This window comes from Manis javanica, chromosome X, assembly GCF_040802235.1.
Source record: "Manis javanica isolate MJ-LG chromosome X, MJ_LKY, whole genome shotgun sequence".
Lineage (NCBI taxonomy): Eukaryota > Metazoa > Chordata > Mammalia > Pholidota > Manidae > Manis > Manis javanica.
Genome location: NC_133174.1, coordinates 111031716 through 111175894, shown reverse-complemented (window position 1 = coordinate 111175894; position 144179 = coordinate 111031716). Strand labels below are relative to the sequence as shown.

Below are 144179 nucleotides of genomic sequence, written 5' to 3'. Positions count from 1 at the left end.
TGGAAAGTAGACAACCGGAAATATTCAGTGAACTGCGCTGACAACTAAACCTGTTAACCTGACTGACCATCAGTCGTCACTGAAGCACAGCGGACATCCCTGCTGTTCACGGTTTTGAAAAGAAGGATGGATGATAATTACTATTTGAGAATGTTTAACACTTTTGCTAAACTTGCATGACCATACTTACTCAGAAATAATATGTGGAAGGGTGATATTTTTTTCATACTTGTCTGAGGGGGAGGAGAGGTGTCACAAAAAAAACTATTCTTTTGGAAGATTTTATTAAAACAATTTCTTTTCACTTAAAGTCTCTAGTGGAATTCCCCCAGCAGATAACAAAATACTTTTCTAGCCAATTCTTGATTGTTTCTTTCAAATACAAATGCTTAAAACAGAAAGCACGGGTAACTCTGGGCAGCCGATTTCTAGGCTACTAGAGAGAGGTATGCCATAAATGCGCATTTACGATGTTTTCACAAATGTGCAAAGTTAATGCTATCATCAGATGAATCCCATAATGAAAGCAATAAAGTTGGCCTAGAGTTTGTCTAAACAAACAGTTAAATGTATTTTGTGCCACTATTATAACCTCTCAAAATTAATTTCTGATGTATCTGCTAAACCAAATGATCTGATGCTTTGCTATCTTGATTGATAATTGCCCATAACTATATCACATAATGACAGCACAAAAAGGCAGTGACAATATTCAGAAATGAGTACCTAAGTTTTGAGATGTTATCGCCTGCATTCCAAGCACAGTGAAGGTACGTACCAGTAGCCACTCGAAAGTCTTTGACTGTTATTCCGTGAGAAATGAAGGGCATGTTAAATTCATGTCATTTATTCAGCCACCTCCAAGCTCTTCCCCAGTTGTTCTCTCTATATAGCCTATATACAATCATAATGAAATTGCCTAATACATGTGAAATGCTTTGAGCAATGCTTGGCACACGGTAGTCACTGACTAAGTGCTGGTTATTATAGTTGTTATTATTACTTCATCTCTTACAAGTGCCTCTTTGTGTGTTACATGCCCTGCAGAGATTCTAAAGTATGAGTGCTCCAGCAAGTTCAATCCAGTGCTCTCAGTTGGGATGAAGTCTGATATGAACTTGTTCTCCACGTTGGAAATGTCCTTTCCAAACACACAAAAAAGTTGAAGCAATTTGACAATGAACAAACATCCTGGATTCCCACCACTTTCTTCCCAATATTTTTTTCTGTAGTTTTCTAGAGTTGTTTTTCAGATATAAACTTTCAATTCAGATTTCCGTTTCTTTGTTTTCCAGTAGTAATAATCTTCAGGTGTGTGTTTTTTTTTCTAGAGTTGCAGATGAGAGGATCAAGTCGACCGGAATGTGATGCAGTCCTAGTGTTTGTGCTGACCATTGGAGTTATTATCTGTATATTCGTGATCTTTATACTGATCTTCATTATTATAAATTGGTAGGTGAAAAACTGGAACTTAGTCAGCATTCTTGATTGACATCCTCTTTGTCTGCCCTTCCCTTTTTCAATGAATCCAAAGCCCTATTCATGATGCCTCCCACCTGGTTCTTAAAACTGTCCAAAACCCTTTCTTCCTCTAGCCACCATCCTAGTTCAGGCTACCTAGTGTTATGACTTGCTTCCAAGCCATAAGAGAGCTTAAAATGCAGTTTTTACAATTTTACAGAGTAGCTGCTAAAAAAATAATAAGTTTATTGAATAAATTTTGTATTGTCCAAACTCTAAAACTTACCATAACCTACTAATTCATTGATATGAGAATGAGAATATTTCTAATACCTACATGAGCGTTATACCCTGGTATGCCCCTCTCAGGGCTCATCTGCTATCACAATGCATCACAATCTAAATTCATGCATAAGAAGGCATGTCTCTATCTAGACAACTAAAGGTAAGTCTTAGTTTTAGTTTTCATTTCATGAGAGATGTTTTTGTTTTTGTTTTTGTTTTTGCTTATTCTCCCAGGACGGCAGTCAAGGCCTTCTGGGGGACAAAAGCCTCAACAACTGAGATACAATCCGAGCCGAATTTAGTGAAATACAAAGATACCACTTCTCTTGACCAGTCACCCACAGAAATACCTGGACGTGAAGATGGTGCTTTGGGTGAATGGAATGAATGATGTACAGATTATATGTAACAAAACAAGCGAGATTAGAGCGTGTCAGATGCATTATTATAAAAATAAAATATATAGTGCAATAGTTTAATAATATGGTACATGATTTACCATAGTCTGAATGTAGTGCAATATGAGAAGGGGCTGTTTAGGTTCAGTGCATCTTTCTGGTGGTAATTATCAAGAATTATTTTTAATTCTCAACATTTACTATTTCAGATAATCACTTGGTAGCATTTATCTAGAGACACAAACACACACACACACACACACACACACACACACACACACACGGAGTCTCATAGAAACAATCTGATCAGTTCTAAGGTGATTTTCCTGTTCTGTCCCAAGCAAGAAAAATTTGCCTTGCATATCAGACTTCATCCCAACTGAGAGCACTGGATTGAACTTGCTGGAGCACTCATACTTTAGAATCTCTGCAGGGCATGTAACACACAAAGAGGCACTTGTAAGAGATGAAGTAATAATAACAACTATAATAACCAGCACTTAGTCAGTGACTACCGTGTGCCAAGCATTGCTCAAAGCATTTCACATGTATTAGGCAATTTCATTATGATTGTATATAGGCTATATAGAGAGAACAACTGGGGAAGAGCTTGGAGGTGGCTGAATAAATGACATGAATTTAACATGCCCTTCATTTCTCACGGAATAACAGTCAAAGACTTTCGAGTGGCTACTGGTACGTACCTTCACTGTGCTTGGAATGCAGGCGATAACATCTCAAAACTTAGGTACTCATTTCTGAATATTGTCACTGCCTTTTTGTGCTGTCATTATGTGATATAGTTATGGGCAATTATCAATCAAGATAGCAAAGCATCAGATCATTTGGTTTAGCAGATACATCAGAAATTAATTTTGAGAGGTTATAATAGTGGCACAAAATACATTTAACTGTTTAGACAAACTCTAGGCCAACTTTATTGCTTTCATTATGGGATTCATCTGATGATAGCATTAACTTTGCACATTTGTGAAAACATCGTAAATGCGCATTTATGGCATACCTCTCTCTAGTAGCCTAGAAATCGGCTGCCCAGAGTTACCCGTGCTTTCTGTTTTAAGCATTTGTATTTGAAAGAAACAATCAAGAATTGGCTAGAAAAGTATTTTGTTATCTGCTGGGGGAATTCCACTAGAGACTTTAAGTGAAAAGAAATTGTTTTAATAAAATCTTCCAAAAGAATAGTTTTTTTTGTGACACCTCTCCTCCCCCTCAGACAAGTATGAAAAAAATATCACCCTTCCACATATTATTTCTGAGTAAGTATGGTCATGCAAGTTTAGCAAAAGTGTTAAACATTCTCAAATAGTAATTATCATCCATCCTTCTTTTCAAAACCGTGAACAGCAGGGATGTCCGCTGTGCTTCAGTGACGACTGATGGTCAGTCAGGTTAACAGGTTTAGTTGTCAGCGCAGTTCACTGAATATTTCCGGTTGTCTACTTTCCAGGCATGTGGTAGGACCATGAGTTGTAAGCCAAACTTCCAAGTGTCACTTTCAGGCTTGCCCACCTCACTGTGGAAACATGCAGAGCTTACCTTGTCTCTGCTAGAGCATCCAGAAATGCTTAGACAGTGACTGCTCTAACCTTGGATCCCAGAGCGAGAACTACATGGAACAGGATCTCCAGTCAACCAACAGTGGATATGTAGCATGAGAGAGAAGGAAACCTTGTTATTTTCAGCCTCTGAGGCTTAGAGGTTGATACAGCAGCCTTCTTAAGGCTATCCTGATTGGCACATGAATGTTTTCTGAAGAGTAAGTTTTCATGGCCAAATGAGTTGAAGGCTTCTTCAGTATAGGGCTCCCCATCAGTGTGATATACACACTGTGACTCTTCAAGAAGGTAATATAGGTGCGATATTTCCCAAATGTATGGGGGGTCTTTGGAACAAAATGGAAAGTGTGCATGAATGTTAATATTACACCAACTCAGAAATATACTTCAGAGCAGGACTAACTGATTGGTCTGTTTATGAGGAGTCAGGGCTGAGTGAGCCAGGCTTTCATATTGTATAACACACAGCAAATCAGCAATGCATCTTGACGATAGTAGCATTTTCCCTCTTAGATCTCTGGGTGTTACTTAGACCTTTTACTGGTCCAGACCCATCCTGATGGCCTTTCTCGAAATCATACTACTCCCAAGACCAGGGGCTCCTCTCTTAAGTATGGTGACCACACTGCTTTAGGTTAAAATAATCAACAAGCCTTATATTGAAGTAGATCATACTATGCTCCAGAGTTCGATGAAATTACTCCAAGTCTCATGAAGACCCTCTGTCATTTGCCACTTGGTTATAGTCTCTGTGGGGGACCTTGAGGTCTCCATTGCACACCACCAAAGATGCATAGGGTCAGTCACTTCCCTCTACAGGTAGACTAGGCCAGAGGCCTCTTCCAGTTTATATCTACTCTTAAATTCCAGGCATCTGTTACCTTTCCTGATCACCAAAATGTTTACAGGGAAAGCCTTGGAGTTTGCATCTGGATCCAGGAAGTAAATAAAACCAAGCAATTATGTGTCAGCAAGAGGCCTTCCTGTTAGTCCCCAAGGCACTGGTCCCTGCATATGCAACAGCAGGATTTTGTGAAGTGTTCACACAAACACCCTACTAATCAAAAGAATTCTTCAATCATCCTTTCAGTCAACAAACATTCCTTGAGCTATTCCTGTGATCCAGGTACTATACTAGGCACTAGGAATACAGTTTGTGCAAAAAATCAAAAAAGATAATATTCCTCTTTTTTTGGAGTATGTCATTTACTCAAGACACAGAAATTACAATTAACCACAACCAGCTTGAATATATTGAGGGTTCTGTGAAACTGTAGCAGGGAATGACATTTAAGGAGTCTTAAAGCCCGAATAGGTGTTACTACCCTGGTTAACAGGGAGGAGGGCCTAGGTAGAAGGAGATGCAGTTGTGAAGATTCTGAGTCAGAAAGGTACATGACACATTCCGAGAGAAGACTAGCTGGGCTGAAGTGTAAAGAAATGAGAAAAGAGTGGTGGTAGATGAGGCTGAAATTGTATGCAGGAGCATGTGAGGTGTGTGTGTGTGTGTGTGTGTGTGTGTGTGTGTGCGTGTGCACACATATACATATAAAATAGCTAACTGACCTGAGAATACATATCAAAGGATTCAGTGTTGAAATTCATACTCCTGATTTCTTGTCTACACCATATTTGCCCATGCCTTCCTGTAGTTCATTTATTATTGGCTTTTTTACAGACAACAATTGTTGATCCTTATGTAGTTGAGGTAGTCTATACTTTAATCTGGGTTTCCTTGAGTCCTACTGAAATGTAAGATCTCATTAATTAGACTTTAATTCTCTTCCGTAACACTTCTTAATTCACTCTCATATTACACAGCTAAGACTTAGACACAGGAGCTTCAGAGTTCCTAGCAGTGACCAGGATTGTGGGCATAACTGGGCCAGCAGCAAGTGATAAGGTGGGTGGTAAACATAGTTGGCCATAGTTTTCTACAATCTAGACTTGACATGAAATGAAGCAGGTAACATTACTCATTCTGTTGAAATACATTCCAATTTCCGTCTATTAACATATGCATAACATTTCAATTCAAAATGGTTTTCTTTCCAGAGTGGTTCTAATATAATCTACATGCTCCCTGTGTCTGTCTTCTTGATCTCTTAAAACTGATGTGATTTTTCTATTTCAGTTTCACTTTATTTTAAATCTACTCTCCAGTCATTTGTTTTTGTTATTTTCTGGAGGACAATCCTTTAGCAATTCATAACCCGTCACTGCTGTGATCAGAAAGCTTGGAACCCATTTTACGTGGTCATTCAGGCTCTGAGGTTTGTATAATATTATTTTCTGTGGCCAAGTCATTTATATGATGGAAAATAGTTTGTCTTTGACAGTTCTCTGATTCTTGTTGAAAATGAACTTGGATGTTGAATATCAAGGTTGTGTGGGTGTTTTTTTATGATAAAGGAAATAAAACACACAAAAAAGGAACACGTTTGTTTGAATTCATCTTCCACAGTTTGTGAAAATATCAAGTGCATTTAAATCAATGAAAGGTATTCAAGAATTTATTTTCTTGGATAGAAAAGTTTTAGGATTATGCAACAATCATTTAAATCATGCTCTTACAGACATATATACCATATATACTAGTTTGTTATTTTTCTTACCTGTCTATATGTTTATAAATATAGATCTTATTTGAAATCAATCCTCTAGGCTCTATAGTGGGTATTTTCCCCCCAAAATGAAGGACTTTAGTATTTCTGCCTAGTGAAACTTACATGAGCAAATGTTCAAAGGTAGTAATGCAAATTGTTGCTTTATATGATGATAGCAAGATATGTCGAGAAATGCTGCCATAATTGAGAGAATTTTATGCTTAGTTACTTATAATGTCCACTGATTTCTTTTTCACTCAGAGATTTTTTGTGTGTGCATGAATTATTTGTTGAGGACAATAGACACATCACAACTTCCTTTCTGTACATTAATCTTCTGCCTTTTCTTGACAGAGTGTACAAATTACAAATAAAAATTCCCACACTGTTTTTACCTTCCCTCCTCTCAAAATCACAATATTATTATTTATCTGCTGAATGCTATTTACCACATGTAATGTGAACATCCCAAATTCTACTTCTTTGACTACTGTCGTATTTGAAACTAAACATAAAGTGCAAAGATGCATCATTTAATCATATGAAAACTTTTGTAAGTGAAAAACTCCTATTTGGGGATGGACTATACAAGCACTTATTGTGTGGGAATCTGACATTTTTTAAGTTTTAATAAATCAGAAAAGCAATTCCATTCCTAGTACATGTATTATTGTTTAAATCAAAAGAGGCCTAAACCCTTAAAACATTAAACTAAATTAGTTAATAATGTGCAAAGTTTCGTATTTAAACCTTGTATATAACTTTAAAATAATTTTTTTCTTCAGTTTGGTACATGAAGAGTTAAAGTTCTATAGAAGGTCAGAAAAACCAAAAAAAAAAAGCCTGCTAATTTTAAGGCCTATTTTGTCCTGTTTTATATTTTTCCAAAAAAATTAAATGTACCATTTCCTTCTGAAAAGAAGTCTTTATACTGAGAGTTCATTGAAATTATATGTTACAGATTGGTTCTACTTATTCCAACGTTAAGAGGGCAAACTGTTCCTAAGAATTTATTTCAACACTTTTTTTAGCAGGATAATCTAGAAGCACACAAGTATTTTATAATAACACAATACAATAAATATTGCTGGTTTTAAATCACATGTGTTTTTCTACTCATTCTGAAGTTTGGCATGAATTCTACTTGCTGTAGTGTATAATCAATTCTTCATAGAAGACTAGAACTAAAATCTTGACACAAGAAAATACTAAATTAGCTGTTAGAGGACAATTTTTAAAAGGCATTGTATCCCGAGGCAACAGTATTACATCGGAGTACATCAGACTAGGAGTCCAGATTGCTGCTTCTACCACTAATTAGCTGTTTGGAGTTTGAGCAAACTACCTAAACTCTTCCAGGTCTATTTTACCCTTCTGTAAAATTTGGACAGGAGGTACTTTCTCATTTGATTACTGTAAGGATTAAATGAGATAATGTGTGTGAAAGCATTCTGTAACTTATTTAGTGTTATAAACATGCTTAAGATATAACTTCATTCATTCTCATATTATACTTATTTCATATAATTCTAAGATATTTTTCTGATTTTGATTACCATAAGGTAATATTTTCATAAACACTTCTATACTTACAAGCACGAAATGCATGCCTTGAATACACAGTAGGCACTTGATGTATATATGTTAAGTAAATCAATATTGACTTTGTTAAATTATTTGGACTATCATGATGACCAATTTTGAATTAAAATTTTTGCTTGAAATGCTTGGATACTTTCTGCTGGCACATTGTTAGATATAACTCAAAAGCCAAATCTTGAGCATAGAAAACACGGGTGGCCGATTAAGTACTAGACTCTTTAATGTAATCTTTTCAAGAACTATTAAAAAATAACCAATCAACTACACTATTCACTACCTATGCTATTTTTGGAAAATTACTTAAATCTCTTAAGAAAAAAAAAGGTTTAATCAGATGGTATCTGACATCCCTTTTGTTCTTGAGTGCCCATTAGGTTATACGATGACTTTCTTTTTTAATGAGAATCCTAAAATGGTGGGTTGGGAAATTACATGAATCTGGACTTTAGTGTGGTATTTGTTGAAATTTCCGATTATATACCTATGAGTATAAAGGGAGTATATAGTCTGAATGTTAGTTAAGTGTTTTGCATAACTTGTTAAACAGTAAGATCCACTGAAACTAATTAATTGGTTGGTGTCAATGGGTGGAAGGGGTGTTGTGTCACAGAACTCTCTGCTTATTTAACAACTTTTATTACTGACTTGGAAAATATTGATATCATGCCAGGTGAATTTGCAGAAATAGGAAGGATAGCAAACATGTTTGAAGATAAATCAGGATCTGAGAATGACAGGATGGAGTAATGGGTAAATCTAACAAAATTAAATCTTAGAGAAATAAAAAGTTCTGCACGAGAAGTCCAGCCAAGAAGTCAACTGTCCCCCAAATACTGCAAAGGCAGTCTTAATTTTATAGAACTATAGGTGAAAATGAGTGGAGGGTTCAAGAATGAGTTCAACAGGAGTCAGGAGTGTGATGAGGCTTCCTTAAAAATCTGCTGGGTCTTGGACTGTGCTGATAAAAGCCTGGCATCCCACAACGATGCAGATAATGATCCTGCTTTTTTTTGTTCTGACCAGACCCTGGAATGTTCTCTTCAATTTTGGATAGCACACTTTAACTGTTGGTATCCACCATCAGAGTGGAATTTTACTTTTTGAGTTTCCTTTTTGAGAGTTGGTTTGTAAGATTGATATTTCATGACTTATATTCTTTCTTGGATATCTTCCAATGAAAAAGAGAAAAAACAGTTATATTTGTAGAGGATAAAGCTCATTTTATATAACTCATTCAAGTTGGCAATTATGTAGCTTTAAGGTTGGTATAACTAAACCCTTGGATTTATAAAAGGCATAAGGGTTATTAAAGGTATAAAATGTAAAAAGCAGTATAAAAGGTATAAGTCTAACGTGACATTTAGTGACCTTTCCCGTGTTTTGAAACATGTTGTTATCATCCATAATGATGGGTTGCATTATTACTCTTCAGTTACCCCCAACTATGTTTGCTAAAAAGACTTACACAATAAAGTGGAAGACTGTTTGGAATAGCCAAGAAAGATGATGTAATTGTGAGATAAATCGTAGGTATTACAACATGTTTTCTTACTGCCTTGCCCAAAGTATTGCATCATCTTTCAGGAAGGTATCAAATAAATCTATAGTCACCTTTCCTGCAGTCTATTTTCAGCTTTCACTGAACACAGTTGAGAGTTTAGAGTTTTGTTTTGACTATAATGGTAAAGAGAAGAAAACTGACGAGAAATTTCACAATTATTGGATGAATCAGAAGATGAGCAAAGATCGCAGCACCCAAGATGCTAATAATGATGTTGAAGTTGATTGCATAAGCAAAATGAGTGACAGGTGATATCTTAGATGAATATCCTAGATGAATTTTCTCTAACTCAAGAATCAATAAAGGATCATTGTATTTCTAAGAATGAAAAGGATGCGCGGTAGTCTCATCCAGTTAGTCTTTTAACAGAAAGGATTTGATCCTGAAATATTTTTGTGAAAATAGTCTGGAGCATGCTTTTCTTTTTAAATTGTTTATATACCAGAATCTACTTGATAAGGTTTGTAAATGGGCAAATCACGATAACAGGTGTATATACAAAGATGACTGAAAAGAAAATAGATGATGTAGATATGAATAAAATTCATTGGAACTACTCATTCTAATTAGTGTTTATAAATCTAAAATGAAACTGTTTTGCAATATGGAGCAAAGCGGACACCACACCAGTCTTCTCTTCAGAAAAAGTGTGCCTTCAGTTTTCAAAAGTATCATGTTTTGACAATGCAAGTGCAAATAGAGCCAGAGCCATGAAAAGCTAGAGCCTTTTACACGTGTACTTGAAATCTAGAATCAGTATTTACAAGGTGGATACATTTCCGATTCATGCATAATATAATGAACATTCAAAGTACTTTGACCATGTAGGGTTTTTCCTCAAAACCAGGAAATACGGAATAAAAATTTGGGGTTTTCCATGTTTAAATTCTTACTAAATTTTCAAATAAATTTTCACTATCCCTTTCTTTTTTTTGTAAACTGTTTGTAAAATGCCTTAAAAGTAAAACAAAAAAAAAAAGAGTCCATTGGTGGTAAATGGTGATGACTGTGTTTCCATCCACTGAGGGTTAAGAGGTGCTTTGCCGTATTTTAATAATGGCTCTGGAGCTTTCAGATTTCACACACCTCAGATTGTTTAAAGTTCTGGATTCTCTCTCTCCCCAGGTAAAAGCAGCAATGCCTGAAATTGTATATATAAAATTCCAGAAGGTACACAGACTCCCTTAAGTTTGCAGATGAGGAAACTGAGACACTGAGAGAATAACTTGCCTACATTTGAATTTGAATCTAAGGCATTATAACTCCATCACTGGGTTTCGCCTAAACTCACATACTAGCATTTTACAACTAGAACTATCCCTTTGCCAATGTAATACTAAAATTGTCAATTCAATTACTTTTAAAACCAGAGTTAAAAACAATAGCTACTCAGAACACATTTTTCCCTAGTCTTCTTTTTCACATATCCAGTCAGGGACCTTTCCAAGCTCTCCATAATGTAGTGTTACCAAGGCAGTACAAACCTCTAACCCACCATTAACCTCAGATAGTCAATTGCTTTCTGTAGCTGAAGGTCACTATCTGTTATTTGGAAATAAAGTCTCATAAATACAGCGTCTACTCTACATGTACAGGAGATATCAGACTGCCAAGGATTTAAAAAGAATCTCAGCTGGGTCGTTTTTGGGGAAAGGAATCATTCTCCTTTAGATGGCCACAAACCTACAACTGACCTTTTACCTAACAGCAACGTGGGTTACCAACAGTATAACATGCACAACAACTTGTCGAGTTTTATTACTTAATGAGCCAGCAGAATAAGGCAAATTTATGTACCAAGCTTAGGCTCATTCTCCCTTGGTTAACACGAATTACCCAACGATGCCACTAGTCGGATCCCTTCACGGGTGTTCCCGATTGCCACTGCTTCTCTGTGGTTCCAAGTGAAAGGAAAGGAGCGACACAGCAGCAATTGACCGGAGAATTCCGCTTTATTAGGGAAAGGTGCTGGGTTATATAGGAAGGGGCATGAATTGATTGAGGTGTCACTTCTACGGGGCTGGTGGCTGTTGGCTAGGTGCTGGGATTGGGAGGGGAGCGAGAGGTGATTGGGCTTCAGGTGGCGCCGGCGGGAACCGAGGACCCCCGAAGAGAAGCCGGAAGTTTGCCATCTTACTGGTGGGGGCCCTTCATTCCCCCCTTTCTCCTCTATGGGGTTGTGGACGTTGCTTTCTCTCTGGCTGCTTCCTGCTGAAGAGGGGCGGAGAAGGGAATGAGGGCTTGAGGATTGGGAGGAAAGGGTTGATAGGACTCCCCACAGTAAGGATGAGTAGATGTGGACTTCTTCAGGTTTGGAAATCAATGAAGGTTCCCTGTAACCATAGGTCGAGGACCTGTTGATTCCAATCAGAGGATATGGGTGTCAGGAGCCAGGCGTCTGCAGCCATTGTTTCCAGGAACAGTTTCCAGTGGAGAGAGGGATCCATCTCAGTGTGTGGCGAGGAGGTCACGTGAGGGTGAGGGCTCTTCTGTGTCCAGAAGCTGGTAGTTCCTGAGTAAAAGCTGGTTGAAAGCTTGATTAGAGATTTTTCCGACTTGGCATTTTATGAACTTTATTATACAGGGTAAGAAGAGACAGGTGAGAAGAATGATTATTATGGGGCCTGCGATGGGCCAGAGCCAGGTGAGGAGGGGGTTTGTTAGTATTGATGAGAATGGGTTGGAATTGGAAGCAGAGTGGAGACTGGAGGCAAGGTCGGTGAGTTTGGTAATGTCAGTTTCTACAATGCCGGATTCGTTGATGTAATAGCAGCACTCTTCCCGGAGGAAGACGCAGGTGCCGCCCTTCTCGGCTGTAAGCAGATCTAGGGCCCGCCGGTTTTGAAGGGTGACTTTAGCTAGCAAAGTGACCTGTCTTTGGAGAGAGGCTAGGGAATTGGCAGTGGATGTCAGGGCTCCCTCAAGTTTGGCGTTGAGATCTCTAACTGCCCATAGAGAGTGACCTAAGGCTTCTCCTGAAAACCATGCCCCAATGGCTGAGGTGATCAAAGAGATACCGACCATGATGGGAAGGAAGGTTGGAGCTCAAGAAATTCTGCCATGCTGTAAAGTGTAAGCTGTGGGATTAGGGTGACGAGAATGCAGGGTGTATCAAAGCTGAGAGGCAGTGAGTTGAAAAGACTGCCATTACACCAAAAGAAGTGTCCCAGTTGCGTAAAAGTCTTAGAGCCGGAGGTAGGGGTGTAGATAGAGAGGCAGTGAAGTGTGCTGGAGGGGGGTGGAGTTGGGCCTACACAGTGGTGGATGGTGAGATTATCTGCGTATTCTGGTTCCCATAGGGGTATGCCTGCCAGGGGGCAGAGGGGTTGTCTTTCTGCATGGAAGGAGTAGTTGGAAATATTAAGGGGCACGGCGGCCAGCAGTGGGCGCTGTAGTGATGCACACAAGAAACAATTGGTGGTGTTAAGGGTGTGGTTGAGAAAGATGGTGGTGTCCTGAATGAGCTGTAACGAAGAGTAGGAGAAATGAGAAGAGGGGCAGGGATAAGAAGATGAAGAGGTGCCGTCAAGAGTTTGGATAATGACTTTTTTGGAATGTCTGATATCTGATGCAACTTGAGAGATCTGGGAATGAGAGGGAACATACTTTCGAGAGATATGAAGGGTGCTGTGGGGGGTCGAGGACCCCCCATAGTGAACTGAGGCTGTGACTCCAGCGGCCCATCGAGAGTCCCAGGGATCTGGGATTGATAAGGAGAATGAGCCATTGGGATATTTCATTAAATGGTTGGAGGAGTAATACTGTGGGTACTGGAAGTTACCCATGTAGTGAATGGCGCAAGACTAGTAGGGACATCTCCTGTAGGTGTCTGGCCATCGCCTGCAATAGGCTTATTTTTGGTCATAGAGGAAGCAGAGGTAGGGAGAATAAGGGTAGCTGCTAGTGAACACTTCAGTGGAGGGAGGAAAGTGGAGGTATAAAGGCTCAGAGCAGCCTTTCAGAGGGCAGTCTGGTGTGGCAATGAGGGCAGTAACTTTTGTTTGATGCTGTGTGTAAGTCTGTCTGACTTTGAATCGCCATACAAAGGAGGCTGGGGTGGTGGGGAAGACAATAGGAATGAGGGAAAAAAAGCGAGAGCTCAGTAAAGGAGGAAAAAGTCATGATTTGGGTATGGATGGCAAAGGGGGTGAATGGGATTTTGGAGGAAAGAGGACAGTAAGGTCAGGAGTCTGGAGGGAGGGAGAGTCTGTAAACTTTTGTAGGTTAAGAGATCTTTTAGGTGATGTGGGGACAGAATGGTAAGGAGCACCCTGAATGTCAATCTATGTATGAGCTGCCTTCTGCAAGAGCTGTCTAGCGGCTAATGCTCGTAGGCAGGGGGCCCATCTCTGAACTGTGGGGTCTAATTGCTTGGAGAGATAAGCTACTGGGGCAAAGGATGGGCCATAATATTGGCCTAGGACTCCTAGAGCTTGACTGGACCTCTCATGAATGTATAATGAGAAGGGCTTCGACAAATCAGGAAGATGGAGAGCTGGGGCTTCTACAAGGGCTTGACGGAGCTTAATGAAGGAGTGTCGGGGTGAGGAGGATAATGGTTTTTTAGGGGGGCTCTTGCTGAGGTCGTATGGGGGTCTTGCCAACAGGGAGAAGTTAGGGATCTACGCTCTAAAATATCTAGCCAGGCCTAGAAAGGAAAGGATTTCTGTCTTGGTTTTGGGAACGGGCAGGTCAGAGAGGAACCATTTTCTGTCTAAGTAATGGACTTTCTTTGTTGAGATAGAAGGAATCTGAGGTAAGTGACAGGAGGGGAAGAGATTTGAACTTTGATGGGGAATACTCGGTAACCTCTGGAAGCTAGAAGGTTAAGTAGGGAGGCAGTGTCAAGTTGAGACTGTTCCCACGAGGGACTGCAGAGTAGAAGATTGTCCATGTATTGTAATAAGGTGGACTTGGAGTGATCATGATGAAACTGTTTGAGGTCCTGACCTAGGACCTGTCTAAAAATATGGGGACTATCTCAGAAGCTTTGTGGCAAAACTGTCCAAGTGATTTGTTCAGAATGTCTTGTGTATGGGTCCGTCCAGGTGAAGATGAAAAAATCTTGGGAGCAGGGGTCTAGAGGGATAGACAAATGGGTCCTTGAGATCTGGGACTGAGAAGTGGGATGCAGAGGCAGAGATCTGTGATAAAAGGCTGTATGGATTTGGAACTAAGGGATGGATAGGGACAACGGCTATGTTGATGAGGCGAAGGTCTTGGACAAGGCGGAAAGATCCGTTGGTTTTTTAAACAGCTAATATGGGGGTATTAAATGGGGAGTGAGTGGGTCTGAGGTAATTTTTGTTTAAGAGATCTTGAATGATGGGTTGGAGGCCTATGAGGGCTGAAGTGGATAGGGGGTATTGGGCCTGACAGATATACTGAGAGGGGTCATGTAATTTGATAGAGGCAGGGGGACATAGGGCCACGGAGGGGCTTGTAATGTCCCAAACTTTGGGATTTACAGGGTTTATGAGGGTGGAACTGGAGCTTTCATTGGGTAGAGGGGGGTCGTCGGCTATGAGGGCCATCAGAAAGGGAGTACTGGGGGCTGTGGGAGTGGATATAGTTATGGAAATGTGGAGGAGAGAAAGAATGTCCCGTCCTAGTAAAGGGATGGGACACTGGGGCATAACCAGGAAGGAGTGGGAGAAAGGTATGGGATTGTCTAGGATTGTGCATAAAAGGGGGGGGGGGTTTAATGGGAAAATCTGTTTACCTCCTACTCCCACTATAGGAGTAATGGCTGGCGTGGTAGGGCTCCGGTATTCTCGCAAGACTGAGAAGGTGGCTCCTGTATCTAGGAGGAAGGAGATGGGGTGACCGTCTACTGTTAAAATAACCCTGGGCTCCTGTTTGGTGATGGAAATGGTCGGGTGAGAAGCCCCCGCGCCCCGTCAATCTTCTTCTGCCAGCCCCACTACGGCGGGCTTAGGATGGGGGTTGTTCATCCAGCCTCCCCTTCGGGTGGTTGGGCAATCAGACCCCCAGTGGCTCTTTTTGTGGCATCTGGGGCATGGGGTGGTAGGAGATCTGGGGCACGGGCATGCCCTTGACCAATTTCCCTCTTTTCTGCACTTGAAACAAGCTCCTGGGGGGGGGCTTGTTTGTAGAGGGGCGCCCAGGTTGTGGTCTTATCAGTTGGGCCAACATCTGCAAATTGGCCTGATCAGCCTTTTGTTTACAGCGTTCTTTCTCCTCCTCTCGGTTATGGAAGACTTTAAAGGCCACTGTTAGTATCTCAGTCTGTGGGGTAGCGGGGCCCTGTTCTAACTTTTTGAGTTTAGCTTTAATGTCGGGGTAGCTTTGAGCTAGGGAGTATGTCATAAGGACCTGTTTTCCTTCAGGTGTTTCTGGGTCCAGGCTGGTATACTGTAATAGGGCTTGAGTGAGTCTGTCTAAGAACTCGGAGGGGGTTTCGTCTCTCTTTTGAATTATGTCTTGGAGTTTTTGAAAATTGACTACTTTACGAGCTGCCTTTTTCAGACCTGCTATTAAGCAGGAGGCAAAAATATCTCGAGAGCAGAGACCCATGGCGGTGTTATAATCTCAGTGTGGGTCTTGTTCCGGGACAGCAGTGGGGCCAGGAGGATAGGTGGGGTCAGTCCTGTGGGTTTCGGTAGCGTGCGTTTGGGCAAAGTCCCAAACTTGTCTACGCTCTTCAGGGAGGAGAGTATTGGCCAGGAGCATGAAAATGTCATGATATGTGAGGCTGTAAGACTGGAGGGTCCATTGAAACTCCCTGATGTATGTCATGGGATCAGTGGAAAAGGAACCTAGGCATTTCTCTAGTTGGGCTAAATCTCCTAAGGAGAAAGGGACGTGAATGCGCACGATGCCTTTGGATTGTGCTACCTCCCGGAGGGGGTGATAATTTTGGGATGCCCTTGGGACCGAGTCTGAGGGGGACTGAACGGTTCTGGCTCAGTCTGTGGGGGAGTGACGTGGTCTAGCTGTGCTTAGTCGAGCAGGTCCTGAAGTGCAGAAGGGGGGCAAAGAAAATAAAGAAAGATAGAATTGGACCCACGTGTCGCCAGCTAGCAGCCCAGCTGCTTGCCTCTGCCGCTGTAGTTGGGCTTGAACTCATGTCTCTGAGGTTAAGAGTCCCATGCTCTACTAACAGAGCTACAGCAGGGCTCCAGTTAATTGTTTACGGAATGCGTGAACAGAATGTTCTTTGTTCTCCATTCCTGCCACATGGACAAGTGGGGGAAGGGCATATTTCGAAGCAGGGGTGGTGTTTCTACACATCTTCAAGGTCTCCCTATTTTCAGAGTGAGGAGTCTTGGCAAGATATGTTTTTGTGGGCAGATAACTTCTAAGGACTGCACCGGTTGTTCTCTAGCTTGTGCTTTCCCATGCTGTGTTCAGATATGGGGCAAGGTGCTTTCCTATTCTCCCTACAAACATGTGAGAAGACAAAGGCGGTCCCTAACTGGGGAGAAACAGGTGATGAGGGCAAAGACAGAGGAGGCCCTTGGGACCGAGTTAAAGGGGGGGCTGAAAGGCTCAGGCTTAATCTGCGGGGGATGAAGGCGGAGGAGGTGAGATATGGGGTCGAGGAGATGGTGGGGGAGGAAGGGAGAAGGGCTGTTGTAGGAGAAGAAGGGGAAGGGAGTGAACAGGAGGCTTCTGCGGGGGCAGCGGCTTGCAGGCTAGGAGAACTTGGGAGGGGGCGGGGGGAGGAGGATGCAGAAAGCTTTGATATAGGGAATCTCCTTCCATTTTTTCAGGCGCTGGCAGTAGTTAAAAAGATCACGAGTGATGTTAGGATCAAGAGTTCCCCCTGTGGGCCATTGGTTGTTATTGTCTAGGGGGTATGTCGGCCAATCTTGGGAGCAATATTTATGGAGAAGTTTTGGTTTTATATCAGGCGTCAGGGAGAGGGTAGCCAGATGATTAAGCAGGCATTCAAGAGGTAAACCTTCAGGGAGGGATGAGGAGGCTCCCATGGCTAAAGGACAGAGAAGGAGACAAACAGGGGAAGACGAACAGAGATCCTCGGACTGGAAGCCGACCACAAGGAGACAAAGGGCGTCCCCGATGATCCTTGGTGGTCTGCGGAAACTCGTATACGAGTCGGAATTTCTTGGGAAGTGTGGGTCGTCACCCAGACTTCCCTAAGAAGGCAGTTTGCCGGAGTCACGAGGTACCTAGCGCTAGGAGTTTTCGGCAGACAGAACAGATTTCTGCGGACAGAGCAGAAGGAGGAGGGGGGGGGGAGGGAGCGTTCTCACCCGCAAAGGAGTCACCTCTTTTATGGCTGTTGGAAGGGGGTGCCTGAGGGTCCGCCGCAGCCATGAAGGCCTGAGGCGGGGAGAGTTCCCTCCTCGTCCCCAAGTGTCAGGGCCTTGCCGGACGATCACTGTCAATGGCACTGCAATAGCTTGGAGAAGAGTGGCCCACCCCACGGAAATTTTGCTTAAAAAGTTTCAGCACTGATGGAAGGGACGGTGAATGCGTTTATGACTGTCGCAGGAGGGGCCTGAGGGTCCGCCGCAGCCGTGAAGGCCTGAGGCAGGGAGAGTTCCCTCCTCATCCCCGAGCGTCAGGTCCTTGCCGGACGATCATGGTCAATGGCACTGTGATAGCTCGGGGAAGAGTGGCCCACTCCGGGGGGATAACTTACCTAAAGGCCAGAGAGGAGTGGTGAGTGTGATGAGCCAGCGCCGGATAAAGAGGACAAGGGCAAGCTGCTGCTGGTGTCGGGGGGAAGACGGGGCCCAGTTGGGGTGTCCCGTCTCCCGGGTTTCGGCACCAATGAAAGGAAAGGAGCGACACATAGCAGCAATTCACCAGAGAATTCCGCTTTATTAGGGAAAGGTGCTGGGTTATATAGGAAGGGGCATGAATTGATTGAGGTGTCACTTCTACGGGGCTGGTGGCTGTTGGCTAGGTGCTGGGATTGGGAGGGGACCGAGAGGTGATTGGGCTTCAGGTGGCGCCAGCGGGAACCGAGGACCCCCCCCCCCTAAGAAGAGAAGCCGGAAGTTTGCCATCTTACTGCTGGGGGCCCTTCACCAAGTCTAACTGACAAGCTGCTCCACGTCAACATGCAGCTGACATGCGGCTTCTGAGCAGGTTTGCCAGCATATTGGTCTGACATCTACGTGTGTCACAGTAAGAGGAATTCCTAACTCCATTGAATTCCAACCCCAAGTACAAATGTGGAAAGGAGGAAGACCTCAAGAATTTGAAACTACAAAAGGCAAAAAAATCTACAGTGGGAAGGAACAACAGAACCACATGGGGAGTCAAAATCATTCTCCTTGGCGGGGAACTACTCTCCGACTCCTACCCCTTTTAAGAGAAGCATCTTATTCCTTTCCAGAGCAAATATTTAGCAGTGTTTCTGTAGCAATCTTTATATATGTGCTTTTATTAGTTTATCTTGCTGTGACCTTGGAGATGAACACATCTTTCTTTGAGGCCATTAGGTATAAATTTGGGGCTGATTGCCAGAGAGCTTTCCAGGTGTTAACAGGGATAATTTTAATTGGCCTCAGGCAAAGATCAGGGCTTGGCCTCCCACTGGTGCCTCCGCAGTCCCCCAGGGTGCCTCCTGCCCTCCCCGCCCTCCCCTGCCTCAGCCCGGCCCTCGGGGTCCGCCTCCCTGAAGTTCCGGGTCCCGCCCTCGCCCTGGCCTTGGTCCGCGCACGCGCCCTGGCGGGCCAAGCCAGGATCCTGGATGGCGGGGTCGTTGGCCTCGCGCATGGCCTGGAGGTCCGCCAGGAGCAGCCAGCCGAGCGTCAGCAGCCGCCTGGGGGAGCAGCGCGCGCCCCCAGGGCCCACGGTTCTCGGGCCCCGACGGCCGTCCAAGGCGTAGTGGCAGCCGCCCGCTCCTGAGGAGAGGTGCGTTGGGAAAAGGAGCCCCTGGCCTCCGAACCCCCGTGCCGCGCCCCGGAAACCATTGAGGCGTCACGCCTCGTCCCTAGAGCGTGGCCCGCCGCCTCGCCGCCTCGCCCTTGGCGCGCACCGAAGAGCGCTGTGTACATGTTAAGATTTTGTGCAGAGCCATCAGCTTTGTGTGGGGCTTTTTGGAGCTAGATGGGGGTGGGGGAGAGAGGAAGGGAGAGGAGAGGACGCAGCTTTTGTCGAACTAGTTCTTTAACATTCTGTATTTCCATAGCTGGTGTTTTTAGAACCAAATATGGAACTTCACCTTTGTCCCTGTTTATTTCTGTCTTCTTGCTTTTGGCCTACTTTTTAAGCTTCATGGAGATGTTTTTTTGGATCTTGATTCTGTTGTCTTAACATGTTAGGTATTTCTGCCAAGTTTGATTTGGGAAATATTTTTTCTTCAGGTCAGTATTAAAAATGTTAAAAAAGGTCAACTGGACAAGGATAGACCCCTAAGAGGTCACTCGCTGATGATGATCCACTAATCCACTTCGGTTTAACCCAAGAATGAATTCTTTTAGCAAAAAAGAGTCCTTTTTTACTAAGGATGAATGAGACTGGAAGCAAGAATACCTTAGCATTTCAACTTGGATCAGTAGAAAAGCTTACAGGTAATTGTAACTGCCCTCTTAATGGCACTCAGGATCAGTATGTTCAATTATGTCATAGAAAGAAATGAAATTCGATTAAATTCCTTCCATTGATGGTGCTAATTTCAGGAAGTCTACCCTAGTTAATTTAGAAATATAATCACAGACTTTTTTTTGTTTTGTTTTTGTTGTTATCATTAATCTACAATTACATGAAGAACATTATGTTTACTAGGCTCCCCCCTTCACCAAGTACCCCCCCACACCCCATTACAGTCACTGTCCATCAGCGTAGAATCACTACTTGTCTTCCCTGGGTTGCACAGCCCTCCCCATGCCCCCACCTACATGCTAATTGTACATGCTAATAGTAATACCCCTTTTATCCACCCCCACTTAGCCCTCCCTCCCCACCCATCCTCCCTAGTCCCTTTCCCTTTGGTAGCTGTTAGTCCATTCTTGGGTTCTGTGATTCTGCTGCTGTTTCGTTCCTTCAGTTTTTCTTTGTTCTTATAATCCACATATGAGTGAAATCACTTGAAACTTGTCTCTCTCCGCCTGGCTTATTTCACTGAGCATAATACCCTCTAGCTCCATCCATGTTGTTGCAAATGGTACGATTTGTTTTCTTATGGCTGAATAATATTCCATTGTGTATATGTACCACATCTTCTTTATCTATTCATCTACTGATGGACATTTAGGTTGCTTCTATTTCTTGGCTATTGTAAATAGTGCTGCGATAAACATAGGGGTGCATCTGTCTTTTTCAAACTGGGCTGCTGCATTCTTAGGGTAAATTCCTACAAGTGGAATTCCTGGGTCAAATGGTATGTCTATTTTGAGCTTTTTGAGGAACCTCCATACTGCTTTCCACAATGGTTGAACTAATTTACATTCCCACCAGCAGTGCAGGAGGGTTCCCCTTTCTCCACAACCTTGCCAACATTAGTTGTTTGTCTTTTGGATGGTAGCGATCCTTACTGGTGTAAGGTGATATCTCATTGTGGTTTTAATTTGCATTTCTCTGATGACTTGCGATGTGGAGCATCTTTTCATGTATCTGTTGGCCATCTGAATTTCTTCCTTGGAGAACTGTCTGTTCAGCTCCTCTGCCCATTTTTTAATTGGATTATTTGCTTTATGTTTGCTGAGGTACATGAAATCTTTATATATTTTGGATGTCAATCCTTTATCGGATCGGTCATTTATGAATATATTTTCCCATACTCTAGGGTACCTTTTTGTTCTATTGATGGTGTCCTTTGCTGTACAGAAGCTTTTCAGCTTGATACACTCCCACTTGTTCATTTTTGTTTTTGTTTCCCTTGCCCGGGGAGATATGTTCATGAAGAAGTCGCTCATGTTTATGTCCAAGAGATTTTTGCCTATGTTTTTCTCTAGGAGTTTTATGGTTTCATGACTTACATTCAGGTCTTTGGTCCATTTCGAATTTACTTTTGTGTATGGGGTTAGACAGTGATCCAGTTTCATTCTCTTACATGTAGCTGTCCAGTTTTGCCAGCACCATCTGTTGAAGAGACTGTCATTTCCCCATTGTTTGTCCATGGATCCTTTATCATATATTAATTGCCATATATGTTTGGGTTAATGTCTGGAGTCTCTATCCTGTTCCACTGGTCTGTGGCTCTGTTCTTGTGCCAGTACCAAGTTGTCTTGATTACTGCGGCTTTGTAGTAGAGCTTGAAGTTGGGGAGCGAGATACCCCCCACTTTATTCTTCCTTCTCAGGATTGCTTTGGCTATTCGGGGTCTTTGGTGTTTCCGTATGAATTTTTGAACTATTTGTTCCAGTTTGTTGAAGAATGCTGTTGGTAATTTGATAGGGATTGCATCAAATCTGTATATTGCTTTGGGCAGGATGGCCATTTTGATGATATTAATTCTTCCTAGCCAAGAGCATGGGATGAGTTTCCATTTGCTAGTGTCCTCTTTACTTTAGGGTGATTAATTTATCTTAAGAGTGTCTTATAGTTTTCAGGGTATAGGTCTTTCACTTCCTTGGTTAGGTTTATTCCTGGGTATTTTATTCTCTTTGATGCAATTGTGAATGGAATTATTTTCCTGATTTCTCTTTCTATTAGTTCATTGTTAGTGTACAGGAAAGCCACAGATTTCTGTGTGTTAATTTTGTGTCCTGCAACTTTGCTGTATTCCACTATCAGTTCTAGTAGTTTTGGAGTGGAGTCTGTAGGGGTTTTTATGTGCAATATCATGTCATCTGCAAATAGTGACAGTTTAACTTCTTCTTTACCAATTTGGATTGGTTGTATTTCTTTGTTTTGTCTAATTGCCGTGGCTAGGACCTCCAGTACTTTGTTGAAGAACAGTGGGGAGAGTGGGCATCCCTGCCTTGTTCCCAATCTCAGAGGAAAAGCTTTCAGCTTCTCGCTGTTCAGTATGATGTTGGCTGTGGGCTTATTATATATGGCCTTTATTATGTTGAGGTACTTGCCCTCTATTCCCATTTTGCTGAGAGTTTTTATCATGAATGGATGTTGAATTTTGTCAAATGCTTTTTCAGCATCTATGGAAATGATCATGTGGTTTTTGTCTTTCTTTCTGTTTATGTGGTGGATGATGTTGATGGATTTTCAAATGTTGTACCATCCTTGCATCCCTGGGATGAATCCCACTTGGTCATGGTGTGTGATCTTTTTGATGTATTTTTGAATTCGGTTTGCTAATATTTTGTTGAGTATTTTTGCATCTACGTTCGTCAGGGATATTAGTCTGTAATTTTCTTTTTTGGTGTTTTGTGCTTCTTCCTTTGTCAGTCTTGGAAGGTTGTATTTTTCTAAGAAGTTGTCCATTTCTTCTAGGTTTTCCAGCTTGTTAGCATATAGGTTTTCATAGTATTCTCTAATAATTCTTTGTATTTCTATGGGGTCCGTCGTGATTTTTCTTTTCTCGTTTCTGATTCTGTTGTGTGTTGATTCTCTTTTTCTCTTAATAAGTCTGGCTAGAGGCTTATCTATTTTGTTTATTTTCTCAAAGAACCAGCTCTTGGTTTCATTGATTTTTTTCTCTTGTTTTGTTCTTCTCAATTTTATTTATTTCTTCTCTGATTTTTATTATGTCCCTCCTTCTGCTGACTTTAGGCCTCATTTGTTCTTCTTTTCCCATTTTTGATAATTGTGACATTAGACTATTCATTTGGGATTGTTCTTCCTTCTTTAAATATGCCTGGATTGCTATATACTTTCCTCTTAAGACTGCTTTCGCTGCGTCCCACAGAATTTGGGGCTTTGTGTTGTTGTTGTCATTTGTTTCCATATATTGCTGGATCTCCATTTTAATTTGGTTGTTGAACCATTGATTATTTAGGAGCGTGTTGTAAAGCCTCCATGTGTTTGTGAGCCTTTTTGCTTTCTTTGTACAATTTATTTCTAGTTTTATACCTTTGTGGTCTGAAAAGTTGGTCGGTAGGATATCAATTTTTTTGAATTTACTGAGGCTCTTTTTGTGGCCTAGTATGTGGTCTATTCTGGAGAATGTCCCATGTGGACTTCAGAAGAATGTGTATGCTGTTGCTTTTGGATGTAGAGTTCTATAGATGTCTATTAGGTCCATCTGTTCTAGTGCGTTGTTCAGTGCCTCTGTGTCCTTACTTATTTTATGTCTGGTGGATCTATCCTTTGGAGTGAGTGGTGTGTTGAAGTCTCCTAAAATGAATGCATTGCATTCTATTTCCTCCTTTAGTTCTGTTAGTATTTGTTTCACATATGCTGGTGCTCCTGTGTTGGGTGCATATGCATTTATAATGGTTATATCCTCCTGTTTGACTGAGCCCTTTATCATTACCTAATGTCCTTCTTTATCTCTTGTGACTTTCTTTGTTTTGAAGTCTATTCTGTCTGATAGTAGTACTGCAACACCTGCTTTTTTCTCCCTGTTGTTTGCATGGAATATCTTTTTCCATCCCTTGACTTTTAGTCTGTGCATGTCTTTGAGTTTGAGGTGAGTCTCTTGGAAACAGCATATAGATGGGTCTTGCTTTTTTATCCATTCTGTTACTCTGTGTCTTTTGATTGGTGCATTCAGTCCATTTACATTTAGGGTGATTGTTGAAAGATATGTACTTATTGCCATTGCAGGCTTTAGATTCGTGGTTACCAAAGGTTCAAGGTTAGCGTCTTTATTATCTTATTGCCTAACTTAACTCACTTATTGAGCTATTATAAACACTGTCTGGTGATTCTTTATTTCTCTCCCTTCTTATTCCTCCTCCTCCATGCTTTATATGTTGGGTGTTTTATTCTGTCCTCTTTTGTGTTTTCTTTAACTGCTTTTGTGGGTAGTTGATTTTATTTTTTGCCTTTAGTGAGTATTTGGTTGGTCTGCTTTCTTTGCTGTGATTTTAGTTTCTCTGGTGACATCTGTTCAGCCTTAGGGGTGCTCCCATCTAGAGCAGTCCCTCTAAAATACCCTGTAGAGGTGGTTTGCGGGAGGCAAATTCCCTCAACTTTTGCTTGTCTGGGAATTGTTTAATCCCTCCTTCATATTTAAATGATAATCGTGCTGGATACAGTATTCTTGGTTCAAGGCCCTTCTGTTTCATTGCATTAAATATATCATGCCATTCTCTTCTGGCCTGTAAGGTTTCTGTTGGGAAGTCTGATGATAGCCTGATGGGTTTTCCTTTGTAGGTGACCTTTTCCCCCCTCTCTAGCTGCCTTTAAAACTCTGTCCTTGTCCTTGATCTTTGCCATTTTAATTAATTCTCTGTCTTGGTGTTGTCCTCTTTGGGTCCCTTCTGTTGGGAGTTCTGTATACTTCTGTGGTCTGAACGCTTATTTCCTCCCCTAGTTTGGGCAAGTTTTCAGCAATTATTTATTCAAATACACTTTCTATCCCTTTTTCTCTCTCTTCTTCTTCTGGTACCCCTATAGTGCGAATACTGTTCCATTTGGATTGGTCATACAGTTCTTCTAATATTGATTCATTCCTGGAGATCCTTTTATCTCTCTCTGCATCAGCTTCTATGTGTTGCTGTTCTCTGGTTTCTATTCCATCAAAGGCCTCTTGCATCTTATTCATTCTGCTTATAAATCCTTCCAGAGATTGTTTCATTTCTGTAATCTCCTTCCAGATGTCATCCCTTAGCTCTTGCATATTTCTCTGCAGCTCCATCAGCATGGTTATGACCTTTATTTTTTATTCCTTTTCAGGGAGATTGGTTAGGTCTATCCCCCCAGATTCCTTCTCAGGGGAGACTGTCTGGGTTAATCTGGTATGTATCAAATTTTTCTGCCTTTTCATGGCGATAGAGGTATTTGTGGGGAGCTGGCGCATGTGTCAGCTGGGAGAACGTCCGTTCTTGCTAGTTGTGGCCTTCCTCTCCTGGGAGAACGGCGACCCCTAGCAGCTTGTGCTGGGCAGCTGTGCGCAGTCGGGGTTTCTAATTCTTGCCTGGCCGCTGTGAAAGAAGCTCTGCCCTGCTGCCTCAGACAGCTTCTCCAGTATGGCGGAGCAGCGTCAGAGGGGAAATGGGTGGGAGGCTGTTTATCTCCGTGAGGGGCCTCCGAGCTGTGCTGCTGCCCAGGGGGTTAGGGCGCCCGGGGTTCCCTGGGATTCCAGCTGCTCAGCTAATTGTCCCGGGACATTTCCGTCCAGCTGTGGGGTCCCTGTCCCTTTAAGACTTCCAAAAAGCACTCTCTTTTCTTTGTCCCAGGGGCACCGGCTGCAGGGACCCACTGACAGGTCTTACTGTCCTGTTTCCCTAGTATCCAGCACCCCAAGCGCTGTGTGTCTGCATTCCTAGTGCAGATGGCTAGGGCTGGGTGTTAAGCAGTCCTGGGCTCTCTCTCCCTCCCCGCTTCCACTCCTCTCCTCCTGCCGGGAGCTGGGGTGAGGGGCGCTCGGGTCCCGCCAGGCTGCGGCTTGTATCTTACCCCCTTCGTGATGTGCTGGGTTCTCACTGATGTGGATGTAGCCTGGCTGTTGTCCTGTATCTTCTGGTCTCTCTTTTAGGGATAGTTGTATTTGTTGAATTTTCAAAAATATATATGGTTTTGGGAGGAGATTTCCACTGCTCTTCTCACACCACCATCTTGGCTCTCACTTAATCACAGACTTTTTGAGTCAGAAAGAAGCTTGAAAATTATCTAATACGCCAAGTCCCTCATTTTTAAGTGAGGAGATTAAGAACTGGACTGATTGAATAACTCACCCAACATCATCCAGCAAATTATTTGCAAAGTGGTTTCTCACCACCACATCTCCTGAATGCTTATTCAATGCTTAGTGAGTCATAGCATTTCAAGTTAACTATCAATATGCATTCTATTCGGGGTAATTGTCAATCAAGAGTTCAGGCACTGAAAACAAATTAGGGTTGACATTTCTTAATCTTGTTAATCGAAGTTTGATTTCATCTAATAGGTACAGTGTGGTAGTAAGAGAATACTGATGAATAGATGGTTTGATAGATAAAACCTGGGACTTGAAACAAAGTTCATTTGGCTATATTTCTACCTAGTATTGTCCCATACTTTGAGGTTTAATGTAGTGAAAGGTGAAGTGAAATGGGGTCACTTATGTCAAGGGGCTTTAAAATGCACCTCGGGGGCCAGTAAGGAGGTGGACCTTATGCATGCCCTCACTGGAGGAAGCATGCACTTTTGAATTAGGCCAAACTGGCAGTATTCCAAGGACTCAGCCTAAACACATGCAACTTGCTGCAGTAAGTGTAAATCTGGGGACGGGAAATCCTGGGGCAAAATACCTAGCTGAAACTGAAATCAAGTCAAAGGAGAAATAAAGTTGAAAACCCATTTATTGCTTACAAACAGCCATCCAGCATCTCTCTCTCTCCTGATGTGGCAGAAGCAAGCAAATATTTCCCCCTCCCCACAACCTCCCAGGTCCAGATAAGCCCTAGCTCGCCCAGGTAATTACCCGGTGATGTGAAGATGATGTACTTCTCTCCACCCCTTAGAAACACCTGTTGATACGGAGATGCACTGAAACCAGGTGAGAGATTCTGGAAATACTGAAGTTTTACCCACAAGTAGGAAACTTTTCTTGGCAACTAAATACAGTGAGTTAAGACTAGATTTCTGCCACCATCCAGTCAAAATTCTTTGTAAGCAACATATTCAAGAATTCTCTTTTGTCTTTAAAAACCGTTGACTTTTGTAACCAGGGTGTGGTGTGGTATACAATTTGGGTTGCTGGCTGAATCTGTGCTTCCCAAATGGCAGTTCTAAGACCCCAAATAAATGCTTTTGTTTTATTTCAACTCTGCCTCTTTTCTTGGTCAGCAATGTCAATTTCTGTGACACATGGGCTGAAGAGTAAACTACTACAAAGTGAATTTAAGGCATACATAGTGGCTTTTGGAACATGTGTATATCCAGCCTTAGCAAATTAACAGGTGAGCAAGTAACTGAGGAAAGTAGTGGAAAGGTGTTCAGAGCCACTTACTTATAACAACAGTAGGTTACTGGAAGCACAAATGGAAATTTTTATTTGAATTTTTCTTTCACAAAACCTTTTGGTTTTGAGCATAGTAAAAGACAAGAACTGCTAGAAATGATTAGTACTAAAGTTCAAATACTTTTTATTGACTAAAATGCCATAGAATACTATAGTGCCTGACAAGACTATGAGGGAAATTAAAATGGCAAATTTAGGGTTGATCTTGAGATCATTTAGGGATGATCAAAAGACCTTTGTTTCATGGCCAAATCAAGAGTCAAATTTTTTTACATGCTGAGGAAAACAAGTAACACATGATACTTTCAAACACAAAATTTAAAAAGATCTATAGTATTTCATGGATAATGTTAAACGTTTCAAAAGTCAATTTAGGACACATCTCTTCCTGAAGATAATCTCCCTTTAGGGACAGAGGAAGTCCCATAAACTGTAAGGTTTGTAATTTAACTCAAGGAAATATTAATGATCAAATAAATAACTCCAAAGAGAATCCAATTGGAAATTGTCGCAAAGAGGAGCTGAGAGAGTTGACTCTGCAATAATATTAAAATAGTATCTGTAACAGCAACAATACAAATCACTTATAAAATACTGTGTCACTCCTAAGTTAAAAGAAAAAGCATAATATCTGTCCTCAACAAACTTATACTGTCGTTAGTGAAAGCCACAAATAAATGAATAGTAAATGCCAAGGGCACAGTATTAAGAGGGATTGACCCTACACTAGCCTGCAGATACCAACGATCAGGAATGATAACCTCAGCCCCTGATTTGCTCCTCTGACCTACCTCGCCTCAGTTCACTCAGCTCCCCTCACGCTGCCTGGCATTAAGCATCTCCACCCAGCTCCAGTTTCCAAGAAGGCACGATCACAGCCAGTCTTCTGTGGCTCCTCCCACTTCACCCATATGTATCTCATCTGTCCTGGTCTGACCTTGCCTTTCCTGAGTTTCCTTTGTGTAGCATACTTGGTATGCTTGGAGGCAGTAAAATTCATTTATCTGGTCTCCACTCTACCTCCTCTAGAGAACCTCACGCACTGGAAAGGAAGACCATTTTCAAGATTTGTGATATGAGCACAGGCTAATAAAGGCCTGCATAGAGGATAACCATAAAAAAGAAAAAAGAAATGATAGAGAAATTACAAAGGAGGAATTAATAAAATGGAGTGACTAGCTGCCTAGACATGAGGAAGAGGAGCAAGTAAAGGGAACTAGAAAAGTCAGTAGATGTTTTGTTTAGACGGGTTAAATTGGAGGTCAAAAGGTTAAGGATAAAGTTGGAGGTATCAAAAGAAGTCAAGTGAAAATGGCCAGTGGGCAGCTTGAGATGACCATACATACATAAAGCTAGAAGGTGAAAACCACTGCCTGAAAAGACATGCATGGAAAATACGTATATACATCTAAATAATATACTATTCTAAGTATTGCTTAAAGTGCGTTACTTAACAAAGTTACTAACACTACCTTACCACAGTATTTATGAAAATAGGTGTCTGGAAGACTGTTTTTTTTTAAATTTATTTTTATTATCATTATTTTTGGTATCATTAATTTACAATTAAATGAAGAACATTATGTTTACCAGGCTCCCCCCTTCACCAAGTCCCCGCCACAAAACCCACTACAGTCACTGTCCATCAGCGTAGTAAGATGCTGTAGAATCACCTCTTGTCTTCTCTGTGTTGCACATTCCTCCCCATGCCTTCCCCATTATACATGCTAATCGTAAGGCCCCCTTTCTTTTTCCCCGCCCTTATCCCTCCCTTCCCACCCATCCTCCCCAGTCCCTTTCCCTTTGGTAACTGTTAGTCCATTCTTGGGTTCTGTGATTCTGCTGCTGTTTTGTCCCTTCAGTTTTCCTTTGTTCTTATACTCCACATATGAGTGAAATCATTTGGTGCTTGTCTCTCTCTGCCTGGCTTATTTCACTGAGCATAATACCTTCTAACTCCATTCATGTTGTTGCAAATGGTAGGACTTGTTTTCTTCTTATGGCTGAATAATATTCCATTGTGCATATGTACCACATCTTCTTTATCCATTCATCTACTGATGGACATTTAGGTTGCTTCCATTTCTTGGCTATTGTAAATAGTGCTGCGATAAACATAGTGGTGCATCTGTCTTTTTCAAACTGGGCTGCTGCATTCTTAGGGTAAATTCCTAGAAGTGGAATTCCTGGGTCAAATGGTATTTCTATTTTGAGCATTTTGAGGACCCTCCATACTGCTTTCCACAATGGCTGAACTAGTTTACATTCCCACCAGCAGTGTAGGAGGGTTCCCTTTTCTCCACAACCTCGCCAACATTTGTTGTTGTTTTTTGGATGTTGGCCATCCTAACTGGTGTGAGGTGATATCTCATTGTGGCTTTAATTTGCATTTCTCTGATGATTAACGATGTGGAGCATCTTTTCATGTATCTGTTGGCCATCTGAATTTCTTCTTTGGAGAACTGTCTGTTCCGCTCCTCTGCCCATTTTATAATTGGATTGTTTGCTTTTTGTTTGTTGAGGTGCATGAGCTCTTTATATATTTTGGCTGTCAGCCCTTTATTGGATCTGTCATTTATGAATATATTCTCCCATACTGTAGGATACCTTTTTGTTCTGTTGATGGTGTCCTTTGCTGTACAGAAGCTTTTCAGTTTGATATAGTCCGATTTGTTCATTTTTGCTTTTGTTTCCCTTGCCCAGGGAGATATGTTCATGAAGAAGTCAGTCATGTTTATGTCTAAGAGATTTTTGCCTATGTTTTTTTCTAAGAGTTTTATGGTTTCACGACTTACATTCAGGTCTTTGATCCATTTCAAATTTACTTTTGTGTATGGGGTTAGACAGTTATCCAGTTTCATTCTCTTACATGTGGCTGTCCAGTTTTGCCAGTACCATCTGTTGAAGAGACTGTCATTTCCCCATTGTATGTCCATGGCTCCTTTATCGTATATTAATTGGCCATATATGTTTGGGTTAATGTTTGGAGTCTCTATGCTGTTCCACTGGTCTGTGGCTCTGTTCTTGTGCCAGTACCAAATTGTCTTGATTACTGCGGCTTTGTAGTAGAGCTTGAAGTTGGGGAGCGAGATACCCCCCACTTTATTCTTCCTTCTCAGGATTGCTTTGGCTATTCGGGGTCTTTGGTGGTTCCATATGAATTTTAGAACTATTTGTTCCAGTTCGTTGAAGAATGCTGTCGGTAATTTGATAGGCATTGCATCGAATCTGTATATTGCTCTGGGCAGGACGGCCGTTTTGACGATATTAATTCTTCTTAGCCAGGAGCATGGGATGAGTTTCCATTTGTTAGTGTCCTGTTTAATTTCTCTTAAGGGTGTCTAGTAGTTTTCAGGGTATAGGTCTTTCACTTCCTTGGTTAGGTTTATTCCTAGGTATTTTATTCTTTTTGATGCTATTGTGAATGGAATTGTTTTCCTAATTTCTCTTTCTATTAGTTCATTGTTAGTGTGTGGGAAAGCCAAAGATTTCTGTGTGTTAATTTTGTATCCTGCAACTTTGCTGAATTCCGATATTAGTTCTAGTAGTTTTGGATTGGAGTCTTTAGGGTTTTTTATGTACAATATCATGTCATCTGCAAATAGTGACAGTTTAACTTCTTTCTTCACCAATCTGGATTCCTTGTATTTTCTTGTTTTGTCTAATTGCCATGGCTAGGACCTCCAGTGACAGACTGGTTTTGGATGTAATATGCTTGAATTGGTCAAAAGTATTCCCCATAGTAGAAGACCCTTAAAAACACTTTTATTCTGTTCCCAATCATTAGAGGGAAAGAATTTTCCCTTCCTGGACCAGGTTTCTAAGAGCACAGTCTTTTTGTTTGGCACAGCCCTGTTGTGCCCTCATTCTCTGTCCATCAATTAAAGCATTTGCTATACAATGGAGGAATTTTGTGGGAGAACCTGTAGGAAGCTCCTTGGATTTTTGTACTGAGAAATAGTGGTTTCAAATAGTCAAACTACAGCTTTTCAATCTGTCACATGTTCAGTAGCTTCTTGCTCTTATTCTAGCCTTAGCCTCTCCTACCTCTTTGTTTTCTCATCTGATGCAGTTGCCCACAAAGGCCTTTTTCATTCTAAAGGCTGTCTTAAGGCAGTAAGAATTTACACAGTGTTAATGGAAGAGTAGTATCCCAAATATGTTCGTTCTTTATTTTAATAATGAGAGTTGAAAAGGCCATTGACAATTAAATCAGATTCTAGAGACATGTAGTCAGCATTTTGTGAAAGGAGTGCCACATTTATGAGTAAGTCTTGATGGAAGGCATACAGTACTCTCAAATTCCCCAATTTTAGGGCTAAGGCTTCATTTTTTAAGATTGACTAAGTTGCGGCTTTCCGATTATTCAGGTTGTATGTCCACAGCCCCACTCAGCTACATGTGCCCCAAGATTAATACATAAAACAAAATTTTAGAATTTACTCTGATCTTTGCGTGTCCCCTGTAATGTTTGTGATCCTACATCGTGTTTCTTTCTTTTACTTCTGATTCCATGGTAAGAACAAATACTCTCATTTCCTTTGGTTACTGAGGAACAAGATTTATCCTACAACTCCATTTCTACATGCTCTACCCATATCCACCCCTAATCCTCCCTAACTGCTTTCCTGTTTTGTTCATCTAATTCCCCCAGTTATGCCCTTCACCCAGCATTCTGCATTCTGTCCCACGTGACAAACCTAAACTGTCCTATTTTCTAAACTCTGAGGTTTCCCCTATAATCTTGTTTTTTTATAATTCTACCTCTGACTCTCCTTCCTGCCACATCACCACAGCACAAACCCCACAGGTGTTAAAAAATCCCATAGTTTCAGGATATATAGTAACTATATATGTAACATATACATATATATTATGTATGTATATACACACACACACACACACACACACACACACACACACACACACAGTCTCTTATATATATTAACTGTCTTTTGATATATCCAGGCCCAGTCACACCAGAGCTGTTTTACCTTTCCACATGTAACTTGAGAAGATGCTGGAAACTTTACATGGGACCACTAAATACCATAGCACCTAAAATATTATCTTAGGATTTCCATTTTACTTTCTAATTGCTAATAGCAGAGGACAAGTATCTTGGGGAAGGGCACTTCAAAAGAATGTTAAGATCAAAGTTTGACACTTAGAAAACTGACATATACTCACCTAAGAATACACTGGGCCCTTTGCAAAGCTACAGTCTGTCCCAACGTGAAATATTTTTAAAAACAACATTATTGAGATATGTCACACAATAAACTGTATATATCTAAATTATTAGGGAAATTTTGACGTATGTATATGCCTGTGAACCATCACCGCACTCAAGATAGTGAACATATTCATCACTCCAAAGAGTTCTTCATCCCCACTATAATTACTTCCTCTTTCCTATATCCACATCCTTGTGCCCAGTGAACCACTGATCTGCTTTCTGTCACTATAGGTTACTTTGTATTATTTTAGAGTTTTACATAAATGGAAATTTAGGGTGTGTATTCTCTTGTGTCTGGCTTCCTTCACTCAGCAAAATTATTTTGAGAGTCATCCATGTTGTCACTTGTGTGTTAATAGTCCATCCCTTTATGTTGCTGAATAGTATTCCATTGTATGGATATACCACAATTTTTTATCCATTCACCTGCTGGTGGACAATGGGAAGATGTTTCCAGTTTGAGGCTACTGTAAGTGAAGTTGCTATGAACATTCTCATACACATCTTTGTGTGTACATATGCTCTGTTCTCTTGGGTAAATAACTCAGAGTAGAGTGACTAAATCATATGGTAAGGGCATCATTAATTTTGTAAGCAAGTGCCAAATTGATTTTGTATGAAAGTAGTTGTTTGATTTTACATTACCCTCAGCAGTGTTTGAAAATTCTACTTCCTGCACATCCTTGTCGAAACTTGGTATGCTGAGGCTTTTAGGTTTTATCCATTCTAAAAGCTGTATAGAGGTAACTCAGTGTGGTTTTAATTTGCATTGCTGTAATGCCTAATGATGTTTTAGCATCTATTCATGTGCTTATTGGCCTTTCATACATCTTTTGTGAAATCTCTGTTAAAGCTCTTGCCCATTTTTTAAATTGTTTTTTCTCTTATTATCAACTTTTGAGAGTTCTCTATATATTCAGGATAAAAGTCTTTTGTCAGATGTTTTGCAAACATTTTCTTCCAATCTGCGGCTTGGCTTTTATTCAACTGGGTGTTCTCAAGAAGAGAAGTTTAAAATTTTTAGTTAGTCCATTTTATCCATTTGTTCTTTTACAGGTCTCATTTGGTGCCCTATCTAAGAAATATTTGCAAGGTTGCAAAGATTTTCTCATATGTTTCCTAGAAATTTTAGGTTTCATATTTAGGTGTCTGAATCATTTCAAGTTAAATTTTTATATGGACAGAGGTGTGTATTGAATTTCATTTTTTAACATGTGGGTATTCAATTGTTCTAGCACAATTTGTTGAAAAAATATTCTCCACTGAATTGCCTTTGCATTATTGTTACAAATCAGTGTGAGTCTATTTCAGGGCTCTATTCTGTTCCATTGATCTATTTTTACTGCTATATCGGTCATACTGTTTTGATTACTCTAGCTATATTTTAAATCTTAAGATCAGGTAGTTTTAGTCCTTCAACTTTGTTCTACTGTTCCAAAATTATTTTGATTATTCTAGGTCTTTGCATTTCCATATAAATTTCAGAGTCAACATGTCAGTTCCAACAGACAGTCTGCTAAGATTTTGATGGGGCTTGCCTTAAATTTACAGGTTAATTTAGGAATAATAGATCTTCTATCATTAGAAAGTCTTCAGAATCACGAACATGATAAATCCCTTTAGATCTTCAATATTTCTCAGTGGTGTTTTGTTGTTTTTAGCATACAGATCTTTTATAGTTTTTGTTAGAATTATCCCTACGTATTTTATATATAATGGTTTTGTTAATGGTGTGATCTTTCAATCAATTTGTGATCATTTTTTGCTAGTATATAAAAATAAAATAAAATTTTACACATTGATCTTGTGCCCTACCACATTCCTAAATGTACTTATTAGTTCTAATAGATTGTTTTGTATATTCCTTCAGATTTTCTACATAGACAGTCATGTCATTTGTGATAAAGACACCTTAGTTACTCTACTCCAATCTGGATAAATTTTATCTTTCCGCCCTTACTCAAGTGGCCATAACCTTCAGTCTAAGGTTAAATAGAAGTGAAGGCAGACTTCCCTGTCTTTTCCTGATCTTAGAGAATTCAGTCTTTTACCATGAAAAATGATGTCAACTTGTAGGTATTTTACATTTGATCTTCACTAGGTTGAGGAAGTTCTGTTCTATTCCTAGATTGCTGAATTTTTTTCAGTCAGGAATGGATGTTGGATTTTGTCAAATATTTTTTTTCGGTGTCTATTGAGATGATTTTTTTAGTTTGCTAATATGATGAATTACATTAGTTGATTACCTAATGTTAGCCCCACCCTGCATTCCTGGGATGAAATCTACTTTTTATATATTGTTGCATTCAGTAGGCTCATATTTTGTTTAGAATTTTCCCATCGGTGTTCTTGAAGGATACTAGTCTGGAGTTTTCTTGTAATATCTTTGTCTAATTTTAGTATTAATACAATGATGGCCTTATAAAATGAGTTGGGGAATATTCCTTCTCTTCAGTGTTTTGGAAAAGTTTGGTAGGGTTGTCATTATTGCCTTTTTAATGTTTGGTTCAATTCACCATGAATTATTGTCCTGGATATTCAGTCATGGGAATATTTTTAACTACAAATTCCATCTCTTTAATAGACACAGGTCGGTTCAGGTTATGTGTTTCTCTGTGAGTGAGCCTTGGTAGTTTGGGTCTTTCAAGGAATTTGTCCATTTTATCTTCGTTGTCAAATTCACAGGGGTAACAGTGTTCATAATATTTCCTTACTATCCACTTAAGATCTATAGAATCCATAGTGATGTCACCTTTCTCATTTCTGATATTAGTAATTTATGCCTTTTCTCTTAGTGTTTCTGAAATTTTATCAATTTATTGATATATTCTCAAATTACCTTTGATTACAATGACTTTATTATTTTTGTGCTTTCTATTTCGTTGATTTCTGGATTTATTTTTATTTCCTTTCTTGTGCCTAATTTGGATTTAATTTACTCTTCTTTTTCTAGTTCTTTAAGATGAATATGAGGTAATTGATTTGAGACCTTTCCTGTTTTTCAGTATAGGCATTCAATGCTTTACATTTCCTCTTAAGTACTGCTTTAGCACTAGTTCACGGTTTTTGACAATGCTGCTGTTTCATTTTCATTCAATTAAAAATATTTTCTAATTTTCATTTTGATTTCTTTTTTGACCAGTATGTTGTTCAGAGCCATGTCATTTAGTTTTCAAATATTTTGGAATTTTCCAGATATTTTTCTGTTATTGGTTTTTAAATTAATTGTGTTGTGGTCAGAGAACATGTTTGGATTTTTATATTCTCATGATTAATGAACCATTTATCTTCTGAAATAAACTTCTTTATGCCAGGTAATAATATTTCTTCTGAAATCTACTTTTACTTACATTAAAGTAGTTAATCCAGCTTTCTTTTGACTAATGCTAGTATGGTACATCTTCTATAGTTTTGTTTTTAACTTAATATGGCTTTTTATGTAAGTTGTGTTTTTGGTAGGCAACATATAGTTGCTGTTTGGTAAATTCAACTTTTAATTTTGAGACAATTGTAGATTCACATGCAGTTATAAGGAGTAATATAGAAAGTCTCATATGTCCTTTATCCAATTTTCTCCATAGGTGACATCTTAAAAAACTATAGTAAAACAGCAGCTAGAATGTAACATTTATACAGTCAAGGTACTTGAATCTCACACTCAGAGGCCCCTCATGTTGCTGTTTTATAGTCACACCCACTTGTCTGCTACTCAAACCCTTCATCATTAACCCTTGGCAACCACTAATATATTGAACACTTCCACAATTTTGTCAAATCACACTGTATGTAACCTTTTGGGACAACCTTTCTTTACTCGGTATAATGTATATACCAAGAATGTGTTCCTTTTTATTGTTGAGCAATATTCCATGGTATGAATATAAACCATGAATATTCACCCATTAGGACATCTAGATTGTTTGTAGTTTTTGTCTTTTCCTAATAAAGTTGCTGTAAGCATTTGTATGTAGGTATTTGTAGGTACGTAAGTTTTCATTTCTTTGGAATAAATGCTAGAAGCACAGTTGCTGAGTTGTATGCTAAGTGTATGTTTAGTTTTTAAAGAAACCACAAAACTTCTCCAGAGTGACTGTTAAACATTTTACATACCCACCAGCAATGTATGAGTGATCCGGTTTCTTCACAACCTCAACAACATTTGGCATTGTCACTTTTTAAAAAGTTTCTTTAGCCATTTTGATAGGTATATTATATATTTTAGATACTAGTCCTTTGTCAGATATGTGGTTTGCAAATATTTGTCCCAGTCTGTAGCTTGGCTTTTCAAGCTCTTAACAGGGCCTTTTACAGGGCAGAAGTTTTTAATTTTAATGAAGTACAATTTATCAGTTTTCTCCTTTGATAGATCGTCTTCTTGGGGTCAAATCTAAGAACTTGCTCCGTCGTACACCCTGAATATTTTCTCCTATGTTTTTTTCCAAAACTTTGCAGTTTTACATTTTATATTTAAGTCTCTTACCTATTTTGAGTTTATTTTTGTATAAAGTGTGAGACTCAGAGATTTATCCATTGAATTAATTAATTATTACCTATGGATATCCAATTACTCCAGCATAGTCTGTTGATAAGGCTGTTCCTCCATCGAATTCTATTTGCACCTTTGTCAAAGATCGTTGGCCATATTCGTGTGATTCTATTTCTGTGTTCTGTTCCACTGATCTGTTTGTATGTCCCCCTGCCAATATGACAGGTCTGTATTTTCTGTTTCCAGCTTCATTGGGTTTTAGTCTTTATTTCTTTTCTTTGGCTTGCTTTGGGTTTATTTTCCTCTTCTGTTCCTAGGTTCTTAAGATGCAAGCTTAGATTATTGATCTGTGACTCTTCCTATTTTCCAAAGTCAGTGTTTCTTGCTACAAATATCCATCTCAGCAACTAAGGTACATCCAGAAATTTCAGTGTATTGCATTTTCATTTTCATTTTCATTTAGTTTGAAGAACTTTTCTATTTCCTTTGACCCTTTCTCCTTCACCCATGGATTATTTATCAGTGTCTTGTTTAGTTTCCATGTGATTTTCCTGTTACCTGTCTGTTATTGAGTCCTAGTTTGATTCCATGGTAGTCAGAGAACACATTCTGTATTTCAGTTCTTTTAAATGTATTGAGGTTTGTTTTACGGCCCAGTTTATGGTCTATTTTGGTAAATGTCCCATCGGCACTTGGAAAAAATCTGTATTCAGCCATTGTTGAGTAGAATGTTCTGTAAATGCCAGTTATATACCGTTGGTTGATGGTGCTGTTGAATTCTTCCATATCCTTGGTGACTTTTCTGTCTAGTTGTTGCATCTGTTGCCAAGAGAGTGGTGTTGGAGTCGCCAACAATAATTTTGGATTGTCTATTTCTCCTTTCATTTCTATCAGTTTTTGCTCCACACATTTTGCAACTCTTGTTTGGTACGCGCACTTTTAGAATTGCATTGTCTTCCTGGTGGATTGTCCTCTTTATGGTTATGTAATGCCAACTCCATTTCCCCAACTGAGAGAGTCCGCCAGGCTCTACCTGACTTCACCCTCCCTGTGCCACAGACTGGAAACTCTCTCAAGCAAAGTACTATGGCAACTGTAGGCTCACCTCATTTATTTCCCATCTTTCAAGGATGATGCACTTAATTGCCTAAAGGCCAGTGTCTTGCAAAACTAATATTTCATACATTTTTTAGTGTTTTTCTGGGGGAAGGTGGGAGGGTACAGAGGAGTTGCTTAGAGGTGACAGGTTAAAACTGGCTCCTCTTATTCCGTCTTTGGCATGGGCCAAGTCTCCTTATTAGTTTTAATGGTATTGGATGTAGTGGACTCTTTTCCTGTGCTCCTATTCTCTAAATGACAATCTGGGAAATTCCAGGCCTTCAGAAAGCTCCGGTTGAATATTATGAATAAGGAGTTGGTCCAGTTTTGCATTATAGTGCAATGATGAGGTTACAGCTCACAGATAAAACTCTTGGACTTTCTCTTGAAGGACAAGCATTGAAGCTGCTCAGAGTCCACATTTTCTACATCTCAAATACCATTTTTGACTCAGGGGCTAGAGCTTCCTCTCTGAATGATTATCATTAATAGACTAATAGGAAGAGTAGATTCCTTATAGGAGCCAGGTATTTAGGGGGAAGTGGCCAATAGACATCACTACTAGACATCATTTCCAGACATTAGTTAACTTTTCCATGTTTGAGATAGATTTTTCCCCAGTAGATCTGAACTGCACCAGGTTTTATGCAGGCACTGTAAGTACCTTTAAAGCAAATGAATCATGTACACTTAAATCTGAGCTGTGAATTAGTATTTAGTTCAGTAAAGAGGCCTTCATTTATAGAGAGAATACCATTATGGGATCAGTCTCTACCCTATCAGTGTAATTTGAGCATTGTGAGGCATGATAGGGATATTCTTCCTTCTTTCTAAGTGTTTTGAAAAATTCTTCACACCAACTTTAGGACCAGTTGACTCAAATAGTGGTATATCTCCTCTTTTCCTTTTTTATCCATAGAATACAGTGAATGGAATTGTGGATACTGTTTTGAGGTTATGGCTGAAAGATCATTTTATATTTGATTTTTTAAATCTTGGATTAATCTTACATAATTACTCTTGAATTGCTAAATAGACTATACTTATGTCCAAGAAGTCATAACCATCCTAAATGTAGATGTCAGCAGCCCTCTTTCAAGTAATTTGAGAGATGAAGCAAGCTGAAGCTAAGAAACAGGTGACCTGAACAGCACTAACAATCAACCGGATCTAATTGACATTTATGAAATGTTCCATCTAACAGCAGCAGAATACACATTCTTCTCAAGCCCACCTTGAACATTCACCAAGAGATAGATCACATTCTGAGCCGTAGGACACACCTTAACACATACTTAGAAGTAGAAATCATGCAAAGCATGTTCACAGACAATAATCAAGTTAAGCTAGAAATCAATGAAAGGTAGCTGGAAAATTACCCAAATATTTGGACATTAAACAGCGCACCTCCAAATAATACAAATCAAAGGATGAATCTCAAGAGAAACTTAGAAATATTTTGAACTAATGAAGATGAAAATACAACTTATCAAGATTTGTGGGCACACTGGAAGTGGTGCTTACAGGGAATTTTATAGCATGGAGTGCATATATTAGAAGGAAAAAAATCTAAAAGTCAGTAACCTAAGCCTTCACCTGAAGAAACTAGAAAAAGAAAAAATTAAAACCAAAGTAAGCAGTAAAAGTAAATAATGAAAACTAGAAAATAAATCAGTGAAATTGAAACCAGGAAATCAATAGAGAAAAACCAACAAAGCCAAAAAGTGCTTCTTTGAAAAGACTGATAAAATCAGTAAACCTCTAGCTAGGCTAAGAAAAAAGAATGAAAACACAAATTACTAATATCATAAAGGAAAGAGGGACTATCACTACCGATCCCATGAATATTAAAAAGGATAATAAAGGAATATTATGAAGAACTCCATGCCCACAAATTTGACAACCTAGAAGACATGGAACAAGTTCTTGAAAGATACAGTCTATTAAAAATTACATAAAGAGAAATAGACAATCTAGACAGGACTATGTGTATTAAGTAAACTAAATCAATAATTAATAACCTGCTAAAACAGAAATGTGAATTTCTAAAAGGTGAATCCTACCAAACACTTAAGAAATTCTGCCAGTTCTCTGCAATCCCTTCTAGAAAATAGAAGCAGAGAGAATACTTCCTAATTCAATGAAACCAGTATTTACCCTAATAGTAAAACCAAAGACAGTACAAGAAATGAAAACTACAAACCAGTATTTCTCAGAAACATAGATGCAGAAATTCTCAACAGAGTATTAGTAAATCAAATCCAACAATGTATAGAAAGAATTATACCCCATGATCAAGTGGGATTTATTCTAGGTATACAAGGTTCATTCAACATTTAAAAATTACTGTAATCCATCATATCAACAGGCTAAAAAAGAAAAATCACCTCATATCAATAGATGCAGTAAAAACATTTTACAAAATCCAACATCCATTCATTATAAAATCTCTGAGCAACTAGGAATAGTGAGGAGCTTCCTCAACTTGATAATGAACATCTGCAAAAACCCTACAACTAACATCATACTTAATGGTGAAAACTGGGTACTTTCTTCATAAGACCAGGAAGAAGGAAAGGACGTCTGTTCTCACCACTTCTATTCAACGTTGTATAGGAAGTCCTAGCTAATGCAGTAAGACAAGAAGAGGATATAAAAGTATGCAGACTGGAAAAGAAGAAAAACCTATCTTTATGTGCAGATGATATTATTGTCTATGTAAAAAGTACAAAAGAATCAACAAAAATCTCCTAGAACTAATAATCAATTATAGCAAAGTTGCAAGATATAAGGTTAATATACAAAACTCACTTGCTTGCTTATGTACCTGGCAATGAAAAATTGGAATTTGTAATAAAAACACAATATCATTTACACCAGTACCAAAAATATACTTAGTTACAACTCTTACATGATATGTATAAGATCTATATGGGATAAAGTGTAAAACCATGATGGAAAAAAATCAAGGAAGATGTAAATATATGGAGAGGTATTCCATGTACACAGGTAGGAAGACTCAAGATTTTTATGTTGCCAGTTCTTTCCAATTTGATCTGTAAATTCAATGCAATCCCAGTCACAATCCCAGTTTGTGGATATCAACAAACTGAAGTTTACCTGGAAAAGTAAAAGAACCAGAATAGCCAACACAATATTTAAAGAACAAAGTCGGGGTGCTGACACTGCTTGATTTCAAGATTCAATATAAAGCTACAGTAATCAAGACCATGTGATATTGGCAAAAAAAAAAAAAAGGATAAATAGTTTAATGGAGCAACAGAGAGGCCAGAAATAGACCCAAGCAAATATTCAACATATCTCTGACAGAGGAGCTAAGGCAATCCAATGGAAAAGGACAGCCTTTTAAGCAAATGGTGCTAGAACCGGTTATCCACATGCAAAAAAAATTAATTCAATGTGGATTTTAGACATTTTAGACTTATAAAGCTACTAGAAGATAATATGTGAGTAAATCTAGGGGACCCTGGGTTTGGCAGTAATTTCTTAGAAGCACCACCAAAAAGCCTGATCCATGAAAGAAAAAACTGGTAAGTTGTACTTAATTAAAATTTAAAAACTGCTCTGTGAAAGACATTGTTAAGAGAATGGAAAGACAAGCTACAGATTGGGAGAAAATATTTTCAAAGCACATACCTGGTGAAAGACTGGGATTCTAAAATATACAAAGAACTCTTAAAACTGAACAATAAAGCAAACAACCTGATTAAAAAATGGATAAAATATCTGAACAGATAATACATCAAAGAAGGTGTACAGGTGTCAAACAAGCATACGAACAGATGCTGTCTTGCCAGTGGGTTTCAGCGCTGGGCAAGTTCACTATGGATTCAGTGAGGCCGAGGAATGAAAATGGAATATTCTTGGGGTAAAAGGGATTATTACCCAGCTTGTTCTCCTCGTGATAGGTCAAGCACTAGAATTATGTCTGCATACAACAGTCTGCAGGTCGTAATCCTCCTTTGTTTCTGCCTCTTCCCAGAGCACTGGGCAGAGCTCTCTATATAGTGACTCAGTCAATAATAGCTTATTGCCTATGGGTGTGGAAGCAGAAGCCTAGCAGTAGGCCAATTACATAATCAAGTAGTTTAGGTTCAGGTGAGGGTCCTGGCCACAGGCACTTCAATTTCCCCCACAAATGCTCAACGCTGTACATCATTAGGGAATTGTGAATTAAAACAACAGTGATATATCACTATATACCTAAAATCCAGAACACTGAAACACCAAATGCTGGCCAGGATGTGGAGCAATAGGAGCTCCCACTCATTGCTGGTGGAAATGCAAAATGGTAGGGCCACTTTGGAAGGCAACGTGACAGTATTTACAAAAGAAAACCTACTCATACAAAATTTTCCATCATTTGGGCTCCTTGGTATTTACCCAAAATGAGTTGAAAAACTATGTCCTGCACACAAATGTTTTTAGAAGTTTTATTCATAAATGCTAAAACTTGGAAGCAATGGGTAAACAAATTGTGGTACATCATACATTGGAATATTATTTAGTGATGAAAAGAAATGAGCTATCAAGCTTCCAAAAGACATGGAGGCTTAAATGCATATAGCTATGTGAAAGAAGCCAATCTGAAAGGCTACATACTATATGATTCCTACTATGTAATGCTCTGGAAAAAGCAGAACTATGAAAACAATAAGATTAATGATGCCAGATGTTTGGGGACGGAGAGATGAATAGGTGGGGTGTGGATAAAATGGGTGTTCCTGTGGCCAGGATTCTCACCTGGTCATGGTTGACTAGCTCACTGCACACCTGTGGGCAATACATGGCTGTTGACTCTATAAAAAGAGCTCTACCCAGTCCTCTGGGTGCGACACGGTGGCAGGGCTGCAAGGCTGCAGGAGAGCAGAAGCTGGAGCGGTGGCAGTGTCAAGGACAGAGGCCCAGAGGACGGCTGTGTGGGACAGCTGTGCAGGCAGAGAGGCCCAGAGGATGGCTGTGCAGACAGAGGGGCCCAGAGGACAGCTGTGCAGACAGAGGGGCCCAGAGGCAGAGACCGGCTTGCTGCATGCAGACTTGCTCTGAGTGAATGGGATTCTACTGACTGACCTGCCACCTGGAAATAAAGTCAGGTATAACCCTTTCACCCCAAGAACGTTTTGCTGCCAATTTCTTTGGTCACGTTGAATCCATAGTGAACTTGCCCGGGTCTAAAACCCATTGGCAAGACATGGAGCATAGGTGATTTTTAGGGCAAAGAAGCCATTTTGTATGCTTGGATATATGTCATTATATATACTTGTGTGGTGGATGTATGTCATTATTTATCAAAACCCCCAGAATGTACAACGCAGTGAACGCTAATGTAAGCTATAGACTTAGTTGATAATAACATTTCAATATTGGGTTATCAATTAAAACAAATGCACCACACTACTGCAATTACTATTATTATATTATTATATACCATATGGGAACTCTGTACTTTCTGCTCAATTTTTCTATAAATCTAAAACTGCTCAAAAAATAAGTATATTACTTTTAATTTTTAAAAGAGAGTGAGACAGAGCTGAAGTAGGGAAAACAGTGAGCATAAGGCTGCATTTCCCAAACTTTTCTTAACCTACTCATTGGGGGTGGGGTGGGGTGGGGGGTGACCATTCAGGAAGCGTTAGCAATCTCCAGCCCTACTAAGAGTATTACAGAGCACAATATTTCGACACACCTGCAGCCCACTTATGGCTTTAGGCTGCAGAACACCTGTTGGAAATTTTGCTCTCAGAACGAGAAAAAGTGAATATAAATGATAATTTAAATTATTTTCATTGTGAAAAATCATGAACAGTATACTGACTAATTAGCATATTTGGAAATAACTATTTCTGTTGCTGGCAAGCTGTGGTGAAACTGGAATGCTCTAACAATGCAGGTTTCAAAATGAATTGTTATTGACCTTTTCTAAAACAATTGATGCATAAATTTCCAAAACCATATATAATATTACATATACTTGAATCCATTAATTCCATTATTGGCAATTTATGCAATGGAAATGAATTTAATGAATTAAATTATTGTACAAAGATGTTTGTGACTACATTATTATAAATAATGGAAATTATCTGGATATCCATTTAATAGGAGAATGCTTAAATAATCTTTGTCCATCAACTCAGGGGATGTCACATTACAAATCATGATTACAAAGTTTGATTATAGTTCGAACCATTGTTAATAATCATGATTACAATGAACTCAACATAGCACTATATGAAAAAAGAATGAATACAAAAGCTTCAAATACTATGTTTTTTCCATTGTTCCTCCACAGATATGTCTATGCTCACCCCTTAGCCTGTAATAAATGAATCAGTGTGTAAGTATATAACTATGTAAACATTGTGTATGAATATACAGACACCAGAAAGGCTTTGAAATTGAAAAGCCGCATGGTGAGATATAGAGTTTTCTTTTCGATTTTTAAATTCCTATCATTGCTTGTATAATAAATTTATCTTTAAATTATGAGCAGTGCTATGCCTTTCCCAGTTCATTAGGGATTCAAGAGACATGAATGGTGGTCACCCTTGAATGATCATCATGGCGCTGTTAGAGCATTCCAGCCTCACCACATCTTGCCAGCAATAGAAATTATTATTTTTAACTGGCTGTGGGGAAGTTGAGGTTCCTATGTCCAGGATCCTCACTGAACTTAAACCACCTGATGATGTAACTGGCCTGTTGCTAGGCTGCCGCTTCCACACCTTTAGGCAGTAAGCTATTATTGCGCCATATGGAGAGCTTGGCCCAGTGCTCTGCGGGTAGGCAGAGACGCTAGTGCTGGACCTACCGCCAGGAGAACAAGCCGGGTAATAAACCCTTTCACTCCAAAGAATGTTTTGCTGTCAATTTCTTTGGTCACATTGAAGCCATAGCGAACTTGCCCGAGGCTGGAACCCATTGGCAAGACAATGTTGAAGGGGAAATCCCTGGTTGCGCTCAGATATCTGGGCTCATTGAGGAGCTCAGCATGTACATTAGCCTTAAAGAGGATCAAAGAAACTTAAAACCAGACAAGCACAAAAATCTCTATCTGATTGGGAATTCAGTTAGGGAAAACAGGGGCCCGGGTGTGAGTGATCCTTTTCCCAAATCCCACACAAGTGGCGATTGTATAAAATAGGCAGTTTATATGGAGAAACCTGGACCACGTTAGTGTGCATCTTCAACTGAAAGCTCCCTGAAGACCAAAGACAGCAGGCCTGGGTAATTCTCCTTATACAGCTCCTATCACACAGCACTGTGCAATTAGCTCCTAATAACGTGTTTCTGGAGGAGGGTGCAGCTATGCCAACCTGCGCTGTCTATTTTCAGCTTCTTTTGGTTTGTTTGTACTCTTCTTTTCTTCAGTTCCCCCTGCTTTGGGTCCACCTGAAAGAGGAAAAGAAAGCGCTTGAATCAGCAGACTGACGTGCTCTCCACCCAGCCCTGCAAGGTTGTCAAAGAGAAAAGCACCAGCAAAAAAGTCCTTGATATCCAAATGGCTGCACTGGGAGCATAACAGTACCATTAACGATGACAGTTATTTCCGAAGGCATCCATCACCTGGTGATCATTTCATCTACTGGAAGTGGTTCACCTAGATTTGAAGTTGCTGATCTCTGAGTGATTTGCTACAGGGACTCTCGGAAACACCCTGAAAGCCAGTGAACCACACTGCAAGCTCATAAACCTGAAATTGGGGTTGTTAGGCCTGACAGCAGTCATGTTCTTGGCAGTGCTGGAATTCCCAAACTTGCTTCACTAGACTTGGGAGCTGAACTCAAATCCTGTTTGGCTTCTTTGCAGGGATTCTAGTGAAAGCGTGAATTACCGCCTTTCCAGCTCAAAAGGAGAAAGACGGTGGGGTTTTGGCGGGGGTTGGGGGCAGAGAGAAAAAGATGAAGGGTTCAGCCCTTACATGGAAAGGGTTGAAAGTGGTTTAGTGTAAACAAGGTTTGCGGATCATTACAGTGCAGCTTGGGAAATGTCAGAGTAGCACTGGACTGAATAGTGTCCAGAATGTGCTTAGTGCAAGCCTTTATGACATGCATCCAAAGGTAAATATACAACTCTTTATGCTCCCACATTGGTTTCAAGTATACAGCGTAGTGATTCAACAGGTATGTACGTTATTAAATCCTCCCCCCAGCTCGTGTGGTTACTATCTGCGAACGTAGAAATGTTACAGAACTACGGACTATATTCACCATGCTACACTTCCATTCCCGTGACTAATTTCTGTTATGATTGAGATTTTGTGCCTCTTTATTCCCCGCACCTATTTCTCCCACCCACCCCAACCCACCCTCCAGTCACTTCTCAGTGTCTCTGGGTCTACTGCTGTTTTGTTGGTTTTGTTTTGCTTTTGTCTTAGATTCCCCATGTAAGTCAGCCGTGTGGTATTTGTCTTTCTCCACCTGGCTTATTTCACTTAGCATGATACCCTCTAGGTCCATCCATGTTGTCGCAAATGGCAGGATTCCTTTCTGTTTTTGTGGCTGAATAATATTCCATTGTGTGTATGTGCCACTTCTTCTTTATCCTTTCATCTGTTGATGGACACTTTGGTTGCTTCCATACCTTGGCTGTTGTAAATAACGCAGCAGTAAGCATAGGGGTGAATATATCTTTTCCAATCAGAGTCAAAATGATTTATTTTTCAAGTGAATGAGGTCAGATAGACCTGGATTCAAATCTCCGCTCCATCATTCGCTTGCTGTGTGACCTTGGGCAAGTTATTCGCTCATTTCTCCAAGTCGATATCTATAAATTAGGGATAAGGTGGAATCTCCTAGGACTTGCAGACCTACGAAAATCCAAAGCAGGGACCAAGTGGCAGCAGCCCATGTCACAAATGATTCTGGACCCTTTTCTATTCATCCGTGTGCCAGAGAGATAGTCACATGGAAGCAGTAGGTGTTCTTAGTGCTTCCCAGGCTTTTTCTAAATTAAGCTACGCAGAAGGAAGAAAGTCAGAAGGGTCACACTATGTTTTCCTTGGCCAACCTTCCCCATCTCCCAGGTTTATGGTGAGGTATCCAAAGCATACGTAGCATACGTAGGGTTTAGTGCATAATAATTGGTCACCCTCTGTTGGACAACCAACCAAGAAGATCCTCTCGCCAACTGTTCTTTCAACTTGTACTTTGTTCCCTTTGTAAAGCTAAATTGAAGTGTCTAAGCTCAGAGCAACATGGTGGGGTGAAGAGAGTCCTGGTCTGGAAATCGGAAGACTGGGTTATGGCCCTAGCTCTGCCACCACCAGGCTGTTTGACCTTGGGCAACTATTTGTGCTTTAATGTCCTTCCCTTTAAATGCCTGTAACTGTGAAATCTTGATGTCTTCCACATCTAAAGTAGAGCCCTTTACTCACAGCTCAGAGTCACTGAGAAATTGGGCGTTTGACCAAAGCACATGCTCCAGCTGACAGCAACACCTTCTCATTCTTGGCTTTTAGTAAAAGTCTTTTCCAAAGGTATTACCTCCCTGTCTTCTTCAACAGAGATCAGGGAACATAGTTAAAACTTTGTGTGGTGACTTGCCCAAGTAATGAACACGATCTGTTACACTGAACTGTGATACAGTGTGGTCCTGAGGTGGGAAGGGTTCTTGATCCCCACACTAAATGGTGCCAGATCATTTCTGTCATCTCTCTCTGCTAACAGCTGTCGCTTCTCTTTGCTGTCAGATTCTGCGTCTGCTCTGTAGCCATGATTTCCATGCAGCTGGCTTGCCAAAGTATAGCTCTGCCTCGTAGAAAGTCATGTGACAGGACTTAGTCACATCTGTGTGACACTGAGAGATCTACGAAGGGGTCAGTAGCTGAGTTCAGAGTGCTTAGAATTGCTCGAAGGCTGACGTCCAAATGAATGGAACGGTGCTGCAATCTGTAACTCATACATCTTATCTGAGTGATAAGTAAAAGAATCCTGATCTGGGCTGTGGTTGAATATCTTCTACAAAGAGGACTGAGTGAATTCCCAGATGCTAATCCAATAAGCAGTTTCTGGGGGTTTAAGTCACTGTTCCTGCTCTCTCCAGTCCCTTCCATGCAAGTTCCACCTGGATAGAACATCCCCCGCCCCCCCCACCCCCCACCCCCCCCCGCTACTAGATGCAAATTTGCTCATCTCTCTGGGGCATCGAGCCTGGGACAATGCCCTTCCTTGACTTTATCAACCCCACTTAAGGGTATGGATTCTCCAAACCATACCACTTCCCTAGGAGTACTTGGCAAAGGTTGGAACTCCTCTTTTATTATATAGGAGTTTGTTCCCAGACCTCCTGAAGGACTTATAGTTGCTCGAAGGCTCTTCTTTTGCTTCCGGGGGTGTAAACCCATCTTGTGCTGAGCAGCTGAAGAATCTGAACAGCCCTCGCTGGTGGCTGGGATGCTGAAACCAATGTGTGGCTGAGCGCTGCCAGGAGAGGCAAACACGGCAAATGTGGTGACGGACCGTGAGCGAACGGGTCCAGAAGAGGGCTCAAAGGAGCTCTGGAGAGGGAAAGAGGAAAAAGATGAGTCAACTCCATATTGCTGTCACTGGCTTCAAAGGTTAGAAACTCCTCTGGCTAAAGAAATCCTAAAGAAGAAATCCTTCATGAACTACTGTCCCTTTTCCCTACAGCAATATTGACACTTGCAGTCACTAGGCTCATTGGAGGCAAGATGCATACCTGCTGGTGTTCCCGTGTAGGTGAAAAGAAGAAACAAGACACTCAGGCTGCTCCCCTGCCTAGAAAGGATTCGGGGGCTCCCCTTTGCCCTTAGGAGAGGAACTCAATGACTTAATGGTGTTCCCTAGGTCTGAGAGTTTGCGTAATTTCTTGTCTTGTGCCTCACATTCAGAAATTAAGTGCTCTATACTTGCTTAGGGCTTTGAAGGCTCTTGGTCTGTGTAACCTAAATTTCTGAACAGGAGGGGCTGACTGGGGTGAGAAGCACAATCTATGACAGTAACCCCAGCAGGGCTCTGGGGTTTCTTCATAGGAGGGCTGGGTACAGGGAAGAAAATCAGGTTGGAAGAGGGCTCATCTGGAAGGTGCATTCGCACAGACAGCACACCACCTTTACTTGTATTTGCTGTTCATGGTGCCAGGCTGATCGGGGGAACCTGAAGAACTGAGTGCTCCCACCCACAGTGGGGTGGGGACGAAGCTTGTCACCTTGTCCTCGCTATGGTTGGCCTCCACCGCCAAACAACCCGGTCCTGGAACTCCTAGTTGGGTTCCTCTGTAGGAGTTTCAAAATAAGTCTCCTCTGGGCTTCTTGACATCGTATTTTTCCACACCTCAAACAGACAGCCCAGGGAGCCTCTCGCTCCTAAGAAGCTCCACAGATTTGTGTTAGCAGACACGGCTCTGAAGGCCAGCTGATGAGCCTTCTCTTCTCCTGGGCACCAGTGGCAAGTGGTGTAGCTTAGTGGGTGGACAGAGTTTCCACCCGTGTTTACTCAGTAGTCCTTTCCAAACTAGTTTGAAACTGCGCCAGGGACCCCTTTGGTCTTTGCGGCCCTCACATCCCTTCACATTTCCCTGCCACCACTGTATGTTCATCCAGTGACAATCTGAGCTACTATCTTGGTTCCAGATACGGTTCTCTTATGGCCTGTGATTCCAGTGCCTGGGGACATAACACAGCATTAATGGGTCAGGCGGATGATATACCCAGCTCACCATTCTGCCTTTGGTTCTAGGAAAAGGGGGAGGAATGGTCCAGTTATCTTTTCTGAGGTCAGTCACAGAAAGTCACGAGTGCTCCTGGGCTTTTCCTAACTTCCGTAGGCAACTGTCATCCGCGAATTCCTACAGCACCTCTTCCTGGTACTATACATTTGGCTCGTGCTATCTCTTGGAATTATGCATTTAGCGTACAGAGTCGTGTCTCTTGTTTATTGTTCTGGAATCTCTTCATGCTTCAGGGTAGTCTTGTAACTTTATAGCGTATTTTTATTCATTTTATTGTGGTTGAAGAGTTGAATTGCATTTTGTGCCACTTTTATTTTATTGAGGTATCATTGATATACAGTCTTACATTGCTTTCAAACATACAGCACCGTGGTTCAACAGTGACCCATATTATGAAACCCTCGCCCCCGGTGCTGCGGTTGCTATTGGTGCACATAGGAAGGAAGATGTTACAGAATCATTGACTATATTCCCGTGCTGTACTACTATCCCCATGGCCAACTTATATTAGGATTGGGAACTTTTGTGCCCCTTGATCCTCCTCCCCTTCCCCCCCCACCCCTCCCCCTTCCCCAAGGTCACCACCAGCCACTTCCCAGTGTCTGTGAGTCTACTGCTGTTTTGTTCATTCTCTTTTGCTTTGCTTTTAGACTCCACAAATAAGTGAATTCCAATGGTATTTGTCTTTCTCCGCCTGGCTTATTTCACTGAGCATAGTACCCTCTAGATCCACCCATGTTGTTGCAAATGGCAGGATTTCTTTTCTTTATGTGGCTGAATAGTATTCCTCTGTGTCCATGTACCACACCCTTATCCATTCATCTACTGATGGACACTTAGGTTGCTTCCATGTCTTGGCTACTGTAAATAATGCAGCGATAAACACGAGGGGGAGGGGTGCCTATATCTTTTTGAATCAGGGATTTTGTTCTCTTTGGGTAAGTCCCCAGAAGTGGAATTGCTGGGTCGAGTGGTATTTCTATTTGTAGTTTTTTGAGGAACCTCCATCCTGCTTTCCACAGTGGCTGCACCAACTGACATTCCCACCAACAGTGCAGGAGGGTTCGCTTCAGGGCAGTCTTATAGTTCTGGTCTTTTGGGATTGGCTGACGTCTATGCCCCCATTCACCTCACGTGCTCTGTCTCCGCATTGCCTCTCTGACTGTGTCTCCTGTTACTTTCTGCTCCAGACGCACTGCTGTTTTGCTGGACCTCAAACATCCCATGCATGCTCTTCCCTCAGGGCATTTGCACTTGCTAAGAGGAGACTCCAGGAAGAGGTATAGTTAACACCAGCAGGGAGTAACACCAGAAATCTGGCTCTAATCAAACAAACAATCTCGAGTTTCTGTCTTTGGGGATTGGCAAAGGTGTGCAGCAGCCCAGAGTGTGAAACAAAGCTGCTGGTCTTTGGTTTGAGTAGGTACTGGAAGGGAAGGCAGGGAGGTAGGAGAGTCTTTCCTCCCTTCAGATTTTTTCACTTCGGATTCCTAGTTCTTCGACCATTGAAGCAACAAGAGAACACCAGTAATTTGAGGAAAGCACACGAGTTTACCGTTTTCCTTCTGTCCTCCTCCTTGACAGATCCCACCATGGCGCCCACGCCCACCTAGCATCAGCCCACCTCGTATCCGATCTGATTCAGTCTCCAAGGATTTTGAAGAACTCTCAATTGGTGATAAGTCACGGAAGAGCCCACAAAAGAAGGCTTCACCACACAAGTTCTCAACTGTGAAGAAGGTGAGTGTTAGCTGCGTCCTATGTGGCACAGGTTAGAGGTGTAATTTCTTTTCGCACTCTCTTTTTCTCCTGATATAGCTCCATAATAGGGGAAGGAACTGCCATTCTTGCCTTTTGATTTGCATAGCAGTTTACAGGCTGTGTCCCATTTTGCACACCGAATAATCAGCACTTTCATTTATAAGCGATAGAAGACGGTATTTCACAAAAAAGTAGTCATCTGCAGATGTTTTCAGTTATTTCAGGAAGAAAAGAGTAGAGACTTTTATGGGAATAAAGCCTCTGCAGTTTCAAACGCCAAAATCTCAAAGCTTAAGGCATGTAGTATTGTTGGCTGGACACCTACCCACATGGAAAATCACTTGACACATGAGAGGGCATGTATGTGTATTTCATTAGTGTAGGTTTGTCAACCAAATAACATCCATCAGCAACTGGAAAATTAGTAGATTGTCCCCCAGAAGAGCACGTCCATTCTCAAACTAATGTGTGGTTAATCTGATGGGTTGCTGTTGAATACTGAGAGGGCTTTTAGAGTAAAGCACAGACTGAACAATTAACCTTGGGAACTAAAAATTAAACAAAGGCAGTTGATAATGAAGATAATGAGCCACTGAGCACAAAGCTCTGTTTTGATGTTAAAAGATCCTATGGAGGGAAGTGGCCTTCAGTTAGATATGTCAGCCAAAAACAAAAGCAATTAGGTTAGCACCAAAGTTAAAGCATAGGCTGGTGGTGGGTGGCTCCCGAGGCTCACTGGTTTATGGATTTAGGCTATGACCAAGTATTTTCTGCAGGATACCACTAAGTAAGATGAATTAGGACAGACAGTCTGAGCTGGTGGAAGGATTGAATTAGACAATGCTTTTTACTGTTGTAAGATACACATAACGTAACATTTAGTGAAAGCATGTAATTCGGCAGCCTTAAGTACATTCACAGTGTTGTGCAACCATCAGTACTACCTAGTTCCAGAAAAAGTTTCGGTTCCCACAGACAGAATCCCCATACCCATTAAGGAATCACTCATTATTCCTACCTCCTCTCAGCCCTTGGCAACCACTAATCTGGTTTCTACTGCTGGATTTGCCTATTCTGGATACTTCATATAAATATAATCAAGCGCTCTGTGGCCTTTTGAGTCTGAGGTTCACGTTAAAAAGTGTTTTTGAGGTTCATCTGTATTGCAGCACGTATCAGTACTCCGATCCTTTGTAATGGCTGAATAATACTCCATTGTCGGATGTACCATCGTTGGCTTAACTATTCATCCATTGATGGGCATTTGGGTCCTATCCACCTGCTGGCTACTGTAAAGAGTGCTGCTGTGGACATTCATATACAAGTCTTTGTTTGAGCACCTGTTTTCTATTCTTTTGGGTATATACCTGAGAGTGGAATTTCTGGGTCGTATGGTGATTCTATGTTCAGCTTTCCGAAGGACCACCAAACTGTTTTCCGCAGCAGCTACTCCCTTTTATATTCCCACCAGCTACGTATGAGGGTTCCAGTATCTCCACATCCTGGCCAGCATTTGTTGTTTTCTGCTTTTAGAAAACTTAGTCATTCTGGTGGGTGTGAAGTGGCATCTCACCATAGTTTTGATTTGCATTTCCCTAGTGACTAATGATGTTAAGCATCTTTGCATGTGCTCATTGGCCATATCTTCTTTGGAGAAATGTCTGTTCAAGTCCTCTGTGTGCTTTTAAATTGAGTTGTTTGGGTTTATTTTGTTGAGTTGTAAGAGTTCTTTATATATTCTAGACGCTAGAGCCTTATCAGATACATGATTTACAGATGTTTTCTCCGTTTCGTGGATTTCAACTCTAGCAAGAGAACAAAGCTGAAGAAAATTTTTAAAATTTCTGTGAACTCCAATTTATTGATTTTTTTTTCTTTTGGTACTTGTGCTTTTAGTGTCATACCTAAGGAACCAAATCTAAGAACATGAGCACTTATCCCTATGTATTCTTCTAAATGTCTTAGCTCTTATATTTAGGCCTTTGATCCCTTGAGTTAACTTTCATATGTGCTGTGAGGAATCCTAGAACCTAAAGGTCATTCATTGGATGCAGGGCATGCCAGTCATTGCTTCTCAGCAAGTGAGCTCAGGAAGGGGGGCCGTGGCCCTTGGCTGACACTTCCAGCCCCGCCTCCCATCACCTTTCTAGAGGCATCTTTCGGGCCTCCTGCACAGTCATATAGTCAGAGGCACAGCCTTGGGAGGCCAGTCCTGACGTCGGCCCTCTGCCTTTTGTGTGGTGGGGCCTCCTGAGGCACCACCACAGATAGTCTCTTGTCCCCTCAGCCTCCGGTTCCTCTGACACCCCGCCTGCCTCAAGTCAGGCCCCAGTGCCCAGGGCCTTCCCTCAGCGACAGCCACCTCAGGGGCCACCCGTCATCTTTGCGGTCGTCACCACAGCCCAGTCAACGGCGGTCGAGGTACTACGTGGGGCCATGTTTGCCGTAGGCGATGGAGACCAGGCCCTGGGTGGTCAGGAGAGCCCCGTGGGTGTGGCGGGGGTGTGGGCTGAGGTAGTTGGAGCTGGCGACCCAGGGGTTGGTGACTCCGAGCCCCCCCCGGGGTGACACGGCAGGAGCTGCCGATGTGGCAGGGGTGACGCGGCAGGGGACGCCGGAGTGGCATGGTGTGATGCGGCGGGGGCCTCTGGAGTGGCGGGGACTGCTGGGGTGGTGGGGGCCATGGGAGGCCTTGGGGAGGAGGCAGTGGAGCAGGTGGTGGGCGCACCCCAGCAGGCCGAAGCCCCAGGAAGTGTTGCAAAAACCAGAGCATGCATACAACTAGACACACTGTAACCATGTCTAGGCGTCAGAAGGAAGGGGAAGGAGGCTGACTGCCAGCTTGGCGCTCTCTGTGTCCCCGGGATCCAAGGAGAGCCCAGCGCAGAATCAGCAGACACACACAGCCTCCTCTTGCGCACTCAGGACATGGAGCCCCTGCAGGGGTGCCGCCGCAAATTCGTCCTCTTTCGCAGACAGGTAGCCGAGGACGACCGTGAAGAGCTGCGTGGTCGGTGCCATATGGGACATGTGCTGCAGCCAACTCCCAAGGAAGGATCCCTGGGGGAGGCGGACAGACAGGACACCCCTTAGAAGCTGCCCCTCACGTCCTCCTTGCCACAGCCTGGGCCCCAGCGCCCTGATCTTCGCCTTTGGCTTTCTTCCTTTGCAGAAGCGAGGCCTGCAGAAGGCAGAGAGCGAGAAGGCGACAATGGCGACCATGGCGGCCAAGCTTCTGGCCTGGTGGAGGTGCGAAACCTCGAGGCCGTTGGCACTGGTGGCAGAGAAGCTAGAGAGCCTGGAGAGGCGGGGTAGGGGGTGCAGTCTGTGCAGACCGCCATCGGGAATCAGGAGCCCAGAGAAGAGCCACAGCAGGCGCAGCATCACCTCCCCACTCACCTCAAGCTGCTGGAAATGGAACGCGTTTTCCAGCGCACTCGCTATCCCCGCGCGGCCCTGTGGTAAGTGACAGCCCCACTTAGTGCCAATTTACTCCCGGGCTTGTGGGCTGCTCCAGGGCCCCTTTGGTTCCCACAGGCCTCTCTCCGCCCCTCTCGAGCTAAAAGCCACCTGGAGGACTCGAGCCTCCTGAACACCTGGGTCCTAGGGTGGAGGTCAGGGCTCTGCCTTTCGGGACTCAAGGGAAATAGTTGTGCACAGGATTGAGGTAAACCGAGCCGCGCTCCTCTGTTGTGCTAGAACCGCGGCAGGGGCAAATCAGGGTAGGGTCCCTAGCCTTCTTTCACATTTTGATAAATCAGTTCACTGTGGATCATTTCGGTATTGACTTTTACATTTGTAAATGCTGCATGTGAAAAGTGTTTATCCTGATTTAGTAATTTCTCTGCAGTCCATAACATTCGCTCTTCAGGAAAAACTGTCCCTAAAGGAAGCTTCAGCCTAGATAGTACAGAACAGTGTAGTGCAAAGAATGGGGGGTGCAGGTGATAGAAAAATGGAAGCTAAGCAGAACCAGAGAGTGAACTGCAGAGAGTTTGTGCCATCCATTCACGTCTACCAGGGATGTACTTCAGCGTCTTTGGCCCTGATAGATACACAGATACAGAGAGTTACCTCGAGCGAGCGAGCGAGCGATCAAGGTGTTTCAAGGCTCTAATTTAATCCATAGAAAGGGGTAAGAGCAGTAATTGAGAAGTGGGGCGATATTTCCTCAGGCCGAGGGTTTTACTCATGTTGAAGTTAGTACCTTTAAAATAAACTGTGAATGAGATTTTCATGTGGTCTTGGACCGTGCCTCCTTTTCCTGGGACACCTGGCTTTCCTTAACTGCTTTGTGTTGACTTAATTTCACTGTAAATCTTGACATGATGTGAGTTTTCCTACTGCAGAAATTGGTCCATAAAATAAATCACTGACATTTCCCTGAAAAGGAAAAAGTATTAATGAGATCGCATCCTATACTTAAATTCATCCACTAGTCCAAACGCTGAACATTTGTGATTTTGTCCCCTCAGACAGGAACTTGCAGGAATCGTGGATGTATCTGAAGCCACAGTGCAGGTGAGTGCACCTGAAAAAGCAGTTAGGCAGGGCAGCAATTCTGAAACCTGCTGCGGGGCTTGGACACCCTTGTCCTAGGCTTTCTGACATTCCTGTGTTTCTGTTGCCTTCTTCCTATTTAGGAAATAAGTTTTGAACTTTGGGGGACTTGGTGGGTGCCAAACCTGACAGATGAACGCCAGCATTTGGAAATTTCCCATTACCAGGGGAACCTGGTTTCCTAAAGGAAAAAGAAATTGCCATAATATACCATTCCTTGTATACAGGAATATGTATGTATGAATGTACTTCAGCCTCTTTGGCCCTGATAGATACATAAACAGAAGGTTCCAACGAGCGAGCGACCAAAGCATTTTAAGGCTCTAATCCATAAAATGGGTAAGAGCAGTAACTGAGAGGTGGCGGCGAGATTCCCCCAGGCTGAGAGTTTGTCATTTTGAAGTTAAAAGAAACCGTGAATGAGAAATTCACGTGATCTTGGAACCATGGGTCCTTTACCTGGTAGACACACACTCACACATGCACAAACACATACACACACACAGATACATATCCGTTCGTATATACTACACTGAAATATGTTTAATTATTCTATGACACTGAATTACATCTACATATAATACATATATATATTTATCATATCCTCACATATATACACACACAGATGCACAGTCATATATAGTTCTACTCTTTCTAATACTGCTGTCCTTTGGGTAAGCCTGCTGTGTGGCATCAAATAAGGTTAAGTCTGAAGTGGAAATTATTCAAATTCATAAACAAGGGAGTTCAAATGTTAAAATTTTTTAAGCAAGCATAAACTCTTTGCAAAAGAATGAATACATGGACGTTGAGGCATTGAAACGAGGGAACAGTTCACACCTAGAACACAACAGAGAAGCAAACTGAGAGTGATGGGGAGGGTGTAGCCTAATGTCCACGTGGCTGGCCCTCCTGCTGCAGTTAAATGTCTGGTAAGGTGGTATTAGGGACAGTGGCAGCCTGAATTAAATTTTCTGGAAGTCCTTGATATGACAGCCCCCAAACAGTGCTGATGGAGTAGGTTGTGCATGATGGTGCCGATGGGAGGGGGAGTCTCACAACCGTGCAATTGTCTAAAAAGCCAGACAACCTAAAACAACCATTTCTGACAAAGTTCCACCGACTTAAGCATTCACTGCCAAGTGTCAGCAAGAATTCCACAGAGTCAAACATAAGCCTGGGGGATTGCAGGCACATCCAAATTTGTGAAACTACCAGATGCTTCAGTGAATATTCTCTTGGGGAATTTGTAACCCCTGAGGGTTTTTCCGCCATTTTGCGGCACTATTGTAAAGACAGAGGGGAAGTCGGGGTGGCTCTTACTTCAGGCTGGATTCTCCCCTGTTGTCAGTTTTTTAAATATTTCCCCATGGTCATTTGAAATATCTTCCCTTGGCTCAGTCAGTGAGGACTCATCTGTGGGCCAACGGGTCAAGAGGTGAGTTTTAAAAACCTCTTAAAAAAGAAAAAGGAAAAGGAAAGGAAAGGAGAGGCAGAGGAAAGGGCAAATGAGGATGGCTCGTTAGCCTCGCCGCAGAGAGTGTGTGCCGTGAGTGCAGTGAAGGAAGCAGGCAGCAGATCTGGCGGCAGGGGGCCAGGAAAGCAGCCCAACAAAGCAGGCCGCTGGGTGCTGGTAGCCTAAGGCCGGGGGCTGGGCTCCCAGGCGGGTCAGGCCAGGACTAGGGAGGTCCAGGCCTCTGCTTCCTCAAGCAGGCGAAGCAAGCTCAGAGGAAGAGCAACCCTGACGTCCTGGCGAGTCGGTTCCCCTCCCTGGAGGCAAAGCGCTCTGTCAGTGGGGGTCTGGAAGAAAGAGGACACGGCAGAAACAAATAAGGAGAGCGGCCTGAGTTTTCCATCCATTTCCAAACTCTACTGGCCGAACTTCCCTAGGATGTGGTCCCTAGTTTTATTGAAATATAATTGACATGCAGCACTGTATAAGGTTAAGGTGCACAGCAGTAGGACTTGACTTATACCTGCTGTGAAATGATTACCACCGTAAGTGTAGTTAACATCTACCATAAGGCTACAAAGAAAGAAAGAAAAATTGTGTTTAAAGGCTACGGAGAAAGAAAGAAAAAGTATGTTTTTCATGTGATGAGATCTCTTAGGATTTCTTCTCTTGGCTTCCCTGTGTGCCATCATGTACATCAACGTACAGGCATCATGTTGTACATTACCTTCTCCAGGACTCAGTTAACACTGTAAAGGGTAGCTTGTGTCTTTTGGAAGAGGACCGCCCTACTCCAAATGCCCCCTCCCGCAGCCCTGCCTCTGGTAACTGCAAATCTCATCTCCTGTTCTAGGATTTTGTTTTTCCTTTCCTCTGTCTGTAAGGTCTCACGTATGAGTGAGCTCAGACAGTATTGGCCCCGACAGTATATTAATGGTAGCTGTCCCACACTCTATTTTGCACATACAGGAGGAGCTGTTTGAATAAGAAACCAGGATTAGTAATATGGAACCAGTAGCGGCCTCTACCTCAGTCGCCTGCTCTGCGTTTTGGTTATGTTTATGCAGATTTGACCACTAGTACACCTGGGCTCCCCCAGACGAGCTCCTTGGCCCTGGCTGTTGCAGACTGCCTGTTCATGCAGCAGAAGGACCGACATGCTGAGATGGCGGAGCGAATCTGAGGACACAGATGGGGGAGGGGGGGCCCTCTGTCTCCTGACAATGGCGCAGACCAGGAACTCCCAAAAATGTGAGATCCAACGTAGTTCCCTAACTCAGATGCTGAGGGGACAGTGGAGTGCGAAGGGCAGGCTTTATTTGGGGCTGTTAATGGTTGGAAGATATTGGGGAGGAGCCCTTCTGTGACCCACACGGTTGCTGGCTACCTGCCTGAAAGGTCAGCGCCACATCCTTGCCCTCAGAATGAGGGAGGGCATGGGGATCTCCTGGGGGAGGAGCAGGGCTTGGGGACCCCACCGTGCTGGGCAACAGAGGCTATGGCCCTGCACCCTGGACCTGCAGCCAGAGCAGAGAGAGCCGACTCAGGCCTGGGCCCAGAAAGGTCTGCAGGGTGGAACAGGGTGGAGCGTGCAGAACTGACGGCCCTGACCGCAGTGTGCCTCCTGCCCCCCAGATGCTAGGCTGGGCAAGGAATTAAGAGGTTTGCTGAGGTTGGTCGCACTTAGCGTAAGCACCCGTTACCCCGACATTCTGCAAGGCAAAGGCAGTGTCCAGGCTTCAGGTGGACACAGTGTCCCAGCAAGACAAGCCACAAACTCCCTGGGCCCCCATGACCCAGCCTCCCTGCGGTACCATCGTTTTCACTCTGGAGAGGTTTCAGACGGTGGATGGGCCTTCCTTCATCCTTGGCAGAAAGCTTCTGTTGAAAGATTCAACGGGCTCCTCCTCTTGGCTCTTTAGTGGACCCTGAACACGGGCTTCTCCAAATGGGTGCTGTTCCCCTCAGTATGACTTGAAAGGCACCCACTTGTTCCTATGTTCAGCTTCCCCCACAAGCAGGGTGCCACTGTTCTAGTGAGTACGGGTCAGTGGCAGCTGGACAGCTGAGGACAGTTGTCAGGGCACAGCCATCCCAGGGGTAGTTGCAGTCCCGGCAGGGACAGAGTGCAGTTCCTCAGCTTCTAAGCGTGGGGAAGTGACATGGCAGTCGGGAGGAGAAGGTCGAAGCAGAATACCAAGCCACAGCCTGGCACACAGTGGGCGGTCCCTGGGGTGCGCTGAAGGGAGGCCACAGTGGCCACTTTCCTGCGCTCTTTTAGCAGGAAGGGAAAAGCTTGTCCGGATGCGGTTTAAATGTCACGGGCCTGGAGCACTGCCTGCTGTGTGTTTTCGTGGAGCACATTAAATGCTCAGTGTACTCAACCAATTCCTTTCTTCTCTGCGATTGAAGGTTTGGTTCAGGAGGAGGAGGGCCATTTGGAGAAGACAGCAGAGGCTGTTAAGGTTTAGATTGCCGCATCCCGTGCTGCTCGGCCGCACCACAGTCCTAACCTTGTTCGGACTGTGCGATGCCTCCATTCTTCAAGAGCTGGATGTCATATGGGTTCTTCTGGAGCCAGGACCACTGGGGCAGCCTCTGCTGAACCTGCGGGGGGTCTTTCCTCCTCTTGTCTTGCCTGTTCTGCCCTGGATTCTCCCACGTAGGCTTCCCCGTGCCTGGCTTTAGGGGGCAAGGCCTGGTGCCTTATCATCTGTGTTCCTTTTGAAGTCCCCATTTTCTAAGGAATGGTCTGTGTGGCACTACATGCTTTTGAGCCACATTCACGTTCATATCTCACCATCAAGTGTCGTTCCCCAAATGCCTGCTGAAGTTTAAGCAGCCCAAAGTTCTTGCCCCTCTGTTTTAGGGCATGTTTTTGTGTTTTCAATAAAGTTGTGAATTCTTTTTTCTGTGTCCTGTTCAGTTAAGAAATCTGAGGAAATGCCTCCTTTCCTGTAGTCAGATTCCCGACTCACCCTCAGGAGGCCGTGCACATCTCATAAATTTGCCAACGGATCCAGCTCCTTCCCCAACACCCATGTGCCCCCACCCTGCGCCACTGGGCCCACAGAGATGTGCAAGATGGGGTGGCATGAGTCATCTGAGCCTCAGTTTCCCAGGCGCATATAGGGGAACCATCACTATTACTAGTGGTGTTTGCTAAAATAAAAACAATCTGCCCAGAATTCTTAGGACATCAGAATGAAGTCTGGAAAGACATTTTATTAACTTGAATTTACACACATAAGGGGTGATTTACATCGCTGCGATCTGTGTGAAGAGTTTTCACTTTTGTCTTTTACAAAAAAAAGTTTGTCATGAAAATACTCAAATATACTAAACAATGGCCAGAGAACTCTAACAGACCCCATCAAAACCATCATCAAGCTTCATCGTTTACCAGGATTTGGCCAAACTTGCTTCATCCACCTTCTTTCCTCCCTCACATCCTTCCTTCTTTCCTGCATTCCTCCTCTCTTCCTCGCTCCAACTCCTCTTCTTGCTGTGATAAGTGAAACTCCAGACATATGGGTCTTTTCATCTCTACATCTTTATCTGTACGCACTTTTGAAAAAAACAGAGACCTTTGCCTGCATAACCAATGCTGTCCGGGCACTTGAATGGGAACAATGAGCCCTTGGTAATATCATCACCTAGTCCCCCAGATGTAGATTTCCGTGACTGCCTCAAACATGACTTTTTCCACTTGGGGTTTTTAGAACTTAAGCTTTGTTGTGTCTACACTGATAAGTAAGAGGAGAGCTCATGGAGGCATTTGCATGGCTAATGCTACATTGGAAAGGGGGAAGGAAATTAAAGACAAGCCCTGGATAGCTATTACTGGTGTTGTGTGTATGTGGCCATAAAAGTGATTCTGTTTTGTGTTCACTGCCCTAGCTTAGGACACCATGGACTCCTGAGGTTGGTTCCAGGAAGATGAATCATTTGCACACTAAATCCCAATCTACAATTACATGAAGAACATTATGTTTACTAGGCTCCCCCCTTCACCAAGTCCCTCACACACACCCCATTACAGTCAGTGTCCATCAGCAAAGTAAGATGCTGTAGAATCACTACTCATCTTCTCTGTGTTGCACAGCCCTCCCCATGCCGCACCCCCCCCCCCACCGGACATTATACATGCTAATCGTAATGCCTCCTTTCTTTTCCCTGCCCTTATCCCTCCCTTCCCACCCATCCTCCCCAGTCCCTTTGCCTTTGGTAACTGATAGTTCATTCTTGGGTTCTGTGATCCTGCTATTGTTTTGTTCCTTCAGTTTTTACTTTCTTGTTATACTCCACAGATGAATGAAATCATTAGGTACTTGTCTTTCTCTGCCTGGCTTATTTTACTGGGCATAATACCCTCTAGCTCCATCCATTTTGTTGCAAATGGTAGGATTTGTTTTCTTCTTATGGCTGAGTAATATTCCATCCACAATGCATTTTTAAATGTTTTAAATTTACACTCATCTGTTCTTTTATGTAATACTATGTTAGTTGTAAAATGGTGATTGGCATTATGAAAATTGAAGGAATTCATACAAGTCCCAAACAGAAAGAACAAATCCACTCACATCTCACAAAGATGAAATAATCAGGGCTGATATTGGTGATATTCAATGCTGGTTGATGTTCTCACAGACATCCCTATGCACACAAGGATAAAGAAGAAAGGGTGAATGGATGAGTGTACACAGAGAGAGAATCTAATAAAACTGGAATCATACTGCATATGCTTCTAAAATATAAAAAGTACTAAGTATAAAACTTACTTCATTTAACAGAAGAAAAAGAAAGAAAAGAGATGGAAAGAACTGCTGACCCTCAGAACAGTATTTCTTGACCACAAGAGACATTAGTTTCACAAAATTCCCTTTTTTCCACGCTCCAGTGAGCTTGTCCCCGGGGCATAATGTTTCTTAATAGTCTCCCAAGATGCCCACCTATCATTAAAAATAGCTACAGAAATGTGCCAACAAGTACAATTAGGTCAAGTGAGGCCTGCTTCATTACCATGGGGCCTCCTGTCCTGGACATTCGTGATGTCCTGGTCCTCACTGGTTAGAAATTGGAGATCAGAACTGGGCAAGCAGAGTGAATCTCTAAAAAAACCAGAATATGTGACTCCTTAAGCGAGCTTCTCTCCATCACGCCACATATGCCTCAGGGTATGCAGTGGTGCTAAGATATATATTATGGAGTAATATTTCTGAGGACTTCCTCTGGAGCTAGACACGGTGCTAATTGCTATTATTCCCATCTTGTAGATAGTCTCCACACAGAAGTCCTCCCTAATGTATATATGCATGCATATACATACACATTTTACTTGTATTACACAGAATATATTTATACTTTCCTTATATACAATATCCATATATATATATATATATATATATATATATATATATATATATATACTTAGTACTTTTTCCTTTAGGAAATCAAGTTCTCTGGTAGTGGGGAATTCCTACAAGCTGGGTTTTGCATATCCCATTTTCCACCCACAAAGACCTAAGGTTCAAAACTTATTTTCCAAACATGGCTAATTCTTTTTTGCTCAATATTCTTTTCACTTATACTGACCTGCATGCTGGTTTCAGTCACATGCATTCATCTTGCAAGCTTCTTTCTGAGCAGAGAAAACCACAGACATTCAGCATATGAAGTTGTAGATGAAATTAAATACACCATGGTCAGTTAATAATTGCTTTTATTTTTTTATTACGTATTTTTTTAATTAAGGTATCATTGACAGACAGTCTTATGAAGTTTTTGCATGACAACATTGTTATTTCAACATATTACATGATTGCTTTTAAATACTCAACCCACAATACCTCTCCCCTAGTATATTACTGTGTAGTATCCAGATTGAGTCCTTGCTTTAGGGATGGTCTTCCCTCCACGCTAAATTTAAGGGGCACCAAAAACTCAGGATTCCGGAAAAATGACACTTTTTGCATGATTTTTAAAAATCCAAAGTATTATTGTTATGAACACATTAACACAAACGTAAAGCTAGGATCTGACCCTCCACCTGCAAAACCAGCCGTGCCTTACTCTCCTCACCTTGATCATGACCCTGGCACCTGTCACCATCCAGGCACTGACCATACAGCTAATTCTCCCCAGTATTCACTGACTCCCGGGTAATCGTTTTCATCCCTGCTGCACCAGGGCAGAGACTATCTTCATGTAGCCGTGCCTCTCTGCAGACTCTGCGTGGGGATCCATGGCAACCCCAGGCTGGGGTCCACAGGTGTAGCCAGCAGCCCAGTCAGGTGCTCTAGGGGTGTCTGGGCACAGTGACAGTGTGTGGGTCTCAGGTTCAAAGCACACGTACTACCTGTTAGGCACTGGCTACTGGCTTTTTCACTGCCAGTTGCAGTAGGTGGGACCTGCTGGTGCATGCATGTTAGTGGGTGACCATCAAATATAAAATGTTGTTCATAAATATAAAGAACCCTTGCAAGTATAAATTTTATATGGCATTTGAATGAATGGTAAAAAACATATTTGCTCTTAGAATCATGTGCACTAATAAGAAATCTTATAAAGAGAATGCCCTTAGTGGTTCTAATCAGCTTCAATAAAATTTTAGATGTTTTTGTATTTTATATGTTTATGTAAACATAAAAGCACTTAGGAATAACTTTGTTTTATATAAAATAAATATAACCAACCTCAAGTTTATATATTCAGAATTATTGAATCATTAAAATGTGTGCATATTTACATTTTAATATATAATTAAAACCTAAATGTATAATTAACATAAAATATATTTAGAATATAATTATTGAACTATCAAAATATAAATATTTAAATTTTATATAAATAAAATCTAAATATATAATAGAATATGGTAACATAATTTATAATTTTCTATTATGAACATTTTGTATATTATTTACAGATGTTTTATTTATTTATGCATACTAAATTTATAAATATATACCATATAAAAGTATTTTAAAAATGTTTGAGGCTCACCAGATTTCTTAAAGGCATTCTCTTTATAGCATTTCTTATTAGTGCACATGATTCTAAGGGCAAATATATTTTTCACCATTCATTCAAATACTATACAACAATTTATTTGAGCATATATCCATATACACCAAAAAAGTGTTAGAAAGACACTAAAAACGTCTCTGACCAATGAAATCATAAGTTGAGGTGGAAGAAGGGTGCCTGTAGGGTGTGTGGGTGTGTACTGAATGGGGGATCTATAGTGCAGCTCAGCCAGGTACAGCCAAGTTAGTGGGGTGCCTGTCCAGAGCACAGGGCTTTGCTTGATTTTACAAACTGATCTGGATACGAAGAGGAAAGACAGGAGACCTCATTCTAGCTCTTGGAACAAAGTTTGGAGATGTCCTTTGACCCAGCCCTCCATATCCAGCAGCCAGTAACGTCAAAGGGACTAGTAATTAAACTGAAATGATTGGCCTGGAGGCTGCTTGCTTTAAGTATTTGCAATGATGCTGAAATCAAAGCCCTCCATGCAACCTGTAGCTCTAGGGGATGGATCTTGGGGAGAGATTTGCCCAGCACTCTGGATGGTCACATGCAGTCTGGAAGAAACCCAGTGTGCCCCTTGAGAAAGTTTAAGTGCTCCAGAGTTTTACAAATGAAATCCACGTCAGAGGACAAGTACAGATTCCTGCCCAGTGCCAGATACTTGGGTTCTATCCTCAGCCAAGGAAGAGTGAGGAAGGAGAGAAAGCAATGAAGTAGTAGGGTAAGAGAAAAATAGGAAGAGAAAGGCCACCAATAATGAGAAGAGGCAGTTAGGAGCACAGGTCCAAAGCCTGGCTCACTGTGTGTCCTGGGCCAGTACATGAGGCTGTCTGACTCTCAGCTTCCTTACCTGAAAAACGGGGATAATGACAGGGCCTACATCATAGAGAGTTTTTGTGTGGGTTCAATGAATTAATGCATGTAGCTTCTTTCTGCAACTCCAAACATCCAGTTCATTAGTATATCTTAACTGCATTTCTAAAACGCATCCCCAAACCTTTCACTTTTCCCACATGCCTTAAATCTAACCACTATCATCTTAAAGTGGGGCATTGCATTAGCCTCCTGTCTCCATGTTTTCACCTTTCCTGCCTATGACCCTTCTCCACTTGGGAGCCAGAGTGATGTGATGGGTAAAATGTGAATTAGACTCTGTCATGCCTGCAAATTATGAGTCATATAGTGCTTGTCCTCCTGTTGGACCCAGAATAGGCACGTAAAACATGGAAACTATTATTTCATTACTATTTTCTGGCTCCTAGGGTATGTAAGGCTCCAGAAAAAGAACTGTTGATTGACATAAGCACTCTTCTGATACTCTTCCTGGCACAGAGCTTATACATGAAGAAGCCAACATAGGCTTATTGGCTGAAGCACACTGGTTAAAAAAAAAAAAAAAGACATGACACAAGTGTCATTTTCACACGAAAATGTCCCTATCTTCACTGAACACTGCCAGAGGATAGCAGTCTCTCCTCTCTTGGACCCTTGTGAATAAAAAATATGAAAGTGACTGAAGTAGGAAATGTGAGGCTGCTCAGTGTAATGGTCATTTGGGAATTTTTATGGTTATCAACGCAATTCATCCTCCTAACACCCCATTACAACTACTAGTTAAAACTGTTATCCCCATTTTAAAGATAACTAAACCAAGGCAAAGTGAGAATAAGCAGCTCATCAGAGTAGCCAGAGAGCAAGTGGCAAACAAAGCCCGCATTTGGAAGCCAGCAGTCTGGCTCCAGAGCCCTTGATCTCCCAATTAGATCTGTCACACCAGACCATGATTCCTAGCTACTTTCGCTTGGAATAGAACACCACCTTTATTTTAAAATAAAAATTAAACTACATCTAACTTAAAAAGTTGAAGTAAATACTGGAATAGCTGGTATGGAGGTAGGGCAACACTCACCTAGAGGAGAGGGACTGGAGCTTAGATAACAGTGGAGCCCACTGTGGAAATCTGTGGAAGGACACACCCCCTGTGCTGTCACATATTTCCTAGCTAGTCTATTGCAAACCATGAGGAAAACCCGTTGGATCTCTCGTGCAATAACTGATTCAAGGTTGAAAATCCATCATCCATAATCTAGCCAAGAGAAGGGGAGGCCTGCTAATCCCCAAGTGCCAGCCTGCAAAGGAAACAATTTGGTTGAAGTCAGAGAGAGGTTGTGGGATTGCCATCCCTGGACATCTTTTTAAAAGTGAATTAGTCAGTCACCACATTCTAGCTGAATTTTAGGTGTCCTCCAGAAATATGAAATGGGAGGCACTTACCCATTAGGCACAGGGGGTGAGGTGCCTCAGCTCCATGATAATTTCATGCCGGAGCAGCTGCGGTTGATGGAAAGCATTTTTGAGCAAACTCGGTACCCGGACGTGCTCACAAGATAAGTGGCTTTCTCCAGGGAGCACTCTGTTCTTCAGGGGGTCTGGGTTCATTTCCAAGCACCTTTGTCTCCCCCCCACCCCCCGCGCCCGCAGCCTCCTCTCTCCCTTCCTAAGCCAAAAAAGCCACCTGTGCCCCAAGGTTGGGGGATGAGAATGCCTTCTGTGCAGCAACAGAAATATTTTCACACAGTAGTTATTGTGAATCAAGTCTGGAAACTGGTTGGTGTTTTCTTTTTAATTGTAAAATACACATTAAGGCAAAATTTAGTATCTCTGCCATTTTTAAGCCTACAGTGCAGTAGTGTTACATACGTTCGTATTGTTATATAACCGCTCTCCAGGACTTTTCCGCTTGAAAACTAAGAGGTCTATACGCAGTGAGAAACTCACTGTTCCCCCACCCAGCTCAGCCCTGGCACCCGTTTTGCTACTCCCTATTGTCATTAATTTGACTGAGTACCTCATGTAAGTGGAATCAGTTTTTCTTTCTGTGACTGGAGTTTTTTCCTCTTAGTGTGTAATATCCTGAGGCTTCGTTCATGCTGTAGCATGTCTCAGAAGTCTCTTCCTTTTTAGGGCTAATATTCTGTTGTGTGTAAACACCACATTTTCTTTACCTGTCCCTTTATTGATGGGCACTTGGGTTGCTTCTGCCTTTTGGCTGCTGTGCATAATGCTGCTGTGAACTTGGGTGTGCAAGTATCAGTTGGAGTCAGTTTTCAATTATTTCAATAAAACCCAAAGGTGGAATTGTTGGATTGTGTGCCAATTCTCTTTTTAATTTACTTTAACAACTGCTCTACTGTCTTCCATAATGGCTGCACTGTTTTACATTCCCACTAGCAGTACTACACAAGGATTCTGATTCTCCTTACTTTTCGACACTTGTTATTTTCTGTTTTTTTGATATTAGTTATCTCAATGCATGTGAAGTGGTACCTCACTGTGGTTCTGATTTGCATTTTGCTGTTGATTTCTGGTGATGTTGAGCATCTTTTACCATGCTTATTCGAGTCCTTTCCCCATTCTTATGGTTTATAAGACTTTTTCCCTAATTTTTTAAATTATGGTATCATTAATATAATCACATGAGCAACATTGTGGTTACTAGATTCCCCCCATTATCGAGTCCCCACCACATACCTCATTGCAGTCACTGTCACTGCCCATCAGCATAGTAAGATGCTAGAGTCACTACCTGTCTTCTGTGTGCTATACCGCCTTCCCCGTGCCCCACCCCCACATTATGTGTGCTAATCATAATGCCCCTTAATCCCCTTATCTCTCCCTTCCCACACCCCCTCCCCAGTCCCTTTCCCTTTGGTAACTGTTAGTCCATGCTTGGGTTCTGTGAGTCTGCTGCTGTTTTGTTCCTTCAGTTTTTGCTTTGTTGTTATACTCCACAGATGAGTGACGTCATTTGGTACTCGTCTTTCCCTGCCTGGCTTATTTCACTGAGGTCCATCAGATCCATACCCTCTGGCTCCATCCACGTTGTTGCAAACGGTAGGATTTGTTTTCTTCTTATTGCTGAATAACATTCCATTGTCCATCTTCTTTATCCGTTCATCTACTGATGGACACTTAGGTTGCTGCCATTTCTTGGCTATTGTAAACAGCACTGCAATAAACATAGGGGTGCATGTGTGTTTGAATCTGCGATCCTGCATTCTTTGGGTAAATTCCTATGAGTGGAATTCCTGGGTCAATTGGCATTTCTGTTGTTAGTTTTTCGAGGAACCTCCATACTGATTTCCACAATGGTTGAACTAATTTACATTCCCACCAGCGCTGTAGGAGGGTTCCCCTTTTTCCACATCCTTGCCAGCATTTTTTGTTGCTTGTCTTTTGGATGTTGGCCATCCTAACTGGTGTAAGGAGGTATCTCACTGTGGTTTTAATTTGCATTTCTCTGATGATTAGCAATGTGGAGCATCTTTTCATGTACCTGTTGGCCATCTGAATTTCTTCTTTGGAGAAGTGTCTTCAGATCCTCTGCCCATTTTTTAACTGGACTATTTGGTTTTTCATTGTTTCGGCACATGAGCTCTTTAGAAATTTTGGATGTCAACCCCTTATCGGATATGTCATTTATGAATATATTCTCCCATACTCTAGGATGCCTTTTTGTTCTACTGATGGTGTCCTTTGCTGTACAGAAGACACTTTTTAGTTTGATATTGTCCCACTTGTTTGTTTTTTCTTTTGTTTCCCTTGCCTGGGGAGATATGCTTGTGAAAAAGTTGCTCATGTTGGTATTCAAGAGATTTTTGCCTACGTTTTCTCCTAAGAGTTTTATGGTTCCATGACTTACATTCAGGTCTCTGTGATCCATTTTGAGTTTACTTTTGTGTCTGGAGTCAGACAGTGATCTGGTTTCATTCTCTTACATGTAGCTGTCCAGTTTTGCCAGCAGCAGTTGTTGAGGAGGCTGTCTTTTCCCCATTGTATATCCATGGCTCCTTTATCATGTATTAATTGACCATACATGCTTGGGTTAATACCTGGACTCTATCCTGTTCCACTGGTCTATGGGTCTGGTCTTGTGCCAGTACCAAATTGTCTTGATTACTGTGGCTTTGTAGTAGACCTTGGATTTGGGAAGCGAGATCCCCGCTGCTATATTCTTCCTCCTCAGGATTGCTTTGGCTATTAGGGGTCATTTGTGAGTCCATATGAATTTTAGAACTATTTGTTCCAGTTTGTTGAAGAATGCTTTCGGTATTTTGAAAGGGATTGCAGTGAATCTGTAGATTGCTTTAGGCAGGTTGGCCACTTTGACAATACTAATTCTTGGTACCCAAGAGCACGGGATGAATTTCCTTTCATTAGTGCCCTCTTTAGTTTCTCTCAAGAGTATCTTGTAGCTTTCAGGGTATAGGTCTTTCACCTCCTTGGTTAGGTTTATTCCTAGGTATTTTATTCTTTTTGATGCAACTGTGAATGGAATTGTTTTCCTGATTGCTCTTTCTGCTAGTTCATCGTTAGTGTATAGGAATGTGACAGATTTGTGTGTTTTAATTTTGTATTCTTCAACTTTGCTGAATTCAGATAGTAGTTGTACTTTTGGAGTGGATTCTTTAGGGTTTTTTTATGTACAGTACCATGTCATCTGCAAAGGGTGACAATTTGGCTTTTTCCCCTCCCAATCTGGATGTCTTTTATTTCTTTGTGTTGTCTGATTTCTGTGGCTACAAACTGCAGTACTGTGTTGAATAAAAGCGGGTAGAGTGGGCATCCTTGTCTTGTTCCTTTTTTCCTGATGTTTTATTGTGGCAAAATACACATAAATCTTAGTGTCTTCACCATTTTTAAACATACAGTCCAGTAGTGTTATGTACACACATATTGTTGTATAACTGATCTCCAGGACTCTTCATCTTGAAACCTGAGAAGTGAGTACACTGTGAGCAACTCACTGTTCCCCCAGCCCACTCAGCCCAGTCAACCGTTTTGTTACTATCTGTTCCCATGAATTTAACTACTCTGAGTGCCTCATGTAAGTGGAATCATAGTTTTTTCTTTGTGTGACTGGCTTTTTTCACTTAGCATCATATCCTCAGGGTTCATTCATGTCGTAGCATGTCCCAGAAGTCCTTCCTTTTGAGGACTAATAATATTCCATTGTGCGTAAATACCATCTTTTCTTTACCTGTCCATTTATTACTGGGCACTTGGGTTGCTTCTGCCTTTTGGCTATTCTGAATAGCACAAATATCTTTCCAAGACCATTTTCAATTATTTTGGGTATATATGCAGAAGTGGAATATTGTGGATCATAGGCTAATCCCATTTGTAAATTTTGTTTTTTCCTTTGCAGCCGCATCATTTTACATTCCCAAGACTTCCAATTTCTTCACATCCTTATCAACACTTGGTGTTCTGGTTTTTTGATAGTAGCTATCTTAATGGGATGAGGAGGAAATCAGTGTGGTTTTGATTTGCATTTCCTTAATGAATATTGATATTGAGCATCTTTTCACGTGCATGGTAGCCATTTGTGTGTCATCTTTGAAGAAGTGTCAGTTTGGGCCCTTTGCCCCTTTGTTAATCTGGGTGTTTCTTTACTGTCGAGTTGTAGGAATTCTTAATATATTCTGTATAGTAACTCCTTATCAGATACATGATTTGAAAATATTTTCTCCCATTCCATGGGTTGTCTTTTCACTCTGTTTGTGTCCTTTGATGCACAGAAGTTTTAAATTTTGATGTAGTCCCATGTATGTGTTTCTTGCTTTTGCCACCTGTGCTAGCAGCCCTTTTAAGTAAATAAAATTTTACTGGAATCAGGGAAGGAGAGTAAGGTACTGTCATGCAACCCCAGTTGATGGATTGTTCTTTTATTAAAAGTTGTGATAATTTGTTCATTAGATTCTTTGCATTAATTTTTTAAAATAGTGCATTAAAATTATTTTTCTTGGATACTGAGTTGTCAGTGCCACCTTAAATTTTGAGGGGAAGCCATCTAAAAAGGAAGCCTGGGGCCGTAAATGACAGAAAAGTTTACTTGGGCGGTCTTGAGGGGAGACTACAAATTTAAAACAAGCATAAAATGTACATATTTAATGTTATCCACAACTGCAAATACTAAGACATTTGTGGTTTTCTCTCTTCAGAAGGCAACTTGCAAGATCCATAGGTGAGACTGAAGCTAGAGTGCAGGTGAGTACAACTGAATGGCAGGGCAGCCGCTCTGAAGCCTGCTTTGAGGGTTGGACGCTTTTATTCTAGGCATTCTCACATTCGTGTTTTTGTTGTTTTTCCACTGGCAAAGAACTTTTAACCTTAGGGATCTTTGCAGGTGGCAAATGGGATATTTAAACTCCAGCTTTATGAATATTTCCCATGACAAGAGAGAACATGATTTCTTAAAGAAAAAGGAACTGCTTCTATTCTGTGTACAAATCTAAATACATATATTTTACAAACATATAGATATGTAGATCTATATATACATATAGAATATATAATACCTATATGCATATACATGTGTATGTTCAATAACGTTCAACTCATTCTAACAGTGGTATCCTGTAGGGAACACTTCTGTGTAGAGTGGGACTCATCCTAAATTTGAAAGTACTCAAATTAATGCACAGAGCAGGTTATGAGAAGTTTAATTGTGCTAAATCACTTAAAACCAGACATAAGCTGTTGTTAGAAAAATGAGTGTGTTTATAAATGGGGGAGTGAAGGAGTAACTTTTAATTAAGCTGAGACAGAGGAAGATACCTTAAAAGTCCGGTTGCCTGATTCTCCCGCTGGTGTTTTTAAGTGTTTGGTAAGGCGGCGTAGAGCGGCAGCTCTAAATTTTAATTTTCTTTAATACTTTGATGTATCAACCTGAAGACATTGCTAGAATAGCCACATTATGTGAGAATGGGAAGAAAGTTTTGTAAGCTTTGAAAATTTGTCTAAAGAATGAAGCAAGCAAGAAGAATGTTGAATTAATATTAATTTGACCCAACAAGGGAGAAACAGGTTAGGAAAAGAATTACATATAGTCAAAATAGGTCTTTACAGACACCATACAAATGCAACATTATGAATCTACTAAATGTGCCAGTATTCTCTTGAGGAATTTCTAACATCTGAGGAATTTATTTTTTTCTATTTTGATGGTTCTACTTTGAAGTGGTGAATTTTGTGGAATCTGTTTGGTGGGGGAGGGAAGGATGGCCCTCCTTTCAGGGTAGATTCATAGCTGTGTTAATTTCAAGTACTTTTCATTCCCCCAGGGTATGATACTTTTTTTTCCCATCTGAGACAAATGGGCGGCCAAAAAAAAAAAAAAGAACCCCCAGTTTTATCAAAGAGATATTTCCCCTCAAAGGAGAAGAGAAAATCAGTATGAGTTTTGAATTCATTAGCTTTGCTGCAGTGCACATTTGAGTGCAGTGATGAACAAAGAGCTGAAGGTCTGGCGCTGGGAGTGCCTGAAAAGCAGCCCCACACAGCCCACCATTGAGTGCTGGCGTCCTAATGCCAGAGGCTGGGCTCACAGGCCTGGCTCGGCTTGGAAAGGGTGGGAGGAGGTTGGGAGCAGTTTCTTAGGCCGGCAAGGCATATTGCAGAGGATAAGGAAAATGTAATGCTTGGTGAGTAGCTTGCCCCCCGCTCCGGGTTTATATAGTGTTCTCTCACTGGCATTCTGAAGGCAATGGGAGCCACGAGGAACAACAAAGCAGGAAAAAAAACTTCAGGGTTCTCATCTATTTCCAAACCCTGCCGCATGCATTTCCATGAGAAAATTAATACAAAGTCTTCCTCCTTTCTTTTGCAAATAGAACTGTTTGGTGAAACCAATATTGGGGATAGAGACCTAATATCAGCCCAGACCGCTACAGCCAGCTGTGGGCTTTGGTTATGTTTATGGAGATTTGACCACTGGTGCCTTTGGATCCCACTAAAATGAGCTCTATCACACTGGCATTTCTTAAACATGTATTCATGCGGCAGAAAGACTGTAAATACTAAGACAGGAGAGCGGAAATGAGGCTTCAGGCAGGGAAAAAAGGCCCTTTGTGTCACATAAAATTTGCAGTTTGGAAATTTCCAAAAGGATTTAAGTACAATGTAAACCCCATTAACTGGGACACTGAGAAGATAGTGAAGTTGGACTGACAGTTTTGCTCTGTTTGCAACATTATTTGATGGATATTTAGGGAGGAGCCATGCTACAACTCCTTAGCCTCGTTGTTGTCACCTATGTTCCTAAAATGCCTGTTCCATGTTCTTGCCTTAAGAATAAGGGATGGGATTGGGACCTCCTGGTTGAGTAGCAGCACCTAGGATAACCTGCCATGCTGGACAACAGTGGCTGTGGTCCAGGATCCTGGGACTGTAGCCAGAGCAGAGTGGGCTGACCTGGTCCTGAGCCCAGGAAGGTTTGAAGGGTGGGGCAGGTTGGAGCATGCAGAATTGACAACAGTGACCACGGTGTGCCTTGAGATGGTCTCGACTTTCCTTAATGCTGCAGATTACAAGAATCAAGGCAGTGTCCAAGATGTCAGCAACTCTCAGGTCCCAGTTAGACAAGCCACACACTCCTCAGGACCCTATGGCCAGGCCTCCCTAAAAAGGGGCAGACTGCATTTTAACTCTCGAGAGGTCTCAAAGGACCCATGACCCCTAGGACATCCATGAAGGAAACCTTGTCTAAAAATCCATGTTCCTTCCTATTGATTATTTACTTCCTGCTGAAGATAGATCGGCTTTTCAAATAGGGAGCTATTCCACTCAATACGACTTTAAATAGGGCCCACTACTTACAATGTTCAAATTCCCCCATACACAAGCTGACCCTATCCCTAGTGAGGAAGGGGCAAGAGGCAGCTGGACAGCTGATGGTCCACCACTGTCAGGATACAGACCTTTCTTTATCCTGTAATCAGGCCTGGGATCAGCAGCAAGGATTGGTCCAGTTAATAGGCCAGACCTCCAGCCAATACCTGGAAAAAACAGTAGAATATTAAAATTGGGAGCACAGAGACAAAGTAATACACCTATTCCAGAGCTTGGCACATAGCTGGAGCTGAGGGTGAGCTGGAGGGAGGCGGTGTGGTGCTAACTTTGTGGAGTTATTTTAGCAATAATTAAATAGTTTCTCCTGATGCAGTTTGAAATTCGAATGGCAGATAAAAGTTGCACGCTGTGTTTTTTCTATGATGGCATCAACTGTTTCATATACTAAACCAATCCTGTTTTCCCTCTGATTATAGGTGTGGTTTAAGAATCGGAGGGCCAAGTGCAAGTGAAATCAGAGGGCCTCATGCCCAGGAACGCACCAGCTGACCCAGACTACCCTGCCATCGTAATGATGGAGGGGCCCTAGTATCCTAGTTCTGGAGCTGGAGCAGAGATGGATGCTTTTGGCGCCATGGGTCCATGGGCCACCCATGCTGCCCATGCCACCCTTATCCCCTCCACACTTGTGTTATCAGTAAAGACGTACATTCTCAGTATATCTGTCTCTGTGTACCACATGGGTCAAGCAGGGTGTGAATGGCAATGGGTAAGGAAATGCCGTTTACACAGAACAATAAGGAGGCGTCCTTTCATGAGGGACATCCCTATCAATAGGCTATTTTGTTCCTTCAGGTTTATTACTTCATTGTTACACTCCACAAATGAGGGAATTCATTTGGTACTTGTATTTCTCTGCCCGGCTTATTTCACTGAGCATAATGCAGTCTAGTTCCATTCACATTGCTGCAAATGGTAGGATTTGTTTTCTTCCTATGGCTGAGTAATATTCCTTTGTGTATATGTACCACATCTTCTTTATCCATTCATCTACTGATGGACACTTCGGTTGCTTCCATGTCTTGGCTATTGTAACTAGTGCTGCGATAATCATAGGGGAGCATATGTCTTTTTCGAACTGGGCTCCTGCATTCTTAGGGTAAATTCCTAAGAGTGGAATTCCTGGGTCAAATGGTATTTCTATTTTGAGTTTTTTTGAGGAACCTCCATACTGCTTTCCTTGTACAATGGTGAATTAATTTACATACCCACCAGCAGTGCAGGAGGGTTCCCCCTTCTGCACATCCTCGCCAACATTTGTTGTTGTTTGTCTTTTGGATGTTGGCCATCCTAACTGGTGTGAGGTGATATCTCTTTGTGGTTTTAATTCGCATTTCTCTCATGATTAGCGGTGTGGAGCATCTTTTCACGTGTCTGTTGGCCATCTGAATTTATCGTTTGGAGAAGTGTCTGCTCAGATCCTGTGCCCATTTTTTAATTGGATTATTTGCTGTTTGTTTGTTGAGGTGCATGAGCTCTTTATATATTTTGGATGTCAATCCTTTATCGGATCTGTCATTTATGAATATATTCTCCCATACTGTAGGATGCCTTTTTGTTCTATTGATGATGTCCTTTGTTGTACAGAAGCTTTTTACTTCGATATACTTCCACTTGTTCATCTTTTCTTTTGTTTCCCTTGCCCAGGGGGATATGTTCATGAGGAAGTTGCTCATGTTTATGTCCAAGAGATTTTTGTCTATGCTTTTTTGTCGCATGCCCCGTCCTCGCCGGCAAGAACAGCACGCAACAACAGCAGGATTCTTCTGCAGAAAGCTTTATTCTTCAGCTCTTTGTGAAACAAATGAGTTGGGCAGGACCCAGAGGGGAAGGAGAGGCTTGCTTATATAGTTCTCATGCTCTGACCTGGTTGGTGCGGCTCCATATGCCTTATTAGCATAACAATTTGGTGGGTCTCATTGGTCCTTATGCCAAGGCGCAATTAGCATGTAGTTTAGTGGTGTGGGATGATTTGTCATTAGGAAGTTCGGGGCCTTCCGGCTGCCCTGCATTGGGCGCTATTTTCTGAGCGCGGCTGCCAACACTTTTTTCTAAGAGTTTTATGGTCTCATGACTTACATTCAGATCTTTGATCCATTTTGAATTTACTTTTGTGTATGGGGTTAGACAAGGGTCCAGTTTCATTCTCTTACATGTAGGTGTCCAGTTTTGCGAACACCTATATACTTTTTAAATAAGCACTTTTACTTTACTTACTATGTGCTGCACACTATTCTACATGTTTTCTAAATCAGTATTAGCTGATCTCATAATAAGAGCATCAATCTGCAATACTCAGAAAAGTTCTTCCCCAGTTGTTTGTAAAATACCACAACATGCATAGAAAGTCATATTCGTATATTACACTTGCGTAAACTGCTGAACCTGCTAGTGGCCTGGAAACCACTGCCCTGACCCACCCCGGCCCCTTTAGGACTGAGGAAAGCAATAGTTGAGGCTTAAAAACGCACCTGTAACCTATTTCTGGCACATTGTCTGGGGGCATCTGACTTAAGGAGGCTGAGATTTATTTTGGCAGTTATATGGAGTAGGGAATTTTGAAGCAAGAAAAACATGGAGGAAGTTGGGAAGCTTTGAACAACCGGAGGGTACCAGGACGTCTTGGATCCTTTTAATCTGTCTGAATATGAAACGAGAGGGTTTTTCTTCATCAATTGCTAGGGTGGCAGTAGTCAGATTTAAAAGCCCATATGGTTCTGGTACTTAGGAAGGAAAGCCTGTACCTATGATATACTACATAAAACCTAAGTTTTAAATAACTTATGTCTACTACTATGCAGATTCTGGTCTATTGTCAATATCCCCTTCAGATCAGACAGCAGGTCTTGTGGTAATCCTCCTGGGCAAGTCTTGATCTCACGTGTGAGAAGGCTGCAAGGCTGCTCCCACCCACCTCAGTCTAATGCCTTTTAAGCTTCCAGAGTTCCATCAATGAATAAGTGCTTATTCTGCACTGGGAATTTGAGTTTCTAAATGAACATTATAGTAACATTGTTTCCAAATAAACATAGTTGAAACATGATTTTGATGGACTGCAATGTGAGTAGTTCTCTATTCACAATGCTATTGTTCATATTGAAAATTGTTTTCCAATAATTTATTAGTTTCACTCAATTTAATATATTGGCCCTTTGATCTCCATGGTTCTTATGGTAGGCACATTCTTCCATTTCCCAGAAATAACTGCTGTTAAGTCAGAATCTTTTGTTCCTGTTTTAACTTATATAATTCTTTGATCCAAGAAGCCAGAAGTCATTTACAAATTGTTTTTTTTAAAAACCTGTCAGGCAATAGCCATTACCTGCCATTTACAGATGTAGATACTGCCATTTACAAATATAGATACTAGAATCACATGAGAATTTCTCTGGTTTATGGTCATGTACAAACCTATAGTAGTTCTAGCCACTATAATAACATCTTTCAATAATGCAGAGATGGGAGGTGGGGAGAGTAGGTGGGGACCAGCTGAAAGAAAAAGAGTCCAAAGGAATTCTTCCAAGTAAAACCAATGCATTGAAAATGCCTCAATCTCACTGCATGCATATCTGAACTTGCAGAATAACTGAAGTTAAGTGCAAAGTTTATATATAGAAGCTCCTCCGCTTGTGGCAGGTTAGACTGCAAAAGGCTGATACATCCTTTTGTCCATAAATCTAGAGGGTTAAAAGCAGTTAAGTTTTTGGAAGCTCAGCTGGCTTCAAAACCCAGCTCTACCACTTTGTGACCTTGGGCAAGTTGCCTAACCTCTCTCTACTTCCAGTTTTCTCCATTTGTAACATTTTGAGAGTTCATAAGAAACTATACATAAAGGCCAATGAGCCAACCATTGGAAGCTTAAAAACTAACCATTCTCATCTTTCCTTATTATCCTCAACATCTTTTCCCAAAATAACCAGTTTACTGTAATAAAAAATTTGTTGAGACAGGTGACTTCTACCTTGACAACACCCACCTGTGTCATGGGATATTTCTTAGTTCTGTGGCAACCAGCCCCTACCCTGCTGCCCCAAACATGGTCTGACCTGTAGAGCATTTAGAGTAAGTTTTCGTATGGACATCTATAGGAAACAAATGTATGTGGAAGCACTAGCCTAGCGGTAAGCCAATTACGTCATCAAGTACTTAGGGTCAGGTGAGGATCCTGGCCATAGGAACTTCCCCTTTTTTTCCCTCAAGCTAATTATCTAAATTGTCCAAAATAAAGCTTCTTATTTGGTACAAAGCCTTAATTATAACTTTACTAAAATATTCTATCAACCTACATCTCACTAACACTTACCAGACATATGTAATAATCTTTCACCCATCTTTCACCTTGGTCTAACCTTGGTCAGTTACCAAGAGGGGGGACGTTGGACCTATGGAATCCTCCACTCCTCAAGGCAAAGTGTCACCAGCGGCACTTTTATCATCACTTAGTTATAAATCAAACTCCAGGAATGCTAGTGAATTCACATTAAATTATTAGGGATCCCATAGCGGTTCCAGTATTCTGGCCACACACACACACAAAGACTTTCCACCTGTCAATCACTTTCTTGTTCTTCATCTAAAGAAAAGGTCAGGGTCTCCACTTGGGCATTTACTTTAGGACCACATCCAGATGCTGCCAAACAGGCAACCCCACCTTTACCCTGGCTTTAAAATGATAAAATGATGGAGAGCCCAATCCACCCCTCCACCTCCAAGCACCCATCAAAATGCCAGCTGTGTCCAGTGCAGAACACTAAGAGACACCTTCTTATATTTGACAGCAAGCATTTTCTCCCATTATAGAGATGTAAAAGTATTTTAAAAAACCACTACACCCTTACTGAGAGAATACATCTTTTCTCCTTATGTCCCTTCTCCCAGCCCAACACTAGTCACCAAATGTTGCATACAGTGACCCTACCATTAAGGAAGAGAGATGTGTGCTTGGCATCCAAATGCATTCCTGGCATCCAAACGCATTCCTCCTTGTGCTTTATAGATAGCGGTTATGTCTAGTTAAAAACAGCTCTATTAATGCCGTTTTATAGGCACAGCATGGGTTGACCTGGTTACCTAATGACCTTACATAACAAGATGTCTATAGGAAAAGTTCCTCTAAATGCTAAACTGCCACCTTACACACAAATATGTTAGGGATGAAAATTACCTCTAGACTAGGTTTAGCCTCAAAGATGTTGTGATTATCTGAACTGTTGCTTAAACTTCCAGTGAGGTCAGCAGCTTGACTCTCCTTTGAGGCAAGCAGTACCAGGGATAGGCCAAGAACACACCAGCAGTCTTTCTCTCAACAAGCTGTGACAGAATTGTTCATTTGCTCTGGTCTGACCTGGATCTGTGGTAGTCCGAGGCTGGCTAATCATCGCATTGCTTGGAATGAAATTTTATTGAATATTTCTTAAACATATATTAAGATAGAGGTTGAGGATTACTCAGGAGAAAGGTCTAAAGCAAGGTCAAAAGTACTGTCCCAGTTTGTATGCTCAATCACAAAATTAAAAGCCTTGCAATTAACCGAATCTACTTTCTTTAGAAGGTACTGTATGACCTACCACTTAGTTACTTTAAGTAGCATGAAAGTGGCCAGTGGCAAGAGCTAAAGAATGTACTCTTGGCATTGTATGTGCATAATTGGCCCTTCCTCCTGTGTGTCTGGGTAGGTCCCTGTCTTTGGGCCTTTGGATGATCAAGGAGCCCCGGGCTGCAGGTAACAGGCCAATATTCCATTTCCCTGAGGGTGGTAAAGAGGGGAAATCAAACAGACTATAATTAGTTATTGATTTCTTTCTGAAGATTTTACCAAGATTCAATTTTAAAAACCAGGTCTTTTAAACCTAAATTAGTCTTCAGAAAATCCCATGAAAAGCTGTAGGCACAATAAGAGTACCTCGAGCCAAGTAATTTTCAATGGCCCCATTCCAAGTGCTGTTAGGGTGTTTCAGTACAGTGGAGAGCTCCCTCCATTAAAGTCAAAGAAATAGAAGCTAAATGCCATGATTCTCAAACTTTGGCTTGCATCAGACTCAGCTGGACTATTTATTAAAATACAGGTTGCTGAGCCCCATTCACAGAGTTTTCAATTCAGCTGGTCTGGGACAGAATCTGAGAAATGGCATTTAGAGCAAGCTCCCATGTGATACTGATTAAGACTGCATTTTTCTCTGCCTCCTATTAATATTTTAATATTTCCCTGCCTCCTTTTAATATTTGTCTTCCTCTTTAAGATGTGAGTCTCCTGAGGGAAAGAACTGAGTATGTTTTGTTCATTACAATAACCCTAGTGCAGGGGAAAATGGAAGTTCCTATGGCCAGAATCCTCACCTGACCCTAAACTACTTGATGATGTAATTGGCCTACTGCTAGGCTAGTGCTTCCACACTTGTATGTCAACCCCTTATCGGATATGTCATTTGTGAATATATTCTCCCATTCTGTAGGGTGCATTTTTGTTCGACTTGTGTTGTTCTTTGCTGTACAGAAGGCTTTTAGTTTGATATGGGTTTCGGTGAATTTTTCTATTGTTTTATTCTTCTCTATTTTATTTATTTCTGCTCTTAACCTTATTTTGTCCCTCCTTCTACTAACTTTAGGTTCCATTTGATCCTCTCTTTCCAGTTTCTTAATTGTGTGCTTAGACTCTTTATTTGGGAATGTTCTTGTTTATGGAGGTAAGCCTCTATTGCTATGTACTTCCTTCTTAGAACTGCCTTCACAGCATCCCACAGACTTCAGTCTTGTTGAATGCTTGTCTTCATTTGTCTCCATGTATTGCCTGATTTCTGTTTTAATTTGTTCATTGAGCCAATGATTATTTAGAGGTATGTTGTTTAGCCTCCATGTGTTAGTAGGACTTTTTATTTTCTATGTGTAATTTATTTCTTGTTTCGCACCACTGTTGTCTGAGAAGCTGCTTGATACTACTTCAATCTTTTTTAGTTTATTGAGGCTCTTTTATGGCCTAGTATGTGATTTATTCTGCAGAACATTGCATGCACACTTGAGAAAAATGTGTATCCTGCTCCTCTTAGGTAGAGTGTTTTTTAGATACAAGTTAAGTCCATCTGATTCAATTTATTGTTCAGTGCCTGTGTTCCCTTGTTTATTTTCTCTCTGGTTGGTATGTCTACTGATGTGAGTGGTATGTTAAAGTCTCCTAAAATGAATATGTTTCAGTCTGTCTCCCCTTTAATTCTGTTATTGTTTTACATGTTTAGGAGCTCCTATGCTGGTTGCATAGACTTTTATGATGGTTATAGCCCCCATGTTGGACTAACACCTTTATCATTATGTAATGTCCTCTTTGTCTCTTGTTACTTCCTTTTTGTTGAAATCTATTTTGTCTAAGTACTGCCACTCCTGCTTTTCTACACCTCTTATTTGCATGGAATATCTTTTTCCATCCCTTCACTTTTAGTCTGTGTAAGTCTTTGGGTCTGAAATGAGCATCTTATACGCAGCATATAGATGGGTCTTGTTTCTTTATCCATTCTGCCACTCTGTCTTTTGACTGGTACATTCAGCCTATTTACATGTAAGGTAATTACTGATAGGTATGTACTTGTTGCCACTTTATTGTTTCCTGGTTGTTTTTGTAGCTCCTCTCTTATTCTGTCTCAGTACATTAAATATTTCATGTCACTCCCTTCTGGCATGTAGAGTTTCTGTTGACAAGTCTGCTGATAGCCTCCTGGGGTTTCCTTTATAAGTAATCTTTTTTTTCTCTCTCTGGTTGCTTTCAATACTCTCCCCCTTATTCTTCGTCTTGCCATTTTAATTATTATATGTCTTGGTGTTGTCTTGCTGGGGTTCCTTTTGTTAGGCACTCTTTGTACTTCCATGATGTGATTGTCTTTTTCTTTCCCTAGATTGGGCAATTTTTCAAAAATTATTTCCTCAAAGAGACTTTCTATTCCTTTGTCTTTCTCTTCTCCTTCTGATATCCCCGTTATGTGAATATTGTTTCATTTGTATGGGTTACACATCTCTTATCATTCTTTCATTCCTAGGGATCTGTTTTCCCCTCTGTTCCTCAGTTTGGTTGTGCTCCTGTCCTAATTTCCATCTCACTGACTGTCTCCTCTACTTGTGGTAATCTACACTTAAGTCCCTCCATTGTATGTTTCATTTCAGTTTCTGTGTTCTTCAGCTCTGAGTAGCTATTCTATCTCTTTGCAGAAGTCCTCCCTCACATCTTATATTTTTTTCTTAAATCAATGAGCATGTTTATGACTTTTACTTTGAAATCTTGATCAAGAAGGGTAGTGATTTCCATTTCCGTTAGCCCACTTTTGGGTGTCTTGTCCTGTAGTTTTGTTTGGAACATATTCCTCTGCCTCCTCATTGAGTCAGTGTTTCTGTGTTTCTTCTTTTGTATTACATGAATCTGCTATGCTTCTTGCCCTATAGAGTGACAGCTTTATGAAGGAGGTACCCTATGGTGCACAGAGGCTCAAGACTCTTTACTCTCCAGTGCCTGGTTCTGTTTTTCTGGAGCCCCAGCTGATGTTGGTGCACAGTGGGTGGGGCCACCTTTCTTTCTGCATCACTGGCAGTTTGCCTCAGCTGCCTTTGTGATCCAAGCAGAAGCCTTTACTGGGATTGCTGTGGGTTGTGTGCCCTCTTCCTGCCCTGCCACTATGGAAGAGCTTCAGGGTTAATGGGGTTGGCAGGCCAATGTGAGCCTCTGGGGAAGAGCAGGACATGCAGCACCAGGCTGGGACACCTGTACAGAGGAAGGAGCGCTTGGAGCTGGCTTCTGCAGGCAACTCCCTGTTTGGGCTGAAATGGGGCAGGGAAGCTGGGACAGTCTCCCTCTGCCTGCCAGGCAGCAAATTCTGGTGCTGCTGCTGGGCTGAGTGGGTTGGATCACTGACAGTTCATTCTGGGAGGAGCCTCAGAGCTATTGTGCCAGTGAGGGGGATGGAGTGTCTTGGGCTCCCAAGAGTTCCTTACCTGTTGTGCAGAGGGAGGGCTGGGGAGGTATTGTCCACCTGTCCTTTCTCCTGATGAGAGTATTCCATCCAACCCTCACCCCTCTGGCACCCCTCCCACTGCTGACAAGTCTTTCAAACTGCTGCCTCTGCTTCGGGTCTCAGGACCGGCAGAGAGTGCCTGTCCTCCCCAAGTCGCTGGAGTCTCAGTCTCCCAGAGTGTTTTTGCTGTCCCTGGTGTCCAGCCCTGCTAATCACCAGAACCCAAAGTAATGTGTTCTCATGTTCCTTGGGCAGATCTCCAGGGCCAGGTGTGCAGCGTTTCTGGGCCCCTGTCCCCTTTCCGCTCTGTTCCTCTTCCTGCTGCCTGTGCGCTATGTTGGGGATAGGGCTTGGGTCCAGCTTAGTCATGGCTCTGCCACTTTACCCTTTTCTGTGTGGTCTTGTCTCCTTCCCCAGGTGTAGGTGGTCTGTTCTGCAGTCCTCAGGTCATTTTCAGGTTTAATTGTCTTTGCTGTATTTTCTTCTTTTATGTGTATTTGGGAGGAGGTTTCCACCTTACCTTTCTATTCCACCATCTTTTTCTCCCTCCCTGAAACCAATTCTTCTTTATCCCTTCATATATTGATGAAGATTTAAGATGCTTCTGTATCTTTCCTGTTCTAAATAATGTTGCAGCGAACATAGGGTTGCATATAGCTCTTTGAATTGGTGTTTTCCTTTTCTTTGGATTCAATGGAATTGCTGAGTTGTTTTATATATTCTGGGTCCTTTGAGATTCCATATGAATTTCATGATGGGATGTTCTATTCCTGCAAAAAATGTCATTGTGATTTTGATGAGAATTTCATTGAATCTGTAGAATGCATTACGTAGTAGCGTTTCTTCACAATACTAAATCTCCCAACCCATGGATATGGGATGCCTTTCAATTTGTTTATGACTTCCTTAATTTATTTCCACAAACATTTTATAGTTTCAAATGTACAATTTTTATCCCCTTCGTTAAGTTTATTCCCAAGTATTTTATTGTTTTATTATAAATGGAGCTAAATCATCCAATTCGGGTTATTAATTGATAGTGTATGTCAACCTAACTGAATTATATACATTGATTTTGTATTCTGCAACTTTGCTGAATTTGTTCATTAGTTCTAGCATTTGTGTGTGTGATCTTTAGGGTTTTCTGCATATAAGGTTATATCATCTGTGAATAGAGAACATTATACTTCTTCCTCTGAAATTTGGATTTCTTTTATTAATTTCTCATGCCTAATTGCTCTGTGTAGAGCTTTCAGAAAAATGAAATTAATTGCTGAATAGATGTGGGGAAGCGGACACCCTTGTCTTATTCCTGAACTTAGGGGAAAAGCTCTCAGTCTTTCACCACAGAGTGTGATGCTGCTGTGAGTTATTCATACATGGCCTTTGTTGAAGTAGTTCCAGCCTATCCTTAGTTTGTTGAATTGTTTTCATCATGAAAGGATGTGGAGTTTTGAGAAATGGTTTTTCTATATGCACTGAGATGATCCGATCATGTTGATTTGTCTTCATTCTGTTAATGTGGTATATTACCTTGATTTTTGTATGTTAGACCATCCTTGTCTTCCAGGACTAAATCCTAATTGGTCATGGTGTATAATCTTTTAAATATGCTGCTCAATTCAGTTTTCTACTATTTTTAGACTATTTCTGCATTAATATTCATTAATAGTCATAATTTTCTTGGCACTGCCCTTTTTCTGGTTTTGGTATCCCGGTAATGCAGGCCTTATAAGTTTGAAAATGTTACCTCCTTTTGAATTTTTTGGAAAAGTTTCAAGATAAATGTTACTTTTTCTTTAAATGTTTGGTAGAATTTACCAATTCAGCTACCAGATCCTGGATTTTTCTTGTTGGTAGATTTTTAATTTCTTTTTTAATCTCCTTTCTAAATATAGGCCTGTACATAGTTTCCATTTTTTCATGACTTGATATATGTAGGTTGTGTATTTACAGTAATTTGTTCATTTAATCTAGTTGATACGATTTGTTGTGTGTAATTATTCATAGTATATTCTTATAATCCTTTTTCTTTCTCTAAAACCAGTAATAATTTTCTGATTTTCATTTCTGATTTTAATAATTTGAATCTCTCTCTTTCCTTAATCAATCGTGCTAAAGCTTTATTGATTTTGTTGATCTTTGTGAGAAATGAATTCCTGGTTTATTTGATGTTCTGTATTGTTTTACAATGCTCTATTTTGTACATCTCTGTTTGAACCTGTATTATTTCCTTCTTCTTGCTGACTTTGGGTTCAGTTTGTTCTTCTTTTCCTAGCATAAAGTTAGGTTGTTTATTTGAGATCGTTCCCTCTTTTTAATGAAAGTATTGGCAGCTTTTGATTTTCCCTTAGCACTACTTTCTCTCCATCCTGTACGTTCTGGTATGTTGTGCTTTCATTTTCATTTATTCCAATGTTTTCTAATTTCATTTTTGATTTCTTCTTTAACCCATTAATAGTTAAACAGTATATTATTTAATTTCCATGTATTTGTGAATCTTCCACTTTTCTTTATGTCATTGATTTTTAATTTCATTTCCTTGTGCCAGGTAAAGATGTTTTGTATGATGTTAAGCTTTATTAAAGCTTGTCTTATTGTCTTATAGTCTAACATTTGGTCTATTCTGTAGGATATTCCATGAGCACTTGAGAAAAATGTTTTCTGTTTTTGTTGACGGAATGTTCTGTACATATCTGTTAAGTCGAATTGGTCTGTAATGCTGTACAAGCCCTCTACATACTTTTTGATCTTCTGTCTGGTTGTTCTATCCATTAATGAAGCTGAGGTATTGAAGTCTCCTACTATTTTGATAGATGTGTGTATTTCTCCCTTGAATCCTGTCAATGTTTGCCTCACATTTTAGACCTCTGATGTTTTCTGCATCTATATTCACCAGGCATGTTGGCCTGTATTTTTCTTTTCTTTAGTGTTCTTTTATGGCTTTGGATTCAGGGTAATGCTGGCCTCATACGATTGATTTAGAGGTGTTCTCTCCTCCTTGCTGGAGTCCTTGAGTGTCCTGGTGCTGGGCTGGGTTAAATGCCTGGGACCGGGTCCTGCTGGGTACCTGTGATCACAGGTGCCTTGCTGGAGCCTGGATTTCTGGCACCATCTGGGGAAATGAGGCCACAGGAGCCTCCGGGACAGGAGGAGCTGGCGGGTGCTGGGGTGAGCTGGGAGTCTGCATTCATGGGAGCCTGTCAGGAACCTGGTGCCAGGGAAGTCAGCTGGTGCCATGGTGGGCTGCGATCTGGGGATGAGTATAGCAGCCTGGGACTGTGGGAGCTTACAGGTATCAGAGCGGCCTGGGGGCCTCAGTTCACATAAGTGTTCTAAGAGCCTGGAACTGAGGAAGCTTCCCGGAGCTGTGAAATCACCTGTGACCACTAGCCATCTGGGGTTGCTGGAGCTGGCCAGTCCCTGGTGGGTGAGAAGCCTGAGTTTTCAGGGACCCTCTGAGAACCTGGACTTGAGGCAGTTGCCTGGAACCACAGGACCTTCCTAAGGCTTCCACCACAGTGGGATGGACCTTAGCTTTGAGGGAGCCTGCTGGAAGCTCAGGGCTACAGAAGCTGCCTGGGTCCATGGGAGATGCCTGTGACCACTGGAGCCAGCAGGAGCTGTGATGAGCTGGGGGCCTGGAGTTACCGTGACTTACTGGGACCCTGGTGCCAGAGAAGCCATCTGTTGCAGCAGGAGCCACCTTGGGATCGCTGGAGCTGGCAGGTGCCAGGGTAAGGGGGGATGGTTGGGTTCCTGGGAGCCCGCTGGGATCCTGGTGCCACCAGGGACCTCCAGAGCTATCAGAGGCCTGGATTCCCAGTGGCCCACTGGGATCCCTGTGGTTGAAGCCACCTAGAACTATGAGAGGTGTCCAGAGCCACTGGAGTAGGCAGGCACCAGAGGGAGCACTTGGCCTGGGTTTGTGGTAGTCTTCTGGGAGCCCTGTCCTGGAAGCTGCGTGGGACATTGGAGTAGGCAGACATCAGAATGAGCCTAGGACTGGGTTCACAGGAGGCCACCTGGAACTTTGTGCCAGGGACACCACTTAGGGCCATTGTTGCCAGTAGACAATGGGGTGACATGTATTCCTGGGTTCTGGGAGCCTTCAGGGAATCTGGATCCATGGGATCCACCTGAGGCTGCTGGGATTGGCAAGGGAGGAAGTTAACAGGACATTGGTATGTGATCAGCCACCAGAAGTGCTTCCTTGGAAGCTGCTCGGAGCTATGTGAGCTGCCCAAGGCCACTGAGTAGGCAGGCACTAGAGTGAGCCAGGGTCTAGGCTTATAGTAGCTTGCTGGGCACCTGGTGCCAAGGATGCCATTTGGGGCTGCTGAGCTGCTTGTGGTTTCTGGAGCCCCCAAGTGCTGGGTGAGAGGCCTGGGTTCCCAGGATCCCATAGGGAGCCATCTAGAGCCACAGGAGTCAGCCTGGTGCTGGGCTGGGTCCTCTGTAGGGCCCGTGGTATCACTGGGTGCTCACTATACTCTCCCTGCCTCAGCAGGAAGGTGTCTCCCCACACTGGGCTGCCTGGGCTTGGTGGGACTGTAAGTGTGAACCCATCTTTTCTCCCTCCCCAATGTGTCCTTCTTACTTCTGTGCTTCACCCACGTGCTGTCATTCCTCACTTGCAGTCTGCTTTTAGGAGGGTGTTTTCATGCATGGATAGTTGTTCAATTTGATGGAGGTTGGGGTGATAGAAACTCCTATGCTGCCATTTTGCTGCCATCTCTTTCCTTAAAGATCTCCTGATTTTGTATTTTCAGGCCTATTTTTAAATAAGACTGCTTGTGCTCTGATTGCCGGTACCTCTGTGTGTACCGATTCAGGTAAGGTCTAATTAGTTATATCCATACAGGATTATTTAACCACTCAGATACCAAATTTAGCGTATGGATCTGGGCTTTTTGTATGAGGGTCCGCATGACCTTAGATGGAATGTGAACTTGGAAAATTCAGGTGGCCTTTGTAGAGGAGAGGACATCAAATTGATTCTCCACCGCTTAGAATATAGTATAAATGAATAGACCTGGATTTGGTAGATTTAATAAATTTAGCCCTCGTTTTTGTGTTTATCATTAGGGCCTAAGACATAGTAGATCCTTCGTAAGTGTTTATGATACAGGTATACTACACTTTTGAAGACTATTGATGTGCATTTACCTTTTAACCTTTTAACATTTATTCATGTAGGAGAGTCTAATTTTCTAGATGTGCCTATTTTCCTCATTGTGTGTGCTGTGTGTGTGTGTGTGTAAGCGAGGGGATTAGGATTATAACAGGTATACAAAAAAGAAGAGGATGTCAGTATTAAATTTTCAGCATGTGAAATAAGATTTCTTCCTAGTCTATAGCAGGCAATAATCTTGAAGAGAAAATACTGTCAAGAAAAAAGAACCATAAAAAAAACTTTACAAGTTTTCTTTGACATATGGAGAGCCAGGTTGGTGAAATAGGAATTTCATGTGGTATCTTGCACAGACTAGAGAGGAGATACCCCTTCCATCATTCAGGCTGGGGCTTAGTGTCCCCGGGAAGGGGAATATGATTTAAAGGAATTCCATTACAAACAGCAAAGGTGACTGGAATGCCTGTGCCTCCGTCTCAGATGACTGTGATAGGAGAAGGAGCAAACAATGATGACAGCTGAGGAAACATGTTTTATGATCTTTTCTCTTTTCCTCAGCTAACATCGCAGGGTATGAGCCTTGTTAGAGAGCTGAAGGGAAAATCTGAACTCAGAGAAGTATTTATTCTGAATCCCATTTGTGTCTCCTGGAGGAGACTTTCATTCAGTGTTCCCTACACATCAAAACAGGTCTGTCAGCAACCACAGCCGGCTCAAGTTGATGGGTGGCATAGTCAGGCAGAGAGACGACCCAAGTTTAGTGCCCCACAGTCTTCTTCAGCTCGGTGTTGTGCAGAAGGTATTTACAAGTCTCTGCATGCCCTGTGGAAATACAGGGAAAGTAGCTGATGGTGTTGTCTGGAGAGTCATGATACAAACTGAGGGCTGCAGAGTGGGGGGATCCTAAGCAAGGTCATAGTGATTACAGAAAAATCAAGAACTAACATTTTCTTTCCAATCAGAGCATAGTGTCTAAATGTGCCACTTGTTGAAAGAAGAAATTAATAACTCTCTTATCCTTGTTAGTTAAAACCTGCCTGATAGCTCATCTGCACTATGCCAAGGTAGCAAGGGGCATGCCTCTGTAACTCCTTTTCCCGACAAGGCTTGACTGAGGCAAGCACATGTATGTTTTAGTGCCTTGAGTCTCTGAAGCTGTCCATGCTGACCGCTCAGATCTGCTCAGATTCTGGAAACCCAGCTAAGCCGTAGTGGCCCAAGCATGATTTTAAATAAAGTACAGCTGTGTAGCAGAAACCCTGGGCAACATCTCTCTCCTACTAGTCAATACCTGATCAAAATGAAGCAAGCCCAACTGGACCATTAAGAAGATGGTATTCAATCTCTGCTTGCCTAACTGGCATAACTCTGGACACAATCTACCTGCGGGATGGATTTCCATTTATAGTATGAGGTGTGACAGACAACACATACACCTAACACACTTAACAGCTATATGTAATTTATTCTTGAAAACTTGTTCTGGCTTCACAAACAAGAGCAATTATAACTTCATATTAAAATAACACAAGAATTTTCATCTTTGTTTACTATATGAAGGAAAGAACATTCTTCTCTTCTTCCTATTTCATTTTTGAAAGTATCCACTTTCCCCTTGATATAGATGGTGTTATGGTACCTTCATCACCACCACACATGCACCCACTCTTCCAATGTTGACAGGAGATTCCTAACACAGAAAATAAAAACAAGGAAAGAAATGCAGTTAGAATGAATGAAGTCTGTCTTTAACATAATATAGCATGCTGGAGTTGAAAAAGTCCTTAGCTATTCTTTTCCAACCTTCATCTTGCATAAAAGTAAGGGGAAATACAGGCCAGATCACAGTCCAGTGTGGTGGAAAGAATGTACATATCTTTGGAATGATGCAGACCTGAGTTTGAGGAGCAGGTGCTATTGAAGAAGTTTCACCTCTCCGATAGTTTTCTCCTTTGAGAAATTACAGCTAATAATACTCATCCTTCATTTTGTTGTTTTTCTTTAGGGCAACAGCCAAAAAGAGGAGCAGACATTTGTGGATGAGGACATTGCTCTTTGACTCACAAATCATAGTAACTACATAGAAATTCAGCCAGACAGTAAAGCTCTTAAATTATTGAATATATTGACTTTCCTGTGAAGACAATGAGTCCATGAAGTCAAAGGAATGTTCTGCCCTCTTCCATGTAAGCGCTATTGGATCCTGCTAATGATCGACTAGATCAGCTAGTAATTTTCTGTGGCACACATAAAGCATGCACTACAAAATCTAAGAGAATCTGGATAGCCCCTAGAGAAGTAGGTAATCCAATTAATTCCAATCATTCCAATCTTATTACTTTCAGTGAGTACCTCTCTCCATTCATCTTTCTGGGCATCATATGACTCAACAGTATTCAAATAAGTTTGTCCATCATATCCTCCAACCACATAGAGCCTGTCTCCAAGGGGGCATATAGCAATAGCATATCGAGGAACCCTCAGAGGCGCCACAGCTGACCACGAATCAGTTTTTGGATTGTACCTTAAGATGTTTAGGAAGACAACAGAGAAAAGTCCAATAGTGTTAAAATTAAAAATATAGACATTAATAAAATGTGTATTTATCTAAGGAGTTAAAAATACCTTATAATTATCAAATGTAGTCTACTAAATGTTAAGGATCAGTACATGATGAAATTCTCTTCTGCCACCAGAGTTCACGTGAAGCATATCAAAAACGTATTTCCTTTGCAAAATACTATGGATTTCTTTGATCTCTACTCAGATTCTCTATGAGCAAATCTCACATATTAGCATCTGAACATTCTATGAAACATGCCCCTTCTCTCACTCAGTGTACTGATTGGAGAGCTTTTGTTTTTCTATTACCTTATTCGTAATTTACCAAAGTTGTACACGATCCTGTTTATACAAGAGCTAACATTTAAGTAAATCTGAATATCACTGCCTTTTTGCTATATATAATGTAATATCCTGGTTATCCTACTATTTGTAGTTAGAATGATTATAGTCTTATCCTGTCTTTTCCCATTTATCTTTACAGGAGCTTAGGATTATTTTCCATTTATTTTTATCTGAAGTTACTCCTTATCCCCAAGCCTCTTCTGTAAGCAAATAAAAGGCAGTTCGGTTAGTAATACTAATTAAAAGCTTCTCCAGGCATTATTTCCTAAAATTTGAAGCCTATTCACAAAATATGCAATACTAAAATCTAAAAGGATTGACTAAAAGAAAACTCACATGATACATGGAAATGCTCTCTGATTTTATGTTGGCCTATTTGAAAAACCCAATGAAAAAGATTTATTTTATGAAAGAGATTTTCATGTATTACCTTCTACTAATTTCGTTATAATTGTAATACCTCTCTTATTTCTGTTTTTATCACTTTAATCATATTATAGATGATCTGATCCTAGCTTTCCATTTGAACTTGGTCGCACACATTCAGGAATATTTTTAATAATATCCGAAAATCAGCAATAATTAACATGACCTAAATATCCAGTACATACTTCTTAGTGTCACAAAGCACCTTGAGTTCTGATATTACAATAAAACACAGAAACAGAAAATTTCATAGCTGTATGCTTTAGCTAAGCTGAATCTTCAACACAATTGCTATTAATTGATGTTTCACTCAGCTAACAGAGTACACACATGTATGAGTGGTGAACCAGAGCCCACAGGATTTCCTTAAAGACTTGCACCCAAACCCAAGACTTTTATACATGTGCATAATAATGCTAAAAAAAATCTGGCTGTTATTATTATCTGGACACTGTTTGGTTAACAAAAGTGTTTTGGGGAATGTTGAATCTTTTGGGGAAAAAACTGGCAATATGGTTACCATCTGTAACAACACACAGAAGCAGTTATTTAAAAATAATTAGCCACTATATGACTTTCAAATTAAAATAACATTACGCCTCTCTCTTTTTGTTTCTTTTTTGCCTTTCTGTCTCTCCTTAGTTTGGGTAAACGTATCTGTATTCTAGTGGAAATAAAATGGAGGCTGTAGCAAAGGGAATCAATCCTGGACTTTTTCTTCCACTTAGAAGAATAACTAGGGATGATTTGCTTGACTTCTTTGCCTCAATTTTCTCATCAACCTTATGGAAATAGTAATCCCTGAGCCAACCAACATAAGTTTATGTGATAGATTTAGATACCTGTAATTTATATGATTATCTTAAATAACTGGATGAGACTCCCGAGGTACTCTGTAGACCAACAATTTTTTAGTAAAAAATAGTCTTAGAAAAATTGTCTAACAGTGATTGCAATGGGGAGTGTGGAGGATTTGATTCCACAGAATATGCACCTTTGATTGACTTTCTATTGACAAAGCTATTTTACAACTCTGTAGATGTGGAGTTTAACTTGCAGAAAATTGAGTTTTCTTGTGATTCTTGTCCATAACAATACAAATGAATTTTGCCTGACACAGAACTGATGTCCACCATGTAAACATGGTGATGCTCAAAGATTACATTTTATTTCCTATAGGATATTAACTATGTTCGCCTCTATTAACAATTTGTTTCAGCATCCTTAAATTATCTATATACCTTTTCTTCAAAGACTCTGAACTGGTTATAGCATCTTACGGGCTTGCTTCATTAATGAATCACATAAAACCCTTGACACATGTAAATTTTATATTTGTATGAAAGTCACAACTTTCTGAAAATTATACTTTAGCACTAGCCATTTTCTCAAGGTTTCTTGAAGGAAAATGCTAATAATGGGATGATAGTAGTAACAATACTATTGTTCACAAAAATAATGCAAACAAAAACAGTATCTATCATGAAGTAACTTCTATTGAGTACTTAATGGGTGCCAGGAAATGTACTAAGTACACTAACATTGATTGTCTTGTACCCTAACATTGATTATCTTGTCCTCAAGGAGGTTGATACTACAATTATTCCCATTTTTCACATGAAGAAACTGATGTTTAGAGATATAAAGTAACAGCATCAAGTTCCCATAACTTGTAAATAGTAGTCCTGGGATTGGAACTTAGACTTTCCTTGACTGGTGCAATTCATTATTTGAAAAGAATAATCTCTTAGTGTTCGTAAGAACTGGGTTTTCTCCAGGCTCTATCAGTTGGTTTTCTTCATACTGCACCAACCCCTTCTTCTAAGTCACAAATTGTTTTTCTCGTGCTGTTTTCAAGACTGTCTCTTTGTTTTCGATGTTTCACAGTTTGCTTACACTGTCTCTGTGTGGGTCTCTCTAGGTTTGTCCTACTTGAAGTTCCAAATGACATTTCAACCTAAAATCTCTGATCTTACCTACAAAGCTTTCCCCTTTATTTCCCCAGTTTTGATTGTGCTTTTTCCTCTCCCTGAAATTCCCTCCATTTGTTTGTATACATACAAATTACAAATTTTACCTCTTGCATGAATTTCCCTTGAGGACACCATCCCGCACTGAAGTCTGTCTTCTGAATTTTGATAACCTTACTGACTGTAAATTTCTCATTTGGTCTTAGTTAATATTATTTAAGTATTATATTTGCATATTTTTTCTATCTTGAAATGGAGTATGAATGGTGTAACTACAATGTCATAGGATTGACTTATTTTAAACATGTCACACAAATAAGTGTTTCCCATTCAAAAAAGTTACCATTGGAAAATGAAATACTTAACACAATAGAGTCATTTTTCAGAACATAATACCTCTCTCTGGGAATTCTTTCTGTATATTTTGTGGTGGTAAGTCTTCATCTTTTGAAGGTTGATTTGATTTTTGAAGCAGTAAAGTTATTTTTAATTGACCTGGTGAATGGGTAGTGTGATACAGCTGGGCAAAAAATTTCTTTATCACTACATCCCTTCTCTCTTATTATTTTAAAAGTTGACTATCAAACAAAGCAGCATATTCTTTTAATAAATTTCTTAATGATGGAACTGAAACGCTTAAGGAGGATTTCTCCAAAATATTTTGAGTCTAAGAGAAAGCGTGCAATTTTACAAAGGATTAATCCCCTGAAAGGATTATCACTTATTTGGAAGCCTAAAAATCTTTCTGGTAGCCTGAAAATCTTTATCATTTCTGAAGAAAAGAAAAACGACAAATAAGTATGTGCATAAGTAAATAAAAAGATTTTACCGTTCCACACGGTTAGAAAAGCCGGTGCATTGGTTAGAAGCAGAGGAATCATGACCCCCAACAACATATAACAATCCACTGTATGTTGCAGCTCCCACATGTCCACATTTATTAGACATAGAAGCACACGGACTCCATTTGTTAGTGTGTGGATCAAAGCATTCCATTGATTTGAGGCAGGAACGTCCATCAAATCCACCAATAGCATATATCCTAGAAAAAAGACACAAGTGTGTGTATGTGTATACACATACAGAGAGGAAGAGATTGTATTACCAATTTGTGCATAGAATGAAAGTGAAAGAACTTTGCACAACGCATTTAAAGTTTCTGAATATATATTCTTCTCTGGTAGCATTTTGTAGCTGACGGTCTGACTCTTTGAATGGATACTTATTTGAAGGCACTTGGTAAGGTCCACCTTAATCCAAACCTCTCTCCTTTATCATTTTTGTGAAAGTTACTTTGACTTGGTAGATTAAAGTATTCCATGGGAAATGAAATACAGAGAAAGAAGGGAGATATCAAAAGCACTGTCAGTGTTTGTCAATTATGGCTTAATAAAGCTGGGAATTTTTAAAAAGTTAGGTGCTGCCAAAGACCAACTCTAGCAACCTTATAATTTTAGCTAGATTCAGCTGCCTGGCACTGGAATTCCTTTCGTCATTTTTAAGATGTTTTGTTATTAAGGTATTATTGATATACAGTCTTACGAATGTTTCACTAGGAAAACAATGTGGTTACTACATTCACCCATATTATCGTGTCCACCCATACACCATTGCAGTCACTGTCCATCAGTGTAGTAAGATGCCACAGAGTCACTATTTGCCTTCTCTGTGCTATACTGTCTTCTCCATGAACCCCCCCCCCACATCATATATACTAAACGTAATACACCGCAGTCCCCTTTTCCCTCCCTCCCCACGTGCCCTACCACACCCCTCCCCTTTGGTAACCCCTAGTCCCTTCCTGGAGTCTGTGAGTCTGCTGCTGCTTCATTCAGTTTTACTTCGTTGTTATACTCCACAAATGTGGGAAATCATTTGGTACTTGTCTTTCTCCGCCTGCCTTATTTCACCGAGCATAATATCCTCCAGCTCCTTACATGTTGTTGCAAATGGTAGGATTTGTTTCTTTCTTATGACTGGATAGTATTCCATTGTATGTATGTACCACATCTTTATCCATTCATCTACTGATGGACACTTAGGTTGCTTTCATATCTTGGCTATTGCAAATAGTGCTGCAATACACATAGGGGTGCATATGTCTTTTTGAATCTGAGAACTTGTATTCTTTGGGTAAACTCTATGGACTGGGATTCCCGGGTCAAATGGTGTTTCTATTTTTAGTTTTTTTTGAGGCTATATATTGCTTTCCACAATGGTTGAACTAGCTTACATTCCCACCAGCAGTGTAGGAGGGTTCCCCTTTCTCAGCATCTTTGCCAGCATTTGTTGTTCTTCATTTTTTCAATACAGGCCATCCTAACTTGTATGAGGAGATATCTCACTGTGGTTTTAATTTGTATTTCCCTGATGATTAATGATGTGGGGCATCTTTTCATGTGTCTGTTGGCCATCTGAATTTCTTCTTTGGAGAATTGTCTCCTCATATCCTCTGCCCATTTTGTAATGGGTTATTTGGTTTTTGGTTGTTGAGGCATGTGAGTTCTTTATATATTTTGGATGTTAACCCCTTGTTGGATATGTCATTTACAAATATATTCTCCCATACTGGAGGATGCATTTTTGTTCTGTTGATGGTGTCCTTTGCCGTACAGAAGCCTTTCAGTTTGATGTAGTCCCACGTGTTCATTTTTGCTTCTGTTTCCCTTGCTCGAGGAGATGCGTTCAGGAAGAAGTTGCTCATGTTTACACTCAGGAGATTTTTGCCTATGTTGCCTTCTAAGAGTTTTATGGTTTCATGACTTACATTCAGATGTTTGATTGATTACGAGTTTTCTTTTGTGTATGGGGTTAAACAATAATCCAGGTTCACTCTTGTACATGTAGCTGTCCAGTTTTACTAACAATAGTTGTTGAAGAGGCTGTCATTTCCCCATTGTATGTCTATAGCTCCTTTATGATACATTAATTGATCACATATGCTTGGGTTTATATCTGGGCTCTCTAGTCTGTTCCATTGGTCTATTGTTCTGTTCTTGTGCCAGTACCAAATTGTCTTGATTACTTTGGCTTTGTAGGAGAGTTTGAAGTTGGGAAATGTAATCTCCACCAATTTATTCTTCCTTCTCAGGGTTGCTTTGGCTATTTGGAGTCTTTACTGGTTCCATATGAATTTTAGAATGATCTGCTCTAGTTTCTTGAAGAATGCTTTTGGTATTTTGACAGGAATTGCATTGAATCTGTAGGTGGCTTTAGGCAGGATGGCCATTTTAACAATATTAATTCTTCCTATCCACAAACATGGGAAGTGTTTCCATTCATTGGTATCTTGTTTAATTTCTCTATGAGTGTCTTGTAGTGTTCAGGGTATAGGTCCTTCACTTCCTTGGTTAGGTTTATTCCTAGGTATTTTAATCTTTTTGATGCAATTGTGAATAGAACTGTTTTCCTGATTTCTCTCTCTGCTAGTTCACTGTTAGTGTATAGGAATGCCACAGATTTCTGTGTATTAATTTTGTATGCTGCAGCTTTGCTGAATTCAAATATCAGATGTGATAGTTTTGGAGTGGATTCTTTAGGGTTTTCTATGTGCAATATCATGTCATCTGCAAACAATGACAATTTAACATCTTCCTTTCCAATCTGGATGTCCTTATTTCCTTGTGTTGTCTAATTCCTGTTGCAAAGACCTCCAGAATTATGTTGAATAAAAGTGGACAGAGTGGGCATTCTTATCTTGTTCCCAATCTTAAAGGAAAGGCATTCAGATTCTCATTGTTAAGTATGATGTTGGCTGTGGGTTTGTCATATATGGCCTTTATTATGTTGAGGTACTTGACCTCCATACACATTTTGTTGAGAGTTTTTATCATTAAGCAATATTGAATTTTGTCAAATGCTTCTTTGGCATCTATGGAGATGTTCATGTGGTTTTTGTCCTCCTTTTTGTTGATGTGGTAGATGATGTTGATGGATTTTCTTATATTGTACCATCCTTGCATCCCTGGAATAAATTCTAGTTGGTAATGGTAGATGATCTTTTTCATGTATTTTTGAATTTGGTTTGCTAATATTTTGTTGAGTATTTTTGCATCTATGTTCATCAGGGATATTGGTCTGTCATTTTCTTTTTATGTGGTGTCTTTGCCTAGTTTTGGTATTACAGTGATGCTGGCCTCCTAGAGTAAGTTTGAAAGTATTCCATCTTGTTCTACTTTATGGAAAACATTAAAGAGGATGTATATTAGGTCTTCACTAAATGTTTGATAAAATTCAGCTGTGAAGCCATCTTGTCTAGGGGATTTGTTCTTAGGTAATTTTCTGATTGCCAATTCAATTTCATTGCCGGTCTGTTCATATTTTCTGTTTCTTTCTGGGTCAGCCTTGGAAGTTTGTGTTTTTCTAGAAATTTGGCCATTTCTTCTAGGATATCCAGTTTATTTGCATACAATTTTTCATAGTATTTTCTAATGATTCTTTGTATTTCTGTGATGTCCATAGTGATTTTTCCTTTCTCATTTCTGTTTATGTGTGTAGACTCTCTATTTTTTCTTGATAAGTCTGGTTAGGGACTTATCAGGACTTATCTATTTTGTTTATTTCCTTCAAGAACCAGCTCTTCCCTTCATTGATTGTTTCTATTGTTTTATTCTTCTCAATGTTATTTATTCCTGCTCTGATCTTTATTATGTTCCTCCTTGTACTGACTTTGGTCTCATTTGTTCTTCTTCTACTTTCGTTATTTGTGTGTTTAGCGTGTTCATATAGGATTGTTCTTCTTTTCAGAAGGAGGTATGAACTGTAATATACCTCCATCTTAGCATGGCCTTTGCTGAGTCCAACAGATAGTGCGGTGTTGAATTATCATTGTCATTTGTCTCCATATATTGCTTGATCTCTGTTTTTATTTGGTCATTGATCCATTGGTTATTTAGGAGCATGCTGTGAAGCGTCCATGTGTTTGTGGGATATTTTGTTTTCTTTGCATAATTTATTTCTAGTTTCATATCTTTGTGGTCTGAGAAACTGGGTGGTACAATTTCAATCTTTTTCAATTTACTGAGCCTCTTTATGTGGCCTAATATATGCTCTATTGTTGAAAATGTTCCCTGTGGACATGAGAATGTGTATTCTGCTGCTTTTGGGTGTAGAGTTCTGTAGATGTCTGTTAGGTCCATCTGTTCTAATGGATTGTTCAGTGCCTCTGTGTCCTTACTTATTTTCTGTCTGGTTGATCTGTCCTTTGGAGTGAGTGGAGTGTTGAAGTCTCCTAGAATGAATGCATTGCATTCTGTTTCCAATTTCAATTCTGTTAGTATTTGTTTCACATATGTAGGTGCTCCTGTGTTAGTTTTATAGATATTTATAATGGTTATATCTTCTTGTTGGATTGCCCCCTTTATCGTTATGCAATGTCAGTCTTTGTCTCTTGTCACTTTCTTTGTTTTGAAGTCTATTTTGTCTGATACAAGTACAGCAACTCATGCCTTTTCCTCCCTATTAGTTGCACAAAATATCTTTTTCCAGCTCTTCACTTTTAGTCTTTGTATGTCTTTGGGTTTAAAGTGAGTCTCTTGTAGGCAGCATATAGCTGGATCTTGTATTTTTATCCATTCAGTGACTCTTTGTCTTTTGGTTGGTTGGTGCATTCAGACCTTTGACATTTAGGGTGATTATTGATAGGTATGTAATTATTGCCATTGCAGACTTTAGATTCGTGGTTACTGAAGGTTCAAGGTTAACTTCCTCACTATCTAAGAGTCTAACATAAGTCAATTAGTATGCTATTACAAACAAAACCTAAAGGTTCCTTTTTTTCCTTCTTTATATTCCTCCTACATTCTTCATATATTAGGTATCATATTCTGCACCCTTTGTCTATCCCTTGATTGACTTTGGGGATAGTTGATTTAATTTTGCATTTGCTTAGTAATTAATGGTTCTTCTTTCTTTACTGTGATTTTATTACGTCTGGTGACAGCTATTAAACCTTAGGAACACTTCCATCTATAGAAGTCCCTCCAAAATACACTGTAGATGTGTTTTGTGGGAGGTAAATTCTCTCAGCTTTTGCTTATCTGGATATTGTTTAATCCCTCATTCAAATTTAAATGGTAATCTTGCCAGATAAAGTATTCTTGGCATGAGGTCCTTCTCCTTCATTTCATTAAATATATCATGCCACTCCCTTCTGAACCTTATGTTTTCTGCTGAGAAGTCTGATGATAGCCTGATAGGCTTTCCTTTGTATATGATCTTATAGTATTTCTCTCTGTGGCTGCTTTTAATAGTCTGTCCTTATCCTTGATCTTTGCAATTTTTATTATTATATTTCTCAGTGTTGTCTTCTTTGGATCCCTTGTGTTGGGAGATCTGTGCACCTCCATGGCTTGAGAGTATTTCCTTCCCCACACTGGGCAAGTTCTCAGCAATTACCTCCTAAAAGACACGCTCTATCCCTTTCTCTCTCTTCTTCTTCTTCTTCTTCTTCTTCTGGTACCACTATAACATGAATACTGTTCCACTTGGATTGGTCACACAGTTGTCTCAATATTCTTTCATTCTTAGAGATCCTTTTTTCATTCTGTGCCTCAGCTTCTTTGTATTCATGTTCTCTAATTTCTATTTCATTTATCAACTACTCCACTGTATCTAATTGCTTTTAAAACCTTCCATTGTATGTTTCATTTCTGATACTGTGTTTGGTAAAGATTGGATCTCTGACTGGAGTTCATTCCTGAGTTCTTGAATATTTTTCTGTACTTCCATGAGCATGTTTATAATTTTTATTTTGAAATCTCTTTCAGGAATATTAATGAGATCAGTTTCATATGAATGTTTCTCTGGTGTATGTTGGATTTTGCTTTGAACCAGGTTACTTTGATGTTTCATATTTGTATGTTGCGCCCTCTAGTTTCCAGAAGCTCTTCACTCTGGAGCTGCTCAGTCCCTGAAGTAATGTTGGGTGTCACAGGGGAGTGGTGTTGATGCCTGGTGGGTGGAAAGAGTGGCTTCCTGCTTCCCGGCTACTTACTATCCCTGTCTCCACTGCTAGATCCAGTGGGTGGAGCACACAGGTATAAGCCTCTATGCATTGCATTTGTAGCTGTTGTAGGCGGGGCTTCCCACTGGCTGGCCTGATGCCAGGACAAGGTTTCCTGGTTTGCGAGTGAGGTGTGAGCTGCCCAGAGGAAGGTGCAGCAGGTATGTATCATGGAGGGGGCCTTGGAGCTGCATATCCAGCCAGGGGGGCAGGAACTCCTGAAGGTTGTGGAAGTTCCCTCTGTGCTAGGTAGACTGCACCTGGCCAATTCTGTCTACCTGTCCTTTCTCCTGGGCAGTAATCTCTGTGCAATTGTTGCCCCTCTAGCAGCCCTCTCACCATTAGGATGTCTCTCCTTGTTTTTGTCCCTGAGCAGCTATATATATATCCGTTTATCACAAGCATCTGGAATCTCAGTCTCTCCAGGTATTCTGCCTGTCTTAGCTTTCCAATCACCCTAATCAACAGAGAACCATGCAGTGTAGGTTTGTGCTCCCAGAAAAAAACTCAGAGCTAGGTGTTCAGCAGTCCCATGCCTCCACTTCCTCCCTGCTCTGTTTCTCTTCCTCGTGCCGGTGAGCTGGAGTTGGGGAAGGGCTTGGGTCCCGCCAGGTCATGGATTTGGTTCTTTACCCTGTTCCATGAAGTCTGTTCTTTTATCCAGGTGTTTGTGGTCTAGTGCAGCCTTCTTTCCTGATGCTCTTTCAGGATTAGTTGTCTTAATTATATTTTCCTTTTATATGCAGTTTTAGGAGGAAGCCTCTGTCCCACCTCTCACGCCACAATATTTAATGTCCCTATTGTCTTTATGAACTGCTTTATTTAATATAAAAACATGTCACTAACAAAACAGTAACTTAAACAACTAAGGGAATAGGATAGAACCAAGAAACTGGAATTATTCCTAGGGAGATACATTGTCAATGGCAGTTCTCTGATAAACTTTACAATGCCAATTATTTTGATGAGCAGCATTTTAAATCTAAGTTAAATTGAATCCTACATCAATAAAGAAGATAAACATTTACTAAACCATATGTCTGTAACTATACTTCATGCTCAGTTATTTGCCCATTTGTTTTGTGAGTCAGCAAAACAACTTAAATTAGTCAAATTTAATTCTTTCAGCCTATTTTGCAAGTGTTAGGAGAGGGCCACTGAGTCCCCTGATATCACTCAGGTCAGACCAGAGATAATGACAGTTAGGAGTCTTTTAAGCTCTAAGACATGGTAAGCCCAGGTTTTCTCTTAACTATAGACATTTCCTACTTCATACACAGGTGCTAAAAAACATCTGTGTTGAAATTTCTACTGAGATCAGTTACATGACAAAGTATTGGCTTCATACATGGTAAATATGGACACAGAAGACTATCTCCTGCCACTGATATATCCTGGTGTCTGAAATTCTTATCATTCAAGTGATTCCTATATGCTAGTCATTGTCTCCAAAGGTTCCTTGTCTGAAAGTACATAATTACTTGGAAGAAGTAACCATTCAGGCTCTTTGCAACCTGTAATACTGTAGGACTTTAATATATTAGCTTTCTCTGATAGGCAAGTGATCACCAGAGGGAAAGATTCAGAATGACGGTACCAGATGTAATTCTAGAGTTGGGAATCCTGTACTCTCAGGAGAGAGTGAGTAGTAAAGAACAAAAAGACTTCCCTATTACAGAGACCAAATTTTTGATACTAAAAAATCAGTCATAATGTCAAAAGTGGTAGCTTCTTGAGGGCAAAATTGAAACTGGTTTACCTACAAAAGTGCTTTTCAAGTTTGCTTCACACACAAGTCACTTGAGGATATTGGCAAAATACTGATTCTGATTCAGGAGGTTTACTTAGGGTGGGGCTAGGATTCAGCATTTCTTTTTTGTCATGAGTTTTTATTGAGGGACATACAGTGAAATGCACAAATCTTAGTGTATAGCTTGGTGAATTTTGACATGACATATGTATACACTCATGTAACCATCACCCAGAATAAGATATCAAACCAGCATATCTAAGTATATCTCAGGTAATGCTAATGCTGCTGGTCCCATGACCACACTTGAGCGACAAGGGACTACAGAATATTTAATTTAAGTGTTCATTTTAGAAAAGTCTTTTCTGTCATAGTGAAGGGAGCGTTCCAACAAAGGCCTTTTATGACTCATAAATAGAATGTATTGGTCACTAGGAATGCTTACTCACTGATGGAGCACATCAAGAAAGTGCTGTATCACATGACCTGGGAACACAGCGCATGCAGGTTTGGGTTTACTCACTTGCCATTTAATGCAACAACGCCAACTCTGCCTCTACGAGTTGACATACTGGCCACGTAAGTCCACTGACGTCCCTCCGGGTCCCATCTTTCTACACTATTTAGAATACTCGACCCGTCATGACCACCAACAGCATACATTGGTCCTTCAAGTGTGGCAACACCTTAAAGGATAAAAATAACATGAGGGCTCACCGAGGTACACCACAGATAAGGGATATTGTTTCATTCTGCAAGCAACTGACGGGCTAACAATTTTTTTGTTTGTTTCTTAAATGGTTTTGTGTACACATGAATAATTTACTGATCTTGATATGAAAGTAAATATAGTCTATTAATCCTAGGAAACTTTCAGGCCATAGTTACTGTACTGTGAAAGGCTATCACTGTTGTAACACTGAAGTCAAAGGAGGTAGTGAGAGACACTTTAATAGGGATATCAGTGAACAGGGAAGCTGATTTTTTCTGGAATAATTTCAAGGCTAGATTTTGAATGTAAGGGGTAGATGAAATGTGATACTGAATCTTGGATAAATTTTAGAATTGTAGGCTGTCTGTAGTAGGTCTTTTTAAACCCTGCTCTTTATTATAGGGATTAAAAAAAAAGGAGATTCCCATGGGATAATGAAATAGACAGGGCTTTTTCAGGTTTAGTCAGAAGTGTCTTCCTTTAGATACTATGAATAACCACTTTCTAACTGCTGCTTATCTGTTCTGGGAATTCAAATAATTGGTTTTCTCCCCCACCTTCTTCACCATCTCAGTGTCTCAGTGGTATATCCTCATCACCTCTCCTACCTCTTCAGTGATATCAATGAAATTTTTAAAACTTGCTCTGATTTCTCCACAAGTTATGTTTTCTAAGCTATGTTAAGGAATCACACTGACACACTGAGCTCCATAATTATATAGTCTATCATTTGCATTGACACTGTATTAGGTAATTTGGGATTAACAATACCAGACCTTGATCTGCCACTTTTTAGCTGTGTATAGGTCAGTTCTTAATTGACTTACTAAGGTAATTATTCTTCTTTTTAAACAAAGGAGTCTAGCATGCAGAAAGATGTACTCTGTCAAATACTCAGGAGAATCAAAGTTCTTCACTATTCCAGAGGTTTTTACTACAGCTTTCTTCAATTTCTTGGCAACTTCTTGCTTAAGTATAACCTCGAGCTGCTCTACAATTTCCTCAATATCCCTGCCTTGGATCTGCATCCTGAGGCTTTTGTTGACATACAAATTTGATGTTCTGGGAAGGGTCACAATTCATCTAACTAGAAGCACAATGTCTCTCCATCATCATGTGCTCTTTCCTCTAAACTGAGCTTAGAAAAAAAATCCAGGTGTAGTTTTATATTCCTTAACAATGTATTCCTTCCAAAAGTTTTTATCTCTCTTAAAGCAGGCCCTGTTAAAATACCAGTACAAGGGAGATAAAATTGACAAGTCTGACATCTGAAACATGAGAAGAGTTTGACAGGGTTTTACCATTTGCTTAAACTTTCCAGCATGTTGGAGACATTTTGACTAAGGGTTTGGCTAAATCCCAATAATGTGCAGCTGAATTTAATTTTTAAAAATTCCTACTAACTTTACATTCTTGACAAACTAATTTTTAAAAAGCTCTATTAACAACTGCACATTCTTTAGAAACTATGGTACACTAAGCTCTTACCTAAGCCATGCCTCGGTGTTGACATGGGAGGCACCACAGTCCAGATTCTGCTAGCTGGATCAAAACATTCCACAGTATTTAAAGTTTGAAAATCATCTACTCCTCCGAGGACATAGAGCTTATTATCAATTACTGCACCCCCAAACTGAAGCCTAAGGTTTCTCATGGTGCTACAATGTTGCCAGCTATTGGTCTTGATGTCATATATTTCAATTGTATGGGTACCTGTAAAAGGGGATATTGGACAAAGTTAAAAAACACATGGATAAAAGGGTTGAATTAGCACCATTCACATTTTATTTATCTACCGATAATTTATTGCATAAAATCAGTAATTGCATCTCAAAGTAAAGTAAGTAGACCAGATGATTCTCCAACTTGGCAGGCAAGACAAGAGGAATATTTTACCACTCCTGCATCTAAATACGTTTCAGAATGAAATAGTTTATTTACAAATATATGGCTTACATGCTCCTAATGGCTTTTTTGGCTATGCTGTGCTACTGGTAGTACTAACACAGGTGGCAAACACAAAAAAATTATCTTGGAATCTATCACTGACTCATTTACACATCCACTATGGTTTTAATTACTTATTCATTCAATATATTACACATATAATTATACCATTCAATATATTAATTTGGGCCCTTTTAAATTCAGCTTGGGGTGTGTGTATGCTAATTGAAAATGCAAATGACATAAGGTGCAGGAATGAAAATCCGTTTTAAATGGGTCTTTGATGTTGATTCAAAGAATGTTTCATGATGGTGACTCAAAGGATTATAATTAAGTATAAAATTAATTATTAGTATTACTATTAAAATATGACATTGAATTATTGCCTCCTTTATGTGTTAATATTTCGTTTTCTATTCAATAACCGAAATTCCAAGTTTACTACCATAGTATGTTGTCACCACTGCCATAAAATTTGTCATTACTTCATAATAAGTTGTCACTTTTGTGTAGGCAGTACTTTTTGCCAGTCGTTCACAATGCCTGCTAAATTTTACTAAAAGTTGATTTTGTACAACAGGGATGTTTCTAACTAATAACCAAGGTGGAAAATGGAAGTATTATTATTCAAATATAAAGCATACCTAAGACAGCTTAGTGATTTCCTCTATGTTTAAAATGATCTAAAAATGAATAATTTATCTCTTGCCATACCATCTCTGAGAGTTGTTTTTAATAAATGAAAAGCTACTGATTACATTGTATGTACAAAAGCCCAAAGTTTACCATTTGACCATTTACAAATTTTTACTCCGTGATTATGCTTACAGTTTTCTGATGATTATTTTAAACGGTAGGAGTGTTAGTTAGCCCCAGCCACTTGTGTGATATCTGTATTTAGCAACTAATTCCAAGTTACTTGCATGAGTCAGAGAGGAAATTGAAGACTGAGGAAGCACTGCCTTTTTCCTAAACATCAAAACGTGTAAGTTCAAAAAATATCTTAAAAAGAAAGGTACCTGAAACAACACACTAAGAACAGGCATATCTGCAAAGATTCTTATTTAAAGTTTTATGAAGGAGTGAAAATTGGTACATTCTAAAATGTAATACTGATTTTTGTAAATAAATGCTACCTCGGTAATGATTTTGATATACTTAGGTCTTTTTCGTTTTTCCTTTTTTGTTCCTAAGTGCTCATGCCGGTTCTTCAGCAGATTCTAAAACCCTCAAAGAGGGGAATCCGTTTTGTTGTTGTTGCTCTCTCTTCTAAAATAGTAGCAATATAGCAAAAAGGAACATAAGATTTGAGTGAGAATTCCATTTCTAGTCTTTCTAGGTATTTGTCCTTGGGTTGGCTATCTAAACTGAAGAACCTTATAGTTTCTTCATCTGCAAAATTAGATAATAAATCTATCTTGTAGCCTTATTGTAAGGATTAGAAATTATGTTTGCAAAACACCAATCAAGGATCAGATACTCAAAAAAAGTAGCTTTACTACTATTTTAGATGGCTGCAACTTCCCACAGGGCCTTTTATGTCTCCATGCTGAAGGTACGCAAAAAGCTTCAGAATCATGGCCTTCCTTCCTTCCATATAAAACTGCGGTAATAGAGTCAAGGGACTATAGGGTCACATTTGACACATTTTCAGAAACTGATGAGTTGTAAATACTTATTACCATGTTCTGTAACAATAAAAAAAGAAAACAAATGCAAAACCAAACAAACATAAACATTTTCCACTTCTCACGCTGCAAGTTAGGCTCTTTTTTTTTTTAAATCAGAAACTAAGAATGACTGTAACTGCATTTTGCATTTAGTAACTCTTTAATTTAAATATCAAACAAGACACCTTTCCACATGCTGTTAATATTCATTCTATTCAATAAAATGCAATAAAATAACAAGTTGTCAGACCTGAAATTAATCATAAGATTTCACTGTATTTGTTCTTTTCTGAAGAATACTAGTTTTGTGAGGTTACTCTACTACTTTGGAAACAACTACATTTGCAAGCTCTTGTTTTATAGATTTGTGATTAATTGGCATTACTTCCTGTATCACCTTCAATTTCCATATTGAAAGTACAACTACACATATCAAAGGAAAGGATCAGTTTCTAGTCGCACAAAACTTCGAAGTTTGCATCATTTTCTACAAGGTGTCCAATGAAATTTCTACATATATACTTGGCGAGTATTAAGTAGTTTGATTTTATTTCCTGAACAGTCAACTCTTAATTACAAAATCCTCATCCCACTGTTTTGGCAAATATGGTTCTACCGATTTATGTGTAAAAAGGGCAGAACTACAGAGAAATAGGTTCTAAGAACAGTTCAAAGTAAAGATGATGGCTTCAGAAACGTTTCCTTATTCCCTTTGATAAAATTCTTATGTAAAATCATTACTTTATTCCAGGTTTTAACTACTTATTTCAAGATTCTTTGTAACTAGCCTTTGAGTATCTAATGGGAAACTGACATCAAGGAGTTAGAGGTCACTCTTCTATTTCTGACAAAAAGCAAATTTGGAGGACCTTGTCCCTTCCATTTGTGATAAACCTTAAATAAGTTTTCCTTGAAAATATATTAAACTGCAGAGCAAATGCAAATATTTAAGAATGGCTGCCACAAAAGTATGTGTTCTGAGTTTAGCCAACACTAATAAAAGGGTTATATTCCATAAGATAAGAAGAAAAGTCACAAAATTACATAAAGAAGCCTAAAATTAGATTTAGATGCCAATATTTAAATACAGCTTTAATGCCACCCTCATAATTCTGAGGGTGTTAAGAATATATCCTCTCTTTAGTATGATATTTTCAATTAACTAGTTTGTTCCTGCTACCTCTCATAGCATCCATGCCTCCCACAGCATAAAGCGCCCCCACAGTAGATTTTCTAGGCTTGGTCCGAGGGCTTTGCAGCATGTGTCTTCTTTCAGGTAAGAGATGATACTTCATAGCTTCTATCAGGAGTTTTTGGCACTCTAGATCAGCAGTGAACACGGGTCTGTCTTCAAGACCCGCCAGTAACTGCAAAGTAATAATTCATGGTACATGAAATGAGGAGCCCACCATTAGGAAGAACATATTCATTTAGAGAACATTGGAGAAAACTCGAGCTAATTCAAATGTAGAAATGCTATCATTTAATATTTTAAGTTGCTTAGTGACATACTTTGTGTTCACTGATGATTTGAAGTGTCTAAAGCTCTCCATATAGTTGCTAAAGGACTCTGTAGATTTGATATATTACTCATCTTGGGAATAAGGAGTGAAAGAGAAAAGCACTCAGGAAATGTGTTTCTTAAAGCAGTCAAAGTGAAGTACTGCTGTAAGTACACAAAGCAAGCATCTCCCAGTCTACTGCATGTAGCCAGACAAGCAGCCACCTTTATGCTGGATTTAGAGGAGGGAATACCAACATGCCCAGTGAAAATGAAACAGCATTGCCCACAGGGTGTCACATCTTTATCATCAAATCACTTTTGTAAGATATTCTGAAAGCAGGTGCTTTTTATCTGTACACATGTACATGTGTACATCAGTGAAGTACATGTGTTAGCAAGAAGGCAACACATCAGCAAGAGTAAATGACCAGTCCTTTCTGGCCAAACCATCACTGCCTGACAGACAGTAAGACCCTAACAGAATGGGATAAACATTAGGTAGAGTATTTTTCCTGAGATGAGCTTATAAATTACGTTTGTAATCAAGCATCAAGCATCATTTACATTGGGTCCTTGGAGTTTGGGGTCCACAGTATCACAGGCTTTGAGAAGAGTACAAGATTGTTGTAATGAAGGTGCTAATTGCACTCCCTAAAACTTCCATGAAGGTTCCAATTCCGCACTGGTTAATCTCAACTCTGTTCTCACCTTACCTATAATTTCTGACGGATAACTATTTTTACTTGGCTGGTGAAACCCTAGGCATTTTCTAATGCATACACTGCTGAAAATACATTTGAAAATTGAGCTGCGTAATTTTTTTTCTTCCAAAAATAATCTCCAAAGTTTTACTACCATTCACTTCATATATTTCATGTCTAGAATATACCATTCACTTCATATATTTCATGTCTAGAATATTTGTTTAAGGTCACTTTCAAAATTGTTTTGGAAAGCCTATATTCTCTTTGCCATTACGCACCACTGCCATCAGCAGCAAAAGTCCACAGCAGTCTACATTGTAGGCTCTAAGGCCTGCTCAGGGGTGGGAGGCCAAGGTACCACTGGTTGTATGGGCTGGAAATGTACCCACCTTCTAATAAAGTAAGAGAAGTCCAAACTAAGCACTTTGCTGAAAGAATGTCATATTGACTTAAAGCAGTGTAGACTCAAATGGGTCTGGTCCTTTACACCAGTGCATCTCCAGTGTTTACATACCTAAGAATCATCTGGAGAACTTGTTAAAACACAAACTCCTTCTCCCTGTACCCAGAAATTGTTTCAGTATGTATGTAGTGGGAATCAGAAACTGAGTTTCTGACAAGCTTCCAGACAATGGCATGCATCTGTCCATGGACGTTTTGAGAAGCACTGCCTTAGAAAATCTGTTAAATTGTATAGACCTTCTCATAAGAGTAACACACATAAGAACATCAACATAAAATTTCCGTAGATGCTGAACCTTGGTTCTAAGATTAAATGTATATTTTAATGTTTCTCTTTTTGGTGTGAGTACTGTCTTGCCCTTTGAATAATTTGCTATACCCAGGAGAACAGTCAATGTTTTCCATTCCATATCGATAGGTTCTCAAGCTTACTAGAGTTCCATGGAATTTAACTTACAGCTAAAATGTTTTTTAAAATGCAGAGAGGGGCGGAGCCAGGATGGCGGCATGCGCAGAGCAGCAGAACTCTCCTCCTAAAACCACATATAATTATGAAAATGTAACAAAGACAACTCTTCCTAAAATAGAGACCAGAGGACACAGGACAACATCCAGACCACAGCCACACCTGCAAGAACCCAGCGGCTCGTGAAGGGGGTAAGATACAAGCCCCAATCTGGCGGTAACCGAGCGCCCCTCCCCCTGGATTCCGGCGGGAGGAAAGAAACCGGAGCAGCTTTTTTTTCTTTTTTGGCGAGTGCTTCTTGGAAGCCTTAAAGGGACAGGGACCCAAATACTAAGGAAACAGGGCAGTAAGACCGGTGAGCGGGTGCCTGAGACCGGCGCCTGAGGACAAAGAAAATTGCGCGATCCTTCCTTTTTCTTTTTTTATGGTGAGTGCTTTCTGGAAGCCTTAAAGGGACAGGGACCACAATACTAGGGAAACAAGGCAGCAAGACCGGTGAGAGGGTGCCTAAGACCGGCACCTGAGGACAAAGAAAATCGTGCATTTTTTCCTATTTTTTTTTCTTCTCTTTCATTGTTGCTGTTGTTGTTTTGGTTTGGAGAGTGCTTTTTGGAAGTCTTAAAGGGGCAGGACAGGACACTTAGCCAAGAGGCAGAGAATCTGGGGATCTCTGGGCAATCTAACCCCCTGGGCAACAGGGAGCACAGAGTCCCCTTACGGAGATAAATAGCCTCCCGGCCGCTCACCACTCCAACGGGGCTCCACCATTTTGGAGGAGCAGCACCAGCCAGGCCACACCCACAGCAACAGCAGAGATAAATTCCATACCAACTGGGCAGGTAGCAGAAGCCCTGTCTGTGCACAGCTGCCAAGCATAAGACACTAGAGGTCGCTATTCTCCCAGGAGAGGAAGGCCACAAACCAACAAGAACAAAAGCTCTCCCAATTGTCACTCGTACCAGCTCTGCAAACTATCTCTATCACCATGAAAAGGCAAAACTATAGGCAAAGATCACAGAGACAACACCTGAGGAGACAGACCTAACCAGTCTTCCTGAAAAAGAATTCAAAATAAAAATCATGAACATGCTGGCAGAGATGCAGAGAAAAATGCAAGAGCAATGGGATGAGATGCAGAGAAAAATGCAAGAGCACTGGGATGAAGTCCGGAGGGAGATCACAGATGTCAGGAAGGAGATCACAGAAGTGAAACAAACCCTGGAAGGATTTATAAGCAGAATGGATAAGATGCAAGAGGCCATTGAAGGAATAGAAACCAGAGAACAGGAACGTATAGAAGCTGACATAGAGAGAGGAATGAAACAACACTAAGAGAACTATGTGACCAAGCCAAAAGGAATAATATTCGTATAATAGGGGTACCAGAAGAAGAAGAAAGAGGAAAAGGGATAGAAAGTCTCTTTGAAGAAATAATTGCTGAAAACTTCCCTAAACTGGGGGAGGAAATAATCGAACAGACTATGGAATTACACAGAACCCTCAACAGAAAGGATCCAAGGAGGACAACACCAAGACACATAATAATAAAAATGGCAAGGATAAAGGACAAGGAAAGAGTTTTAAAGGAAGCTAGAGAGAAAAAGGTAACCTATAAAGGAAAATCCATCAGGCTTACAACAGACTTCTCGACAGAAACCCTACAGGCCAGAAGAGAATGGCATGATATATTTAATACAATGAAACAGAAGGGCCTTGAACCAAGGATACTGTATCCAGCACGACTATCATTTAAATATGATGGTGGGATTAAACAATTCCCAGACATGCAAAAGCTGAGGGAATTTGCTTCCCACAAACCACCTCTACAGGGCATCTTACAGGGACTGCTCTAGATGGGAGCACTCCTAAAAAGAGCACAGAACAAAACACACAACATATGAAGAATGGAGGAGGAGGAATGAGAAAGGAGAGAAGAAAAGAATCTCCAGATAGTGTGTATAACAGCTCAATAAGTGAGCTAAGTTAGGCAGTAAGATAATAAAGACGCTAACCTTGAATCTTTGGTAACAATGAATCTAAAGCCTGCAATGGCAATAAGTACATATCTCTCAATAGTCACCCTAAATGTAAATGGACTTAATGCAGCAATCAAAAGACACAGAGTAATAGAATGGATAAAAAAGCAAGACCCAACTATATGCTGCTTACAAGAAACTCACCTCAAGCCCAAAGACAGGCACACACTAAAAGTCAAGGGATGGAAAAACATATTTCAGGCAAAAAACAGTGAGAAGAAAGCAGGAGTTGTAGTACTAATATCAGAGAAAATAGACTTTAAAACAAAGAGATAAAGAAGGACACTACATAATGACAAAGGGCTCAGTCCAGCAAGAGGATATAACCATTCTAAATATATATGCACCCAACACAGGAGCAGCAGCATTTGTGAAACAAATACTAACAGAACTAAAGGGGGAAATAGACTGCAATGCATTCATCTTAGGAGAATTCAACACACCACTCACCCCAAAGGATAGATTCACTGGGCAGAAAATAAGTAAGGACACACAGGCACTGAACAACACACTAGAACAGATGGACCTAACAGACATCTATAGAACTCTACATCCAAAAGCAACAGGATATACATTCTTCTCAAGTGCACATGGAACATTCTCCAAAATAGACCACATACTAGCTCACAAAAAGAGCCTCAGTAAATTCCAAAATATTGAAATTCTACCAACCAATTCTTCAGACCACAAAGGTATAAAACTAGAAAAAATTTTACAAAAAAACCAAAAATGCTCACAAACACATGGAGGTTTAACAGCATGCTTCTAAATAATCAATGGATCAATGAACAAATCAAAATAGAGATCAAGGAATATATAGAAACAAATGACAACGACAGCACAAAGCCCCAACTTCTATGGGATGCAGCGAAAGCAGTCTTAAGCGGAAAGTATATAGCAATCCAGGCACACCTGAAGAAGGAAGAACAATCACAAATGAATAGTCTAACATCACAACTATCGAAACTGGAAAAAGAAGAACAAATGAGGCCTAAAGTTAGCAGAAGGAGGGACATAACAAAGACCAGAGAAGAAAGAAAGAAAATTGAGAAGAATAACACAATAGCTAAAATCAACGAAACCAAGAGCTGGTTCTTTGAGAAAATAAAAAAAAATAGATAAGCCTCTAGCCAAACTTATTAAGAGAAAAAGAGAATCAACACAAATCAACATAATCAGAAATGAGAATGGAAAAATTACGACAGACACCACAGAAATACAAAGAATTATTAAAGACTACTATGAAAACCTATATGCCAACAAGCTGGAAAACCTAGAAGAAATGGACAACTTCCTAGAAAAATACAACCTCCCAAGACTGACCAAGGAAGAAACACAAAAGTTAAACAAACCAATTACGAGCAGAGAAATTGAAACGGTAATCAAAAAACTACCCAAGAACAAAACCCCGGGCCAGACGGATTTACCTCAGAATTTTATCAGACACACAGAGAAGACATAATACCCATTCTCCTTAAAGTGTTCCAAAAAATAGAAGAGGAGGGAATACTCCCAAACTCATTCTATGAAGCCAACATTACCCTAATACCAAAACCAGGCAAAGACCCCACCAAAAAAGAAAATTACAGACCAATATCCCTGATGAATGTAGATGCAAAAATACTCAATAAAATATTAGCAAACAGAATTCAACAGTATATCAAAACGATCATACACCATGACCAAGTGGGATTCATCCCAGGGATGCAAGGATGGCACAAAATTCAAAAATCCATCAACATCATCCACCACATCAACAAAAAGAAAGACAAAAACCACATGATCATCTCCACAGATGCTGAAAAAGCATTTGACAAAATTCAACATCCATTCATGATAAAAACTCTCAGCAAAATGGGAATAGAGGGCAAGTACCTCAACATAATAAAGGCCATATATGATAAACCAACAGTCAGCATTATACTGAACAGCGAGAAGCTGAAAGCATTTCCTCTGAGATCGGGAACCAGACAGGGATGCCCACTCTCCCCACTGTTATATAACATAGTACTGGAGGTCCTAGCCACAGCAATCAGACAAAGCAAAGAAATACAAGGAATCCAGATTGGTAAAGCAGAAGTTAAACTGTCTCTATTTGCAGATGATATGATACTGTACATAAAAAACCCTAAAGACTCCACTCCAAAACCACTAGAACTGATATCGGAATACAGCAAAGTTGCAGGATACAAAATTAACACACAGAAATCTGTAGCTTTCCTATACACTAACAATGAACCAATAGAAAGAGAAATCAGGAAAACAATTCCATTCACCATCGCATCAAAAAGAATAAAAAACCAAACAAGTGAAAGACTTATACTCTGAGAACTACAAATCACTCAAGAGAAATTAAAGGGGACACTAACAAATGGAAACTCATCCCCTGCTCATGGCTAGGAAGAATTAATATCGTCAAAATGGCCATCCTGCTTAAAGCATTATACAGATTTGATGCAATCCCTATCAAATTACCAGCAACATTCTTCAATGAATTGGAACAAATAATTCAAAAATTCATATGGAAACACCTAAGACCCTGAAGAGCCAAAACAATCTTGATAAAGAAGAATAAAGTAGGGGGGATCTCACTCCCCAACTTCAAGCTCTACTACAAAGCCATAGTAATCAAGACAAATTGGTACTGGCACAAGAACAGAGCCACAGACCAGTGGAACAGATTAGAGACTCCAGAAATTAACCCAAACATATGTGGTCAATTAATATTTGTAAAGGAGCCATGGACATACAATGGCAAAATGACAGTCTCTTCAACAGATGGTGCTGGCAAAACTGGACAGCTACATGTCGGAGAATGAAACCGGTCATTTGTCTAACTCCACATACAAAGGTAAACTCAAAATGGATCAAAGACCTGAATGTAAGTCATGAAACCATTAAACTCTTGGAAAAAAACATAGGCAAAAACCTTTTAGACATAAACATGAGTGACCTCTTCTTGAACATATCTCCCTGGGCAAGGAAAACAACAGCAAAAATGAGCAAGTGGGACTACATTAAGCTGAAAAGCTTCTGTACAGCGAAAGACAGCATCAATAGAACAAAAAGGAACCCTACAGTATGGGAGAATATATTTGAAAATGACAGATCTGATAAAGGCTTGATGTCCAGAATATATAAAGAGCTCACACGCCTCAACAAACAAAAAACAAACAACCCAATTAAAAAATGGGCAGAGGAACTGAACAGACAGTTCTCTAAAAAAGAAATACAGATGGCAAAGAGACACATGAAAAGATGCTCCACATCGCTAATTATCAGAGAAATGCAAATTAAAACTACAATGAGGTATCACCTCACACCAGTAAGGATAGCTGCCATCCAAAAGACAAACAACAACAAATGTTGGCGAGGCTGTGGAGAAAGGGGAACCCTCCTACACTGCTGGTGGGAATGTAAATTAGTTCAACCATTGTGGAAAGCAGTATGGAGGTTCATCAAAATGCTCAAAACAGACCTACCATTTGATCCAGGAATTCCACTTCTAGGAATTTACCCTAAGAACACAGCAATCAAGTTTGAGAAAGACAGATGCACCCCTATGTTTATAGGAGCACTATTTACAATAGCCAAGAATTGGAAGCAACCTAAATGTCCATTGGTAGATGATTGGATAAAGAAGATGTGGTACATATACACAATGGAATACTACTCAGCCATAAGAAGAGGGAAAATCCTACCATTTGCAGCAACATGGATGGAGCTGGAGAGTATTATGCTCAGTGAAATAAGTCAAGTGGAGAAAGAGAAATACCAAATGATTTCACTCATTTGAGGAGTATAAGAACAAAGGAAAAACTGAAGGAACAAAACAGCAGTGGAATTACAGAACCCAAAACTGGACTAACAGGTACCAAAGGGAAAGGAACTGGGGAGGATGGGTGGGCAGGGGGAATAAACGGGGAGGATCAAGAAGGGGGGTATTAAGATTAGCATGTATGGGGGGGGAGGGAGAAAGGGGATGGAGGGCTCTACAACACAGAGAGGACAAGTAGTGATTCTACATTTTGCTCTGCTGATGGACAGTGACCATAAGGTGGTTTTTAGAGGGGACCTGATATAGGGGAGAGCATAGTAAACATAGTATTCTTCATGTAAGTGTAGATTAAAGATTTTAAAAAAAAGGAAGAAAAGGGGGATTACTCCTTGATAGGATAAAACAATTGGTAAATCAAAGATTAATGCATGCTTTATGCTTTAAATATCCTTAATGTTGATCACTTAAAGGGTGTCAGATGATCAGCTATGGAGGGAATCTTTTCTGATAATATTCCTTTCTCTTAATAAAAAAAAAAGCAGGTCCTGTGTGCTGACCTCCAATGAGTTCCACACAGTGGTATAGAGGGCATGTCAAAGTGTGGGCAAAGGGTCTCTTTGTTTCTATGCAGAAGATCAAGGCCTTGCTTGGTTACCCAGAAAATGAACTAAGATACAATATGAGGAGGAGCTTCTGGCATCAGCAGTCTCTGGAGGACTCGTGCAGGGGATGATCATCAAAACGCCTCCACAGGGATCCGGGCGATGCTGCGGTTGTGGCTGCGTCCATCCCACCGTTTCCTGGACTTTCCACTGGAATGAGGAGGGAGATGTCTAGGCTGGCATGTGCATACAGTGAGACAACGAATTTGAGTGGATCTGTACTGTTGGAACTCAACCAGGAGTTGGGAGGGGTGCAAGTTGTAGCGCTCCAAAATCTTATGACTATAGACTATCTACGGTTAAAAGAACACATGGGATGTGAACAGATCCCAGAAATGGGTTGCTTTAATTTGTCTGATTTCTCTCAGACTGCTCAAGTACAGTTGGACAATATCCATCATATCATAGACTAATTTTCACAAATGCCTAGGGTGCCTAAATGGTTTTCTTGGCTTCACTGGAGATGGCGGGTAATTATATATTTGCTTTGTTTATGTCACCGTATTCCTATTATGTTTATATGTGTGCACAAGTTAGTTAGTAGTTTAAAACCTATACATACTTAAGGTACTCTACAAGAAGATATGTCAAAGAAATAATCAATCCTCCCATGTTTTCTTCCATATGCTACCTCTATAGCTTTTCTTCTTCCTTCCTAATTACAACCTTTAAAATAGAATTCGTGCCTCATATCAAATTTACCGAGTATCATAATTCCTCCAGGTGGTAAAGATACCTCGAGACAAGTGCTGGGCATAGAAGCTACAGGGCATAAATCTGCAAAGAAGTAAAAAGCTAACCTTTTCAAACAATATGGCTTCTCTCTCACTTACCAACTTTACATTTCCCTGTATGGTCCCAGAAGATGACTGGTTAGCCAGAGACGGATAAGATTCCTCAAGGGAGGAACAACCTAAGACAGGCACAGTCGCAGGGGGACCATCAGGTGAGAAATTGGGGAACAACAGTGGTGAAGCTTAGAACCTCACCCCCACCCCTGTTTTGAGAGAAAGCTTCTGCATCCATAGATGTTTTATTGCCCTTGTCTAGCTCGGATTAGCACATAGTCTACAGGCACACACCTGATCATCTACAATTGCTCTCTTAAAACACTAAACTATGCTTTCTACCTTTATCTTGCATCTACCTACCACTTCAGCAGTTTATTAAAAATAAAAAATAATAATAAAGGGAGAAATGTAGGATACACATATAAATCAAGTATAAAAATCAAACAAATATTCATATTTGACCTGATTGTTCATAGTTCATAATGCGTGATCAGAACCAAAAGTTTCTGTGATGAATGCCCTTTGTACTGTTCACCATGTAAGAACTTATTCACTATGTAAGAATTCGTTTACTATGTAAGAACTTGTTCGTTATGCTTCAGAAGATTGGAGACTGATGAGAACTAGGCTTGAGATGGATTAATGATTGTGCATTGAGCATTGACCCCCCTATACAGAATTTTATTTTTGTTAACAACCATTTGATCAATAAATATGAGAGATGCCCTCTCAAAAAAAAAATGTAGAGAAACCAGAAGATCCAGATTAAAGACGGTGGCATGAGAGAAGAGACAGAGGCTTCCTCCTAAAACTGTATACAATTATAAAATATAGTTGGCACAACTAATCCTGAGAGAGCAACAGGAAAGAGGACGGCATCAGACTGCACACACCTGGAGAAAAGAGCAGACCTCACCGAACGAGCTGGGTAACGTACCAGAGATGTGGCTCCGCGGGACCCGAGCCCTTTCCCCACTGCAGCTCACTGGTGGGAGGAAGTGGAACAGAGCAGGGAGGGAGTGGAAAGCCTGGGACTGTTGAATACCTAGCTCCGGAGATCAGCTCTGGGAGCACAAACCTACATTTCATGGTGCTTTCATGATAATCGCGCGATTACTGGGATGGAAAGCTTAGACAGGCAGAATTTCTGAAGAGACTGAGATTTCAGCTGCATGTGGAAAGCAGGGATCCATATCCAGCTGCTCTGGGAGAAAACCTTATACCTGTGTGCTCGGCCCACTGGTTCAGGCAGTGGAGACAGGCACAGCAGCCGGGAAGCAGGGAGCAGCTCTTTCCTCCTCCCAGGCACCAATACCGCTTCCCTGTGACCCCTGACATTGCTTCAGGGGCTGAGCAGCTCCATAGTAGAATTTCTGGACACTAGAGGCCGCCATATACAAATATGAAATGCCAAAGGAACCTGGTCCAGAGAAAAATTAATATAACTCTGGAGAAAGATTTAAATGACATGGACCTTATGACTCTTCCTGAAAGGAAGTTCCAAATAAAAATCATCTACATGCTAATGGAGGTATGAAAAGATATCCAAGAACTCAGGAATGAATTCAGGTTGGAGATCCAATTGCTGAAGAGCACTATGGAGGGTATTAAAAGCAGGTTGGATACAGTGGAGGAGATGATAAATGAAATAGAAACTAGAGAAGAGGAATACAAAGAAGCTGAGACATAGAGAGAAAAAAGGATCTGTAAGAATGGAAGAATATTGAGAGAACTGTTTGACCAATCCAAATGGAACAATATTCACATTATAGGGATACCAGAAGAAGGAGAGAGAGAGAAGGGGATAGAAAGTGTCTTTGAGGAGGTAGTTGCTGAAAACTTCCCCAATCTCGGGAAGGAGATAGTCTCTCAGGCCATGGAGATTCACAGATCTCCCAACACAAGGGACCCAAGGAAGACAACAACAAGACATATAATAATAAAATTGGCAAAGATCAAGGATAAGGACAGACATTAAAAGCAGCCAGAGAGAGAAATAAGATCACATACAAAGGAAAGCCCATCAGGCTAACATCAGACTTCTCTACAGAAACCTTACAGGCCAGAAGGGAGTAGCATGATGTATTTAATGCAATGAAGCAGAAGGGCCTGGATCCAAGATTACTTTATCTGGCAAGATTATCATTTAAGTTTGAATGAGGGATTAAACAATTTCCAGATAAGCAAAAGTTGAGAGAATTTACCTCCCACAAACCATCTCTACAGTCTATTTTGGAGGGACTGCTATAGATGGAAGTGTTCTTAAGGTTTAATAGCTATCACCAGAGGAAATAAAACCACAGTAAAGAAAGTAGAACAGCTAATTACTAAGCAAATGCAAAATTAACTAGCCCCAAGGTCAATCAAAGCATAGACAAAGAATACAGGATATGATACCTAATATACAAAGAATGGAGGAGGAAGAAAAAGGAGAAAAAGAAAAGAACCTTTCGATTGTGTTTGTAACAGCATATTAAGTGAGTTAAGCTAATTTCTTAGATAGAAGGAAATTAACCTTGAACCTTTGGTAACCACGAATCTAAAGCTTGCAATGGCAATAAGTACATACCTATCGATAATCACCCTAAATGTAAATGGACAGAATGCACCAATCAAAAGACATAGAGTCATTGAATGGATAAAAAAACAAGACCCATCTATACGCTGCCTGCAGGAGACTCACTTTAAACCCAATGACATACACAGACTAAAAGTGAAGGGATGGAAAAAGATATTTCATGCAACTAACAGAGAGAAAAAAGCAGGAGTTGCAGTACTTGTACCAGACAAAATGGACTTCAAAACACAGAGAATAAAGACAAAGAAGGACATTACATAATGATAAGGGGGTCAATCCTAAAAGAACACATAGCCATTATTAATATCTATGCTCTGAACACAGGAGCACCCACATATGTGAAACAAATACTAACAGAATTCAAAGGGGAAATAGAAAGCAATGCATTCATTCTAGGAGACTTCAACACTCCACTCACTCTGAAGGACAGATCAACCAGACAGAAGATAAGTAATGAGACAGAGGCACTGAACAACACAGTAGAACAGATGGACCTAACAGACATCTACAGAACTCTACACCCAAAAGCAACAGAATACACATTCTTCTCAAGTGCACATGGAACATTTTCAAGAATAGATCATATACTGGGCCACAAAAAGAGCCTCAGTAAATTCAAAAATATTGAAATTGTACCAACCAGTGTGTCAGACCACAAAGCTACAAAACTTGAAATAAATTACACAGAGAAAATGAAAAATCCCACAAACACATGTAGGCTTCCCACATGCTCCGAAGCAACCAATGGATCAATGACCAAACAAAGCAGAGATCAAGCAATATATAGAGACAAATGACAACAATAATTCAACACCGCAAAAGCTGTGGGACTCAGCCAAGGCTGTACTAAGAGGAAAGTATATTGTAATACAGGCCTACCTCAAGAAAGAAGAACAATCTCATATAAGCAGTCTAAACTCACAATTAATGAAACTAGAAAAAAGAACTACAAATGAGGCCCAAAGTCAGTAGAAGGAGGGAAATAATAAAGATTAGAGCAGAGGAGGGCTGTGCAACACAGTGAAGACAAGTAGTGATTCTACAGCATCTTACTATGCTGATGGACAGTGACTATAAATGGGGTGGGGGGTACGTGGTGAAGAGGGGAGTGTAGTAAACATAAGGTTCTTCATGTAATTGTAGATTAATGATAACAACAACAACAAAAATTGACTAGTGAATTTCTGCATCTTAAAAAAATGATTAGAACAGAAATAAATAACATTGAGAAGAATAAAACAATAGAAAGAATCAATGAAAGCAAGAGCTGGTTCTTCATCATACTAAACAAAATAGATAAACCCCTAGCCAGACTTATCAATTAAAAAAGAGAGTCTACATACATAAACAGAATAAGAAATGAGAAAGGAAAAATCACTATGGACACCACAGAAATACAAAGAATTATTAGAGAATACTATGAAAAATTATATGCTGGCAAACTGGATAACCTAGAAGAAATGGACAACTTTCTAGAAAAATACAACCTTCCAAGGCTGACCAAAAAAGAAACAGAAAATCTGAACAGACCAATTACCAGCAATGAAATTGAACTGGTAATCAAAAACCTACCTAAGAACAAACCTCCTGTACCAGATGGCTTCACCACTGAATTTTATCAAACATTTAGTAAAGACCTAGTACCCATTCTCTTTAAAGTTTTCCAAAAAATAGAAGAGGAGGGAATACTCCCAAACTCATTCTATGAGGCCAGCATCACCCTAATACCAAAACCAGGCAAAGACCCCACCAAAAAAAGATAATTACAGACCAATATCCCTGATGAACATAGATGCAAAAATACTCAACAAAATATTAGCAAACCGAATTCAAAAATACATCAAAAAGATCATATATCATGATCAAGTAGGATTTATGCCACGGATGCAAGGATGGTACAACATTCAAAAATCCATCAACATCATGCACCACATCAACAAAAAGAAGGATGTAAACCACACAATCATCTCCATAGATGCTGAAAAAGCATTTGACGAAATTCAACATCCATTCATGATAAAAACTCTCAACAAAATGGGCATAGAGGGCAAGTACCTCAACATAATAAAGGCCATATATGACAAACCCACAGCCAACATTATACTTAACAGCGAGTAGCTGAACACTTTTCCTTTAAGACTGGAAACAAGGCAAGGATGCCCACTCTCCCCACTTCTATTCAACATAGTACTGGAGGTCCTAGCCACGGCAATCAGACAAAACAAAGAAATACAAGGCATCCAGATTGGCAAGGAAGAAGTTAAACTGTCCCTGTTTGCAGATGACATGATATTGTACACACAAAACCCTAAAGAATCCTCTCCAAAACTACTAGACCTAATATCTGAATTCAGCAAAGTTGCAGGATACAAAATTAATACACAGAAATATGTGGCATTCCTATACACTAATGATGAACTAGCAGAGAGAGAAATCAGGAAAACAATTCCATTCACAATTGCATAAAAAAGAATAAAATGCCTAGGAATAAACTTAACCAAGAAATTGACAGACCTATACTCTGAAAACTACAAGACACTCATGAGAGAAATTAAAGAAGTTACCAATAAATGGAAACACAGCCCATGCTCATGGATAGGAAGAATTAACATTGTCAAAATGGCCATCCTGCCTAAAGCAATCTACAGATTCAATGCAATTCCTATCAAAATACCAACAGCATTCTTCAACGAACTAGACAAAATCGTCCTAAAAATCATATGGAACCACAAAAGACCTAAAATAGCCAAAGCAATCCTGAGAAGGAAGAATAAAGCAGGGGGAATTACGCTCCCCAACTTCAAGCTCTACTACACAGCCACAGTAATCAGGACAGTTTTGTACTGGCACAAGAACAGACCCATAGACCAATGGAACAGGTTAGAGAGCTCTGATATAAACCCCACCATATATGGTCAATTAATATGTGATAAAGGAGCCATGGACATACAATGGGGAAATGACAGCCTCTTCAACAGCTGGTGTTGGCAAAACCAGACAGCTACATGCAAAAGAATGCAACTGGATTATTGTTTCACCCCATACACAAAAGTAAACTCAAAATGGATTAAAGACTTGAATGTAAGTCATGAAAACATAAAACTCTTAGAAGACAACATAGGCAAGCATCTCCTGAATATAAACATGAGCAACTTCTTCCTGAACCCATCTCCTTGAGAAAGGGAAACAAAAGCAAAAATGAACTAAAGGGAATACATCAACCTAAATAGGTTTTGTACGGCAAAGGACATCATCAACAAAACAAAAAGGAATCCTACACTATCGGAGAATATATTTGTAAACGACATATCCGACAAGGGGTTAACATCCAAAACATATAAAGAACTTACACACCTCAACACCCAGAAAGCAAATAACCTGATTAAGAAATGGGCAGAGGATATGAAGAGACAGTTCTCCAAAGAAGAAACTCAGATGGCCAACACACACATGAAAAGATGCTCCACATCACTAATCAGGGTAATGCAAATTAAAACCACAATGAGATATCACCTCACACCAGTAAGGATGGCCAGCATCAAAAAGACTTAAGAACAACAAATGTTGGTGAGGATGCAGAGAAAGGGGAACCCTCCTACACTGCTGGTGGGATTGTAAGCTAGTTCAACCATCGTGGAAAGCAATATGGAGGTTCCTCAAAAAACTAAAAATAGAAATACCATTTGACCTGGGAATCCAACTCATTGGAATATACCCAAAGAATACAAGTTCTCAGATTCAAAAAGACATATGCACCCCTATGTTTGTCGCAGCACTTTTTACAATAGCCAAGATACGGAAGCAACCTAAGTCTCCATCTGTAGATGAATGGATAAATAAGAGGTGGTACATGTATACAATGGAATACTATTCTGCCATAAGAAAGAAACAAATCCTACCATTTGCAGCAACATGGATGGAGCTGGAGGACATTATGCTCAGTGAAATAAGCCAGGAGGAGAAAGACAAATGCCAAATGATTTCCCTCGTTTGTGGAGTATAACAATGAGGCAAAACTGGAGGAACAAAACGGCAGCAGACTCACAGACTCCAAGATTGGACTAGTGGTTACCAATTAGGAGCGTTGTGGGAGGGTGGGTGGGGAGGGAGGGGAACGGGAACTGAGGGGTATTATGTTTAGTATACATGGTGTGGGGGATCACGGGGAGAACAGTGTAGCACAGAGAAGGGACATAGTGGATCTCTGGCAACTTGCTGCACTGATGGACAGTGACTGTATTGGGGTATGGGTGGGGACTTGATAATATGGGTAAATGTAGTAACCACATTGTTTTTTCATGTGAAACCTTCATAAGAGTGTATATCAATCATACCTTAATAGAAAGTTTTTAAAAAATACATAAATCATCAGCAAATTAGCATTATTTTTCAATATTAACATTTAATTAGTAAATTTGTTGAAAATCAATGAATTTTTTAGTGTCTAAGACACCACTCATCCACTAGGTCCAGATAAGATCCCTCCTCCCAATGTGGATGATGTTTCAGGACTTTAGCCACCGGGTCTCTATGAAGTGTGCAACATAGACATATATATGGTACATAAAGGATATGTACTATTGATCAATTTGCTACAGAGAAAAAAGTATGGTTTTCACTAATGGTAGAATTATGTAGTGGGACTGTATTCTGCCCTCCCTAAACATCACACACTAAAATTCAATATGAGATGGGTCAATCCTGAATCTTATCCAAGGGTGTTTGTTTTTAGAATCATTTTTAGGATAATCCTTCAGCATGCACGAAGAAGATGCTGTTATAATGACAGTCTAGTGCATCCAACTATTCTAGTATGCTTTCAATCACAGCAGCTAATCACCCATGTCAGTAGTGATTATCCAGAACCTAACTCCTTCCTAGGGTTTCCTCTGACATTATACTGTACCAATTATCATCGCCTTGCCTAGAAGGTGGGCAGAAAAAGACAAAGAGTTAACCTAGTCATTTTCCCTGGTTGTTACAAGCACCCTTTGGTGAGACAGGAAACGGAAGCTAATGGTTATACTGACGTTCAGAGATTACCAGTAGGGTTTCAAAAGAAATCCTTGTTTTCTCTGCCTTCATCATAAATATTGCTTATTGAAGGCTGCATATGTCCTTCAAAAATCCTGTACACTCCAGTTATCAGAAATCCTCTGAATAAAATAAAACTAGGCAACAAAGGAATAGATTAATGCCTAGTGGCAGTTCAAAAGGAGAGTTTGCTCTACCTGGGTAGATGTCCCTACCTGTGGTGGAAGCAAGGGCAGTCTTATGTAAGAAAGCAGCATTGCCAGGTCTTGCTGCCTCGCCTGCACATCATAATCCACCCACTGCATGACAGCATTTAAAATGGTTTCTTCATCAGGCACATTAACGTCATCACTGCACAGAAGTTTGCAGAGCTCATTAGCTGGAAGTAGGAGGAATTCTTCATTCTTTATTACCTCGATGAAGTGTTCCTAGAAAAGAAAGGTCTTCTACTGAAACCTCGTACTTTGGGAACTTATTAACACAATGAAAATATCAAAACATTTCACTTTGTTAAATTTCAGAAAAGGCTGGAGAGACAGACATATGCGTTTATACTGCCTAGGACAGGAGGCATGGGCGGCGGTTGCTTGTGAGGCTTAAGAGCCAAATGCTTCCACTAGGGATATTTATGGAATACAAGGAAAAACCTTTTAACTTTTTCATGGGCCATGCAGGGAGTAGCCGAGCTGACTTTCTTTCCCAGCTGTTGTGGGTGACAACAGCTTTTGTCTCCAGAACTGATGTTGAGTTGGTCTCTAGTCAAAAACCTTAAGAGAAAGGCTGAAAATTTTCAAGGTGGGTACTATGTTGAAGGGCTGGGAGGGGTAGCTCTGGCTGTGCATTTGAGGGTCGAACATGCTGAATTCCTCTGAGATGAGAGGAAAAAATTGACGAAAACCTCTTTTCTCTTATAGCTAAAACACGATCTTCTATTAACCAAGGCAAAGGTTTCTTTCATAATGGACAACAATCTCCAGATTCAGGATAATCTAAAATGGACTCCTGTGGAATTATTTTTTGGGGACAGTGGGACTCTCAATTTTTATATATTATATCTCCATTTTTTCCTTCTGTCATGGTGTTATCTTGTATTTTGTCAAGTCCAAATTTCAGGCAGCTGTGTTTCATTTTTTACCTCTCAAAACACAACTCTATTTTTTCTGATTTATAAGGTCATACATTTTCTGTGACAACACAATTATCATTTCCAACATTTTTCTCAGTAGGGATCTCCTTTTCAATGCAATGAACTATACTTCTGAAGTGGAGATAAACATGTCTAGTTGGCAATTTATGTAGCCCACTAAATAGATATTCTAGAAGAAGCCAGAGACACCCTCTGAATAACTGGAGGATCTGGATAAATCAAACACTCCCACAGCTCCACTCTGAGTTTGTCACTGGGCAACTGAGTTAGCCTAGTAGAAAAATATATCAAGTTTGATATACCCATCTGGAAGCTCTGATACCATAAAATCTGAGTTAACTTGCTTGTTTAGACCAAGAGCCCTTTTATGAATGAAGCAAACAATTGAGAAAGACCTGACGATCTTACTGTAGCACGTCCCCAGAGGAAAACCCTCTCACCTATAGCAAAAGAATAGAACTAGAACTGTTCCTACAACTCATAGTACATCACATTTGTACAGTACGTCACACTTTTCTGGTTTCCGTCATAAACACTGTGGTCAGCAATCAGATTTTGAGGGAGGTGGAATTCTTCTGAGGAGATAACAGGCTATGTGAACTGTTTGATCTCCTGTGTAGTAAACGGCAAGTATGGATTCAGACCTAAGCCTTCAGGTCTGCTTCATTTTGTCTGATACTGAAACTGCTTTTCATAAGTGACATAATTTTTGTAAAAGGGTTAAGAAAAAGATAAAGCACTCCAGAATTTGTTTGCCCATTACTGGTACTATATGTACACTCCGAATAGTATAGTGTCAAATCTATAGAAGACTCCGTAACTGCTTTTTCCTTTCTATCCACTCTCTAATGAAAGAAAAGGAAAAAAAGAAAGTAAATGAGATGGCGGGAGGGAGGGAGTGAAGGAGGAAGGAAGGGAGGTGGCCGATTTGAGAAAGCTAAGAAATGATTAAAATGCTTTACATTAGGGTCATATTTAGATATAGCCAGAAATTAGATTTTTTGAATCGACTGTGGCTTCAGAGGGCCTGCCTAATGAGACTGTTGAAAACTGTTTGGCAACACAGTGAATTAATCTAAATAAAAAATAACCGTGTGTTGGTCTAAAGTATCTACATATGGCACTGCCATACCCAATACTGTAGAGAAATATTTAGTGTGTCAAGATTAATTCTAAATTGCCTTATATTAGAATTATCTTGCTCCTAATTTCAAGGTAAACACTCTTCTCCGTCCACCTTCCTAAGGGTCTTCTTTTGTGCCTTTGGTTTCGTATTCATTTTTTTAAATCTACACTTACACACTGTTGTAAAACTTATTAAATGAATATAGCACACTTGCTGAAAGTTTCACTGATTTCGGCTACTGTTTATGATTATGATGCTTAATTTTATGTCTCACCTTGAGCCATGGAGTGTCCAGACTTTTGGTGAAATCCTATTTTGAGTGTGTCTGTGAGGGAGTTTCTGGATGAAGCTCTCTCACATTAGGGAGGGCAATCTGTTTACTCAGTTTACAAATCAAGGGACTGTAATTAATTCTTGGAGTTTAACATTATTCCAAGACATTAAACTTATTTGCATTTTATACTATCAATAGCGTATTACAAAAGCATTATTACAACAAGATCTTTACCTATTTTACTAAAAAAACTAAAGAAAGGGGATTTAAGGAGACCGCAGTATTGTGTTTTGATGCACATCCTGCACTAACGCTCAGTTTCACTCACATCACATAATAGGAAAAGGAAGACAAGTTCATTTTGAGCAACAGAAATAATTCAAGCTGTTTATCAGAATATGTTTTGTCTGCAAGAGTAAGGCACCAGACAGGAAACTGTTAATACTTAGTTCAAGAATTTAGGTAATTTAGCAGGGAAGATTTCTTGTTTAGTTTTGTGTAGGATTAACCTTTGAATTATATAACTGGTGTTCCTATAGATTATATGGCATCTGTATTTAGGACATAGGAATATAAATAGCATAATTAAGAAACATGTTCAAAATGCCAATCCATTATAATACGGCTCTCCACATTTGAGGAATATGTTCGAAACTTCAAATTCTGAACAATAACCAGTGCTGGGAAGAAGAAAGAAGAAGGTTTAGAAGAAATATTTTGAGAATTCCAGTATTAGAAATTTAAACATTTTAAGGACTTCATAGCAACTCTGGAAAATACTCTTTATTTAAATGATCTCAAACCTACAACTGTAATGTTAATTTTATTTGTTTCTGTTTATGTGTGATTTTCTATTGTTTTCTTTATACATTTGTGTTTTATTTTTGAATTTTAAATAACTACCAATTTTTTAGCTTGAAATATTTATCTTTTGACTGGCTTTCACAGAAAGATCCGTTTCTTCTGTTGTTCGCTACTTCAGAAGTTAAAACATTCATTCTCTTCTTTGTATCTGGGAAATATTACCATTAATGGTAATTTAATATCTTGTGTCTATTTTTTCTTTTTCTTGCCTCCCTACAGAAATCTGTACTTCATGTCACTTCCATCTGACTGAATAAATGTAGCCTTATCCCATGCAACATTCAAAGAATTAAAACAAACATGTTCATTTATTACAATTCTACTAATAGAACTGAAAAAGATCTTAAGTTAGTTAAGTTAAAGGATTGAACTGAAAATTGTTTTTAACCAAAATATATGTTTTCACTAATACCTAAGAAGTCCATTAAATAGAATTGGCTCATTTACTAATTTTGATAGTTCTCAACTTCTTCCAGTTAATATTGGTCCATTAATATTTGTTTTTCCTTATTGAACATTTAACTTTCATTAGAAATAATAATTTGTGTGATTTTATACACTAAAGTTCTAATAGTGTAAAAACATCAGGGAAAGTTTATTTTCCTATCTACTATGGATTCTACTTGAAGTATGTACTTGTTTGGCAGAATTTTTGGCAGAATTTCCATTTCTTTAGCTTCTGACATTTAATTAAACCTTTTTAATTTCAAAAATGAGAAACTTGAGTACAGTTCAACCATAAAAATACTTTTATATACTATCCATTAGGTGCAAGTGGTTTGCAAATTGTATATTTATATTGCTTTTTAATTTTATCCCAACATTATAATCTTTACATTGAAAAGGTTATATATATATAATATATATATATATATACACACACACACATATATATTCATAGATGTATAAATACATACACCCACATATATATATACATATACACACATATATGTATATAAGTAAACAAATCCATAAGTTATGTATTGTATTATGTAAGTTAATTTGAAGCAGATGATTTTACCACTGTGTACTTATGTGCCACTCTCAAGAGTTCTGTGCAGCCACGGGCATCTCCAAATGACAGAATCCCTATGCAGTTTGAAGGATGGAGCTGCTTTATAAGAAAATTGGAGCAGACTTCAATGACTTGAGTCAGCTGCAGAAGACAAGCTGCATCCAGCAAATTTTCAGTAGTATCTTCTGTCAATCGCAGAACACCTAGATGTTTTGAAAAAATAATGATTTTATGTCTCATGAAATAAGGCACAAATATGCTAACTGGAAAATTTTCAATTCTCTCATTAGCAGGGCTGCCTTTTCTAAGGTACAACAACCACTCAAGAAATATCTTTTTAGGGAATCTGTATAAACACATTAACAAGATGGACGAAGGGAGCCAGTCTAGATGATCAAAAACAACTGTAGCAAATGAACAGTGAATACTATCATTACAAAGAGAAAATTGTTATTTCTTTACCATCTTAAACCTGCATCTACACCTTATTTAAAAGCATGTCTATATCATGACTCAAGGAGCATTATATCATTATATAAGGATCATACAATTGGCCAAAGAGGTAGCTGTCATTTGTGTGGAAAAACATCTTGGCAAATAAGAGCATTGAGGTTATACATCTGTTTTTTAAAGCCTCTATTTACTAGCTGATAAGGATGACTTTTCCTAAATATTTTGCCAGTAATTGGCACTTGGACTGTCTCAAAAGAAAGAAAACGCTGCTCAGAGTCTACAGATAAACAACTGCTTATATGGTTACTTTTGTAGGTATAAAAAGCAGGCTCTGTTTGATAATATATGTAAATGCTATCTGTAAAGGATTTAAAAAATGAGATCAGAGCTACTTAAGCTATTTCCTGTGCAGTGATAGGCTGCAATAAACACATATTTATTTATATAATAAATAGCTATTTAAGGTATTTCCTGCGTACTGATATGCTGTATTATTTTTGGAACAACCACTATTGATGAATTATTGAAAATGATATGTTTTTTGATAAGTTATATTCCTATTCATTTTGGCCAAGCAATATAGGTAGGTTACAAAGTATGATATTTCAAATGGATTATATCAATTATAAACTCTTCCTTTGTAAGTTTGCTTTTTAAAATACCTTCATATAGGTTCCGTATGGTTGCATAACCAAAAAGAAAAGAGTAATACATACTGATAGATTATCTATATTTGGTTTAACCTCTAAAATATGTTGTAAACAAATCCGGTCCATCAACACCCCTTTCAGTGTCATTCTTGTCCTGGATTTTGAAAGGAGAGCCCAGCTCATATATCATGAGACCCAGAGAAGTATGAACTATTCTTAGATTCAGATCTAAAGATTCACCTGCTATAGACATTGAAACTTGGCCTGGTTATTAAGAATATTTATTGCTTAATGAATGAATCCATAAAACTACTATAGGAAAACAGCAAAAGAAAAGCTCCTTAATCTTGGAATGATTTCTTGGGTAAGCCACCAAAATACAGACAACAAAAGCTAAAATAAACAGGTGAGACAACATTAAACTAAAGAGCTTTTTCACACCACAGGAAACAAAACAGGAAACAAAAATAAATTGAAGACCTATAGAATGAGAAAAATATTTGCAAACTGAATATCCGGTAACAAGTTAATATTCAAAATGTATTAAGGTCTCATACAACTCAATAGCACAAAAGAAAATTATTGATTAAAAAATGGACAAAGAACCTGAATGGACATTTTCCAAAGAAGATATACAAATGATCCAATAGGTACATAAAAAGGTGCCGGCCTGGGAGGAGAGGCATCGGTGTGGGGAGGGAGAGGGAGTCCAGCACTGCTGAACACCCAGCCCCAGCCATTGGCACCAGAGCACAGACACAGTGCATGCGTGGGGTCCAGGATACTAGGGAAACAGGGCAACAAGACCGGTGACTGGGTGCCTGAGGCCGATACTAGAGAACAAAGAAACAGGGGTGGCCATTTTTTATTTCCTCTTTTTTTTTGGCAAGTGCTTTTTGGAAGTCTTAAAGGGACAGGAACCCCAATACTAGGGAAACAGGGTAGCAAGACTGGTGAGTGGGTGCCTGAGGCCGGTGCCTGAGGACAAAGAAAATCGTGTTTTTTTTTAAATTATTATTTATTTAATTTTTTTTCTTTTCTTTCCTTTTTTTTTTTTGTTGTTGTTTTGGTTTGGCGAGTGCTTTTTGGAAGTCTTAAAGGGGCAGGGAGGGACACTTAGTCCTGAGGGAGGAAATCTGGGGATCTCTGGGCACTCTAACCCCCTGGGCAGCAGGGAGCACAGAGGCCCCTTACGGAGATAAATATCCTCCCGAATGCTCCCCTTACAATGGGGCTCCACCAATCTGGAGCAGCGGCCAAGCCAGGCCACGCCCACAGGTACAGTGGAGATAAACTCCATTGCAGCCAGGCAGGAAGCAGAAGCCCTGTCTACGTGCCCCTGTCTGCACGCAGCTGTCCAGCACAAGCCACTGGAGGTCGCTGTTCTCCCAGGAGAAAAAGGCAACAAACCAACAAGAAGGAAAGCTCTTCCAACCGTCACTCATACCAGCTCTGCAAACTATCTCTATCACCATGAAAAGGCAAAGCTACAGACAGACAAAGATCACAGAGTCAAGACCTGAGAAGGAGACAGACAGAACCAGTCTTCCTGAAAAAGAATTCAAAATAAAAATCATGAACATGCTGACGGAGATGCAGAGAAAAATGCAAGAGCAATGGAATGAAGTCTGGAGGGAGATCACAGATGCCAGGAAGGAGATTACAGAAGTGAAACAAACCCTGGAAGGATTTATAAGCAGAATGGATAAGATGCAAGAGGCCATTGAAGGAATAGAAACCAGAGAACAGGAACGTATAGAAGCTGACATAGAGAGAGATAAAAGGATCTCCAGGAATGAAACAATACTAAGAGAATGGTGTGACCAATACAAAAGGAACAATATCCATATTATAGGGGTACCAGAAGAAGAAGAGAGAGGAAAAGGGATAGAAAGTGTCTTTGAAGAAATAATTGCTGAAAACTTCCCCAAACTGGGGGAGGAAATAATCGAACAGACCACGGAAATACACAGAACCCCAACAGAAAGGATCCAAGGAGGACAACACCAAGAAACATAATAATTAAAATGGCAAGGATCAAGGACAAGGAAAGAATTTTAAAGGCAGCGAGAGAGAGAGAAAAAAGGTCACCTACAAAGGAAAACCCATCAGGCTATCATCAGACTTCTCAACAGAAACCCTACAGGCCAGAAGAGAATGGCATGATATACTTAATGCAATGAAACAGAAGGGCCTCGAACCAAGATTACTATATCCTGCACAAATATCATTTAAACATGAAGGAGGGATTAAACAATTCCCAGACAAGCAAAAGCTGAGGGAATTTGCCTCCCACAAACCACCTCTACAGGACATCTTACAGGGACTGCTCTAGATGGGAGCACTCCTAAAAAGAGCACAGAACAAAACACCCAACAGATGAAGAAAGGAAGAGGAGGAATAAGAAAGGAGAGAAGAAAAGAATCTCCACATAGTGTATATAACAGCTCAATAAGCAAGCTAAGTTAGGAAGTAAGATACTAAAGAGGCAAACCTTGAAACTTTGGTAACCAAGAATTTAAAGCCTGCAATGGCAATAAGTACATATCTCTCAATAGTCACCCTAAACGTAAATGGACTTAATGTACCAATCAAAAGACACAGAGTAAAGGACTGGATAAAAAAGCAAGACCCATATATATGCTGCTTACAAGAAACTCACCTCAAGCCCAAAGACAGGCACAGACTAAAAGTCAAGGGATGGAAAAACATATTTCAGGCAAACAACAGTGAAAAGAAAGCAGGGGTTGCAGTACTAATATCAGACAAAATAGACTTCAAAACAAAGAAAATAACAAGAGATAAAGAAGGACACTACATAATGATAAAGGGCTCAGTCCAACAAGAGGATATAACCATTCTAAATATATATGCACCCAACACAGGAGCACCAGCATATGTGAAACAAATACTAACAGAACTAAAGGGGGAAATAGACTGCAATGCATTCATTTTAGGAGACTTCAACACACCACTCACCCCAAAGGATAGATCCACCGGGCAGAAAATAAGTAAGGACACAGAGGCACTGAACAACACCCTAGAACAGATGGACCTAATAGACATCTATAGAACTCTACATCCAAAAGCAAGAGGATATACATTCTTCTCAAGTGCACATGGAACATTCTCCAGAATAGACCACATACTAGCTCACAGAAAGAGCCTCCGTAAACTCCAAAATATTGAAATTCTACCAACCAATTCTTCAGACCACAAAGGTATAAAACTAGAAATAAATTCTACAAAGAAAACAAAAAGGCTCACAAACACATGGAGGCTTAACAACATGCTACTAAATAATCAATGGATCAATGAACAAATCAAAATAGAGATCAAGGAATATATATAAACAAATGACAACAACAACACTAAGCCCCAACTTCTGTGGGACACAGCAAAAGCAGTCTTAAGAGGAATGTATATAGCTATCCAGGCACACCTGAAGAAGGAAGAACAATCCCAAATGAATAGTCTAACATCACAACTATCAAAACTGGAAAAAGAAGAACAAATGAGGCCTAAAGTCAGCAGAAGGAGGGACATAATAAAGATCAGAGAAGAAATAAAATTGAGAAGAATAAAACAATAGCAAAAATCAACGAAACCAAGAGCTGGTTCTTTGAGAAAATAAACAAAATAAATAAGCCTCTAGCCAAACTTATTAAGAGAAAAAGACAATCAACACAAATCAACAGAATCAGAAATGAGAATGGAAAAATCATGACAGACTCCACAGAAATACAAAGAATTATTAAAGACTACTAAGAAAACCTATATGCCAACAAGCTGGAAAACCTAGAAGAAATGGACAACTTCCTAGAAAAATACAATCTTCCAAGACTGACAAAGAAAGAAACACAAAAGTTAAACAAACCAATTACGAGCAGAGAAATTGAAACGGTAATCAAAAAACTACCAAAGAAAAAAACCCCCGGGCCGGACGGATTTTCCTCAGAATTTTATCAGACACACAAGGAAGACATAATACCCATTCTCCATAACGTTTTCCAAAAAATAGAAGAGGAGGGAATACTCCCAAACTCATTCTATGAAGCCAACATCATCCTAATACCAAAACCAGGCAAAGACTCCACCAAAAAAGAAAATAACAGACCAATATCCCTGATGAATGTAGATGCTAAAATACTCAATAAAATATTAGGAAACAGAATTCAACAGTATATCAAGAGGATCATACACCATGACCATGTGGGATTCATCCAAGGGATGCAAGGATGGTACAGCATTTGAAAATCCATCAACATCATCCACCACATCAACAAAAAGAAAGACAAAAACCACATGATCATCTCCATAGATGCTGAAAAATCATTTGACAAAATTCATCATCCATTCATGGTAAAAACTCTCAGCAAAATGGGAATAGAGGGCAAGAACTCAACATAATAATGTCCATATATCATAAACCAACAGCCAACAGTATACTGAACAGCAAGAAGCTGAAAGCTTTTCCTCTAAGATCAGGAACTAGATAGGGATGCCCACACTCTCCTCTGTTATTTAACATAGTACTGGAGGTCCTAGCCATGGCAATGAGACAAAACAAAGAAATACTAAGAATCCAGATGGGTAAAGAAGAAGTTAAACTGTCACTATTTGCAGATGATATAATATTGTACATAAAAAACCCTAAAGACTCCACTCCAAAACTATTAGAACTGATATCAGAATACAGCAAAGTTGCAGGATGCAAAATTAACACACAGAAATCTGTAGCTTTCCTATACACTAACAATGAACCAATAGAAAGAGAAATCAGGAAAACAGTTCCATTCACAATTGCATCAAAAAGAATAAAATACCTAGGAATAAACCTAACCAAAGAAGTGAAAGACCTATACCCTAAAACTACAAGTCACTTTTAAGAGAAATTAAAGGGGACACTAACAAATGGAAACTCATCCCATGCTCATGGCTAGGAAGAATTAATATCGTCAAAATGGCCATCCTGCCTATAGCAACATACAGATTTGATGCAATCCCTATCAAATTACCAACAACATTCTTCAATGAACTGGAAAAAATAATTCAAAAATTCATGTGGAAACACCAAAGACCCCAAATATCCAAAGCAATCCTGAGAAAGAAGAATAAAGCAGGGGGGATCTCACTCCCCAACTTCAAGCTCTACTACAAAGCTATAGTAATCAAGACAATTTGGTAGTGGCACAAGAACAGAGCCACAGACCAGTGGAACAGATTAGAGACTCCAGACATTAACCCAAACATATGTGGTCAATTAATATTTGATAAAGGAGCCATGGACATACAATGGCAAAATGACAGTCTCTTCAACAGATGGTGCTGGCAAAACTGGACAGCTACATGTACGAGAGTGAAACTGGACCATTGTCTAACCCCATTCACAAAAGTAAATTCAAAATGGATCAAAGACCTGAATGTAAGTCATGAAACCATAAAACTCTTAGAAAAGAACATAGGCAAAAACCTTTTAGACATAAACATGAGTGACCTCTTCTTGAACATATCTCCCCGGGCAAGGAAAAAAATAGCAAAAATGAACAAGTGGGACTATATTAAGCTGAAAAGCTTCTGTACAGCGAAAGACACCATCAATAGAACAAAAAGGAACCCTACAGTATGGGAGAATATATTTGAAAATGACAGATCCGATAAACGCTTGATGTCCAGAATATATAAAGAGCTCACATGATTCAAAAAACAAAAAACAAATAATCCAATTAAAAAATGGGCAGAGGAACTGAACAGACAGTTCTCTAAAAAAGAAATACAGATGGCCAACAGACACATGAAAAGAAGCTTCACATAGCTAATTATCGGAGAAATGCAAATTAAAACTACAATGAGGTATCACCTCACACCAGTAAGGATGGCTGCCATCCAAAAGACAAACAACGAATGTTGGCGAGGCTGTGGAGAAAGGGGAACCCTCCTACACTGCTGGTGGGAATGTAAATTATTTCACCCACTGTGGAAAGCAATATGGAGGTTCACCAAATGCTCAAAACAGATTTACCATTTGACCCAGGAATTCCACTCCTAGGAATTTACCCTAAGAATGCAGCAATCAACTTTGAGAAAGACAGATGCACCCCTATGTTTATCACAGCACTATTTACAATAACCAAGAATTGGAAACAATCTTAATGTCCATCGGTAGATGAATGGATAAAGAAGATGTGGTACATACACACAATGGAATACTACTCAGCCGTAAGAAGAGGACAAATCCTACCATTTGCAGCAACATGGATGGAGCTGGAGGGTATTATGCTCAGTGAAATAAGCCAAGTGGAGAAAGAGAAATACCAAATGATTTCACTCATCTGTGGAGTATAAGAACAAAGGAAAAACTGAAGGAACAGAACAGCAGCAGAATCACAGAACCCAAGAATGGACTAACAGGTACCAAAGGGAAAGGGACTGGGGAGGATGGGTGTGTAGGGAAGGATAAGTCAGGGAAGAAGAAGGGGGGTATTAAGATTAGCATGCATAATGGGGGGGGTGGGAGAAAGGGTAGGGCTGTACAACACAGAGAAGACAAGTAGTGAGTCTACATTTTGCTATGCTGATGGACAGTGACTGTAAAGTGGTTTATAGGGGGGCCTGGTATAGGAGAGAGCCTAGTAAACATAATATTCTTCATGTAAGTGTAGATTAATGATAACAAAAAATAAAGAAAGGAAGGAAGAAAAGGGGGATTACTCCAATAGGCTAAAACTAACTGTAAATCAACGATTAATATATGCTTTAAATATCCTTAATTTTGATCAATTAAAGGTTGTCAGATGATCGGTTATGGAGGTACATTTTTCTGATAATATTCCTTTCCCTTAAAAAAAAAAGCAGTTCCTGTGTTGTGACCTCCAGTGAGTTCTACACAATGGTATAAAGGGCATATCAAAGTGTGGGCAAAGGGTCTGTTTGTGTTTAAAGAGGGGATCAAAGCCTAATTTGGCTACCCAGAAAATGAACTAAGATACAATATGAAGAAGAACTTCCAACATCAGCACTCTCTGGAAGAGTCATACCAGAAGATGATCACCAAAAAACCTCAACAAAGATCCAGGCGATGCTGCAGTTGTAGCTGTATTCATCCCACCGGTTCCTGGACTTGCCATTGGAATGAAAAAGGAGATATCTAAGCTGGCCTGTGCATACAGTAAAACAACAAACTGGACTGGATCTATACTGTTGGAACTCAACCAAGAATTAGGAGAAGTGCAAGTTGTAGTGCTCCACAATCTTACGACTACAGACTATGTACTTTAAAAAGAACATATGGGATGTGAACAGTCCCCAGGAATGGGTTGTTTTAATTTGTCTGATTTCTCTCAGACTGTTCAAGTTCAGTTAGACAATATCCACCATATCATAGATAAGTTTCCACAAATGCCTAGGGTGTCTAACTGGTTTTCTTGGTTTCACTGGTAATTATAGGTCTGCTTTTGTTATGTAACTGTATTCCTATTATGTTAATGTGTGTATGCAATTTAATTAGTAGTTTAAAACCTATACATGCTTAAGTTACTCTACAAGAAGATATGTCAAAGAAATAATCAATCTTCCCATGTTATCTTGCGTCTGCTACTCCTATAGCTTTTCTTCTTCCTTCCTAATTACAACCCTTTAATAGAATTCGTGCCTCATATCGAATTTGCTGAGTATCATAATTCTTCCAAGTGGTAAAGATACCTCAAGACAAATACTGGGCATAAAAGCCTCAGGGCATAAATCTGCAAAGAAGTAAAAAGCTAACCTTTTCAAAGAATATTGCCTCTCTCTCACTTACCAACTTTACATTTCCCTGTATGGCCCTGGAAGATGACTGGTTAGCCAGAGACAGGTAAGATTCCTCAGAGGAACAACCTAAGACAGGCACAGTCACAGGTCTTCTGTATCCGTGGATGTTTTGTTGCCCTTGTCGAGCTTGGATTAATACTTAGTCTATAGGCACACACCTGATCATCTACATTTGCCCTCTTACAGCACTAAACTATGTTTTCTACCTTTATCTTGCATCTACCTACCACTTCAGCATTTTACTTAAAAATAATAATAATAATAATAAGGAAGAAATGTGGTATTCACATATAAATCAAGTATAAAAAACAAAAGAATATTCATATTTGACCTGATTATTTGTAGTTCATAATGTGTGATCAAAACTGAAAGTTTCTGTGATGACTGCCCTTGTACTGTTCACCATGTAAGAACTTATTCACTATGTAAGAACTTGTTCACCATGTAAGAGCTTGTTCATTATGCTTCAGAAGATTGGAGACTGATGAGAATTAGGCTTGGGGTGGATTAATAATTGTACATTGATAATTGAGTCCCCTATACAGAATTTTATTGTTGTTAACAACCATTTGATCAATAAATATGAGAGATGCCCTCTCAAAAAAAAAAAAGTCCATAAGAATTTTTACCCAATTTCATAATATACCTATTTTTATTTATTAAAATGTTTTAAATATTTTAAAAAAAAGGTGCCGGGCATCACCAATCATCAGGGTGATGTAAATCAAAACCATGAGATATCTCTCACACCTGTTAGGATGGCTGTTATCAAAAAGAGAAGAGATAACCAATGTTGCTGAAGCTTTGGAGAAAAAGGGAACCCTTGTACAGTTGGTAGGAATGTAAAGTGGCACAACCATTATGGAACACAGTATGGAGCTTCCTGAATAAAATTTTAAAAATAGAACCAACACATGATCCAGCAATCCCACTCCTGGGTATATTTCCAAAGGAAATGAAATCAGAATCTTCAAAAGATATTTGCACTCTGTGTTTGTTGCAGCATTACTCACAATAGCCTTGATATGGAACCTAAATGTCCTTTGACAGATGAATGGATGATGAAACTGTGGTTTGTATATGTGTGTATGTATATGTGTGTGTGGTATATATGTGTGCATACACAATGGAATGTTATTCAGTGATGAGAATGATGGAAAGCCTGGCATTTGTGACAACATGGATGAACCTAGAGAGCATTATGTTAAGTGAAATAAGCCAGAAAGGGAAAGACAAATAATGTAGGATATCACTTGTGTGTGGAATCTAAAAAAAAAAAAAAAAGTGCTGATTTTATAGAAACAAGTAGATTGGTAGTTGTCAGAGGCTGAAAGGGGAAACGAATAAATACAAAGGGTACAAACTCAGTTACAAGAAGAATAAGTTGTGAGGATTGAATGTACAGTGTGATGTCTACAGATAACAACATGGCATTGGTTATTGTATTCTTGAAAGTTGTGTCAGAGTAGAGCTGAAGCATTCTCACCATGGAAAATAGTTCACTATTTGCCGTGCCTTAATTTTCATGACTTTGATAAGGGTTCCACAATGTATATGAATATCAAATCATTACATTGTATATTGGTGTTAAAATAGCTCTATTCTCTCACAGTAAAAAAATTTTTATTGCATATTATTTACCTTTTCTCTTTCATACTACTGAGTTTAAATCCTGATTCTTCCCCTTACTACCTTAGGATCCTTCAGTTTTCTCACTGGTAGAGTAGGAATAATAGTACTGTGGGTATACAATGCAGGGTTATTGTGAGGACTGAATCAGCTAATATATACCAAGCACTTACCTGTGTAAGCATACTGAACCAAGGAGCTAAGTGTATTAGGATCAATTCCTTCCATCTTGACCTCTTCTTGTGTGGCTTCACACATGTTGGTAGTAAACATCACAGCAAAATAATCTGACATAGCACTGAGGACCAACCTGGAAATAGAAATGTTTCACAGGAACTTAAATTAGTCCATAATCTCACAGAAAAGCATGAAATGCAGACAGTAAGTTTGTAACACTGGTAACTCTGTTTACTGCATGAATCTTTCACAGTTCATAACAGTGCTATGAATTAGAAAGGTAAAATGAGTTGATTTTCTTTTAGAGGGTTCATCAATTTCTCCCTAGCTTGACTCTTCTAAGTATCACACAGGGAGATGGATCAAATATGCTACTGCTTTTTCAATACAGGAAGATAAACATCCGTTTTCCTTAGTGTTCCAATTTTGTAATCAATGGACTGATTTTTGTTGATTCATACTTGGTTACACTCACCAAATGTTCTGTCTGCATAAGGATACTTACCGATGGGCTGGGATTTGCATGTTTCCAGCAACGAGTATCACATCACACAGTCTTTTCTCTTTCCAGTAGTTCTCTATTTTATGGAGAGTTTTCTCTCCATGGTTTACAGCACAGAACTCCTCCTCAGATCTGCTGACATCCATTTTTTCAGGGTGTTGTGTATCTAATCTAAAAGGGGGTGAGAGTGAGAATATGTGAGTGCAAATGTCCCATGGAAATTTAGACATAACAACTACAAGAAATATATTGTATTAAAGTAAAATTGAAATTTGCCCTCCGATTTTAAATATTTCACTGTGATTACTACCTAAACTTTCATCAAAGTGATGTGTCATGATTAGTATTTATACGTGGCATGGAACCATAAAGGGGTATGGTTTAGCTGCAGGGCTACTGGTAACTGCCATATGAACAATCATAAACTTCAAAATACCACCCTTTCTTTGATTTTTATTGGTATCACAGCTTTGCCATCAGGCATGAAATTGTAGGCATGATTTAAAATATTTTTCAAGTTTGAAAGGTATCAAAGTACTCATAACATATGAGAAATATTTCTTGAAGAATCTCAAGCCTGAGAGTTTGGTTACACTCTACATGTCAATCCCATTAAGAAAATATATAACTTCCATCTTTTATATCTTTTCTCAGATTTAACAGGATACAATTGACATATAGCATTGAATAATTTTAGGTGTACAATATGATTATTTGAAAATATATATTGTATATGATTACAATAAATTTAGTTAGAACACCCAACACTTCACATAGTTACTATCTTTTGTGTGTGTTGCAGGAACATTTAAGATACACTCTCTCAGCAATTTTCAAGTGTCCAATACAGTATTGTTAAGTATAGTTACCATGCTGTACATTAGATCCCCAAAACTAACTCATCTTCTAACTGGAAGTTGTACCCTTTGACTATTTAGGCAAATATGGTAACTGTTGAATTTACAATAAGGGAAGCTGTTTATATGTCCTTTCAACATCGCACAACAGCAGAATTTAAATACTAACACAAGCACATAGAGGCTTACAAATCAGTAGAAACTTAAAAATTTGATGGTTGGATGAACACACTTAGATACTTTGATTGTTACCTTTCTTGCTTCCAGGCATCATTTTCAAACCACCCAGTTAAGATTAATTTTAAGTTCCCCCACCCCCAATTCAGCCTGTGCTTTTTTAAATACAATTGGTCCAGGGTGACATTACTCTTTGTTTAGTTCAAATAAATGATTCACCTCTGAATCTTCTTTGGGACTTTAAGTTACTCTACTATATGGATCATCAGGACAGCATGATATGAATATCTTTAAAACTGCCTGCTACAAAATGAGCCTGTTTTCGTCTGTTTTGGAAAGGAATAATTCCTTGTCACCACAGACTGGAAAGCATTTCGGTTTCAGTCAACTCACTTACCCTAATCTTTACTCTGCTCAGGTAATGGTTTGATTGACAACACTGAATCAATCAAACATCAAATGTCTAATTATCTTAGATATCCTCACATATACTCCACCATGTATTAGAATGGGCATATTGTAAAGGAGGAATATGTTTTGGGAAGTTCTGGCCAGGAAATAATTTTATTCTGTGAATGTTCTTCAGCCTAATTTGGTTAAGGATACAAAAGTATCTTTAATTTAATCTTGTTACATAAGGAATGAAGTTAGATTTTTATTTGACATACTTTTTCTTTTTTAATGTAAGTATTTATAACTACAAATTATCTTCCTAGCACTGCTTTTGCTGTATCCTGTATGTTTTGGTGTGCTGAGGCTTCATTTCCATTGACTCAAGATATTTTCTAATTATACCTGTGATTTCATCTGTGCCCTATTGATCGTTTAAGCGTGTCTTGAATTGTCCACATATTGGGAGATTTTCTAATTTTCCTTCTATTAATTTTTGTTTTCATGCCATTGTTATCAGAAAAGGTACTTTGCATCGTTTGATTCTTTAATGTATTAAATTTTGCTGTGAAAGTACAATCTAATCTTGAGAACATCCCACATGCACTTGAGAAAAATCTGTGTTTTTCTATTATTTGGTAGACCATTCTCTGTAGGTCTGTTTGGTCAATTAATCTATAGTACTGCTGAAGTCCTCCATTTCCTTATTAAAGTCATGTCTGATTGTTCTTTGGGGTATTTTATACTGGGCTATCGATATTACTATAGTTCCATCTAATATCATTGTAGCTCCATCTAATTCTCCCTTCAATTCTGTCAGTGTTTGTTTCATATATTTAGGAGATCTGGTGTTTGTTGCTTCTATCTTTATAACTATTATATCATTAATAAATAACCCTTTTATCAGTATCATCTCGTTTGTTTTTTGTAATAGCTTTTGACTTATCCCATATTGTTTGATATAATATAGCTACTCCTGCTCTTTTTTGGTTGCTATTTACATGAAATATATATTGCATTCTTGACTGTTCTTAATCTGAAGTGAATTTCTTCCAGATAGCATAAAAGAATCTATTGAAAAGCCTTTTAAAAATATCTGTTCTGGAGATGGCAGAGCCAAGATGGTGGCATGAGCAGAGCAGTAGAAATCTCCTCCCAAAAACACATAGAGCTATGAAAATATAACAAAGAAAAATCTTCCTAAAATAGAGACCACAGGACACAGGACAACATCCAGACCACATCCACACCTGCAAAAACCCAGCGCCTTGTGAAGGGGGTAAGATACAAGCCCCGGCCCGGCAGGACCCAAGCGCCCCTCCCCCTGGCTCCCGGTGGGTGGAAAGAAACCGGAGCGGTTTTTTTTTTTTTTTTTTTGGTGAGTGCTTTTTGGAAGCCGTAAGGGACAGGGACCCCGTTGCTAGGGAGGCAGGGTGACGGGACCGGTGAGCGCCTGGGTCCGGCACTTGAGGACGGAGGAAATCACGCGTTTTTCCCCTTTTTTTTTTCTCTTTTTGTCGAGTGCTTTTTGGAAGCCTTGAAGAGACAGGAACCCTGGTGCTAGGGAGGCAGGGCAGCAGGACCAGTGAGCGGGTGACTGGGAGAGGCGCCTGAAGACAAAAAAAAAAAAAAAATCAAGTGTTTTTTCCTTATTTTTATTTTTTTTCTGTTCCCTCTCTCATTGTTGCTGTTGTTGTATTGGTTTGGAGAGTGCTTTTTGGAAGTCTTAAAGGGGCAGGACAGGTCACTTAGACCAGAGGCAGGGAATCTGGGGATCTCTGGGCACTCTAACCCCCTGGGCAGCAGGGAGCACAGAGGCCCCTTACGGAGATAAATAGCCTCCAAGCCGCTCCCCCTTCAACGGGGCTCCACCATTTTGGAGGAGCAGCCCCAGCCAGGCCACACCCACAGCAACAGCAGAGATAAACTCCATAGCAAACGAGAAGGTAGCAGAAGTCCTGTCTGCACACAGCTGACAAGCATAAGCCACTAGAGGTCTCTATTCTCCCAGGAGAGGAAGGCCACAAACCAACAAGAAGGGAAGCTCTTCCAGCAGTCACTCGTTCCAGCTCTGCAAACTATCTCTATCACCATGAAAAGGCAAAACT

At 40.2% G+C, this 144179-nt stretch overlaps 1 protein-coding gene across 1 annotated transcript; it reads right to left on the bottom strand.

Annotated features, from left to right (window-relative positions):
• Positions 1-90065: 90065 nt before the first annotated feature.
• Positions 90066-140811, bottom strand: LOC140847416 (kelch-like protein 4). Its single transcript, XM_073227690.1, has 10 exons — positions 140651-140811; positions 140142-140278; positions 129434-129630; positions 125217-125429; positions 108167-108353; positions 104858-105082; positions 103181-103343; positions 94734-94946; positions 90954-91125; positions 90066-90291 (listed from the first exon to the last, which is right to left on the bottom strand). Exons 1-10 carry the CDS (start codon positions 140791-140793, stop codon positions 90232-90234), a joined length of 1710 nt encoding a protein of 569 aa, XP_073083791.1. The 5' UTR covers positions 140794-140811; the 3' UTR covers positions 90066-90231.
• Between the last annotated feature and the right edge of the window lie 3368 nt (positions 140812-144179).

What these genes read in the sequence shown, in the direction of transcription:
- LOC140847416 (XM_073227690.1), bottom strand. Translation starts at nt 140,793, where the DNA reads ATGGATGTCAGCAGATCTGAGGAGGAGTTCTGTGCTGTAAACCATGGA. An exon ending in TGGCACATAAGTACACAGTG is followed by an intron (nt 125,430 to 129,433) that starts GTAAAATCATCT and finishes TTTCTTTTCTAG; the next exon opens with GAACACTTCATCGAGGTAAT. An exon ending in AACACCGAGGCATGGCTTAG is followed by an intron (nt 103,344 to 104,857) that starts GTAAGAGCTTAG and finishes TTATCCTTTAAG; the next exon opens with GTGTTGCCACACTTGAAGGA.